The sequence below is a fragment of the Somniosus microcephalus genome, chromosome 4 (genome assembly GCF_052327205.1).
Source record: "Somniosus microcephalus isolate GS21.2 chromosome 4, FLI_Smic_1.0, whole genome shotgun sequence".
NCBI lineage: Eukaryota > Metazoa > Chordata > Chondrichthyes > Squaliformes > Somniosidae > Somniosus > Somniosus microcephalus.
In genome coordinates, this window is record NC_140990.1 from 224484887 (window position 1) to 224629065 (window position 144179).

Consider the following 144179-nt stretch of genomic DNA (forward strand, 5'->3'; position numbering starts at 1 on the left):
AAGAGAACAGCTGTCAGTATGCCAGGGGACCTTGATGTGTGGATCCCGAGTGGTAATTCCACCCAAGTTAAGGGAGAGAGTGCTCAATGAGCTTCACGAAGGTCATCTGGGAAGGGTGAAAATGAAAAGCCTTGCTAGGGCTTGTGTGGTGGCCGGGGATCGATCAGCAAATCGAGGACCTGACAAAGAGCTGCTCAGGATGCCAGAAGGTCCAAAATGCACCACCACATGCCCCTCTACACCCATGGGAGTGGGCTTCATCTCCATGGCAACAGGTGCATATTGATTTTGCTGGTCCATTCATGGACTCAATGTTTTTAATAGCCGTGGATGCGCACTCGAAATGGCCTGAGGTGATCAAAATGTCCTCCACCACCACGGAGAAAACTATTGCAGTCCTACGGACCATTTTTGCCAGGAACGGCTTGCCAGAGCATATTTGCTCTGATAACGGACCACAGTTTGTGTCGGAAGAGTTTCGAAGATTTATGAAAAGGAATGGGGTAAGACATTACGCATCCGCCCCGTATCATCCAGCCACAAATGGATTGGCTGAGAGGTTCGTACAAACCTTTAAAAAAGCAGTAACGGCCATGTGCGATGACGACATTCCACTGCAGCATAAGGTGGACACATGCAGTCACCAACCAGGCCCCGGCCATGATGTTCTTTAACCGAAGGTTGAGATCTCGTCTGGATTTGCTCAGACCAAATGTACGAAGAGATGTTGAGAGTAAGCAATTCCAGCCCATCAATGAGAAGCCGAGAAGGAGCTTCAATGTAGGGCAACCAGTCTTGGCCCGCGACTACCGAACAGTGAAATGGCAACCAGGAACGATATGCACACGGCAGGGGCCACTAATGTACACACTGGAAGTTGGGGAGAACATTGTGAGACGCTATGCTGACCAGATCCTAGAGTCACAGGAACGAGTCAACCCCATGTCTCGGCCATACGTACCTGGTGAGGAACCCGACGTACAGGTCGCATCTACCTCAGAAACAATAGCATTGGAAGCTGATGAATCAACTGACGACAGGGTGCGCTAATCACCTCCGCACCAAGAGCGAGACACTCGGGAAAGGCGTTATCCAGAAAGAATCAGGAAGCCTCCCCAGAGACTGAATATATGAATGGACTATTTTCATATAACATTGTATATTGTTAATTTTTAAATGAGTATTATGGTACTGTTAATCTAAAAGGGGAGGAATTGTAATGTATGTAATGTATATATACACCTTAAGGGAGAACACTACTTTTTACAGCTCCTGTATACTGTAGTACTGGCAGTGACCACACCTGTATATAAACCCTGAGTAGTGATCTGTAAATTTAGTTCTAGAGTAACCGTCATTCAGTAAACACCTGTTGAATCGTTCCCTGCAATCTGATTATTGAAGGACACAACATTAAGATACACGGACATAACAAGAATAACCCGGTGACACGGTCTAGGTTCACAAATGTAAAACATGAGCAAGATATTAGAGGCACCTGTGGAACCATCTAGCAGAGTGAGTCATTGCTTTGAGGAGAAGCTGAGGATGAGAGTTGTGTGTTTTTTTTTAAAAAAATCTCCATTAAGAAGTTCTACTAAAGAATGCACTCCAGATTGTAACTTGCAACACTACCCAGGAAAGCCATTAGCAGTAACTGGCAAACAAATGATTATGGAAAAATGTGTCCTTTTTGAAAATACTTTTTTTCAAATCAGCTTGGCAGTTTGAGCTGGTTTTGTGAATATATACATGAAATAATAAGCAATACAATTTTTTTCTGAATCTTATTTATTGTGTATTTAACACACCTGATTTGCTCTATCTTTTAGATAGATACCTTGCATTGCCAGCAACACTTCAAAAGTAACATTTCAGATTGAAAATATGGAGCAACACGCTGAAAAAGAGATTGCTGTTAGCAAGTACATTCAACACCATCAATCTGCCATGCCTGGAAAGGCATACATGTCACAATATTGAAAAATACAATTACAGCCACAGACTGCACACTGGTTTAAATATAAGCAGCAGCCAGTCCTGCCCCTGACACTGAGCAAAACTAAAGAATGAGCAGGCTGTTTTGACAGCTATACCAGTGACATGTACAATTACTGAAAAGATAATTACTGCAGGGCAGCAACTCCTACACTGCAATTACAGCAGTGGATAAAAGTGTATATTTTAAAAAAAATTCAAACCAACAAAACTATGCTGAAATGCTAGAAACTTTCTCATAAGATCCTAAGCATGCACATACACAGACAAGTGCATCAAGCAAGCTTCGGCAGTTCATGTCTTTTAGCGCACACACTATGCATCAAATGCTAGTATTAAACTGGCATCCCACAAGAATACAAATGATTCGTGCAAAAGACGGCACCAGAAAACTTTTTTGAACTCTTAACAATGCAAAATGGTCAGTAACTCAGGAATATTTGGAAGTCAAATATATTTTCACTTAGGAAATTTCAATGGTCAAATATATGGTTCTAGTGGCATCCTGCATTGCGAGCCGTACCCTTCATCAAGGTTCCTCAATAGAAGACAAATCAAGCCAAGTTCCCTAATGGAAATAAGGATGGAAACCATTCTAGTGTTGCTTCAGAAGATTAAATGGTCGGGTGGAATCCATGATCAGGCGGAATCCATGATCAGGCACACTGCACGCAGTCTGTGGAAGAAGCAGGCTTAGTGGGCTGAAAGTGCCTTTTCCCATTCTATGCTTTATGTTTTAAAGTACTGTATCATAGAGACTTTCATGGAAAACATAAAATAGCTAACTGCAGTTCCACAAAATCATTACCATGTGCTGAACTGACCAACTTAGCTTATACCTTTATCACATGTAGAGTGTAACATTGTGCTTTCAAATCGCAGAGAACAATTAACATTACCTGATGAATTAAACAGCATAGAGTATTCAAAAACCCTAATCATTACAAATAGCAACCTAATTTGCTCGTCCTGAAAACAGTAATACCAAGGGACTATGTTTCTGTACATTTTAACCGCTTTTGATTCTGAGGTACAGTAATCTTTTTCAGTCTAAAGTTTTCAAATAAATTACTACAAGCTATTGGACCAACTCCAACATGGGACAAAAATCAAGATCTTACATTAGTAAAAATATTCAAAAATGCCACTGACCTAAATCATCATCCCAATAAATTAACATGGCTTGAACCAAAACTTAAATTAAAAATAAATAACAAGATTTTGATTACAAACCTACTCATAGGTGCCGAATAATAACTATCGATGTATCTGTCAGTGGTTTTCCAATAATATTCACTCTAAACTTGCCAATAATTTAGGCAAAACCTTGAAAGTGTTCATATCTCTGAAAAAGTATTGTGTGAACCTGATAAATGGTGCAATATTTTTGTCACTGAATCATTTGCATTCCTTTGAGACATTTACTTACAAACATTTACAGTAATGAAACATGAAGACTCTTCTGTTTAGTGGACCTTGAGGTAGGAAAAAGAATAAATAGTAAAACATAAAGCACAGTACTCAATGAAACAATATTTTTTTTAAATGTCGAGAAAGAAAAAACTAAAAAAAAGTTAACAAAAATATAAATGGGAAAATGTCAAAGCTATAATCAGTATACCACAGGCAACACAGGGCTAACATTTAGGTAACCCTTACCTAGAAGAGGCTGGACTTAGTTCTCAGTCATGATACTAAAATTGGACCTGTTTTAGCAGATACTGGTAAACAAATATGAACCTTTACTTGTGAATTCACTTTTACACAGTTGGAACAAGTCTCTTCAAAAGGGGCAGGAAAAATATTCTCTATTTGTAAAACATCGTGACAAAATTCTAATACTGGACACAATAATATTCATTCACATTTTACAGGAATGTTTCCAATAGGTTACTTACAGACCACAATAGCTATAATTTCCTTAATAAGTTTTCTAAAGCTGGACATTTTCCAGTGTTTATGGGCCAGGTACCCGACTGATTTAAATCGATTTCCACTATTCACATCATTCATGACTCCATGGCAATTTTATATCACTTGGAAGCCATACAGAACCCTAAAGTTGTGCTGAGATTGTCCTGCCTTTTTTATAATGCACATAGAACTCAGTGCATTATATCAAACTCCAGAGTCAGGCCTCCGGCCCCAAACTGAATACTGGTAATCTTTTTTATTTTGCCCAGGCCTATTATTTTCTTAGACTACATCAAAAAGCTCCAAGTCTAAAACACCAGAGTAATTGCTTGCCAAAAATACAACACTATTTTACAAACATCACTCAAACTTCAGTTTGGTTTTGGTAATTCAGAACAAAATTACAGTTGGACAGAGAAGAACTATACCATGCTGTCTAGGTTTTCCTTGGAGTGTTTCTCTTTTCCATTGTTTGAGTCCTCTGTGGGCATATAGTGGTTCTGGTAATCCTGAAGGATTGTTACGATATCATGGTGACCGAAGTGAATTGCCTCATCCACTGGTGTGTTGCCCCACCTAAAAATCATTAAAAACTACAATTACAGAATCAATTAAACAAGACATTCCAGGTGAACAGCCTGAAGGAACAAATTACTCATAGGCAATCACAGTAAGTATTTCTTGATTTACACCCAGCAAGGTCATCCTCAACACCTCTTCCCAAAAGTCTACCTTAGAGAATGAAAAAGCATTTATTATCTGTCTTCACCTTTTACAACATTTAGGGTTGAGCTGCATATCGCAATGATTGTTCTAAAAATCACTCAGGATTTTTGCGCCATATTGCCTTTAAAAGTTTTACAAACACTTGGAAAATAGTTATTTTTCTTTTGTTTTAAAAAAATGCCTAACAGTTGAATGCATTGAAGAAAAGATATATTTTAATTATAGCAGACATCATTGCTACTAGTGTTTCATCATTGAGGGAAAGAGGGAGCTGTTCCTTGGGACTGGCTCCACTTAAACTGGGCTAGGACCAGAGTCCTGGCAAATCGAATATCTAGGGATGTAGATATGACTTTAAACTAAAAAAGGGAGGGGCCAGGTGAGGGGAAATTTAGAAGCATTCGTAATAAGGGATCTACAAGAAATGAAACCAGCCTAAATATAAACGAAACAGGAAAGGAGAGCATAGGGAAACTAAGGGAGGACATAGATGGCCAGGGAATAAATAGAATTATAGAACAGGAGTGTAAAAAGATGGTTAAAAATAAAGTGAGAGGAACTGCCATTAACAATGAGTTGAACTGTCTCTACAGCAATGCACAGTGTCCATAATAAAACCGGAGAACTGCAGGCAATAACACATTGCGAGGAACGAGATATAGTAGGGATTACTGAGACATGACTACAGAAAAATCAGGACTGGGAATTAAACATTGCAGGGTACAACATATTTAGAAAAGATAGAGAGGCAAAAATGGGAGGTGGAGTAGCTGTACTTATTAGAGATAGCATAATGGCAGTAGAAAAAGTGACGCAGCTATCAACAAGACAGAAATAGAATCCATGTGGTTAGAGATAAAAGATAATAAAGGATCAATCACACTAATAGGGGTAGTCTACAGACCACCTAATAGTGGAAGGGAGGTGGAGGATGAAATATGTAAACAAATTAGGGAATTGAGTAAAAAATAGTAAAATAAAGATGGGGGATTTCAACTACCCTGATATTAATTGGCTAGAAGAGGCAGGTAAAGGGTATGAGTGAATGGAGGTCCTACAATGTGTACAGGACTCCTTTCTAACCCAATATGCAAGAATCCCAACAAGGGAGGATTCACTACTGGATCTAGTAACGGGGAATGAACCAGAGCAGATAAGAGTAGTATACGTAAGAGAACATCTAGGCAATAGTGACCATAATATAATACGCTTTAACATAATAATTGAGAAGGACAGAAGTATGATGAAAACCAGGGTAATAGATTGGAGAAAACCTGATTTTGAGGGGTTGAGAATCGAACTTGGGAAAATAAAATTAAGAACAATATTGGCAAATAATGACGTAGAATAGCAATGGGAAACATTTAAAACGGTGCTCAACAAAGTCTAGGAAAAATATATTCCTCTCAAAATCAAGAATAAACTAAACACTAATGAGACACCATGGATGAATAAAGACATAAGGGAAAAATTGAGGGTAAGGAAAGAGGCATACACCAAGTACATGGACAGCAGGGGAAAGCATGAGAAGGGAAAATACAAAGAGATTAGGAGAGAAGTCAAAGAGAACAATGAGGAAGGCAAAGAGGAACTATGAAATTAAATTATCAAGGAACATAAAACAAAATAAATTATTCTACAGGCACATGAATAAAAAAAGGAAAATTGGGATAGGAAATATGGACCACTAAGGGATGGTCAAGATAAAATCACAGGCAGCAATAGGAAAATGGCAGAAATATTAAATAATTACTTTGCTTCAGTATTTACCAGGGACACAGTTCAGGTGGACATGACATCGGAAGATGAGATTAGAAATGATATAACCACATTTAAAATAAGAGAAATATTAAACAAACCAATCAAACTCAGAGGATAACACCCCTGGTCCGTACAGATTACATCCACGCATTTTAAAAGAATCTAGGGAAGAGATAGCAGAAGCATTATTACACATATTTAATAATTTGTTAGAATATGGTGTAGTGTCAGAGGACTGGCAGATAACTAACATAATATAATACCTATATTTAAGTATTTAATAATTTGCTAGAAAAAGGTGTAATGTCAGAGGACTGGCGGATAGCTAACGTAATACCTATATTTAAGAAGGGAGATAGAACATGTCCAGGGAACGAAAGACCAGTCAGCTTAACATCAGTGGTAGGAAAACTCATGGAATCCCTACTAAAGGAAAAAATAGAAGAACATTTAGAAACCAAAAATAATAATGAATAGTCAGCATGGATTTCAAAAGGGAAAGTCTTGCTTGACCAATCTCATTGATTTCTTTGAAGAGGTAACAGAGAGAGTAGACACGGGTAATGTAGATGATGTAATTTATCTAGATTTCCAAAAGGCCTTCGATAAGGTACCACATAATAGACTAATGAATAAGGTCAGAGACTGCTGAGTCAGGGGACAAGTAGCAGAATAGATAGCTAGCTGGCTTCAAGACAGAAAGCAGAGAGTAGGAGTAAAGGGTAGCTATTCACAGTGGCAGAAGGTGGAAAGTGGGGTCCCACAAGGATCAGTGCTGAGACCACTGTTGTTCACAATTTATATAAAAGATTTAGACTTTGGAATCAAAAACACAATTTCTAAATTTGCAGATGACACCAAGTTGGGGGTGGGGTGGGGGATAGTCAATACTGAGGAGGACTGCAACAAAATACAAGAATTAATAAACTTGCAGAATGGACATATAATTGGCAAATGAGTTTCAACATAGATAAATGTGAGGTATATTTTGGCAAGAAAAATAAGGAAGTCATATATTACTTGGAAAATAAGAATCTAAATGGGGTAGAAGAGCAAAGGGATCTCCGAGTACAAATACACAAATTGCAAAGTAATGACACAGGTTAAGGCCATAAAAAAGCAAACCAAGCACTAAGGTTTATTCTAGAGGGATAGAATTGAAAAGTAGAGAAGTTATGTTAAACTTGTATCGAACCTTGGTTAGACCACACTTGGAGTACTGCGTACAGTTCTGGTCCCCATATTATAAAAAGGACAGAGAGGCATTGGAGAGGGTGCAAAAAAGATTTATAAGGATGATACCGGAAATGCGAGGGTATACCTATCAGGAAAGGATGAACAGGCTGGCTCTCTTTTCTCTTGAAAAGAGAAGGCTGAGGGGTGACCTAATAGAGGTCTTTAAAATTATGAAGGTTTTGATAGAGTAGATACAGACAGAATGTTTCCAATTGTGGGGAAGAGCAAAACTAGAAGCTATCAATATAAGATAGTCACCAAGAAATCCAATAGGGAATTCAGTAGAAACTTCTTTACCCAAAGAGTGGTGAGAATGTAGAACTCGCTACCACAGGGAGTGGCTGAAGCGAATAGTATAGATGTATTTAAGGGGAGGCTAGACAAGCATATGAGGAAGAAGAGAAGAGGGTTACGCTGATAGAGTGAGATGAGGAAAGACGGGAGGAGGCTCGAGTGGAGTATAAATACCAGCATGGACTGGATGGGCCGAATGGTCTGTTTCTGTGCTGTATATCCTATGTAATCTGATGTAATAGACATTATCAAATTAGTGAGACCTAATCTGCAGGCCAATCTTTGCACAATTTCCCCCTTTTACTCAGCTTTTTCTGAAGAGTATGCAGGATTGAGCAGGCTGATTAAAATTAAATAGTTAGATTATGACCAACTCACCTGTCTTTAGGGAATGGATTTACTTTGCACGCTTCTAACAAAAAGTGAACCACCTCCACGTGACCTACAAATCAAAATACAGCTGTTACATTCTGAACTATAAAACAAGTGCTTTCCTCACGATGATGAAAGAGCCATCTCCACAAGTTAAATCTTACCTTCAGCAGCTGCTACATGCAGTGCTGTTCGTGAGTCATAGTCCCTCTGCTCCATGTCCATGGCAGACAAAGCAAATCTGGAAGAAAAGAAAGGCAACTGTTTTTCACAATTTCTTAAGAGGTCTAAGGTAATTTTACATTCAAAAGTCTTTTCATTTATATACTCTTATAAAATAATCCACTAGATATTTTAAATTTTAAGATTTAATATTTAATAGATTTCATGTGTAACTAGATGTTAAAATATGCAGGACATAAATCCCTTCTCGTTTTTCAGGTCCTGGTCACTTTTCCATGTGACCATCTATTTAAGGTGTAATTGTGCAATTATAATTGTTTTAGCTTGGTTAGTGTGAAATAGCTAATAAAACCAAGTTAATGTCAAAGTCATTATGAGACAGAGATAGTCACTAGTTTTTTGTTTAGGCTACTTTAACAGTCTAATCTACCATAAAGCAAATCCATGTACTAAAAAAAAAAAAAAATTGTTTTTAATTAAGTATCTTTTTTATAAACACACACTATTCAGAGACTGACAGTCTCTGAATACAAGTCCACAGAGTAGGTGGGCCGCAGTCTCTGAATACAAGCCCACAGACACATCGGACCGTGGAGCCGGCGACGGTGAGGTGGAGGCCGCGGCGACCAGAGAATGTGTTCGGCGAGTCGGGCGGAGGCAGCGCATCGGGACGCAGCAGCAGCCACGACGACTCGCAGTCCGACTGGGAGGAGGGGAGCCGGGAATGGTGGCCAGAGGGTGAGCAGGAGAAGCAGGCCACCACACGTGGAGCCGAGCTGGCAACAGTGAGGAGGAGGCCGCGGTGACGAGGGCGACGGAGCGGCTGAGGGACATCGTGCTCCCACTGGATGCCAAAGAATTGACTTTCTGAACACGGCGCTGTAAAAATAGCTGACGTGTCCCTACGGGGAGTAAGCATTCCATTGTACTTGTACTGGTTACATATGGCAAATAAAAAAATTGAATTAATACAAACCCAGAGTGTGTAGGCGGGCCGCAGTCTCTGAATACAAGCCCACAGACAGAGTAGGTGAGCTCAGTCTCTGAATACAAGCCCACAGACACAGAGTAGACAGGCTCAGTCTCTGAATACAAGCCCATAGACACAGAGTAGCAGGGCTGTCATACGGAAGTACAAAGAGAGTTCAAGCTTCTCCGCTAAGTTTGTGTCTCTAATTTTTTTTTTTGAAGAATCTAAACTACAGCAAAGTAGGCCAATTGTTAAAATACTACGGTCAGTTTCAGAAGACCCAAAACATTGACTCAGGACACCATGAGGTCTCATGGCATCAAGTCAAACATGGGCAAGGAAACCTCCTGCTAATTACCACCTACCACCCTCCCTCAGCTGATGAATCAGTACTCCTTCATGTTGAACACCAATTGGAAGAAGCACTGAGTAGCAGCAAGGGCACAAAATGTCCTCTGGGTGGGGGACTTCAATGTCCATCACCAAGAGTGGTTCGGTAGCACCACAACTGACCGAGCTGGCTGAGTCCTAAAGGACATAGCTGCCAGACTGGGTCTGCGACAGGTGGTGAGGGAACCAACAAGAGGGAAAAACCTACTTGATCTCGTCCTCACCAATCTACCTGTTGCAGATGCATCTGTCCATGACAGCATTGGTGGAAGTGACCACCGCACAGTCCTTGTGGAGACGAAGTCCCGTCTTCATGTTGAGGATACCCTCCATCGTGTTGTGTGGCTCTACCACCGTGCTAAATGGGACAGATTTCGAACAGATCTGGCAACTCAAAACTGGGCATCCATGAGACGCTGTGGGCCATCAGCAGCAGCAGAATTGTATTCAACCACAATCTGTAACCTCATGGCCCGGCATATCCCTCACTCTACCATTACCATCAAGCCGGGAGGTCAACCCTGGTTTAACGAAGAGTGCAGAAGAGCATGCCGGGAACAGCACCAGGCATACCGAAAAATGAGGTGTCAACCTGGTGAGGCTGCAACACAGGACTACTTGCATGCCAAACAACAGAAGCAACATGCGATAGACAGAGCTAAGCGATCGCACAACCATCGGATCAAATCAAAGCTCTGCAGTCCTGCCACATCCAGTCGTGAGTGGTGTTGGACAATTAAACAGTTAACAGGAGGAGGCGGCTCCAAAAATATCCCCATCCTCAATGATGGTGGAGCCCAGCACGTGAGTGCAAAAGACAAGGCTGAAGCATTTGCAACTATCTTCAGCCAGAAGTGCCGAGTGGATGATCCATCTCAGCCTCCTCCTGAGGTCCCCAGCATCACAGATGCCAGTCTTCAGCCCATTCAATTCACTCCACGTGATGTCAAGAAACGGCTGAAGACACTGGATACTGCAAAGGCTATGGGCCCTGACAACATTCCGGCAATAGTACTGAAGACTTGTGCTCCAGAACTAGCTGCGCCACTAGCCAAACTGTTCCAGTACAGCTACAACACTGGCAACTACCCGGCAATGTGGAAAATTGCCCAGGTATGTCCTGTCTGCAAAAAGCAGGACAAATCCAACCCGGCCAATTACAGCCCCATCAGTCTACTCTCAATCAGCAAAGTGATGGAAGGTGTCGTCGACAGTGCTATCAAGCGGCACTTACTTAGCAATAACCTGCTAACTGATGCCCAGTTTGGGTTCCGCCAGGGCCACTCAGCTCCTGACCTATTTACAGCCTTGGTCCAAACATGGACAAAAGAGCTGAACTCAAGAAGTGAGGTGAGTGACTGCCCTTGACATCAAGGCAGCATTTGATCGAGTGTGGCATCAAGGAGCCCTAGCAAAACTGAAGTCAATGGGAATCAAGGGGAAAACTCTCCATTGGTTGGAATCATACCTAGTACAAAGGAAGTTGGCAGTGGTTGTTGGAGGTCATTCATCTCAATCACATGACATCACTGCAGGAGTTCCTCAGGGCAGTGTCCTAGGCCCAACCATCTTCAGCTGTTTCATCAATGACCTTCCCTCCATCATAAGGTCAGAAGTGGGGATGTTCGCTGATGATTGCACACTGTTCAGCACCATTCGAGACTCGTCAGATACTGACGCAGTCCGTGTCCATATGCAGCAAGACCTGGACAACATTCAGACTTGGGCTGACAAGTACAAGTAACATTCGCACCACACAAGTGCCAGGCAATGACCATCTCCAACAAGCGAGACTCTAACCATCTCCCCTTGACATTCAATGGCATTACCATCGCTGAATCCCCCACTATCAACATCCTGGGGGTTACCATTGATCAGAAACTGAACTGGACCAGCCATATAAATACTGTGGCTACAAGAGCAGGCCAGAGACTGGGAATTCTGCGGCGAGTGTCTCACCTCCTGACTCCCCAAAGCCTTTCCACCATCTACAAGGCACAAGTCAGGAGTGTGATGGAATACTCTCCACTTGCCTGGATGAGTGCAGCTCCAACAACACTCAAGAAGCTCGACACCATTCAGGATAAAGCAGCCCGCTTGATTGGCACTCCATCCACCTTCAACATTCGCTCCCTCCACCACCGGCGCACTGTGGCTGCAGTGTGTACCATCTACAAGATGCACTGCAGCAACTCGCCAAAGCTCCTTCAACAGCACCTTCCAAACCCGCGACCTCTACCACTTAGAAGGACAAGGGCAGCAGACACATGGGAACATCACCACCTACAAGTTCCCCTCCAAGCCACACACCATCCTGACTTGGACCTGTATCGCCGTTCCTTCACTGTCGCTGGGCCAAAATCCTGGAACTCCCATATGGTGTAGGTACACCCAGCATTGTGGGTGTACCTACACCATATGGACTGCAGCGGTTCAAGGCGGCGGCTCACCACCATCTTCTCAAGGGCAATTAGGGATGGGCACTAAATGCAGGCCTAGCCAGCCAGCGACGCCCACATCCCATCAATGAATAAAAAATTTAAAAAAATTAAAAACTGAGATTGCCATCCGTATTGTACACCTGATCCACATCCTCCTACAATATAATACTGCAGTGTTTGAGGCAAGACTGCTTGCTTTATCGCAGGAAATAGACCACAGCCCATGTCTGTATGCAGCAGTCTAAACGGCAAAGGACATGGCTAAGTCTCTCGCATTAGAATTAGATTTATATGGGATCAGTCGTAGTGTGTGCTTGTTGTGTTCTTTAATTTAAAAAAAAGGTTGGTGTGGTGACAACTTGGATTGTATTCCTCCCTGATGTATCTGTGATGCCTGTTTTTTGAGACTCGAAAACCTCCATTTAAGAAATACTGAACTACTGGTCAAATACTGAGCTTAAAAGGAAGCCTTGAAGAAACTAGTCATCAAAATACCTATTTGCACTATATGCAGCAATTCCAAAAGAGGTGCAGTCCCTTTCTATTGCTGTTAGATGTCAGCAGCTTTTGTACATTCAGCACAGTATAATCCAGCATTAAGTGATAAAAAGATACTGCAGAAAACTAGTACAGTAGCTGGAAATGACAGTATTCGTGATCCACAACGAGCATTTTCATTTATCAGTTATGAGCCATTTTTTGTTTTAAATTGAATGCACCAATAAATCAAGACTTTGACAAATGACATATTTTGGAAAGAAAATCCTGGAGATGGCAAGGTTTACAATGGCTTAGCACATTAACAGCTCTTTAAACCCAAACGTATCCTCTTGGACAAAAGCCACAACACATAAAATGGCATCCAAATTCACAGCATAAATTTTCTCTCATAATATGTGACCTTAATAGGCAGACAATATTGCAGATATTTAGAGCTAGCATTTATTGTTGCGGGAAATGAAACTCAATCTTTCCTATAATTCCTTTTAATCCACTAAAATCAGTGGACCAAAGTACTTAATGCAGTTCCGGTTCTGCTGCTTAGTGGTTACATCATTTAGTGATCTATGCAAAGATTAGCATCATGAAAGATTGGGTTTTGTAATAGCTCTTGTACAACATTAATGTGATAAGGGTAACGATAACACTGTCAGTAATTTCTTAAAATCTTTTTCTGCTCTTTACATAAATTCCCAGCTGAGAATTGCCATGCACACAGGGAAAGCTGGGCATGTGTAGAATCCACTAGCTGTAGATGGAACGTGTGAATTTTTTCCATTGTCTGCAGATTTCCTGTCTATTATTGGTAGTGAAAACATCTGGGATCTTTGCCTATATCAAACAGACAAAAGCACACCAATACCCAGATTATTCTATGAAAATATCTGCATACACTGGGTGTAAAGACTGTGGGTATTATGTTGAATTAATACACAGACTACAAGAGTAACTTTAACAGGACTTTACTATTCGAAGGTCAGGGCGAATCTGCCCAATAAATCCTGACACAGCACTTATATACCGGTGTGGTCACCGTCGGTATTACAGTATACAGCAGCCAAGATCAAATAGTGCCACACCTAAAATAGTTCTCTTAAAGGGGGACGGTTACATACAATAGTTCTCTTAAAGGTAGAACAGTTACATACACTACACTGGGTGCCATCTCCACTTGGCTAAACACTTGCGACGCAATGACTTCCAGGGAAAATCTTACCTTCTGAGTGCAGACACATCTCCTGTATATGCAGCAAAGAGAAGGTTGATCACTGACTTTACCTAAAAAGGTTTAGAAGAACACAAAAAAGGCAGATTTGGGTTATATTCAATTTGAACATTTATTCTGTATTTTAGAACTCAATCAATTATGTCATATTCATAACTTGTGTTACTTCCACAAGTTATGAATAGGACATAATTAAAAGCATTAAAGACTATGGGGGAAAAAAGTAACCAAATATCCCATAGTCAGTTTCTCCCAAACATTTTTTTTAAACTTTGAGGATCTAAGAACATAGGGCCAGGAGTAAATCATTCAGCCCCTCAAGATTGTTCCGCTATTCAATGAGATCATGGCTGATCTGTACCTCAACTCCATTTACTGCTGTCAATTTATTTCTCATCCCTTTGAAGTTTGTCTTACTGAAGTTTAAAACCTGGGTTTGTGACTCTCCCTTCTCCCTCTCAAACATATCAAATTCAATTATACAGTAAACTCTTTCTTATCTGGCACCTATGGGACCAGGATGGTGCCAGTTGATGAAAAATTCTGGATAACAGAGAGGTAGGCCATTTTTAACACAAACAAAAATAAAAACCACTAACTCAGCCACTGCGGGAGACTCGGACTTGGCAAAACGAGTGCTGGATGGATTCGGCAAGATTACCGGTTATCTATTTTGCCGGTTATTAAAGTATTCCGGATGATTAAGTGCCGTTTAAACAAGAGTTTACTGTATTATGATCACTATTTGCAAGATGCTCCCTTATCGCCAGATTGTTAACTAATTCTGATTTGTTACTCATCACTAAATCCAGTATGGCCAATTCCTTTGTCTGTTTTAAAACACGAGTTGTAGAAATTCACTGCCTTTACTACTTCAGCTGCTGTTCTTCTCCCAGTCTGAGAAAATAAAAAGTTCCCATTAAACAACATTTTTTTTTTTGCTACATGCTTCCCTGATCTCCATATTTATACATCACCCCCCCCCCCCCATTACTTCATTTCTATCAGAAGATCTGTAGGCAACTTCTACCAGAGTCTTGCATCTTTTGCTGTCCCTTAACTCTACCCATACTGTTTCCACTGCCCAGTCACTCTTACTGAAATCCCTTCTTTCTATTGTGGTATTTGTGCCTTTTATCAATATTGCTACTCCCCCTCCTTTCCCAATTTCCTTTCTAAAGATCCTACAGCCTGGAATATTTAGCTCCCAATCATGCTCAAGTTGTAGCCAGGTGTCAGTAATGGTTATTACATCATACCCTTTAAGTTGAATTTGCGTTTCTAATTCACTGGTTTTATTTCTTATGTTGCAAGGATTCGTGTACAGAAATCTCTTATCTGTGTAACTGTCCCCACCCTGCCCATAGGTCATGCCGGTCTTTTTCCTCACACTTTGACGTGGTGTGGATCCTCCCCTCTCACCACCTTGCCCCCCACCCCCAAATTTATAGCTTACTGGCCATTTTTTGTCAAATATCATTATATTATATAACAAAACTAAACCATAAGAAACTGAAATAAATGGACAGCTTTAACAGAGAACAGAAAGTCAATCAGTTCAGTCAGTACTGATGTATATGAGCATCCCGGTGGATGCTAGGAATGTGCTGTGAACCTTGATCTATTACAGTGTCATAAAAACAGACTAACGTGATCGTAAAAAATCTGTGGAATGCTGCCACAATAGCATTGCTTGGCATTGACAGATATGGATGTTCTGACAGCAATGGCTGCAGCTTTGGAGTTTAAGAAGAAACAATGGTAGCAAAATTAATGAAATTGATTTGCGATTATACATCTTCGTGCTGACCTCAAGCTGGTACGGAATCAGTTCAAATATCTGTAACAGTTTAACCTATGAATACATTTCTGCAAATGAGTTCAAGTAAAACCTTCATCAGCATACCATGTGATCCATCCAGTTATGGAAACAGGAACAGGGTTATGAATGTCTCAAGAAAAAAGTGAAATTAAAGATATGGCACACATTTTTTCCTCCTCTCTTCATTGTACAGGATTAATTTTATGAATGAATGCACAACCTAATAAATTGAAGGGGAAGGAAACTATTCAACAGGAATACTTTGAACAAAAGCCTTTCCTCACATTTTATTTAAAATAAAAATGTCAATTGTATTACTGCCTTGGAGATCTTGAATAGGGTAATCCTCCCAGTTAGGCCACTCCAGGGCTGTCAATTATAGGAAGCATCAATGTGTATCCTGGAGAGGTTTCTTTGCAAACTGCACAAAGGCGAGACTTCAAACTGGACGGAGGTCTGCTCTGGAGCCACCCGACTCCAGGAAATCACAGCACAGACAGATTATTTGCATTCCCAACCTGTACTATGGTTTCGCAGGATCGTCCAATCCAGAACAGCGCTCAGGCTGGTTTGACGCCTCGCCTCATGTTTGAAATGGTGGGCCTGCCCATAATTCATGTCACCAGAGTACTCATCAGGGAGGGAGAGACACCCTGGTCAAGAGCATAAATGCCAGCAGGAAGAGTGACATTTCTTATTTTTGTTAACAGAAGAAATATCTGGCAAGAGTGTTTTTACGAAAAAAAAAGGCAAGTACTTTGAATAAAAATTACTCCCCCAACTCTTATTTATTCTTTAAACATATTTTTCTGTTTCTCTTCTACGTACCATCAAAATATTCACGTATAGTCAGACTACATAATTTTCAAACAAAATGCCCTCTTATTTCATTGCGTCGTTGGTTGGTTATACTGATTAACATACATGAACATAGATCATGTACAGAAAAAATGAAGCTAGAATATTTTGCCCATTAGTAAGAAAATACTACATATTGAACCCTAAACACTTCTCATTCCACTAAATTACTTTTGCTTGCTCTCCAAACCTCTGCCCACTTATTTTAGTTCCCTTTCAGTGATCTCCACTCTGAGGCACAATTGTGCCTCAGTCATTCTCGCCCAGTCTTTCCTTTCTGTCTCTCCAGTTGCATATTAATTATGTTTCTTTAAGACACATCTAAGCATTCCCAGGTCTAAGTCAGAACCATCCAGCCAATTTGTGCAACTCAAATCTGTGGCAGCCCGGAAGAAGCCTGTGGCAAAAAAGGTTAAGGACGGCGGTGACTGACATCCACTGGCAAAGCAGGTCCTCCTGCTACAGGCTGCATAAGTCAGCAACAATGCATAGCCTCATCCTGCGCTGTTCCTCTTATAGACCCTGCGGGCTCAGTCATGCCTCCTACGAGCAGCCCACCCCTTCACCTGCTGTCTTCTAACTGGCCCAGCTGCTGCTTGTCCTGGCTCTTCAGGCTGCTGCTGCTACTCTTTCTCAGACTGTTTGTCCATTAAAAGGAGTGATACAAAATCAGCATCCATGATAAGCAGTGAGTGCTTAATGAGGGTAGGAGAGTGGGTGGAGGGGACTGGGGAGGGGGAAATAAAACAAGCAAACTGGAACCTCAGAACTGGCTTGAAAATGCACTACTCGCAACAGCACACAGGTCCTAATAACCTAAAACCTAAGTGCCTGAGGTGAGTGCCCCTTTAAATTCAGCTTTTAGTCAGAAGCCAGTTTGTGAAGTTTTACTCAGTGGGTTTGCCGCTGGCAAAGTCTTCAGTGCAGGGGATTAGAGTTTTCTTTGCACCCCAAGTGATATAGGAATTATCCTTGAAAATGATCAAGGAATAGCTCAACCATTTATGTCCCATTTTACTTGGTCTATAGACCTTCTTACTTCATAGTAACACTCCGAAGCCTCAGTGACTGATGCTTTTAAAGGAGGCATTTTTGTGAATAGGCTGAAAATGACATAATATAAAATCAGAGAATACTCATCATAAATTTCCTTGAATAAATTAGTGCAATATGCCAGTCTACATTTGCATTTACCTTAATAAAAATTTATATTTTTCTGCTTTATCACTAGTCTATAAAGAGATAAGATTATCCTCCAACATTTAGTCTCCAAGACCTGTACAACAGATGTAATTTAAAAAAAAACAAATCACAATAAATTCTAGTTTAGTCTACACTCAGTTTAATAGCCATGAATTCCAAAATCTATGCAGAGAATAAATCAAATGGTAAAGCAACAAGCACAATTCCTAATCCATTATTCATGCATCTTTGTGACTTGCACGTTAGTGTTTTTTTTTTTGTTTTTTTTTTAAGTGCTACAAATGATTTGCAGCCATCTGCCTCACCCTTACACTATGTATGTCAAGTATGCTAAACCATGGGTAAAAAAAAAGTTGAACAAATCATTCAATAGGAATCAGTTTGATTGTCAGACCAACCAGCACTGTACTAGCCCACCCTTCGAATTAAAGGGCTTTTGTTTAAATATTGTTTAAAGGGTATTTTCACTGCAGGAAATGTTAATTTGATGTTTCAGCCCTTCAGACCTTGATAAACTAACCAGATCTCGTAAAAGAAAAAGAGTCATGTATGTGAAGAAGAAAGCTGATCCACTGCAGGATCAGAATGTGCGGCTAGTGTTTTCAGTGATTTGATGCTATAGGTTGATGGGCAGAATTGAATAAATTTAATAGTAACCACTTTTAACTTTTGAGTGTCATAAAATGTTTGGGTAGCCTATTTAATTTACCTGGAATTGCAAAAATAGCAAACATATGGAATCCACCGAATCAATAAAAGTGAACAACGTAACAGTATTGTGTGTCTTGGAATCCTGCCTGAAGGTTTGCTCCCTCCCGTCTTAGAATCTGCTTACCTTCTGCATCTGTCGGAGACAGACTGCCATCCTTTCACTCCTGCTCTGAAGCTCTGTCCTATTTTCTCATTCCCAAAGTCTAACCTCCGAGCTCTGGATGACTCCTGCCATCATTTTAAATTTCTATGTCATGCACTGGGCTGCTAAAACAAACTTTGGTATTAAACAAATAAAACTACTCAGCTGTCTGGAGCAGATTTATCATTATTAACCCTCACTACTAAAATTTAAATATTTTAATCTTCCCATTGCTTCCAATTATCTTTCCTATATTATTTTATCTACTTTGACTATTTTGAATACATCCTATTCTAATTTTCTGTCTTAGAGTACAAGTACTCACGTTTTCCCCGAGCCTCTGGGATCTCACCACCTACTTTAGTTGTCAAAACCATATTATTCAGAATTGGGCTCCAGTAAAACCAGCTCCGAAGGCCATTCTGGAGATAGAGGCTCAGGAATGAAAGCATTTTGCAAGCACCAAATTGAGAGAAATACCACTCAACAGATAGATCTTGGAGTGCAGCTACTGTGTTAAAGCGATAGCACAAACTTTAACCAGGCAGCCACAAACAGCATCAGAAGCTATACATTTAAACAACAACATTCTTAAAACTTAGTCTGTGTGCTAAGAATTTGACATCTACAATGGCGTTCAATTCAAATAAGTACATTTCCAAAAAGCTATTAACAACTTCCATTTCAAAAGGGAATTGGATATATACTTGAAACGGAAACATTTGCAGGGCTATGGGGAAAGAGCAAGGGAGTGGGACTAATTGGGTAGCTGTTTCAAAGAGCTGGCACAAGCATGATGAGCCAAATAGCTTCCTTCTATGCTATATGATTCACTGCAATGTAAAATATTAAGACAAGGATCCTAATTTAGACAATTTAAAATTTGTAATAATCATTTAGGATGTTTTCCTATTAAAATAACAATAAAGGTTGTGAAATACCAACACCTCAAATCAATCCAACCTGAAATAGAATTAACATAAGATAGGAGCAGGAGTAGGCTATTCGGCCCCTCAAGCCTGCTCCGCCATTCAATGAGATCATGGCTGATCATCCAAATTCAGTACCCCGTTCCTGCCTTCTCTCCATAGCCCTTGATCCCTTTAGCCTTAAGAAATATATCCAACTCCTTCTTGAATATATTTAATGAATTGGTCTCTTCTGCCTTCTGTGGTAGAGAATTCTACAGGTTCATCACTCTCTGGGTGAAGAAATTCCTCCTCATCTCTGTCCTAAATGGCTTACCCCTTATCCTTAGACTGTGACCCCTGGTTCTGGACTCCCCGACCATCGGGAACATCCTTCTGCATCTAGTCTGTCTAGTCCTGTTAGAATTTTATAAGTTTCAATGAGATCCCCTCATTCTTCTAAACTCCAGCGAGTTTAAGCCCAATCGACACAATCTCTCCTCATACGTCATTCCTGCCATCCCAGGTATCAGCCTGGTGAATCTTCGCTGCACTCCCTCCATGGCAAGAACATCCTTCCTCAGATAAGGCGACCAAAACTGCACACAATACTCAAGGTGTGGTCTCACCAAGGCCCTGTACAGCTGCAGCAAGACATCCTTGTTCCTGTACTCAAACCCTCTCGCTACGAAGGCCAACATACCATTTGCCTTCTTAACCGCCTGCTGCACCTGCATGCTTACCTTCAGCGACTGGTGCACAAGGACACCCAGGTCTCGTTGCATTTCCCCTTCTCCCAATCTATTGCCATTCAGATAATAATCTGCCTTCCTGTTGACACCAAAGTGGATAACCTCGCATTTATCCACATTATATTGCATCTGCCATGCTTCTGCCCAAACACCCAACCTGTCCAAATCATACTGGAGTTTCTCGGCATCCTCCTCACAGCACACACGCCCACCCAGCTTTGTGTCGTACATAGAATTACATAGAATCTGTAGCACAGAAACAGGCCATACAGCCCAACTGGTCTATGCCAGTGTCTATACTTCACAAGAGCCTCCTCTTACTCCAATGACCTCTTTTCACCCTGCCCCTATGTCCCTCTATTCCCTACTCCCTCATGAATGCATAAAGCCTCCCCTTAAATGTGTCAGTGCTCTATGCTTCAACCATTCCATGTGGCAGCGAGTTCCACATTTGCACCACTAAAGAAATTCCTCCCAAATTCTTTCCTTCATCTGTTGGTAGCTATCTTATTGCATATTTATGTCCCCTTGTTTGTACTCACTCCCAAGTAGAAACAGTTTCTACACATCCACCCAATTGGAATTTTAATTACTTCTATCAGGTTACCTCTTCTCTTTTGCAAAGAACAACCCCAGCGTGCTCAATCTTTCCAAATAGTTGCATCCTCTCAATTCTTGCAACATCCTTGTAAATCTTTTCTACACTTTCTCCGATTTTGTACCATCTGCAAATTGCGACACCATAACTCCAATTTCTGAATCCAAATCATTTATGTATATGGTGAACAGCGAGGATATCTATGGGACACCACTTTCCACCTCTAGTATGAGAAACCTCCCTTAACTCCTGTCCTCTGTTTTTTGTTTTGAGCCATCTTTCAATCTATTCTTATATACCTGGCCCCAACTCCACATGCCCTGACCTTTTTCATGAGTCTCTTGTGGCACCTTAGCAAAGGCCTTCTAAAAGTCCATGTATACCACATCCACTGCATCACCCTTGTCTACTCATTGCTACTTCTTTAAAAAATTCAATTAGATTTGTTTAACGCGACTTCCATTTTGAAATCCATGCTGACTTTTAAAAAATATACCGTATATTCTCCAACTCTAAATGTTTTGCTATCTCATCTCTTAGCAAAGATTCTAGTATCTACTACTATTGTTAAGCTAACTTGTTCTATAGTTCTGAATTAGTTCTATTTCCCTTTTGAAGATAGGAATTATATTTGCAGTCCACCATCCTCTGGCACCATTCTTTATTCTCTTTTTTAAATATATGGATACTAGTGCCATTGCAGTCTTCACCCTAGTTCCTTTGAGTATCTGTGGATATAATTAATCTGGGCCTAGGGCTTTGTCCTCAAGTTTGGCTAGCTTGTCTAGTATCTCATTTTGTTCTACTTTAACTGTTGTAATATAGGGATGGGCAATAAATGCTGGCCTTGCCAGCGACACCCACATTCCGTGAACTCTTGATTTCTACTATTGTCATGTCCTCTGTTAGCCTCTTCAGTTAAAACTGAGGCAAAGTATCTGTTCAGTACCATCTTCTGGGAGCTCATCTTGCTCATCCTGTAATGGCCTGATCCCTTTCTTAATTCTCCTTATATTACTTATGAGCTTATAGAATACATTATTTATTATATTCTTTGATATTTTCCATTTCATATTTCCTCTTTGCCTTCCTACTTGTCTATTTTACCTCTTAGCACATCGTATTCCCTTTTGTTATCCTCCACCACCCCCACCAGTCCAATTCTGGGCATCGCACTTTAGGAAGGATGGGAAGGCCTTAGAGAGGGTGCAGAAAAGATTTACAAGAATGGTTCCAGAGATGAGGGACTTCAGTTATGTGGATAGACTGGAGAAGCTGGGGTTGTTCTCCTTGGAGCAGAGAAGGTGGAGAGGAGATTTGATAGAGGTGTTCAAAATCATGAGGGGCCTAGACAGAGTAGATAGAGAGAAACTGTTCCCATTGGCGGAAGGGTCAAGAACCAGAGGACACAGATTTAAAGTGATTGGCAAAAGAACCAAAAGCAACATCAGGAAGAACTTTTTTTTTTCTTTTTTTTTTTTAATTTTTTTTTTTTTTTATACAGTGAGTGGTTAGGATCTGGAATGCACTGCCTGAAAAGGGTGGTGGAGGCAGATTCAACCGTGGCTTTCAAAAGGGAATTGGATAAGTAGCTGAAGGAAAAAAATTGCAGGGCTATGGGGAAAGGGCAGGGGAATGGGACTAGCTGAAGTGCTCTTGGAGAGCCGGCACAGGCTCGACAGACTGAATGGCCTCCTTCTGTGCTGTAATGATTCTATGATTTAATAGAATTCCACCATTTAAAAGAAATCACAAATGAACCAGTTACCTAAAGTAATCTCTCCCCCTACAGTTCTCACCCACCCCTGTTTAGGTGTCTAAACCCCACACAATTCCTCATCAGAAATTGGGCAAATGACTTACCCCCAAGCTTCTGTCAACGCTGCTCATGAGTTAGCTGATGATAGATAGCCAAGTGGAGCATGAAAAGATTCACCCATCCCTCCCTGTGTCAAATTGCTTATTCTTAACAATGTCGGTTACTCCCCCCCCCCGCTAATAGTTTAGTTGAAGTTATCAGTGTAACATTTGCATATTGAATTATCATTGGCCCGCAGGCATCTGTAAGGAATACCTATTATATTCACGTGATCACATGCCGAGTTGTCATTGGCCTGCAGGCATCTGTAAGGACTACTATTGTTTTGAAGACCCAGGCTAGGGGTCCAAATGCCATGCTTTCCCCACTGGTGCTGCTATGAGTAAGATCACAGACCTAATGCTTAATAAAAAGAGTTAAACTGTAATACTCCGTTGTCCTGCAATTTATTATTTTTATACAAAGTGTGCAAAACAAGATATGGTGTCAGAATAGGGATTGTAAATGGACATCGTTGGAGCTCCCTTGCCTCGAATGGATTGGGAATCTTTGAACTCACCTGGAGAATGGTGCAAGTTCAAGCAACACGTGGAGTTGATGTTCTCGGGTCTGCTGAAAAGCAAAGGGGAGGAAGAAAGATGCAGCTACCTACTCCTGTGGATCGGAGAAAAAGGGAGAGACATTTTTAACACATGGTCTCTCACCGCGGATGAAGCAAAGGTACTGAAAAGTTATTTTGACCGTTTTGAATCATATGTGATGCCTAAGACAAATACGATATTCGCTAAGTACAAGTTTCAGGAGAAAGTACAAGGAGCTAGTGAGTCGTTTGAACAGTTCGTGACTGAGTTAAAACTGCTGGTAAAAGACTGTGCATATGCAGATAAAGATGAGACGGTCAGAGACCGCATCGTGTTTGGAATACATTCAGCTAAAGTGAGAGAGAAACTTTTGAATGTTGGGTCCGGGCTAACGCTGGACAAAGTTATGGACATAGCTAGATCGCATGAGATAGCCCAAGCACAGTTGAAAACCATAACCGGCACCATGAGCAGCTCGCGTGAACAGACAGTGCATGCAGTTAATAGACACACACCGAAGAACACCGCCCAGAGAGCGTGCTAAAGAAGAGAGAGTTCTAAAAAAATGAGCAACAGACATAAAATGCTTCAAAAACTGTGGATATTGTGGAAACAAGGTGCATGGGGAAAAGGAGCACTGCCCTGCCAAAAGAAGGCAATGTGCTAAATGTGGTAAACGGAACCACTTTGCAAAAGTTTGCAGGACTGTTTTTGGAAGGCAGTACACACAGTGAGTGACAGCCAAATGCAGAGGAACTGTTTATTGATTGTGTCACAGGAAAAAAAAACAGATTTCAGAGACTGAGCAAGCCTTTGCAGATATTGAGATAGGAAAACAGGGCACAGAGCTTAAGTTTAAACTAGATACTGGAGCTCAGGTTAATGTAATGCCTCTGAGTGAGTATCACAGCTTGAAGGATGAGTGTGAGCTACAACCCACCTCACGCAGACTGACCAGCTCATTGTAAAAGGCACATGCGTGATGAAATGCAAGTACAAAGAAAGCGACATGATGTTGGACTAACATTGTTGACACTCGAGCACCTCCAGTGCTAGGTCTAAAGGCATGTTTAGACATGGACCTCGTCAAGCTAGTGCTATCATTGACAGAACCAGTTGAGAAGCAGACAGACAGTCATGGAGGAGTTTGCTGATGTTTTCAAAGGAATCGGACTATTCCCAGGTGAATGCACTATTCACCTTGACCCAGCAGCAACCCCTGTGGTATGCCCACCGAGAAGGATACCCCTTGCTCTACGTAGTCGCCTGAAGGAGGAGCTGCAGAGCACGGAGAATACAGAAATCATCGTCCAGGAAACAGAACCGACAGAGTGGGTCAACGCGTTAGTAGTAGTTGAGAAACCACGTACAGGCAAGCTCAGAGTCTGTCTCGACCCCGAGATTTGAACAAGGCTATAAAACGCCCTCACTACCCTCTACCAACGCTAGATTACATCACACCCAAGCTAGTGGGAGCACGTTACTTCAGTGTAATGGACGCACGATCAGGATACTGGACTATCAAGCTCACGGAAGAGTCATCTAAGCTAACAACGTTCAACACGCCATTTGGACGCTACCGATTTCTGCGTTTACCATTTGGTCTTATCTCAGCTCAGGATGAATTCCAGCGGAAGATCGACGAAACCTATGAAGGCCTCGACAGAGTAGTCGCAATCGTAGACGACATCCTCATCTATGGCAGGAATAGAGAGGAACATGACAGGAACCTCCGTGCGATGCTACAAAGATCACGGGAGAAAGGTATCCGGCTCAACCCCGAGAAAAGCATAATCGGATCCACCGAGATCAGTTATTTCGGGCATCGCCTCTCAACTGATGGCATTAAGCTGGATACAGAGAAAATCTCCGCCATCAAGAAGGTGGAGCCGCCAAAGAACCGCGCAGAGCTAGAGACAGTACTAGGTATGGTTAACTACTTAGCCAAGTTTGCCCCAAGCCTCTCCGAAATCAACGCACCCATGCGTCAGTTGCTCAAACAATCCAATGAGTTCCTGTGGGACAAACAACATGACACAGCATTTCAGAAAATGAAAGACCTAATCACCAGAGAACCAGGACCAGTTCTTGCCTACTTCGACCCCAACAAAGAGCTCAGACTACAAGTGGACGCGTCAAAGTACGAACTAGGCGCAGTATTACTACAAGAAGGAAAGCCCATAGACTTCGCTTCCAGATCTCTCAGACAGTGAAATCAACTATGCTCAAATCGAGAAAGAGCTATATGCAATTCTGTTTGGATGTAAGCGTTTCCACCAGTAAGTCTCTGGTCGACAAGTCATTGTGGAATCCGACCACAAGCCCCTTGAGTCAATCATGAGGAAACCACTAGCCGCAGCCCCACCAAGGCTAGAGAGAATGATCCTTCAGCTACAGAAGTACGACTTCACAATCATTCACCGTCCAGGCAAAGACATTCCTGTCGCAGACACGCTCTCCAGAAAGTCTCTTAGCTACCAGGACAGCAGCCTCAGTGAAGGCATGGATGTGCAGGTGCACATGGTGTACAACAGCTTACCCGTGAGTGACTCAAAACTGAAGGAGATCCGAGCAGGAACAGAGAAAGATGCACAACACTCACTGTTGAGCAAAGTCATACATGAAGGATGGCCTGAGGAAAGGCCCTCAGAGCATATCTGAATTCTGGAACCACAGAGATGAACTGTCACAAATCAACAGAATCGTCTTCAAAGGGGAGAAAATCATCATTCCTACCAGTCTCAGAAGAGATGTTGACAAAAATTCATGCTGGACATATGGGCATGGAGAAATGCAAACAAAGAGCACGTGACATTATGTTTTGGCCCAGAATGTGCAAACACATTGGAGGACATTGTCAGAAAATGTTCCATTTGTCCAGAACGCCACCCATCAAATGTCAAAGAGCCCATGATACCTCACCGTATCCCAGACGGGCCCTGGCAGGTCGCAGCAACGGATCTGTTCTCATGGAACGAGGACTACATAGTGACTGTTGATTACTACAGCAGATTTTTTGAACTGGACAAGCTTCACAGCACCACATCTGCAGCTGTGATCCACAAGCTAAAGGCAGCCTTTGCCAGGCATGGCATGGTAGAGATTTTAGTCTCAGACAATGGCCCCCAATACAAATCAAGAGTTCGAGTCGTTTACCAAGGCATGGGATTTCACACGTCACATCAAGCCCACATTACCCTCAAGTAATGGCCTTGCTGATAAAACCGTCCAGATTGCAAAAACACTCATGGACAAAGCCAAAGCGGACAAGAGACCCCTACATCAGTCTCCTTGAGTACCGCAACACTCCGGTTGACAACTTCAAGTCACCAGCACAGCTGTTGATGAGCCGCAAACTTCGCTCAATCCTTCCAAGCACCAACCAGCAACTGCAGCCAGAGGTCGTCAGCTGCAAGCAAGTGCATGCAAAACGTGTACAGAGACAGCAACACCAAAAGGGATACTATGACAGGTCAGCTAGACTACTGCCGCCGCTGCACAATGGAGAATCCGTCAGAATCCAGGAGCATGACTACTGGAAGCCAGCAGTCGTCATCCAGCCAGCTGACACGGAGCGATCGTATCACGTCCGCACCCCAGAAGGACAGGTGTACCGCCGCAATCGCAGGCACCTCCTGAACACCAAGGAACAACGTCATTCCCACGAGAGGATCAGTTCAGAGTGTGATGAACAGAGCAATACACAAAACACATACTTACCTGAACCTAAACCAGAACCTGAATTGTTGACCGATTCAGGAGCATGCTCAGTTTCATACCACACAAGGTCGGGATGAGAGGTCAAGCCTAGAGTTATCCTTGACTTGTGAACTGTCAAAGGGTGTAGGCGGATCGCTGCCCTAAAAAGCTGTACATCGTTATTGAAACGTGGAGATGTTTTCAGTGCTAGTTAAATGCTGAGTTTACTTATACGTTTATGCTACCGAGAACATTATGCAGAAGGTTTAAAAGTAATGCATAACATTTTTCTTTTAAAAGGGGATGTAACATTTGCATATTGAATTATCATTGGCCCGCAGGCATCTGTAAGGAATACCTATTATATACACGTGATCACATGCCGAGTTGTCATTGGCCTGCAGGCATCTGTAAGGACTGTTATTGTTTTGAAGACCCAGGCTAGGGGTCCGAATGCCATGCTTTCCCCACTGGTGCTGCTATGATTAAGATCACAAACCTAATGCTTAATAAGAGAGTTAAACTGTAATACTCCGTTGTCCTGCAATTTATTATTTTTATACAAAGTGTGCAAAACAAGACAGACAATCAGGATCTCTCTATGTGGCGAACTATGGCCACAAACCCACATCTGATCTTCACAGTAGCAGTCCACTGCATCCCCCAAGACAGCTGCTAGTGTTGTTATGCTAAGCTTGCAATGTCTGTCTCAATTTATACAGCAGTCACAATTACCTAGACTAATGCAACACTGTTACACTTTATTGACTCAATTTAACAAGGCTGTTCTTGCTACAAAGTTGACATCAGCCACACAGGCTGTTAAAAATACAGTACGAAGATGGTTAATGGATATCTAGTTGATGAGAACATTCAAGAAAAGGGTGAATATTTACTTGCATTCGAATGGAAAAACTGATGGTTTATAGCAACGGTTTAAACTTAGGTTGCTGTTTTACAGGCACAATTCTGAGGCAATACTGGCAAGGATCCATTAAATGGATTTGAGGATTTAAGTACTTTATACAAACGAGTATAGGTAGTAATGGTTTACATAGAATTTATGCATCCTCCTGCTATTGCTACACAATGGGTCCCATCATAAGCAGCTCAATGGGCTAGTTTTGTCTCACTTAATGCAAAACTGTCATTAAGGATTAGTTAATGACTTCACTTCTTAGGCACTTAGACATATTGATGCAAACATGTCAAACACTTTGTTTGCTTAACAAAAACGTCTGGATGAAAAACAACTTGCTTCCGACTGACGTGTCCCCATTACGAAGCAGATCCCTGAATCAACATAGGCATTTTTTTCCCCAATTACACATGTGAAAAAAGCCTAAACTAAGCTGTAACAAGAAAGCTTTATTTAAAAAAAACACACCTAATACACATTTAAACTTGACTGGCGAACTGGAGTCTGAAAATTGCACAGCTAGATGCCATATTTAGCATATTATAGACTGAGGAACATAAGCAAGTCACATCAAGGTTTAATCTCTTGAAGGATGGAGTTCCATTATCAGGTTGCTTCAGCAGGCAGGGGAGAAGAGTAATAGTTATTACAACATATGCATTAAGATACATACGTAAGTTAGTGGCAGCTTGGCTCAGCTGGTAGCACTTTTGCCTTGGTTCAAGCCCTACTCCTGGATTTAAGGGTGTATAAACTAGGCTGACATTTCACTGAGGGAGTGCTACATTGTTGGAGATGCCATCTTTCAGATGTCATATTAAACCAAAGTCATGCCTGCCTGTTCAGGTGGACATAAAGGGATTCCCCCTGACGCTATTTGAAAAGCAGCGAATTTTCCCTGTGCCCTGGCCAACATTCCTCGTCCAAACAACACCAAAATTAGATTAATTGGTCATTCATCTGTTTTTTGGGATTTGTTGCGTGAAAATTGCCTGCTGCATTTTCCTACATAACTGACAATATCTCTTTGGTTGTGAAGCACTTTAGGGCACTCCAAAACCATCATACGGTGCTACATAAATGTAAGTTCTTCATAGTTACCAATGGAGCAAGGTATCACTTTAGATTTAACAGTCACCTATTATTGCTGCAAAATAGACACAAACATGACCAGATTCTGAAGAGGATCAAAGAAAAGAAGCTACTAGTCGCTGCAGAAATCACTAAATAAACCTGCCAAAATTGAAGTTATATACCTGGAACAAGCAATTTAGAAACTCCCTATTGCTTGCATTGAACAACTGGACATCACAGTAACTATATGCTAAATACTAAGTTATATACACATCTATAAGCACAATCCCTAGTTAGTTGGAAAATGGCCATTCTCCCCAATAGTTCAGTTGGCAAATAAGCCTCCCAAGCCTAGCACTGAGCCATGTATACAGAGTAGGAAGGCTCTAGTTTTGATCCCTGGACCATGCAGAGTTAGCTATGGCAGTGGTTAGGTGCTATAAAATTGGCCTCAGCATTCCTGGACTTTACAATGGCTGGGGGGGTGGGGTTGAGAAACAAACTACGATTCCCACTTATGCCAGAAACTGAGTGTGGTAAACCACTGTTTGTATTCCACTGTGTACATGCCTGGACATGCCTTGGCTGACTCCTCCCACAAGTCCTAGTATAAAGGTGACTGCTCCCCAGCCCTTTGTATTTCTGGACCGGTCGACCACTCGAGGCAGACCTTCATTCTTTTGTTAATAAAAGCCTTTAGTTACTCTCTTAACTCTCAGTCTTTTATGAGTAATTGATAGCGCATCAATTTTATTAACAAAATTTTTATAATGGAGAAGATCCTCACACCAGCATGCCTGGACTTAGATCATCGGGAGGCGGACTCATCCACCAAGTTTACTCACTGGCTTAAGTGTTTCGAAAAATTCCTGACCGCCTCCGCAGCAATCAAATCGGACGAGGACAAACTGGATGTCCTGACCTCCAAAGTGAACCACCGAGTGTACTCGGTCATCCAAGACGCGACCTCGTACGCGGACGCTATCAAGCTCCTCAAGGACCAGTACACGTGCCCAGTGAACGAAGTGTACGCCAGGCACCTTCTGGGGAGTCGTAAACAACAACCTGGGGAATCGACCGTGGAATACCTTCAGGCACTGTCTATGCTTGGCCGGGCCTGTGGTTGTAAGGATGTAAAGGCCACCGTGTACACAGAGGAACTTATCCGGGACGCTTTTGTAGCGGGCCACAGATCCAATTACACCCGACAGCGACTGTTGGAGCAGAGTGACCTCGACCTCAACAAGGCCTCTGAACTCGCACTATCATTGGATGCAGCCTACCGGGGCATGGATGCCTACTCCTCTGCACCGTGGACGCCGCGGGGAATGACAGCCTGGGACACGGTAGGACCGCCTCATAGCGCCGTGCCACCCCAGCAACGGCCCAACTACCGCAGCAGTGTCCCAAGGCCAGACAGCAGTGCCCCAAGGCCAGAAATGCTACTTCTGTGGCCAGGCAAAACACCCCAGAGCGCGCTGCCTGGCGAAAAACGCGATCTGCTCGGGCTGCGGGAAGAAGGGACACTACGCTAACGTCTGCAGGGCCAAAGCCACCCCGAACCCCAGCAGCGCCGCGTGTGGGCCATGCGGGCCGCCATCTTGGGCCTCCCCGGCCCTGTGCGAACCACCGGTACAGCAGCCATTTTGGACGCCTCCAGCCACATGGGGATCATGGACGCCGCCATCTTGGACGACAGCCGGAACGCAGCAGGCCCCCAACACCGCCTCATCTGATACCCGCAGCGACACACCAACCCCTACGCTGGCATCCGTTACACTGGACCAAGCGAGACCGCACCAGCTGGCCAGTTCCACAATGGACATTAAGGTAAATGGCCACGATACAATCTGCCTTTTTGACTCTGGGAGCACGGAGAGCTTCATCCACCCCGACACGGTGCGGCGTTGCTCTCTCCCAGTCCTGCCTGCGCACCAGCGGATTTCTATGGCCTTCGAGTCCCAGTTGGCGGACATCGGCGGCTACTGCGTAGTGACACTCGTAGTAGACGGGACCGTGTACGATCATTTTAAACTTCTGGTCCTGCCCGACCTCTGCGCTGCCGTCCTGCTGGGGTTAGATTTTCAGTGCCACCTTAAAAGTGTTACGATGGCGTACGGTGGACCCCTACCCCCACTCACAGTCCGCAGCCAGCAGCTCCCAAATTGCCCGCCGCGCACCAGGTGCAACCTCTCCACACTCAGTCACCCCCCCCCCCCCCACTGTTTGCTAACCTCACCCCCGACTGTAAGCCCATCGCCACAAAGAGCAGGCGATACAGTGCCGGGGACAGGGTTTTCATTAAAACCGAAGTGGAGCGGCTCCTGAAGGAAGGGATTATTGAGGGCAGCACCAGCCCCTGGCGAGCCCAGGTTGTGGTCGTTAAGACCGGCAAGAAGCAGCGCCTGGTCATCGACTACAGCCAGACAATAAATCGCTACACCCTGCTGGACGCCTACCCACTCCCCTGCATAGCTGATATGGTCAACCAGATCGCGCAGTACCGCGTCTTCTCGACCATTGACCTGAAATCAGCGTACCACCAGCTCCCTATCCGCCCTGAGGACCGCCAGTATACTGCCTTTGAGGCAAACGGCCGCCTCTACCACTTCCTTAAGGTTCCCTTTGGCGTCACCAACGGGGTCTCCGTCTTCCAAAGGGAGATGGACCGGATGGTAGATCAAAATGCGTTGCAGGCCACTTTCCCATATCTGGACATTAGTTACTCTCTTAACTCTCAGCGCATCACTGAGTGGAGACCAATTCCACTTCAGGTGAAAAATAAACTGCTGATTCACACCGTTGAGCCACACAAATTAGAGAGACACCACCTGGGCAAAGTACTAGAAGTGTGTCAGTGCTTGTGGAGCCAAAGTATCAAATGCATGTTTTTTTTGACAAACCATGGGAACAGTCACCTGGAATTTCCAGAGGTTCTTCCAATCTCCCACTGTAACTTCAGCAGGAACCCCAGAGAAATGGCCTAAGTTACAAAGGGAGATAGAGATCTCCTGAAAAAATTCTACCCGTTATATTTAACGGTTTTATATATTTTTAAACTACTACAATACTGTGATTGATTAATGGTTTTCAAAAGTAGGGCATTAAATGTTCAGTGCATAAATGTTGAATGGAGACCTTAAAGCCAAAGTGAAGTACAATTGTACTCTAGGTATTAACTGCAAACTCAGTACTTGGCTGTTTGTCTATTTGCATACACATACAAATTGTGCTGCATTTCAACATGGCTAGAGAGACAGAGGCCCAGAATTTCCTTAATGTGACTTACACTGTTGCCACACCATTTTAAAGTACTACATAAGAACATAAGAACTAGGAGCAGGAGTAGGCCAATCGGCCCCTCGAGCCTGCTCCACCATTCAATAAGATCATGGCTGATCTGATCCTAACCTCAAATCTTCTATCACTCTGCATCCACCCGAACCCATGTGATCTCCCGGGAGAGGTGAAAAACCAGATAAAGACCCAAAGGCCAATTTGGGAGAAAAAAATCTGGGAAATTCCTCTCCGACCCATCTAGGCGATCGAAATTCTTCCAGGAGATCACTCTGTCCCTATATTTTCTACAGTACTTACCTTCTGTAAAGGCGATCTCCACCCCAGCCAGGAACAGGAACATCATCATTGGCCTCTAGAAGGAGATACCCAGCAGTTTCTTAGGCATGCTCATTTGCATATCTCAAAGTGTCTGGGTAAAACCCATATAAAACTATTGCAAGCAGCTAAACCAGTGGCCTACCCTTTTCAGCAGAAAACTAGTGGACAAGGTAGAAACACTGCTTGGCTCTTTCATTTCTCTCTGCATGTCTTAATATTTTTATTGCACTAGGACAGAATTATGAATATTCAACTGCCATCTGTGCCTAGAGGGCAGCAGGGCATGGCACCAAGCCAGATGTGAAGTCAGGATGAACAGAATTATCAGTTGTGCCACCTGGAGGGAGGTGGCACTGGCACTAACTCCCTCACCCCCAGGACTACAGAACAGTTCCACATGCTCAGTAGGGCAGGTATGGTAACACACTGCACACCTCTCCCTTTTTTTCCTTGCCCATTCTGGGCACCAGTGCACTCTTCATCCACTTAAAGCAACACTTTCAAATCGGACCCTTCACAACATTCACTGGTTAAGGACACCTACAACTCCCTATCCTGCACAGCTTCCAAACACACAACAGCCTTGCACAACCCCAAAACCCCTTCCTCTGCTTTAACACCCTCACATCGCACCCACATTTCTTACTTCACCTATCCCATGCCATTTGCCATATACTCCATATACTGTGGGCACCAAGACCATAGGTGCCCATAGGAAATGCAATACCTCCTCCTGAGGTGGGCGGCAGAGGAATGAGGGTTCCTAAAATCTGTCAGCAGTCCGACCTTTTGAAGCAGTCAGAAGCAAGTCTGTAGGTAGAGTGCGGAGGCAGAGCACCGAGGGTGAATAAATTGGGTGAGTAACAAGTAAGCTGTCTATCTAATTTTAATTCAGGCTTTCAATAAACAAGTAAATAAAAAAGACTAGAGATGGCAGGGCAGGCGATGAGTCAGCACTACAGCATGTAGGAGTTTGGACAGCGAGACTGTCCCAGATTCCCACATCTGCACGAAATGTCTCTGCTTTGAGTTACTCCCACTATTTAAGAAAGGAGAGAGAAATCAGAGAACTACAGACTAGTTAGCCTGACATCAGTAATAGGGAAAATGCTAGAATCTATTATTAAGGACGTGGTAACAGGGCACTTAGATAATAATAGGATTGCGCAGAATCAACAGATTTATAAAAGGGAAATCATGTTTGACGAATTTGTTAAGAGTTTTGAGGTTGTAACTAGCAGAATAGCTAAGGGGGAACCGGTGGATGTGGTGTATTTTGATTTTCAGAAGGCATTCGATAAAGTATCACACGAGATTATTGAACAAAATTAGGGCTCATGGGATTGGGGGTAATATACAAGCATGGATTGAGGATTGGTTAATGGACAGAAAACAGGGAATAAACGGATCACTTTAGGGTTGGCAGGCTGTAACTGGTGGGGTGCCGCAAGGATCAATGCATGGGCCTCAGCTATTCACAATCTACATCAATGATTTGGATGAGGGGACCAAATGTAATATGTCCAAGTTTGCAGATGATATGAAGCTGGGTGGGAATGTAAGTTGTGAGGAGAATGCAAGGAGGCTTCAAGCAGATATAGACAGGCTAAGTGAGTGGGCAAGAACATGGCAAATGGAATATAATGTGGAGAAATGTGAAGTTATCCACTTTGGTAAGAAAAATAAAAAAGCAGAGTATTTTTTTTTATATAAATGGTGAGAGATTGGGAAATGTTGGTGTTCAGAGGAACCTGGGTGTCATTGTACACAAATCACAAAGTTAACATGCAGGTACAGCAAGCAATTAGGAAAGCAAATGGTAAGTTGGCCTTTATTGCAAGAGGATTTGAGTATAAGAGTAAAGACGTTTTACTGCAATTCTATAGGGCCCTGGTGAGACCACACCTGGAGTAGTGTACACAGTTTTGGTCTCCTTATCTAAGGAAGGATAGAAACATAGAAGATAGGAGCAGGAGTAGGCCATTTGGCCCCTCGAGCCTGCTCCGCCATTCAATGAGATCATGGCTGATCATCCAAATTCAGTACCCTGTCCCTGCCTTCTCCCCATATCCCTTGATCCCTTTAGCCTTAAAAAATATATCTAACTCTTAAATATATTTAATGAATTGGCCTCCACTGCCTTCTGTGGTAAAGAATTCCACAGGTTCACCACTCTCTGGGTGAAGAAATTCCTCCTTATCTGTCCTAAATGGCTTACCCCTTATCCTTAGACTGTGAACCCTGGTTCTGGACTCCCCGGCCATCGGGAACATCCTTCCTGCATCTAGTCTGTCTAGTCCCGTTAGAATTTTATAGGTTTTAATGAGATCCCCTCTCATTCTTCTAACCTCCAGCGAGTATAAGCCCAATCGACCCAATCTCTCCTCATGCGTCATTCCTGCCATCCCAGGTATCAGCCTGGTGAATCTTCACTGCACTCCCTCCATGGCAAGAACATCCTTCCTCAGATAAGGCGACCAAAACTGCACACAATACTCAAGGTGTGGTCTCACCAAGACCCTGTACAACTGCAGCAAGACATCCTTGTTCCTGTACTCGAACCCTCTCGCTACAAAGGCCAACATACCATTTGCCTTCTTAACCACCTGCTGCACCTGCATGCTTACCTTCAGCGACTGGTGTACAAGGACACCCAGGTCTCGTTGCACTGCCCCTTCTCCCAACCTATTGCCGTTCAGATAATAATCTGCCTTCCTGTTTTTGCCACCAAAGTGGATAACCTCCCATTTATCCACATTATACTGCATCTGCCATGTTTCTGCCCAATCACCCAACCTGTCCAAATCATACTGGAGTTTCTCGGCATCCTCCTGACAGCACACACACCCATCCAGCTTTGTGTCGTCTGCAAACTTGGAGATATTACATCTAGTTCCCTCGTCTAGATCATTTATATATATTGTGAATAGCTGGGGTCCTAGCACCGATCCCTGCGGTACACCACTAGTCACTGCCTGCCATTCGGAAAAAGAGCCGTTTATTCCAACTCTTTGCTTCCTGTCTGCCAACCAGTTCTCTATCCAAGTCAGTACCTTGCCCCCAATCCCATGTGCCTTAACTTTACACGCTAATCGCTTATGCGGGACCTTATTGAAAGCCTTCTGAAAGTCCAAATACACCACATCCACTGGTTCTCCCTTATCTATTTTACCAGTGACATCCTCAAATTCCAGTAGATTAGTCAAGCACGATTTACCTTTTGTAAATCCATGTTGACTTTGTCCGATCCTGTCAGTTTTCCAAGTGTTCTGCTATTACATCTTTTATAATGGACTCTAGCATTTTGCCCACTACCGAAGTCAGGCTTACCGGTCTATAATTCCCAGTTTTCCACCACCTTTTTTGCATAGTGCGGTAACATTAGCTACCCGCCAATCCATGGGAACTGTTCCAGAGTCTATCGAATTTTGGAAGATGACCAGCAATGCATCTACTATTTCTAGGGCCACTTCCTTAAGTACCCTAGGATGTAGATTATCAGGCCCTGGGGATTTATCGGCCTTCAATCCCGTCAATTTCCCCAACACCATTTCCCTACAAATACTGATTTCTTTCAGTTCCTCACTCTCATTAGACCCTATGTTCCCTGACATCTCTGGGAGGTTATTTGTGTCTTCCTTTGTGAAGACAGAACCAAAATACTTGCCATAGAGAAAGTGCAACGAAGGTTCACCAGACTGATTCCTGGGATGAGGGGATTGTCCTATGAGGAGGGACTGAGTAGACTAGGCCTAGATTCTGGAAGAGAGGTGATCTCATTGAAACATACAACTTTTTAAAAAAAAAATTTATACAGGGATTGACAGGGTAGATGCAGGGAGGATGTTTCCCCTGGATGGGGAGTCCAGAACCAGGGGTCAGTCTCAGAATAAGGGGTCGGCCATTTAGGACTGAGATGAGGAGAAATTGTGTCACTCAGAGGGTGGTAAATCTTTGGAATTTTCTACCCCAGAGGGCTGTGGAGGCTCAGTTGTTGAGTATATTCAAGGCAGAGATCAATAGATTAAGGGAATCAAGGGTTATGGGGATAGTGCAGGAAAGTGGAGTTGAGGTAGAAGATCAGCCATGATCTTATTGAATGGCAGACTCAAAGGGCCAAATCACAGAAACCCCACAGTGCAGATAGAGGCCATTTCGGCCTATCGAGCCTGCACCGACACATATCCCACCCGATCCCCGTGGCCCCTACACCAACACATATCCCACCCTATCCCTGTAACCCCACGTATTTAATCCCCCTAACACTAAGGGTCAATTTATCATAGCCAATCAACCTAACCCGCACATCTTTGGACTGTGGGAGGAAACCGGAGCACCCGGAGAAAACCCACACAAACACGGGGAGAATGTGCAAACTCCACACAGACAGTCGCCCGAGGCCGGATTCGAACCTGGGTCTCTGGTGCTGTGAGGCAACAGTGCTAACCACTATGCCACCGTGCTGCCTACTGCCAAATGGCCTACTCCTCCTCCTATTTCTTATAACAGGCCGGATATTCCGATCCCTATGGGTGGGTACGCGCTGGTACTCACCCGTAGGGACATCGGAAATGCCGGTTTCAGGCATGCACAGCGCATGTGCTGGAAACTGGCATTGCCGATCTTTCAAGAAAGCACTCGACAGATCCTCCGGCTGCCCTGGAGAAGGGCCTCTGTGGGCAGATAATTCCACCTTTTGGAGACCCTCCGCCCGCAGAAAACACTTACAATACTTGCGCCTGGTAAAAGCAGGTGTAAGGCCTGCTTTTACCAGGATAAGAGTTGAAAAAAAGTTTTTAAAAATTTCAGATTTATCATTTAAAAATACTTTTTAAAAAAGGGAAGTTTATTTTTAGCCCCGTAAAACTTTTTTTTCCCCAAAAATTTAAATTTTTGTTTAAAGTAGTTAATTTATTGTAATTTCAAGTCATTTTAAAAATGTGATTTAAAAAAAATGTATTTAAAATTTTACTATGTTTTGGGGGTGATCTCCATTTGTATATTTGACAGGTCTTCCGGTCAAGTGTATGAAGGGAGATTCCCTTCTCCGATTGGCTCCCCATGGCCTACGTGATCCCAGGGACGCTGCGAACTACCTGCGCCCCGAGTTTGGAGAGGCCCAGGATCGGAAGTGTGCGCGTCCCAGGAGCCCTCAGGTAAGGGCGCAGATTTTTCCAGATCACAGTCCTCCACCCGCAGGAGGCCTGCGATCGGAATATCTGGGCCATTATGTTCTTATGAAACATAAGGAGTGTCTGGAAGGAATTTCTGGATCGTTTTATCCAGAAGAGCCACAGCACCACCCCTCAAGGAAAGCACAGGTTAAGGGGAAGGTGTGACTGTTAGGGAGTCTGATAGCAGGGACTTAGGAGAGGTTGAGAAGGAGGACCCACAGACTCTGGTCCTGTCCAATAGGTGCGATGTACTCGCTACCTGTGAGGACAAGGAGAAAGACAGCAGGGAGAACAGCCACAATGCAGACCAAGGCACTGTGGCTCAGAAGGCTGTCCAAGTTGGGGGGGGGGGGGGGGGAGGGGGGGGGGCACCCTGGGAAAGAGAACACAAATGTGATTGTGATAGGGGATTCTATAATTAGGGGGACAGATAGCATCCTCTGCAGCCATGAACAAGAGTCCCAAAGGGTGTGTTGCCTACTCAGTGCCAGGGTATGGGATATCTTGATGCAGCTGGAGAGGAATTTTGAAAGGGAGGGGGAAAATCCAGTTGTTGTGGTCCATGTTGGAACAAAACAACATAGGTGGAAACAGGGTGGTCCTGCTGAGGGAGTACGGAGCTAAATTTTTAAAAAAGGACCTCGAGGGCTTTTACCTCTATTATTTTTTTAATTCATTGATGGGATGTGGGCGTCGCTGGCTAGGCCTGCATTTAGTGCCCATCCCTAATTGCCCTCGAGAAGATGGTGGTGAGCCTTCTTGAGCCGCTGCAGTCCATATGGTGTAGGTACACCCACAATGCTGTTAGGAAGGGAGTTCCAGGATTTTGGCCCAGCGACAGTGAAGGAACGGCGATACGGGTCCAAGTCAGGATGGTGTGTGGCTTGGAGGAGAACTTGTAGGTGGTGATGTTCCCATGCGTCTGCTGCCCTTGTCCTTCTAAGTGGTAGAGGTCGCGGGTTTGGAAGGTGCTGTTGAAGGAGCTTTGGCGAGTTGCTGCAGCGCATCTTGTAGATGGTCCACACTGCAGCCACAGTGCGCCAGTGGTGGAGGGAGTGAATGTTGAAGGTGGTGGATGGACTGCCAATCAAGTGGGCTGCTTTATCCTGAATGGTGTCGAGATTATTGCTCGAACCACATGCAAATTGGCATAGAAATAGACAGATCAGCAGAATTAACACGTGGCTAAAGGGCTGGTGTGGGAAAAGAGGGATTCCTTTTCATGGGACACTGGCACAGGAAGGAGCAGCACCGACGGAACAGGCTCCACCTTAACTGGAGTGGGACCAGTGTCCTAGTGCAAAGTGTAAATAGGGAGGTGGCAAACGCTTTAAACTAGCAAGGCAGAGGGAGGGATCTACAAGAGATGAAACAAGCTTAAATATAAACAAAAAACAGCAATGGTGAGCATAGGACAGACTAAACTAAGGAAGGATATAAATGGCCAGGGAAGAGTTATAGAACAGGAGTGTAAAAGGATGGGTACAAAGAGAAACTGCTATTAAAAATGAGTTAAACTACCTGTGCAGCATTGCAGAGTGTCCATAATAAAACAGGGCAACTGGGGGCAATAATATGTTGCGAGGAACCAGATTATAGTAGGGATTACTGAGAAATGGCTACAGAAAAATTTGGACTGGGAATTAACATTGCAGGGTAGAACATATTTAGAAAAGATAGAGAGGGGAAAAGGGGAGGTGGAGTAACTGTACTTGGAGATAACAATGGCAGCAGAAAAAAAGTGACGCAGCCATCAGTAAGACAGAAATAGAATCCATGTAGGTAGAGATAAAAGATAATAAAGGATCAATCACACAAATAGTGGTAGTCTACAGACCACCTAATAGTGGAAGGGAGGTGGAGGAAGAAATATGTAAACAAATGAGAAATGAGTAAAAAAAAACAGAAAAAATCATCATGGGGATTTGAAATACCTTGAAATTATTTGGCCAGAAGAGGTAGGTAAAGGTGATAAGAGAATGGAGGTCCTACAATGTGTACAGGACTCCTTTCTAACCCAGTATGCAAGAAACCAGACAAGGGAGGAATCGCTACTGGATCTAGTAATGGGGAATGAACCAGAGTAGATAAAAGTAAAAAGGGGGAACATCTAGGACAGGGGTTTTCAAATTTTTTGCTTGAAGCCCCCCTCCCGTGTTATAAAAATTCCACAAACCCCCTGTAACATAACAGAAGTATATTTCCAGCATTCGCAGTGCTGAGCTTGCTTGTATATACCTGCTTATATGGGTGATCTTAAGCGCAATAATCCCTCCTCTCCCCAAGAAAGGTTATACTGTACATGGGAACTTTACAGATGGAAATCAAAAAAGCAACATCTACATTGTGGAAGGGGGATAAAGTTATAAAACGATGAAACTAAGACTTGTCAATCTCATGCATTAAAAGTGAGTCACTCACGTTAGTTTAAAAATGTGACTCACAGTGGATGCTACTGATGATTAAACACTACTTCATGTATTGAGAAGGGCTGCAATCCGCCTCACTACTTGATGATAAACCGGATGCCCACCATTGCCCTAAATCCCTTCTAACCGCTCGTTTCCTGCCACGAGCTTGGCCCAATCGCCTGTGGATCAAACCCCCGGATACCGGGCACCAAGGAGCACGGCGTCCTCTCGTCCTGAACTTATGCATAGTGCCAAATCACTCAAGCCCTGCTCCCTTCAAGAGCCTTACCTGCTCCTTCAAGGGCTGCTGTCCAGCTCCAGTGCTGTTAACATGCTATCTAACTGTGTACTCAGGCCGCGAAAGCGGACAAACATCAGCGGCACTGCTGCGTTTACCACTACGCATGTGCAGCCAGGCCAAGGAGGCCGAAAGGTGGCCAAAAAAAAACAAACAGGTGAACAGGTGGGATTTTACAGCAGCAGCGCTGGAAGTGGAGGTCAAATTGCTGTTTGGAAGTTGAAAGTGGCAGCTTGCAGGTACAGTACAGTGTATTTTTGGTTACTTTGGTGGACCCCTAATGGGCCATGGACTGCCGGCTGCAAATCCTTGATCTAGGCAATAGAGACCCCAATATAATAAGCTTGAAGATAATAATTGAGAAGGACACAAGTATGATGAAGACCAGGGTAATAGATTGGAGAAAACCTGATTGAGGGGCTGAGTACTGAACTTGGGAAAATAAAATGGACGATAATATTGGCGAACAATGGGAAACATTTGAAATGGTGTTCAGAGTCCAGGAAAAATATATTCCGCTAAAAAAAAAAGAGAACAAGCTAAACGCTAATGAGACACCATGGATGAATAAAGACATAAGGGAAAAATTGAGGGCAAGGAAAGAGGCATACACCAAGTACATGGACAACAGGGGAGAGCATGACAAGGGAAAATATGAAGAGATGAGGAGAGAAGTCAAAATAACAATTAGGAAGGCAAAGAGGGAAAGGAACATACTTCAATATTTACCAAGGAGACAGATCAGGTGAACATGACATCAGAAGAGGAGATTAGAAATGATGTAACCGCATTTAAAATAAAGAGGATATATATTAAATAAACTAACCAAACTCGGGTTAAAGCCCCTGCTCCAGACAGGTTATATCCACACAGTTTAAAAGAATCTAGGGAAGATAGCAGAGGCACTATTACACATATTTAATAATTCATTAGAAAAAGATGTAGTGCCAGAGGACTAGCGGATAGCTAACGTAATACCTATATTTAAGAGAGATAGAACATGTCCAGGGAACTATAGATCAATCAGCTCAACATTGAGGTAGGAAAAATAATGGAATCCCTACTAAAGGAGAAAATAGAAAAACAGCTAGAAACCAAAAAAATTAATAGTCAACAGGAAAGTCTTGCTTGACCAACCTCATTGAATTCTTCGAAGAGGTAACAGAGAATAGACAAGAGTAATGCAGTAGATGTAATTTATCTAGATTTCCAAAAGGCCTTTGATAAGGTACCATAACAGATTAATGAATAACGTCAGAGTAGGTGAAGTCAGGGGACCAGTAGGAGAATGGTAGCTGGCTGGCTTCAAGACAGAAAGCAGAGATGGGGTAAAGGGTAACTATCCAGAGTGGTAGAAGGTGGAAAGTGGACTCCCACAGGGATCAGTGCTGGGACCACTGTTGTTCACAATTTGCATTTAGACTTTGGAATCAAAAACAATTTCAAAATTTGCAGATGACACAAAATTGGCGGGGCGGGGGGGGGGGGGGGGGTGGTTAGTCAAAACTGAGGAGGACTGCAACAAATTACAAGACATTAATAAGCTTGCAGAAAGGGCATATAATTGGCAAATGATTTTCAACATAGGTAAGTGCAAGGTATTACATTTTGGGTAAGAAAAATAAGGAAGTCATATATTACTTGGAAAATAAGAATCTAAATGGGGTACAGGAGCAGGGATCTCAGAGTACAAATCACTGAAAGTAGCGACGCAGGTCAAAAAGGCCATAAAAAAAAGTAAACCAAGCACTAGGGTTTATTTCCAGAGGAATAGAATTGAAAAGTTGAGAAGTTATGCTAAACTTGTATGGAACATTGGTTAGACCACACTTAAGAGTACTATGTACAATTCTGGTCGCCATATTATAAAAAGGATTTAGAGGGTGCAAAAAAGATTTACAAGAATGGCACCAGAAATGCGAGGTTATACCCATCAGGAAAAGATGAACAGGCTGGGTCTCTTTTCTCTTGAAAAGAGAAGACTGAGGGGTGACCTACTAGAAGTCTTTAAAATTATGAAATATTTTGATAGAGTAGACAGTGTGTTTCCACTTGTGGGGAAGAGCAAAACTAGAGGCCATCAATAGAAGATAGTCACCAAGAAATCAAACAGGGAATTCAGAAGAAACCTCTTTACCGAAAGAGTGTGAGGAGAATGTGGAACTCACTACCACGATTCTGAAGTGTGTCCATAGCTAGTTGCAACAAATGGTGTGGAGCACACAAGAACCAAGCACTTCTCTGAAAGGACTCGCTAGTTAAGACAATAGAGGGGAGAAATTCAGTATCGCCCCGTTTGGCGCCTGGCGCTAATTAACGCCTCCGACTGCAAACTTGGCTTCTATCACCCCCGAGGTGATTGGAGTGCTCAATCAGGCGCTACACATCTCTCAAGGTGCTAACGCCGAGGAAAGAGGCGCTACCTCAGAGTGCTGGCGAAGCTCATGTGATGTCAGTCAGCAATGGAACACACACTGGCACCGGCCAGTTCTTAAAGGTGAGGGTCAATCTTGCTCTCCATCCACACCCTGCTCATTGCAGCCTTGAATCTCAGCCTGGAGAGACCTGTACATCAAATCTGCTGGAAAGAACAAAGAAGGGGCCCAGGGAAAGAGCTCAGAGTGCAGTTCCATAGTCTCTTCTAAATCGATGTAACGAAGGTCAAATCAAAATGCTGCTCAGTACCCAAAACTCCTTCACACAGCGTTGAATCTCTCCAGAAGTTTATCGCTCTCTTTCAGAATGCGTGGTGCAAAAATGTCGCCGACAAAAAAAGGCAGGACGCGGTCGCCTTTAAATAGCGCTCCCCCAGTCCCTTCCCGACTGCAAAACGTTCCCCTCAACATGTCGGTGCTAGCGGCAGGGGGCACCACTCAATATCCGGTCTGGGGCGCTGCATGTTCGACTGAGGTCACGATCTGCGGGCGCAGGAGATCGTGGCGGTAGTGTTTAGCGCCGCCGCAAAATGTCTGGTCAATTTCGAAAGCGGCGCAAACATCGCCACGCCTGGGCGCTAGTTGCTTTGTGCCCCATTAGCGCCCTCTTAGGCACTAATGGGAGGCGCAAAGCAACCAAATTTCCCCCCCCCCCCCCCCCAGAGGGCTTTATCATCTTCAATTTTAATCATCATGCTGCACAGCACTGGCAACCAAGCATCTACACCCATTGAAACCCCATTAATGGCAGTTTTACACTGAAGTGAGTATTACTTCGGTTTAGTGATACCACGTGCTTAGTGTCGATGTGCCACTTCCACAATTCTGACTCTAGGTCTCTTTTGCTGGCCCACTTCTTTCACTCTACCTTCAATGGCAGAGACTTTGGCCATCTTGGCTCCATAATAATTTCCCTTGCCCCCCCTCTGTCTTCCCATCTCCTCTCCTCTTCTTCAAAAGCCTCCTTAAAACAATAGCACTGGCTATGCCATTGGACAACTCCCTCCCAACTCCTCATCTATCGTACGATGTCTATTTTCACCTCAAACGTGTTTGTGGATGCTTTACTATGTTAAAAATATAAATGCAAACTATTCCAGTAATAATAGTTTATGCCTACAATTGACAATTTCAGTTAATTTGATAGCAAAAATATATACACAGCTACAACATGTGGGATGTAAAACAGTTTTATTAAATACAAAAAAATGCAATTACATAAATAAGCAAATGTAAAATAAATGTTGGTCACTGCGAAGAAATATAAAATACAAAAAAAAATACATGCAAGTACAAAAAGACAATGCAAACAAGGTATTGGAAATGCAGCTTGTATAAAAACATTAAAGCCAAACACTACATACAAACCAATTTATAGCATTTTAAATTTTACATCCTGTAGTTATTTTACCTATTCTGCAACTATGCTTTTTTTCTTACATTTAACAGATGATCTACTGATCAAAAAGTATACCAAGTCTTTAATCAGCCAATTTATATTGACTAACCAGGTACGAGGAAGATAATAAATATCACCCCACCTGCTCTACAACAGCAGCTCATGTTGATGTTACAAATGTAAGAACATTAGAAAATACTTGGTTGTGCTAGAATGATGAAAATGCACACTTCCAGGCATACTAATGAGACGAACATCCAATGTTGCACTACAAGTGTTTACACCATCAACATTGATGTAAAAGTAGATAATCAAATCAAAATCAAAATCAAATCAACTTTTATTGTCATTGTTAGTGCACAAGTGCAGTACAACGAAATGTAGGCTTGCGGCCAATGCGGATAATGAACCCAAAGTTCCCAAGGGACTTGTGTTGGGTTTAGCTGGAATAAAAATAATGATCCTATAATGTAATTGAGGCTTCAGTATTCCAAAAAATGTATAATTATGTCAATGTGGAATTTGTTCCATTACACACATTTCCCCTATTGAGGAAAATTGATTGATTACCTACTTAGCAAATCAAGCTCCCATCTAATACCTTGAAGGAATTCTGATTTTGTTGTGCTATATAGTGCTCTAACTTTCTCCCAATGGATTACGATAATACTGATTTCCTAGACCAACCAGTGAGCTTGGAGTTCTAAATTTATACAGAGATACTTACATACAAAAATGTGCAGCTTTAATTCAGATTCTATATTAAATTTGGTCAAAATGTGTAGGGGGTTTACAGTCTTTGTTATACTAAACTGATCAGATTATACTGCCAATATAAAATATCGTTATTTATACCATTCCCTTCAACTCTGGAAACAGAATACTAACCATGAGGTACATATCAAATCAGATAGCAAATGTAGTATTAAACCTCCCTGATCCAGTCTCTTTCAAAAAAGTTATTGTTAATTTTCTACCCTAGCCATAATGAAGCTCAATGCTCAGAGATTATATACATAAAAAAGTATTTATACAGGTCAACTATCCCTTATCCACAATTCCGAAATTCAAAAAGCTCCAAAAACCGAAATTTGACCCAAGTGGCGCCAAACATGACCCGACGCGGCCGATGTAGTATTTGCAAGCCGAGTGTCCATTCTCGGAAGCGAAGTTGATCGGCCGATTTGGTGTGAGTGGTGCATAGGTAGGATGTAGTATTAGCAAGGCGCGTGTCGGTTCTCGGAAGCGAAGTTGATCGGCCAATTTCCAGTGTGAGCAGTGTTAATCTGTCCTATTTGCAGCGAATCAATTGCGGGGGCTGTCCAAGGGTGTCACAATCCCGTACCGGCTGCCGGGCCGTCGGTCAGCGGCAGCATATCGGGGATAACTTCGGGAGGGATGGTCGGATCTGGACCAGGTCAACGGCAACTGAACGGGGTGGCAGGGCCACACGGAGCAGTGCCAAGCTTCTGTAGCTGCTGCTTTGCCCGGCCGAGGTACAGCCGTTGGCTGGAGACCGCTTTCCGACAGCGGAGTGGGCGGGGCGGGGGGCCACCTTGACGCGCCAGCTGCCAGAGCAAGCCTGGGGCAAGGGGCATCCAAGGGTACTGGAACGGAGTCGGTCAGACACTGGGAAGCCGGGTGCCCGTCGCTTCTGGACGGGGTGGCGGGGCTGTACAGATCAGTGCCGGGCTTGTGTAGCTGCGGCTTTGCCCGGCCGAGGTACAGCCGTTGGCTGGAGACCGCTTTCCGGCAGCTGTGTGTGAATATTCATACGGGAACACCCTAGCGGGGGAACCTTAATACCGTTCTGAAATCCGAAAAATTCCGAATTCCGAAACACAGCTGGTCCCAAGGGTTTCGGATAAGGGATCGTGCACCTGTATTAGGTTTTCATTAACATAAGATAGTTGGAAAAATACTATTTGATTTTTAAATTAGGGACAACTGTAGGGCTAGTTTAGGCATAATCCATAAAGTGACAATGTTGCCCATAACACTGCTTTGTCAAACTATCTTGATCTTGATCTAAGTACTGACCAAAACCCACAGTACGAATGAATTTTTCATCTGGCAATCGACCCTACATCTACTTAGCTCTACATTGAACCAATATTAAATATTATAAGTTTTGTATTAGATAACTTTCCACTTAAGACTAGGCTGAGACTACCAAAATATAATTCGCATCTGCCAAAGATAAACAGAATCCAGAAATATAGGAGCAGGAGTAAGTCATTCCGTTTCTCTCGTCTGTTCCATCATTTTATTAGATCATGGCTGATCTGTATCTCAGCTCTAATTTAATCCCAGATCTCCATACGTAAAGCATTTGTAGCAGTCCATTGCCAGCATTCCAGCTATGCTGCCTAAACCCCATGAAAATATTCCCATCTACAGGTATAAAAAGTTTCTCAAATTTCTGATAATTACTAATTCTAATGCCAAATCTAAAATGAGCAACTCTAGATAACAACTACATCAATCTGTACTAATCCTATACTCAATGTTGTTTTGTAGATACAGCCGTTGAAATATTAACAATTACAGCCATGAACTAAATGTTTCTGGAAATAGAAAATCTGGTAAGATAGAAATATAGCTTTATCCATTTGTTGCTTTCCTTGAATTTATATACATGTACACTGTGGATAAAAGTTGTCCACACACATCTGGTAGTATATGACTAATGCAGACATCAATGTTTCTAGCATAAAATGCAACTAATTTATTTCATGTTATATGCCAGCCACATAAGTTAAAATTCAAGAGCAAGACAAGCTGCACTGATGACAGGCATGTTAGTATTAAATCTTTTTACAATGAATGCTCCCTGACTGGTCTAATATTGTGCAAGGCAATAGGATATCTTCATTGCATCAAAAACTATCCATTGTTCCTACTGTTATTTTTTTACTTTTATCATAGTTACTGTGATGTGTGTCATTTATTGATTAAACTATATAAACTCCAGACTTCAATGTTCAGCTAGGTCCATTTCCAATACTACCACATTACCCTCATGTCTAGCATATCTTCCACAGTACAAATGATATACAGCTTGTATAGGTTTACCAATGTCAGTTTTCCCACTGTAGGCACTATAATTCAGTATTGTCCTTATGGGCAGCAGGAATACTTTAAGCAACTGTGATACAATGTCTAGTCCAATGCAATGCAACTTGCTTCTTGCCTTCTCCACCCCACCCCCACACCACCCACTTTTGCTCAGTCACTGACTGCCACTCATATGGATTCAGTGCCTTACTTCTCCCTCTAGTTTTCATTCTTTTCACTTGCATCATTGAGGCTAGGATAGCTTCAAATCCTCAGCGAGACCCTTTTTTCAGCTGCCAGAAGACACCAGCCACATCCACCACTTTAGATAGACTAGGAAAGGGAGAACAACTGAAGGAGAAAAATACTCCACCTAAAAACTCCTAAAGCAAAGACACACTTCAGGAAGCAAAGAACAATTGTGAATGGTCCCCTCAGATATTTTTTGCATTTCCTTTGCTACACCACACATTTTCTCTATTCAGACTGCAGGCCCATGTCCCAACATCAACGTCTTGCATTTATACAGCACCTTCAATAGGAAAACATCCTAAGGCGCATCACAGGAGCATAATCAGACAAGAAAGTGACACTGAGCCAAGGAAGGAGATTTTAGGATGGGCGACCAAATGCTTGGTCAAAGAGGTAGGTTTTAAGGAGGGTCTTAAAAGGAGAGAGATGGAAAGGCAGAGGTTTAGGAAGGGAATGGCAGAGCTTAAGGGCCTAGATGGCTGAAGGCACAGTTACCAATGGTGAGGTGAAGGGAGTGGGGTGGGGGTGCACAAGAGTCCAGTTTTGGAGGAATGGAGAATTCTTGAGGGTTGGAGGAGGTCACAGAGATAGGGGTGGACAAGGCTATGGAGGGATTTGAACACGAGGATGAGAATTTTAAAATCAAGGTGTTGGTGGACCTGGAGCCAATGTAGGTCAGAGAGCATAGGGGTGATGGATGAGCAAGACAGTGCAGGTTAGAAAACAGGCAGTCGAGTTTTGAAGAAGCTCAAGTTTATGGAGGGTTGGAGATGGGAGGGCAGCCGAGAGAGCACTGGAATAGTCAAGGCTGGGGCAGAGACATGCGATGTTATGAAGTGGAGGATATGGGGTCAGAAACACAGCACGGAGTCAAATAGGACCCCATGGTTTTGAATAGTCTGGTTCAGCCTGAGACAATGGTCAGGGAGGAGGATGGAATCAGTGGCGAGGGAAGAGTGTTTCTGGAGGGGGGCCGCACACAACAGCTTTGGTCTTCCCAATGTTTAATTGGAAGAAATTATGGCTCATCCAGGGATGGATGTTAGGCAAGCAGTCTGACAACATAGTGGGAGTGGAGGGGTCAAAAAGTGGTGGGAAAATAGAGCTGGATGTCAAAGACACACATGCAACCTGACGCCATGCCTTCAGATAATGTTGCCGAAGGGCAGCATGTAAAGGAGAAATAGGAGGTGGCCATGAATGGATCCTTGGGGACTGCAGAAGGACCGGTGCAGGGGCAGGAAGGGAAACCATTACAGGAGGTTCTCTGGCTACGACTATCGGCAAGAGTGGAACCAGGCGAGGGCAGTCCCACTCAGCTAGACAATGGAGTAGAGGTGGAGGAGGTTGGTGTGTTACAGCATTTAAGAAAGAACTATCATGCAAAATACTGCTTCGGATTGATGCCTTGACAAAGTTCATAACATTGGAGCAACTAATGTATTCACATTATGCAAGATACAATAGAAGCAAGCAAATATAAATCAGCTTACTCAAAGTGCTAACATGATAAATGTTTATGTACAAACAAATACTTCAGAATAGTTTCAGAACTAGAGATCTTCCAGATCTGCGAGATCATGAATTAAGTCCAGCCACTTGAGTTTCTTACACCAAGACTTTACATTCTATATACTACAGTAGTGGAAGAGTCCTCCTCATTTGGTTCAGGTGATACTTTTTTCCACAGAGTCCCTTTAAGTGCAAGCTCTTTCTGTAGACTTTCATAATCCATTGATCCGAAGGAATGCTGGTATTTTAAGCAACATGAATAATTAGATTCTTAATTTAAGACTTCTGGTGACTGCCATAAACAACGAATTATTCCACTAATACTTGATAAATCTTCCCACCCCCTCTTGTAAATGCAACAGGGCTGTGATCCTAAAAATCAATTTTCTTGCCAATAATTTAGATTCCCAAAATCTAAAACTTCAAATACATTTAAACTTATAACCTGCCATTCTCTGTAGCCATATTGTAATTTAGTACTCCTGCTGCAAAAAAAACTTCCCTCAACTGCCCTGATATGTGCTTAGCAGATTTAGCACAATATTCAGTTTTGTAACAATGCTTAACAAATGCAGTCGAGCAATTACAGACTGATGAAATAAGAAGTTATTTCTGATCCATTTTGTTCATCCCCTTCTAAAACTGATGTGTCTACCTTGAAAGAGCACCTGGGTACTAATTTATTTGATGTGAGCAGTATTAGCATGCAGAAGTAGAAATGGCTGGCAGATCATGCAGCAGGACAAGAGGTGATCCGACACTTACTACAAGTTCTAGCTAATGTGTTGTGTCTTTATGCCTTCTAAATGCAGAGAAACATACACCAGCACAACACAGGGTTTTAAATGAAACCTTGAAAGACAGAACAAGTTGTATCTTCATTTTAAGAAAGCAAACCCAAGAGCAATTTGATCCTCCTGTTAGAACAGAACATCGCCCATTCCTTCTGCTCCGTGTCACATAGAAACACATGCACACAATGTAAGCTTCTGTGACAGGAATCAGCACTCCTGAATCTTGCCCCTTCTGTCTCCTCTCTTTTATTCGGTCCAACAAAGGGGTTCCAGTTCTGATGAAGGGTCTACACTCGAAACAGTTTTGGCTGCTTAAAGATCGGTATCCTTCCATTTTGTTCTTAGTCCTGATTTAAATACTACTACTGCATTCAGATATTGCTCAGTAACCTCCTGCTCCATCTTAATTTAACTGTGTACAGGGCTCCATCTAAATCTGGTAATAAGAATGGGATCTGACCCTACTCAGAGGGTTCTGCAGCAAGACCACAGACCTCGTTTACAACCAAGCATGTTTGGCAATCTAGAACCAATACAAAACGATGAATGGAGGAGGCCAAGCTAGATGAAATGGAAGACTCTGTGGAAAGCAGTAACAGCCAAAAGGGGTCAGAGAGCTACACTGGAGAATGTAAAAGAACTCTTATCCACTGCAAGGATGACTACAGCTTATTGCAGATTCACAGCAGTGAGCATAAAACAGACATTTGTTAAGATGTGTAAATCAACAGATCATAAGTTTATCTTTTCCGACTAGCTACTGCAAGCAGAAGTGCACCGGTCCAGTTTTAATTTAGTCAATATTAAAAGGGTAAAGACAAGATTTAGCTAATAAAGCTATTGAGTGAAGTGGATTAGAAAGTTTGTTTTGGTGCAACACATTTCAGGGCATGAAAATTTATATAAATTGGTAAGTATGGTTAAAACGTGATAAATTAAGAGTATGGTGTATGTCTAACTACATCTCAAAAGCTTTGCATCAACCTTCCACAACAGCAACAGGCCAATGATTGGCAACTGTGGCTTGAATCACACCCCAAATACATATAGGCCTAGAGACTAGAGTGCAGATATAGATGGAGAATTTTCTCAACATTTCTGGTCAGATGCACAGAAACACAACTCAATTAAAGGAATAGGTTGTAGCTGGGCAAAGTGCTCACGAAATGCCTTAAAGTAAGAACACATTAGTGAAAACTGGACTACAACCATATTAGGTACCAGATATGTGGGGGCTATTGAAAGTTGTAATAAAGCAAGAGGGCTTTTTTGTTCAAAAGATATTACCACTGGGAATGGAACAACTTTCCATTGTGGGCATTCAGTATTGACATTTAACAATACTTGGTGCTGCCCGATGCTAAAAGGTACTTCGACCCCATGTTAGCTATATGGCCCAACTCCAACCACAGAAAGAGCCACTCCCTTTCATATTGGTGCAATAGGTGATCAGAAGTGGAAAATCACATCAGCTATTCATGTAGCAGTCTTATGGACAAGTGCAGATATTCATAGAATCATACAGCACAGAAGGAGTCCATTCGGCCTTTTGTACCTGTGCCAGCTTTTTGCGAGAGCTATCCAATTAGTCTCGCATCCCTGCTCTTTCCCCATTGCTCTGTGGCTTTTTCCTTTTCAAGTATATATCCAATTCCCTTTTGAAAGTTACTACTTTGCTTCCACCATCCTTTCAAGCAATGCATTCCAGACCATCATAACTCACTGCATATAAAAATCATCCCCCCCCTCTGGCTCTTTTGCCAATTACCTTAAATATGTGTTCTCTGGTTACCGAGCTCCTGCCAGTGGAAATAGTTTCTCATTTACTCTAGCAAAACTGTTCATGATTTTGAACATCTCTATTAAATTTAATTAAATGTTAGCCTTTATTACAAAGGGACTGGAGTACAAGAGTAAAGAAGTCTTACTACAATTATACAGGGCCTTGGTGAAACCACATCTGAAGTATTGTGTACATTTTTGGTCTCTTGCCTTAGAGTGCAACAAAGGTTTACTAGACTGATTCCTGGGATGAAGGGATTGTCCTATGAGGAGAGATTGCGTAGACTAGGCCTCTAGAGTTAAGAATGAATGAGGTGATCTCATTGAAATATACAAAACAAAAAATTCTTAAGGGGCTTGACAAGGTAGATGCGGGGAGGATTTTTCTCCTGCTTGGGGAGTCTAGAACCAGGGGGTCACAGTCACAGAATAAGGGGTCGGCCATTTAGGACTGAGATGAAGAGAAATTTCTTCACTCAAATGGTTGGGAATCTTTGGAATTCTCTACCCCAGAGGGCTGTGGATGTTCAGTTGTTGAGTATATTCAAGAGAGATCGATAGATTTTTGGATACTAAAGGGACTCGAGGGATATGGGGATAGTGCGGGAAGGTGGAATTGAGGTAGAAGATCAGTCACGATCTTATTGAATGGCGGAGCAGGCTCAAGGGGCCGACTCCCATTTCTTATGTTCTTCCCTTAACCTTCTCTGCTTTAAAAGGAGAACAATCCCAGCTTCTCTAGTCTCTCCACTTAACTGAAGTCCTTCATCCCTAGTACCATGCTAACAAATCTTCTCTGCAACCTCTCCAAGGCCTTGACATCCTTCTTAAAGGGTGGTGCCCAGAATTGAATGCAATAATCCAATTAAGGCCTAACAAGTGATTTATAAAGGTTTAGCAGAAATGGCTTGCTTTTGTACTCTCTGCCTCGTTTTATAAAGCCAAGGATCCTGTATGCTTTTTAGCAACCTGATCAACTTGTCCTGTCACCTACAAAGATTTGTGTACAAACACCCACGTCTCCTTTTCTGCACCCTCACTAAAATTGTACCATTTAGTTTATAACGTACACAAATTCTTGATGTATACAGGTAGGTTACTACAAGACTAAATTTAAGTATGGATGGGAACTAGAGTAGAACCAGTTGCTGAAAATAAAAGGAACACATCTAAAAAGCAAGAATGCAATTTCTGTATAAACTACAAAATGCTGTATGACCCGGTTCCCTGAACTCTTTCTTCCCAACAGTTTAGGTAATAAAGAAATGCATAACCATTAACAGATGTAATGATGTTACTGGGCAAATTGCATGACCTGAAGAGGCAACTAAAAATCAGAACTTGATTCCAACAACTGAAATATTACCATATGTGAAACTTAGCATGTCAGGTTATTTTGATTAAACCCTGCTCTGCTGCTGTTTTCAGAGAAAAACTCAATGCAATTGCAGTTTCATTACAAAATAATTGCAATAGATTTGGCACTTTTTGGATTCCATGCATCTAACAGATCACCACTCCACAGCAAAGCGCACGTGTTTTGGTAGGTGCCAGTTAAATAATTTTTCCAAGAATGCTGAAAAGTTTCTTTTTAATCTTGCTAAAATTAAACTTACCCGTACTTCACCGCCTTCCCTCCGGGGATCATGTTTCTTTGCAAAGTGCCTCAGGTTGTCATAATTATGGAAGTTAAACAGCGAAACAAGGTCCTGAAAAAATTTAAAACATTCGCCAATTAGTAAGCCCAACCACTATTACAAATAGTTTTTTTTAAAAACAGTTAATGGTCACAAATGCACAAACTACTTGTGTTGATTTTATGATTTCTTCATAACCTGTTAACACGTTCTGCTGCAGAAATTAAAAGCACATAAAGTCCCTAATTACCAAGCTTCAGAAAATTGAAACACATCTGCAAGATCAGCGAGATTTTTTTTTATTCGTTCCTGGGATGTGGGCGTCACTGGCAAGGCCAGCATTTATTGCCCATCGCTAATGGTCCTCGAGAAGGTGGTGGTGAGCCACCTTGAACCGCTGCAGTCTGAGGTGAAGGTACAACCACAGTGCTGTTAGGGAGGGAGTTCCAGAATTTTGACCCAGCGATGAAGGAATGGTGATATATTTCCAAGTCAGGATGGCGTGTAACTTGGATGGTGTTCCCATGCGCCTGCTGGCCCTCGTCCTTCTAGGTGTTGAGGTCACAGGTTTGGGAGGTGCTGTCCAAGAAGTCTTGGCGAGTTGCTGCAGTGCATGTTGTAGATGGTACACACTGCAGCCACGATACGCCAGTGGTGGCAGGAGTGAATGTTTAATGTGGTGCTAATCAAGCGGGTCCTGTGTCTTGGATAGTGACGAGCTTCTTGAGTGTTGTTGGAGCTGCACTCATCCAGGCAAGTGGAGAGTATTCCATCACACTCCTTACTTGTGCCTTGTAGATGGTGGAAAGGTTTGGGGAATCAGGAGGGGAGACACTCACCACAGAATACCCAGCTTCTGACCTGCTCTTGTAGCCACAGTATGTGTGTGGCTGGTCCAGTTAAGTTCCTGGTCAATGGTAACCCCCAGGATGTTGATGGGTGGGGGATTCAACAGAATGTCATGGGGCAGTAGTTAGACTCTCTTGTTGGAGATGGTGATTGCCTGGCACTTGTGTGGCGCAAATGTTACTTGCCACTTATCAGCTCAAGCCTGAATGTTGTCCAGGTCTTGTTGCATGAAGGCATGGACTGCTTCATTATCTGGGGAGTTGCAAATGGAACTGAACACTGCAATCATCAGCAAACATCCCCACTTCTGACCTTATGATGGAGGGAAGGTCATTGATGAAGCAGTTGAAGATGGTTGGGCCTAGGACACTGCCCTGAGGAACTCCTGAAGTGGTGTCCTGGAGCTGAGATGATTGGCTAACAAATCATAACCATCTTCCTTTGTGCTCAGTATGATTCCAGCCTCGAGAGTTTTCCCCGATTCCCATGGACTTCAATTTTATTAGGGCTCCTTGATGCCACATGCAGTCAGATGCTGCCTTGATGTCAAGGGCAGTCACTCTCACCTCAGGAATTCAGCTCTTCTGTCCATGTTTGAACCAAGGCTGTAATGAAATCTGGAGCAGTGTGGTCCTGGCAGAACCCAAACTGAGCATCGGTGAGCAGGTTATTGCTGAGCAAGTGCCGCTCGATAGTACGGTCAACGACACCTTCCATCACTTTGCTGAATATTGAGTAGACTGATGTGGTAGTAATTGGCCAGATTGGATTGGTCCTGCTTTTTGTGGACAGGACATACCTGGGCAATTTTCCACATTGTCGGGTAGATGTCAGTGTAGTAGTTGTACTGGAACAGCTTGGCTGAAGGTGCAGCTAGTTCTGGAGCGCAAGTCTTCAGCACGACAGCCGGGATGTTGTTGGGGCCCATAGTCTTGGCTATATCCAGTGCGCTCAGCCATTTCTTTGAGATCACGTAGAGTGAATCGAATTGGCTGAAGACTGGTTTCTGTGGCGGTGGGGACCTCAGGAGGCCGATATGGATCATCCACTCAGCACTGCTGGCTGAAGAGATAGTGGATGCATTGGTTTTGATCTTCCAAAATTCCCTAGATTCTGGAATGGTCCCAGCGGATTGGAAGGTCGCAAATGTAACACCGCTATTCAAGAGAGGGAGAGAAAAAACAGGGAACGACAGGCCAGTTAGCTTGACACCAGTCGTCGGGAAAATGCTGGAATCCATTGTTAAGGAAGTGCATCAAGTCAGTTAGAAAATCATAACATGATTAGGCAGAGTCAACATAGTTTTACGAAAGGGAAATTGTGTTTGACAAAGTTAGAGTTTTTTGAGGGTGTAACTAGCAGGGTAGATAAAGGGGAACCAGTGGATGTAGTATATTTGGATTTCCAAAAGGCATTCGATAAAGTGCCACATAAAAGGTTATTACACAAGATTAGGGCTCATGGGGTTGGGGGTATTATAGTAGCATGGATAGAGGATTGGTTAATGGACAAAAAAAGAGTAGGGATAAGCTGATCTTTTTCAGGTTGGCAGGCTGTAACTAGTGGGGTGCCACAAGGATCAGTGTTGGGCCTCAGCTATTTATAATCTATATTAAATGACCTAGATGAAGGGACAGAGTGTAATGTATCCATGTTTGCTGATGATACAAAGCTAGGTGGGACAGTAAGCTGTGAGAACAGAGTCTGCAATGGGATATAGATAGACTAAGTGAGTGGGCAGAAAGGTGGCAGATGGAGTATAATGTAGGGAAATGTGAGGTTATTCACTTTGGTAGGAAGAATAGAAAAACAGATTTTTTTTTTTTTTTTTTAATAAATGGTGAGAAACTTTCAAATGTTGGTGTTCAGAGAGATTTGGGTGTCCTCGTGCAAGAAACACAAAGCTCGCATGCAGGTACAGCAAGCAATAAGGAAGGCAAATGGCATGTTGGCCTTTATTGCAAGGAGGTTGGAGTATAAGAGTAAGGAAGTCTTGCTACAATTGTACAGGGCCTCGGTGAGACCACACCTGGAGTACTGTGCACAGTTTTGATCATCTTATCCAAGGAAGGATATACTTGCCTTGGAGGCGGTGCAACGAAGGTTCACTAGATCGATTCCTGGGATGAGAGGGCTGTCCTCAAATGAGAGATTGTGTAGAATGGGCCTATACTCTCTGGAGTTTAGAAGAATGAGAGGTGATCTCATTGAAACATACAAGATTCTGAAGGGGATTGACAGGGTAGATGCTGAGAGGTTGTTCCCCTGGCTGGAGTGTCTAGACTTAGGGGGCATAGTCTCAGGGGGAATAGTCTCAGGATAAGGGGTAGGCCATTGAAGACTGAGATGAAGAGGAATTTCTTCACTCAGAGGGTTGTGAATCTTTGGAATTCTCTGCCCCAGAGGGCTGTAAATGCTGAGTCTTTGAGTATTTTCACGGCTGAGATAGAGAGATTTTTGAACTCATGGGGAATCAAGGGATATGGAGATCGGGCGGGAAAGTGGAGTTGAGGTCGATGATCAGCCATGATCTTACTGAATGGCGGAGCAGGCTCGAGGGGCCGTATGGCCTACTCCTATTTCTTATGTTCTTATGTTCAAACGCTTCTGCCTTGCCTTTTGCACTCACGCGCTGGGCTCCGCCATCATTGAGGATGGGGATATTCATGGAGTCCTCCTCCCATTAGTTAATGGCCCACCACTGGATGCCGCAGGACTGCAGAGTTTTGATCTGATCTGTTGATTGTGGGATCGCTTAGCCCTGTCTATAGCATGCTGCTTCCGCTGTTTAGCATGCTTCCCCAGGTTGGCACCTCTTAGGTACGCCTGGTGCTGCACCTGGCATGCTCTTCTACATTTGTTGTTGAACCAGGGTTGGTCCCCTGGCTTGGTGGTAATGGTAGATTGAGGGATATGCCGGGCCATGAGACTACAGATTGTGGTGGAATACAATTCTGCTGCTGCTGATGGCCCACAACGCCTCATGGATGCCCAGTTTTGAGCTGCTAGATCTGTTCTGAATCTATCCCATTTAGCACAGTGGTAGTGCTACACAACACAATGGAGGGTGTTCAGAGTGTGAAGACGGGTTTTCGTCTCCACAAGGACTGTGCAGAGGTCACTGCTACTAATACCGTCATGGACAGATGCATCTGCGACATGTAGATTGGGGAGGACGACTGAGGTCAAGTAGGTTTTTCCCTCGGGTTGGTTCTCTCAGCACCTGCTGCAGGCCCAGACTGGCAGCTATGTCCTTCACGACTCTGCCAGTAGTGGTGCTACCGAGTCACTCTTGGTGGGCATTGAACTCTCCCACTCAGAGTACATTCTGTGGTCTTGCTAACCTCAGCGCTTCTTCCAAGTGGTGTTCAATGGAGGAGTACTGAGTCATCAGGTGAGGAAGGGTGGTGGATGGTAATCAGCAGCAGGTTTCCTTGCCCATGCTTGACATGAAACTTCATGGGGTCCAGAATCAATGTTGAGGACTCCCAGGGCCACTCCCTCCCAACTATATACCACTGTACCACCACCTCTGGTGGGTCTGTCCTGCCCGTGGGACAGGACATACCCAGGGATGGTGGAGGAGGAGTCTGGGACATTGGTTGGTTTAAGAATCAGTTACCTGAAAAGGTAAAAGATTTAAGTGCGCAGAGTCTTCATGCGAATTGCTCTTCGGTAGTATTTTCAAGATAGCAAGCATTTGCAGGCACAGAAGCTTTCGCAGTTTACAATATGAACAGTTGTAAGTTTAAACATCATTTGCATTTGAATCAAGCCATACAAAAATTAGAAATTGCATTTAGCATCCAGACATCTGTGAAGCTCAATTAATTTTTATTTTAAACTTTGCATTAAACTTCTTTGAGCCTGCAGGGCCATCGTTTCATCCGCAGGCCCCAGGTGCCCGAGCCCATCAGAATCTTTATAGAAAATGGGCAGGTGGCACAGCTGGGTGGGAGAGAGTAGGAAATAACAGCTAGGCCAGCATGCTGGGCTGAGTACTAGCAATTCCGGGTGAGAGCGTTGGTAGCTGCAAAAACTGGCCCTTTTCCAAGAAGAATAATTTTGTAATGACAGCGGATTATAATTACAACTGGGCACTAAGAAAAAAAGCTTTTGCAAATTTGGTGGCACCCACTTCTACTTCATGTGGGCATACATTATGAAGTTACCAGAAGCGGGACTGGAGTATGCCAGTCCTACCTCTTTCCCTGACTTAACCAAAGAGGGCACATGCAAGATCTGCGCCTACTACTCCTTCTGTAACCAGGCACAACCAAAAACAGGAAGAAACCTGGCGTAAGTGAGTCCTTCTTCAATAGTGGTTGTTGCACGTCCAAAATCCAAGGAAATTCAGGGCCAATGTCGCTCAGTCACATTCTATGGTTTTCAACATACAGGAAACTCTCGATTTACCGGCACCCAAACAACCGGAAATCTCGGTTAACTGGCAAAATTCAGAAGTAGGTTCAGTTAAGTTTTTCTTCATATTAGTGGCCATTTCTTGATTCTTGGCTGTGTAATCAGAGGTTCCTGCACTTGTTGCTAAGCAACGGGGATGCTTGGTCTGTGGTCGGGCTTCTTGCAGCTATTGCTAAGCAACAGGGAAGCTTGGATTTGTTGCTGTGTACGAGCTCTCGTACCGTTTAACTATAACTCTCTGTAATCCGGACTTTTTGATAAACCGGCACCACGCCGGTCCCAGATAAAAAAGTTTCCCCTGTAATTCATTATTAAACAATATATTTGCCTCAACTATTCTGGCTCTGGAAGAAGTACACTTTAGCATAGAATGGAATGGTGCAACATCCTAGCACTAGCCTCTTATAATTCCACATCATTTAAGCCTTGAATGCACCATCACCTAGACAGTTTCCAGAGTAAATTTGAATTTTGCATCTCTCCTATAGCCTCATCTTTCTTCAGCTCTCACTTAGTTACATCTTTCCCAAGACACCAGGCAATAATTAATTCTTCATTGTCCAAGGTAGCGTTCAAGGTTATATCAGGGTACTATCAGTAGGTGGGGTATAGTGCAAAGATATGTTGAAATTGATCGGCACAAAAAACCTGGAGGAAAAATGGCATCCTTTTTATTCCAAAAAATGTTATCATTTTTTGTTGTTTGAGCTCTGCAGAAATACTAGATTTCTTATTTCAATCATAATTAAAGAAGTTTTATGCAGTGGGGTTGGAGAGAAAATGTAGAAGAGGAAGGCAAACCATGCCAGTGGACTATTTGTAAGTGGCATCTCAACTGAGCCAAATTCTTATTGCCTAGGCTTACACATGAAAACAGCCATTTAGATAAGCTATCAGAAGGCTGCAGGATAGGATGAATGTGGGCAACAAATAAAATTGGGAAAAGTTCTATTGTTCAACAGGAATCATTCCAATATTCTGAGAAATTAGATTAACCTCTTGTAAAGCATGCATAATTACAATTTTTTCAGTTATCCTGGGCTTAATCAGGTTTTCATGGTTTAATTACAGATAAGTTTCATCATACATCTTCACCAGTGAAGTACTGAAATAAAAAATCACAAACCAGAAAAAGCTGCAGTATCACAAATCAAGACTGACACTACAGTGCAGTACTGAGGGAGTGCTGCATTGTCAGAGATGCTGTCTTTCAGATGAAATGTTAGACTGATGGCTCATCTGTCTATTCAGGTGGACATAAAGGATCCCATGGCACTATACAAATAAGAGCTGGGGAGTTCTCCAAATCAGCATTTATCTCTCAATCAATACCTCCAGAAATAATTTATATCTGCTGTTTGTGGGACCTGGCTGTGTGCAAATTGGTTGTGCTTGCCTACAAAACACTGACTTTACTTCAAAAGCTATTTATTGGCTGCAAATAGCTCTGGTCCGGAAGATGAGAAAGATACAATATAAATGCAAATTTGCTTGTTCATTATTAAAGTGAAAACCATTACATGAATATTCTCAGACAAGGTCCTAAAATGGCCTTATTCTATTGTATCTAAACAATATTTGATGTTAATTTAGTAAAAACTTGGTGACCAGCTTTCTGACTGCAACTGTCCTCTTTAAGCCAGTGTCCAGCACTCCACACAGTTAGTTGAAATTAGCAAGTAATGGGCAACAACAGCCAAACCCAAGGCGAAGAAATGGTCTGGAGTGTCTAACTGGGGAACATGGTAAGACAAGTAGTATATCAGGGAGGCTATCAAATGTCAGCTTTAAAAAAAACAACTTAAAAATTAGGTGAGGATTTGGAAGTTTCAGTCAAATACCCAAGAATAAGGTTCTCATCGTGGATTTTGTTTTTATACCAAATAAAACCATAAGCTATAAAAATAAATGCTTTACTCCAGATGAAAGAGTTTTGGATCTCACCACTCCCCACCAAAATCTGTCCTTGCACGTACCTGACAGAATTGAATACCCCTTACACTGTTGCCAAGTTTGTCCAAAGGTGGAGACCAACACATAATGCCCATCACATTTGGCACTACCAGCAAAATACCACCAGAAACTCCAGATTTTGCTGGAAGGCCCACCTGCAAAAAAAATACAATGTACATGTATGAAAACACACTCCATTGGCACCAACAAATAAGGTTTTTGACATTTAACATTTTAATTTGATTTAATGAAACAGGGTCCCTAAAGGCTCAGTAGGGTAAATGCAACATGCGGTGTGGACCTAAGCCATGCAGATCAGAGGTCCCATGTTTGATTCAGGTTGTGCGCCAAGCCATGTAATTAGCATTGCTGATCTAGTTTGAGACAAAAGTAGCTACGATTCCTGCCCATTGTTCAGTGACACCTGTTGCAAGAATAGCTCCTTGGATGAAGGTCTCAGAAGGCCCCCCTACCACCAGTGACCAGCAGGATAGTTGGGGAAACAATGTCATGCCACCACACAATTCTAATATCCAAATATTTTGTAAATACAACATTAAAGTCATGTCAAATCCATCCACTTTGCAGGCAAGAGAATTGCTCTAATACACTTGTAGAGGATACAAATGAAAATATAAAAATGAAACCATGCAAGTTATGTGTCAGGCAATTACTCAACCAGCCTCAGCCTGTATAGTTAATTGCTAAATACTCAAAAATTTCACTTTGGTAGCCATTGCTTTGCTTCTTCTGAGAAACAGTAATTGCTCAGGAAAGGACAGAGAGTCATACGAAATCAAAGAACTTTGATGTCTAATCTGCAAATCTGCCCATTGGTACTTGAATTTATCCTAATGGTACACAGAGATTTCTCTCATTTAAAACAGAGGGCCTATTCTACTGTATAGGCAAATCGATCTTAATGTGTGATGGTCAGAGGCCACAGCATAATACTTTTCACTTGCAGCAACAGCTACAAGAGGTTACAGGGGCAGATTGTCTTCATAACCACAATACTGAAATTTTATGACATGTAAGATTTTGTAACAGACTGACCAAAAAAAATCAATTTCAGTACCAATTATTTTCTAGTATTAATTCTATACTGTGTGCATGTACACAGGAAAACCCATGCATGAAAAATTATCCTTATTGATGCTTCTAACTATTGATGAAATGTTAACTTTGTTTCTCTCTCCACAGATGCTGCCTGACCTGCTGAGTATTTCCAACATTTTCTGCTTTTATTCCTATAACTACAGATTAGGTTACAATTCTGGTTGTTTCTAAACAAAACAATTAAATGTTTGAAAATTATTTACTTTCCTCTTTTGCTGAATCATTTTAGTCAAACTCCCTTGGCTAGCAGCTGCAAGGTGAAATACAGCATAACTTAATCCTGTAAAACTGCTGCTGCTTACTATAAAAGGAAGCCTTTGGTGCACAGATTCGCCAGAATGATAAGAGGCCAAAAGGGTTAAATTAGGTTGCATAGACTAGGCTTGTATTCCTTTGAGTATAGAAGACTAAGGGGTGATCTAATTGAGGTGTTTAAGATGATTAAAGGAGCAATATGGTAGAGAGAAACTATTTCCGCCGATTGAGAGTCCAGAACAAAGGGGCATAACCTTAAAATTAGAGCTAGGCGGTTGAGGGGTGATGTCAGGAAACACTCCTTCACACGGGGTAGTGGAAATCTGGAACACTCCCCCAAAAGTCTGTTAAGGCTAGGTCATTTGAAAACTTCAAAAGTGAGACTGATAGATTTAATGAATAGGCAAGTGTATTAAGGGATATGGAACCAAGGTGGGTAAATGGAGTTAAGATACAGATCTGCAATGATCGAACTGAATGGCAGAACAGGCTCAAGGGGCTGAATGGTCTTCGCCAGTTCCTAGAATTGACATTAAACTTGCTTTTCTTTTGCTTTTCTGCAAGTTTAAACATAAAAATTTAATTATTCCATCTTCACATATGGTCTTAACCAAATGTCGTCACAGGACTCAAATGTCCTGGATTGTCCTTTTCAGGGCAGTGCTCCTCAAACAGTTTGGGATTTTCTATGCCAAAATTACAATCAATCAGACAAATGCTCCAAAAGGATTGTATCTATTCTAATTTCAGTGAAAATGATAATTATTAATTATACTTACATGAAAGGCAAACTGCCCCGAGAAGTCATACATGCCACAGGAATGCATCAAACTCAGTGTGTTCCTAACAGCCTCAGGGCTCAGAACTCGCTCTCCTGTGATTGGACAGATGCCACCATTGGCCAGTGTTGCTGCCATTACACTGGCTGATTCACACGTTACTTCAATGGAACATAGCTTTATGGAATTAAAAAAAGAAAAACATGTCAATTTCTGCACATCATTTAAATACATCTATCACAAAAGCAGGACATGTGCACATGTGTTGGGGAGGTAAAAACATAATTTTAGCATAGTGTTCCCCATCTATAGGTTTCAAAAAAAATGAAGTTGTCTTGACACAGCAGGAAATAATTACATCTTTTTCTGCCTCCCATGGAGGCCTGTTATTTTCATCTTTGCCTCCCATGGACAAATTTTTCCAAGTCCACACTTGCACTCAGCAGCTATTCTGGTGACACAGGTTCTTACAAATGCCACACAGACTAATCTAGACATCATCGCTTGGTTGCCTGGATGCTGATCCATAGGTAGTTAAACTGGAAAAGTTAGAGCCAACCACTTATTCCCAATTTGGTCCCATGAACATGAGTATCACTGTCAAATGGCCATGTGCAAGTCTAGAAAGTGTCAACAGTCCACTTCCTGGAATGCCATTTCCAAGTTGTTGTTGCACATGTCTGAGCAATTGGCCAAAGAGCATTAGTGGAAAAGAGAATCATAACCAAGTATAATCCTATCCTCATGCAATATACAAACATGCACACTTTCCAGTGGGATCACAGGACAGAGATCACAGATGGGAAACCAATGAGCCACGGCTTACTGGAGTATGAAATATAGATTGTAATTAGGGCAGCAATGAGTGCGCTACATTGCATCTCCCTGGGCAAGGGAAGTGGGAAATGCAAGTTCTTCTTTTAGTATATTGATTGCGTCCTGAAGTCAAAGCTGCATATAGAATAATGTTGACCTGTACTTCATGTGAATACTTTTAACAACTTAAATGGGACATAATAAGGATTACATTCCTGTTTTTGAAGAAACTTGTCCATCAAGCTATATATAATGGTCAATGTTGAAGAAATCCACAATCACATTTTGTTGATCCCAAACAAATGTACTATTTTTTGATGCCAGATATAGAAATGGGCAATTTTTTTTTTTTTTTAATGCAATATTTTTACTACGTAATAGGCTAGCCCTGCACACTAATCCAAATGCAGACTGGAAAGAACAAGCAGTCATTTCCTGGAAAAGTGCAAAATGTTACTGTGCATATTGAAGTGCTAATTTACATGTTTTGTTATACTTATTATAATAATAAAGCCACTCACCTGGAAATAGAAATCTAGAACACTCGTCATATCACTTCCTTCTGGAAAACACTGGAACGTTTATACAACAATTAGGTTTTTGTCATTTAAAGATCTTCTCATTTGAAGGGCACTAATCCAAATGCATTTTTCTGCAGCCAAGATAATAGGATTCTCTCGGTCGTGGGCATGTCCCATAATCAATGCTGCTCTCCACAATCAAACAAATCAAGCACAGACACTGAATGCCAGTAATGGAACACTTAGTTCAGTAACTATAAACTTAGAAAAAGCTCTCAAACTGAAACTGAAGTGACAAGCAGACGCAGTCTAAAAATAGGCATGGCACCATTCACAAGAAATAATTTCTTTACCTATATGCACCAAATAAGTGTTTCAAATACACAAATGATCCTACAAACCTTCTTCTCCTTTAGGTAGTATCCTATAGCAAAATTTCTGTCTCCAGTTTCTCTTTCAGACTGAAACCTAAAAAAGTAACATTTTAGTCTTAATGTAAAAATTTAGTAAAATGCAGTCAATTAAAAGCTTAAAGATACAGGAATAGTTCTGATATCCGGCACAGACGGGACCGAGCTACTGCCGATCCAACAAAACCAGCGCTAATGTTGTAGGATACGGAGGTTTTCATCTCCGTATCTGACAACAAACTGTTGCTTAGCAACAGCTTGTAAACACTCGGCCCGTACCTTGGAAGCGTCTCTGAAGCTGTTGCTAAGCTACAGAGATGCTTTCCAGAGCCTGACTGTTTAAAAAAAAAACGCAAGAAAAAAAACCTAACCAAAACGACTGCTGATTTCTGCCATTAGATCGATGTTTCCGGGCATACAACCTCCGGATAAACCAAAGTTTCCTGTAATTTAACCTGGTTAGTCTAGAACATACTTATCTCTTTATACAAGCTGACAACCAGATCGATTTTTAAAAAAAACATTGGTTTACAGTTTCATGGCAAAGCAAAATAGTGCAATTTCAATTTTTGGAGTTAGTTAACCAGCTAACCAGTAGATGATGTAGCCATGGTATATCTACGGCATGAATGTGAATGGATCAAAATACTTGTTTACTTATCAAGACAATTTTAAGAATTGGTACTTTTGATGTTAAGTACTTATCCCTGAACATGTTCCATGGAATCTAATTTTCAGAAATTAGTTATTTGTGGAGAAGTCTAATAATCATGCTTTGGAGACATCAGCTACAGTGAGAAGCCCCCAGACAGAAAAAGGTACTTAAATGTCATCAGTATCATATAAAAAGGTAAATTCCTTCATATTTTGGCTCTAATAAACAGAACACAGATAATATTTTACAATCTTGCAACTGCTTGACTCTCAGCTGTTTCAATACAGGTTTTATTCAATCTACTGAATAACGGGAAAGAGGCTTCAGTTGCCAATACCATTCCCCCTTTATGGGATGTGAATTTAAACACCTGTACTTCTTTTTTTTTAATTAAATTTAAAAAAAAAAAATTTTTTAATGGTATTTGAATACTTTTAGGTATCAGCAGTTTATGCATGTTACTCTGGGGAAGACAACTAACCACTCTCCCGCATCTGAAGAGGTGGGTGGATGAGAAGAAGAGACAAAAGGAAAAAAGAGTCACTTACGTAGCATTATTAAAGCCAACATATTCATTTCCAGCCATCTGATTCAAGAATTGTGTGACCTATGAAACAGGACTAATTTTAGAAAGTGTGGGTATAGTGAACATATATTTTCAGGTAACCTTTTCTCACATCCAAAATTTTAATTGGGCAATTTACTTACATAATCAAATTTCTCTGCATTGTTTACTCCTTGCTAGGAGGAAAGGAATAAAAAATTACTTAAATAATCTTTAAATCCAAAAAACAATTATAAAAGCATGTTTCTATAGCCAGCTTCACACAATTAATGGAATGTACTCAAGATAAAATCCAATCTTCTCTGAATCAAGTTGGCAATAAATGTAATTAACTATTTATTAAGACATTTTCATTTAGCATATGGGCATCTTAATTTATTAAAATCTACTGTATAAATTCATAAAAGGGGTCTCTGGATAAATTATTTCTCACTGAAGTTATATTACAGAATTTGCATTAATATTTATATTTAATAGTATAACAGTATTAATGTTAGATCACCAAATGAGCTGTGCTTATTTTGGCCTGGCAGTCAGAAAGGCTAAGCATAATCAAAGCAATACTTCAAAACACAATTTTGTAATGAAATCACATTTCCCCAATTTGGAATGCAATTTCTAACAATTCAACTAATGTCTTACCCAAAAAGGAGGTACAGATCAATCATGATCTAGTAGAGGGCAGAACAGGCTTGAGGGGCTGAATGGCCTCCCCCTGTTCCTATGAATTCATACTCCAGATAAGAAAAATCTGTCAAGTAGTGCAACTCAGAATTAAGCAAAATGTACATTGCTGAAATAACAAAAGTAATTCTTCTCGGGTTAATTTTGTAACAATTAAACTAGGTATTTTTTTTTTTTTTTTATAAATAAAAAGGAGGCAGTGCAAATTGGTCCAATTACTGCTGACCTCACAAACAGGAAAAAAGGATTTCCTCCACGGCCTTGCCTCGCCCCATCAAAGCCTTTGGTTCCCCAATTCTGGCCTTTTGTACATCCTCCCGCTCCTTCCTCATACCTTTAGTGGTAGTCTTCTGTTCTGCTCTACTGGCTCTTGGAGTAAACCGCATCGATTCCTCACCTCTCCAATTCAAATAAACACTCTCAAAACCCCTCATTTCAACCAAGCTGTCGGTCATCTTTCCTAACTCTCATACCATGGCTTCACATCCACTACTTTATTTCTTTTACTTTTACTTTTTTCTTCTCGTGTAAAGTGGCTTGGGGTGTTTCTTTTTTAAACATTAAATGCACTATATAAATTCAAGTCATCGGTGGTGTGCCACTATTTCACTTTATAAAGACGGTTAACACGAAAATTGTAAAAATTGAAATAGCTGAGAATATCTTAGATAATTAGGATCCTCAAACAGATAGGGCTGCTTATCCAGATGACAACCACCCAAGGGTGCTTAGAGATAGTACATGTGTTTTGCAAGCCACTGTCTTTAATGGTTCGCTAGAGTCTGGAATTGTTCCCTTGGACTGGAAGCAATCCGCACCTGCATGCAGCAAGACCTGGATGACATTCAGGCGTGGGCTGATAAGTGGCAAGTAACATTTGCGCCACACAAGTGCAAGGCAATGACCATCTCCAACAAGAGGGTCTAACTATCACCCCTTGACATTCCGTTGAATCCCCCACCATCAACATCCTGGGGGGTTACCATTGACCAGAAACTTAACTGGACCAGCCACATAAATACTGTGGCTACAAGAGCAGGTCAGAGGCTGGGTATTCTGCAGCAACTGCCTCACCTAACTCCCCAAAGCCTTTCCACCATCTACAAGGCACAGTCAGGAGTGTGATGGAATACTCTCCACTTGCCTGGAAGAGTGCAGCTCCAACAACACTCTTCTCTTGGGGCACTAAAGTCAGAGAGCGGGGCGGTAGAGCGCTGAACAATTTGGAGCACATTGCTAACTGCATCAGAGGCTGCTTCCCTCGCATAAAGGGAAGGACCAATGATTGTGAATTTGTCAGCAGTTCTGCATTGCAAGGCAACCTGCACAACTGTCATTACAGCTCCAAACACTCAAAGTGGAGGGCTTGGACATCTTGCAGCAATGAAACATCAAAAGCTTTAAGCAGGCACCAGACTGGTGCAAATAATAAAGGTTGGCCTACCCAAAAACCATTCCCTTTAATTAGCGCTCCCCAAGCAGCCAGCCGAGTGGACAACACCTCCTCTTTCTGCCATTGTTCACACCCAGTGATACAGCAGGTGGCAGGAGGCAATTTCACATCCGGGGCGATAACTGGGCACTGCGCACTTTATGATGTCACGATCTGCGAGGCGCTAGAGGCCCAGGTGGTAAGAGTTAGCGCCAGTGCTAAACCAGCACTGAAGTTCGCAGGTGGCACTGCATTTGCTGCGCCCGGTCGCTAACCCCTTAGCGTCCCTCCAGGCACTAACCAACTGAATTTCTCCCCCTAAATATACTTATACTCTGAAGGGTACAGAACTGAAGTATGTTGAAAAAGATAGATCGGTTATAGTACACAATTCTCTGCAGATTCACGACCAATGCCATGAAACAACAGCCAAGGCAAATAGGGCATTAGGTTGCATTGCCAGGATGATTAAATGTAAAACAAAACACACCTTCTGTTCTTGTACAAGATCTCAATTCGGCTTTAATTTAAATACTCCAGTATTCGGAGTGAGGCCTAAGCAAAGTACAGGAAACTGTGTGCTATCCGGCACCGATAGGACCGAGCTGCTGCCGTTCCCTCAAAACTGCCGTACACTCCAGAGCTAATGTTGAAACATACGGAGATTTTCATCTCCGTATGAATCAACAAACCCTGTTGCTTAGCAACAGCCTCTAAACAGTCAGCAAGCGTCTCTGTAGCGTCTCTAGCTGAAGCTGTTGCTTAGCTACAGACCTTGCACAGCTTGACTGTTCAAAGAAAAGAAACGAAAAGAATAAAAAACGGCTCCTGATTTTTGCCGGTGGCTCGAGCTTGCCAGACAGTTCGCCTCCGGATAACAAAGTTTCCAGTACTGTGTTATACAGGCCGTGCAGAACAAAGCGCAGCTTACAGGGAACATGGTGGGGGGTTGCAAATCATGATGCTTAAGGCATCACAACTGTGTGGGGTAGGCCCAGCGGTCCAGCTGCTCTTTTCCTGTCCATCATTTTTGCATGTTTGTAAATGAGCTCATAGTTCCACAGCAGTGATAAGGATCTAATAAAATGCCCTATAAGTATTCAAATTTGCAAAATATATAAAAAGAACTCATCCACAAAGAATGACAACATGAACTTCTCACCTTAATGAGGGATGTTACCACAATAGCCCCAGCATTTACCATAGGATTGTGCGGTTTGTCTGAAACAAAAAACAGGCCATCACACATGGAAAATACAGAATTTATTCTGTGACAGCTACAACTATTTCTATTGCAACAGTTGCATCAACATTAGCGTTCAGATATAAAATATTTTAGTTTGTCTTTTAATAGCAAACTGAACTTAAACATCATAATTCCATGACATATTCTATTACAGCAAAGGCAGCCTGTGAATGAAATTCCTTACTAGTTGATCTCCTGTGGTGTTGCCCAGGGAGTCGAGTCAAATCAAGACAAGTGCAGTAATTAGGTCAAGCAGAGTTTTACGGGGTGGAAAGAAGAGACAAAATGGAGAGGGGAAAGAAGAGGTGCAAGGGAAAAATAAGGAAGAGTTAGGGAGGTAGAGGAAAGGGGGCAGGTAGATGAGGAGAGGGGGTTCACCAAGGCCACTAGCATTTATCACCAAAAACAATTCCCTTTCATCTACTTATTTTGAAATATGCAATTGAATTGAAGAGTCTGCTGCAGTGCCATTAAGTAGCCAGGTATGGAACTGGATGAAGACTTACTACAGCAGGTATACAGTATCAGCTCCTACTTTTGCACCCAATGTTGTGACATTTGACAATGAAACAACCCATCACAGCACCACCTCAAAGTGCAAGTTAAATGTTGACACTAAAAATGGATTTTGCCCTTTGCAGACCCTGATGTAGGGCTTTTCAATGAAATGGAAGCTTGAGATCAACTCATTGATGTTAACATACAATAAATAGCCCACAAAGGGGATTATTCAACATGGCTACTACACAAAGTGTATAGACAATTTATTGGTGACTGGTGGAATGCAGCAACTGAATAAAGCCTTGATAAGTGATTAAGTCAATACTTGGGTCTCAGATTTTCTTCCCTTGTAGAATTCCACCGCTCCCTATAATTTATATTTGAAGCCAATTTAACAATTTCAATTCTCATCCATTAAGTTCAATATAGAAGACAAAAAATGTACATTAACTTGCTGTTAACTCCCAAAGCACCATTTTCCATTTTTTTGAACCGTCTTCCCAACTGCTTTTTGCACAAAATTGAACTCACTGTCTCTGCACACCCATACTCAAAACTCCAATCCCCCTCAGTACTGTTACTGCCTCCAGTCCCTTTCATTACTATATAGCAATTAATAATGACTACCCCCAGATATCGCAGGTTTCCTTTCCAATAGTCCAAGATTCCCACAAACCCTCACTTCAACTTAACGCCGACATCCTTCCCAAATCCTTACAAACCCAAATAAAGTGCTTCCCACAAACCAAATCATGATATCTCTATGAACAGATTTTCATGTCTGTTTATAGCATAAACTTCTCATCCATTTTCATTTTACTTCCTATGTCACGATGTGTGGCATGCTACTTCATCACACTTGAACTTAAAAAAAAAAAAGCTCTTAAATACAATTAACTTATTGGCATATAGTCTGCCTATGTAACCAAAGTTCCTCCTTGGTCTAACTCTACCCACCAACTCCATTTGGACCTACATGTTCCATGCAATTCATAGCACCAACTCAAACACTAGGATTTGAGAGCACCCCTCCCCATAGAACTCTCTGTTTTAATATAAATAAAAAACTCAGTTTGTTCTAATTTATCTCCCATTTTCCTTTGCCCAACCCAGTCCCAATATGGACCAGACAAGAGGGCTGATAATGTACAATTACTCTGAAAAGCCAGTGCCAGTCAACTTTATTTAAAGAGCTATTAAATTTGTCAAGAACCCATAGTTTAATAGAATATTGTGTCAATTTAATTCTTCATCCAATTGTTTACCTAGTTTGTTAAATTCCTGACTTAACTGATTACCCTCTTAATTTTTTTTTTTATTGATGTGCCCTAGGGACCAGATATTTTCTTCCCCGGGTCGCTTTTAATTAATTTGCTAGAAGACCACATCAGACAACAACATGCATTATACAGCCCCAGGTTTAATTTATTACCAAGTCAACCTAAATTGTTATGGATGCTACTAATTAAACTAAATTGCCAGAATTCCATGCTTAATTTAGTGCCAAGTGAAACTGGGAACCTGTTTAACTTATAAACTTTTACTCTTTAAAAAAAATACAAACAATAGGCTTTGTTCGTCATCCTTTGTTTGGCTGCCTCCATATTTACCAGCATTTTATTTAACCGACGTGGTTTTAGAGTAAGTGTTTTTTGTAATTGGTACTTTCCGAGTGTATTTTACCTCAATATTGCTTCTCGTAATTAAACTTAGTTGCTTCTTTATTTTTCTGCCCTCTCAATGCTGTTTATTTAATTTATTCCTCTTGTTATACCCCTTTTTCCCTTCAGTGACTCAATTCCCCCTAATCAGTGTCAGACCCGAACAAACCCGTCACCAGCTTTCAATATCACACTTGACCCTCAAATAATTAATGAACCAACAAATTCTCCCCATTGTATGAAATGTTTCAACCCTTTTCGGTTCTGCTATGCCATGCCAGAGTACTGTGCTTCCTGATCATACATGCTGTGATACTGCTCTGAATACTCTGACTTTGGCTCCCCTTTTCTCCACAAGTCTGATAACTGAACTGCTCTAATGCTACTCCCACCATTCAGCAACTTGCATTTATATAGTGGCTCTTGCGTAATGTCCAAAAGTGTTTTATTGAAGGGGGAAGCAAGAATAATTTAAAAATCACCAATGATGGGGTGAAGGAAAAGGGAAGAAAAAGAAAAAAAAAAAAAGAGGCGCAAGAGAGAATGAAATGCTATAAAATATTAGCACTGCTACAGCAAAGCACTGCAGATACTAATTTTTATTTTGTGAGAAATACAAGTTTCACTAGAAGTCTGCAGTCAAAAGCAGCAGAGGTCAAAATACGGATTTTTTTTTTTGTGTGTATGGAATTATTTATGCCTGCAGTCTACACAAGAGAACTGATCATCAAATTTTCATGTGAAATACCATGGCAACAACCTTTGAAAAGCCTACAGAACTTTCATACGTCACTGCATACAAAACTTCCACTGGGAATATTTGACAATAGGACAGAAAAGCTAGTTAACTTACAAATTGCTGTTTACTCAAAATTGATGAAGCTGGAATTACAAAATGCTCATTCAAAACAGAGGTTATAATTCAAATGCAACTACTTTATAAATAGGAATGCATTATAAACAATTGCAGTAGACTATCGTTTTAGATACCTGGAAATGTCAATGACATTAACAAGCTAAATGTAACCATTTCCAGAAAGATTCAGGTCTGTAATTTAAGAAATGGCAAAACATGCAATACAGGAAACTTTCTGATATCCGGCACTGACAGGTCCGAGCTGGTGCCGTAACATCAAAAGTGCCGGACATACCAGAGTTAATGTTTAAACATAGGAACTGAGAAGCTCAGTGTGAATCAACAAACCCTGTTGCTTAGCAACAGCTTCAAAACAGTCAGCTGCAGCTATAGCTACAGACCCTGCAGTGCTTGACTGGGGAAAAAAAAAAGCAACGAGAACTAAAAAAAAAATATAGAAAACGGCTCCTGATTTTTGCCGTTAGATCGAGTATTCCGGACATATAACCTCCGGATAAACCAAAGTTTCCTGTACATGAAAATGTGTGTCACAACAGTACAGGTTCAGTGACCACAGCTGAGATTTGCAAGTAAAATGTCCATTTTAATTTTGAAATCTGCAACAGACTAAAATGTCTGCCAGAGCTGCTAGTGGCAGAGTGTCAAATTGAGAGATTTTAAAAATTATATCAAGAAATTTAAGTTTTGCATTTAAAATACAAATTCTACCTTCTTCATTTAGGAAGAGTTTGTTGAACCGTAATCCACTGGGTTCTTTACCAACATATTTGTGAACATACTCTGTCCCAAGGTCATGAACAGAAACTGCATATTTTAATGGTTTCACACAGGACTGAAGACAAAAGGGAACTTTGGTATCTCCAACTGAGTGCCTAGAATTAAAAAAAGTTTTATATAATTAAAACAAGTTCAATACTACAAAACAGTAGGAATACAAGCATGATCAAGAAGCATTTCCAATTACTAAAATACTGAAAGCTTAACTGTTTGCTACATGTACAATAAATTATATTGTAGGCCAGTTTTCCATCTATATAAATATAAATGGCATTGTGAACAGCTCACATTAAAACATCAAAACATTTAAAGCTCTCCAAATCTGTAGGTATATGAATTACAATTTACAGTAATTTACATAAATATTGTACAAGCTCTATGCAATCATGGTGACTGAAGTAAGTCACAATCCATTATTCTGTTTAATTAGGGCCACTGGTTTATGCTGACAATATATATATACCAATGACATCAATTTCACCTTGCTATCACCCCTGACCCCATGACCACTGCTGTCTGTCAACTGTCTGCCTGAAAGTCATTGATGGGCCAATATTTTCTCCAGTTCAACATCAGCAAGACTCAGGCCATCCTACCAGAAACTGGACGTCACATGCACAGGTTTCATTCCCCTTCCTGGATGTTTACTTGGGCTGATCACAACATTGTGCAACCTTGATGTTCTGGTTGACCCGGAGCTTGAAACCTTACATCCAGTAGTCTACCTCCATCTTTGCAGCTTCATGGCACATTCCCCGACTTCTGCTGCCAAACTTCCCCCGTGCCTTTGTCACACCCTCGTCTTGATTTATCCAACACTTTGAGCCATCCTCCCAAGCTCTACACAAACATCAGCTCGTCTATAACTACCATTTTTACACTATCCTGCATTCATTAGCACCCCATCCTCCAGTGGATCATCTTTAAAAGCCTGGTTATTTTCAAATCCCTCTATGGTTTCGCTTTTCCCTATCTAATCCCCTTCAACCCTACAGCTCCTCAAAATCTGGTCTTTAGTGTAAACCCCAAACCACCCCCTGCCACTATCAATGGCAGAGACTTCAGCCACCATGCCCTTGCATTCAAATTATCTTCCTAAATCGCTCTACATTGCTATCTCTCTCCTGCAAAAGCCTCAACGCCCCACTCAATCATGCTTTCTTCTCTTCCTGTTCAGAGCCAGTTAGCCCCAAGGTACCATAGAACATTTTGAAACGTAGTGTCTGAAAAGTAAGAGTTATTGTTGAATAAGTCATATTGCATTTTTAATTCAGAGAATTGAGACTTTTACTGGTATTTTGGAGACCAAATACCAAAATTCTACCCATTATTCCCATGAAAACTAAATCAATAGCCTTTAAACATAGGTGACTCCCCTCACTATACTGTAATTTGTACTGAACATAGTAAATCAATGCAAAGGAACAAACTTTATTTTTAGATGACATTGTAAGAGAACACATTTGCCCTGTAATATAGCAACCCACCATATTAAAAAATGCATTGAGCAAATGTGCACAGATTTAAAATCAACTGGATTACATACAAGGGCAGCTTAGAACACCATTTTGTACTGAAAATGTACACTCATATCAATGAGATTTATTCAATTAGATTCCTGCAATACAATTTATATATCAACAATCAAAGTCCTCAATGACACAAAGGTGACAAATAGACATTTTATGCATCGGAACAGGCTGCATTACCAAGAACAAAGAAACTTAACCACTCCGTATCAATTCTTTGGTGAGATTTTAACAATGCTTGACTGACATCAGAATAAGTGTTTGCTCCATGCCTGCATTTCATGTTCATAGTCTGATATGCTGTGCGCTGAATGTTTATTTACTGATATGCAGATTTTGCAGTTTCTAAAGTCCTGCTTCTGTCTATTTATAGCTTGCTCATGTAAATGGTGTTCTGTGAAGATGTGTCAACTTTAATAGAAAGCAATATATGTAAGCAGACCAGATGGTATGTTCTGGTGTCTTTTAGTGATGTGCACAAATCAGTAGGTATATAAATCAATTTTTTTTTTTTTTTTTTATATAAAGTGAACATTTAAGAGACATTGACAATGCAGAAATTTGAACACCAATAGGGTAAATGTTCTTATTTTATGATATGATGTACATATCCGCCTGAGCGAAGCAGAGAACAAAATTAGGCAGGGAGGATTGCATGCCAGTTCTGGAGCCTGCCCAAGTTGCTGTCCATTAATTTAAAGAGACAAGAATATCACACACATATTCCATTATGGGCATGCGATACTCCCTGTCCAAATTTTCTCTATACAATTATTTACCTCCAAGCATGAGGGGAAAATTGACCCTATTAAGTTGAGCAAAAAATGGTGCCTCTATAGATAGGATGCTCATTTTTAAATATCATGGCTTATAGTAGATTTTATAATTTAAAATTCTAATTAGTCACATTATAAAAAGATTCTGCTATAACTAAAATTATTTTGTTTGCAGTGCAGCTCTATGAAAACAAGCTAATTAAAAATGTGGTTTTCCTCTTCAAATGTTCCAAATATTAATGCAAAATAAAAATTGCACAAAATCTTGCTGGCCACAGTGGAAAAAGTAATGAAACTAGTGCTGTATCTCTACAGTAACAAGTTTGAGGCGCTGTTGAATCATCCCCAAATCAGGCTCAAAGTTTGGTAATGAACCCATGACAATGCAGCAAGTCCAATGGACAGCTGTACATCCCAAACACTTCAGGCTCCTGTTACACTGCATCACTTGATGCAGTGACAGCTGCATTTATCAAGGTGAGCTGGAAGCCATAGCTATTGTGTTGGCTTGGAGAAAGGCAGCATTCTGTATATACGTATTTATACATGCACAGAGTACTGTGCATTAGCCTCAGATGCCCGGTGATCATTTATAGCGACTGAAAAAGAGCTCACAGGATAGTTGTACTGTAGTTGATGCACAGCACCTGTAGTGGAGGACAGCCTTTTCCAGATGATCTTAAGCAATGCCAAACCACACATTAAAGACAGGTTGTCAGAGTTATACTCTGCCTTGCATCACTATGGTGCAAAAGATGAGTTCACACTGACTCAGGTTTACAGTGTGCCTGGGGCAGTAGACAGTGAAAGTGGAATTCAGCCATACACCTGAGCAAACCGACAAGTGGAAATTCCAGATCATTTCAGCTGTTAAAGCACAGGAGATATTAAGTTTAAACAACTCAAGCTCACTGCATCGTATTCTCATGCAGGAACCAGTTTGCACAGGGTTTTCAAAAATTACTTCAGGCACACACTTGTGTGTAAATGGGAAGCAAGTTTCAAATTCCCACTGACAGACCAATTGTTTTTGCTGCAGACCAGTGACTTGCTAGCTACTGATCCTGCACCTTTAATTTTAAGCCAAGCCAAATGAGCAGTGTCAGTTCTCAGGTGGTCTCTGCTAAGATATCCCATGAAGGCAAAAACAAACATTGGGAATTGGTCTGTGTATACACACACCTCCTTTTTGGCCATTTACAGAAGGCTGGCACACTGAAGTTGTGAAGGAGTATGCAGTTCCACCCACTTGCTCTCCCAGCTGAAGTTCATTTCCACCGAGGTGAAAGACTATAAAAAATAAAGACAACTTAAAAACAGGTAAAAGAATAGAAGTCTCAAAAAAGTGCAAAAACAACTTTTTTCCTCACCTATTTTCCACCATTCTTTCCAAAAGGCTTGTACAGTTCCACAGGCAAAAGTTACCCTCCGGTACCTCACCAAGTGGCCGTTAATCATACAAGACTTGACAGCAAGGCAGGCAGCCTATTCAACCACAAGGAGTTAGATGAGCCAGATTCTGCCCTCACTTGACATCCCCACACACATACATGCAACATGAACCATTTGATTATAATCAAGAGCGGGAACACCAGCTGATTCTCCCCTCCCTAACCCTGGTGTACTGAAGCCAACTGTAGTGTCCCTACTGTCCTCTGCCACATTCAACAATTCAGTGCAGACTAGGAATTGAACCTGGGATCTTCCAGTCTGTACAACTTAGCTACTCAATAGATAAATTTTCAGCCAGCAGGTAAAGCAACTTGTCTATTGCAGGTTTGCATGTGGTTCAGGCCAAGTACTTGTTCATTAGTAACCAATTTGAGGAAAACCAGTCAAACCAATGTCAATGAAAAAATATAACCACAAGGTTGAGAATTTTTTAAAAATGTAACAGTTAACAACCTTGGTCATTTAAAATATAAATCTATCCTTTTGAGAAAGACGCGCATCAATAACACAGAAAAGCTGTAATAGCAACTCATTTCTTCAACTGAAATTGTTGACATTCATGTACAACTAAATTAAATGGAACCTTACTATCTAACATAGTATACCTGGAAATAAGTTAACTATTTGATCTTAATATTCACTAGAACATTCTAGGTTTTTCCATAGAGTATGATATTTGTCTGCTTTAGCCACACCATGGCATAATTTAAAATCAAATGCGAAACTAGCATCTAAGTTTTTGTTGTTGTTCAATTAAGAAGTCAAGAATTTAAGCATGCATTAAAAGTTGAAAAATAAATTTCAAACATCAATTTTTCTGTCATGCAACTCTCCTTCAGGAAACCAGTTAAAATAACCTTTTATGCTGGCAGGGTGTAGGACAAAGAGGTTAATGTTTGACCGATACTTTCCCAACATCACAATCCCCCCCCGAAAAAATTTATCAGACTTCATACATCTTGAACCTTACAAAAAGATTTAGCTATGAAAAACTGAATGCACACATTTAATCAATATTAATTTAAGTATCAAGAACCTTTGTATGTATATTTACAACACGCTAAAGCATTCAGGAAAAATGTCACTTAAAAGATCAATTCTATTCAGACACTTCAAAAATGAAAGCATGAATAATGACAAAGACCACATTTTCCAACCTGCAATCTCTTTTGTTCCCAAATAGAGACTTTGTTCTAAAATTCTTTCCAAAAAGGAAATAGCTTGATAAAGCAAAATCAATTTTAGGAAACAGGAGATTAAAGAGCAACATTTACTGGATTTTTAATAAATCTATTTCTCATCTCAAGGTTTACTTCATCACAAAATTACTTCCATTACATTACAAGATTTGTGCAGAAAATACATTCAGACCTAATGGAATGACTGCCTGTCTCAAGCATGCATTCAATTCCTCCAATTCCTAATGAAAGACCAACAGTTTGGGTCAATTACTGAGATACGGGAGAACCAGTGGATGTGGTGTATTTGGACTTTCAAAAGGCTTTCGATAAGGTCCCGCACAAGAGACTAGCGTGTAAAGTTAAGGCACATGGGATTGGGGGCAAGGTATTGACTTGGATAGAGAACTGGTTGGCAGACAGAAAGCAAAGAGTTGGAATAAACGGCTCTTTTTCCGAGTGGCAGGCAGTGACTAGTGGGGTACCGCAGGGATCGGTCCTTGGACCCCAGCTATTCACAATATATATTAATGATCTAGACGAGGGAACTAGATGCAATATCTCCAAGTTTGCAGATGACACAAAGCTGGGTGGGCGTGTGTGCCGTGAGGAGGATGCCGAGAAACTCCAGGATGATTTGGACAGGTTGGGTGATTGGGCAGAAGCATGGCAGATGCAATAGAACGTGGATAAATGCGAGGTTATCCACTTTGGTGTCAAAAACAGGAAGGCAGATTATTATCTGAATGGCAATAGATTGGGAGAAGGGGGAAGTGCAACGAGACCTGGGTGTCCTTGTGCACCAGTCGCTGAAGGTAAGCATGCAGGTGCAGCAGGCAGTTAAGAAGGCAAATGGTATGTTGGCCTTCGTAGCGAGAGGGTTTGAGTACAGGAACAAGGATGTCTTGCTGCAGTTGTACAGGGCCTTGGTGAGACCACATGTTGAGTATTGTGTGCAGTTTTGGTCGCCTTATCTGAGGAAGGATGTTCTTGCCATGGAAGGAGTTCAGCGAAGATTCACCAGGCTGATACCTGGGATGGCAGGAATGACGTATAAGGAGAGATTGGGTCGATTGGGCTTATACTCGCTGGAGTTTAGAAGAATGAGAGGGGATCTCATTGAAACTTATAAAATTCTGACAGGACTGGACAGACTAGATGCAGGAAGGATGTTCCCGATGGTCGGAGAGTCCAGAACCAGGGGTCACAGTCTAAGGATAAGGAGTAAGCCATTTAGGACAGAAATGAGGAGGAATTTCTTCATTTAGAGAGTGGTGAACCTGTGGAATTCTCTACCACAGAAGCCAGTAGAAGCCAATTCATTAAATATATTCAAGAAGGAGTTGGATATATTTTTTAAGGCTAAAGGGATCAAGGGATATGGGGAGAAAGCAGGGACAGGGTACTGAATTTGGATGATCAGCCATGATCGCATTGAATGGCAAAGCAGGCTCGAGGGGCCGAATGGCCTACTCCTGCTCCTATCTTCTATGTTTCTATTTCTCCCCCCAGTTAGGAAGCAAAAAGCTCTATTTGAACCTTATAATTGAATAAAAATTTATACAACTTAAGTTAATTTTCCCACTCTTTCAGCACTTTTGGGACTGAAATAATGAACCCATTTTTGAAATAATTTAAATTTAAAAACATGTGTGGCTGAGGTCGATACCAACAGGGTTCCAAATCAAATTTAGATTCTATTTTTAAAAAAGGTACCGTGGCAATCATACTAATCTGAAGTCTAATGGCTGTCATTCAAGGTAAATTCAAAGATAATGTTATTCCAAATTCTTACATTACAAAGGACACCATCACTTTGGCCCCAGGAGTAGGCAGAAGGGAGGATACTTTCAAACTAATGTCTACTAGTAGATAGTTCTATTTATTCTTATCAAATAGCAGCATAGTGAAGGCCTGCCATTTCAGTCTCCTAAGCAATAAAGACATGCTTGAGTTAAATATAGAAGGGTCCATCTAACACTACAAGCAAGCAGGGCTTGCATCCTTACTGCAATCACCAATTCCAAATTAAGAGGCAAGCAGGACTCAGATTCCAGCTGTTAACATACTTTAAGTAAGCATCAAGAAAAGCATCAAGAAAAACAAAGGGCATAATTCCCAGCTCACTATAATGGCAGAAGACAGACCCAAGTATCTCAACAAAATGGGTCCTTCCTGGATCGCATGCCTCCAGTGCTCCTAGATGGGCACAATAAATTATAATTTAAAATATCTTCTCTACCAAAAGGAAATAAGATATTTTCTCCCACTCTAAGTGGGATGGGGTACTTTCAATACAAAGTATCTTCTCCCCCCTCATAGCAGAATATATATTTGTAACTTCAGCACGGACATCCAAAATGAATAATTGGAATCTATTCTTATTTGCTGGACCTGACTAAATTTCTAGCAATGTAATTCACAAATATATGAAACAGGATCCTCAGCAACATAATGTTACTTTAGATTGAAAATGATCCAGTGGCACACCAATCAAGAAGTTTGCTTTAAAATGCTCAATGTGGCAAATCCTGTAGCAGTCGTCACTCTAGCCAATATGGAGAATCTGTAGAAAATGTTCATAGCATTGAGGATAAAAGGTTCTATAAACAGTCATAAAAAGCAAAGCATCACAGGACAATTCAATCAAGTAAGAAAACTGACCGATAGTTTCTTTAGTAAAGACACAACCTCAGCTACATCTGATGGGATGACAACCATTCTGTGTTGCTCACCCATTTTCAAGTTTAATTTTAAGATGATCCTTGATCCTGCTCTGTTATTTATGCAAGTAAGAATGCAAAGAAAAAAAAGACATGGAGGAGGTTACTACTTAGTTAGCACCACCTGATTGCCATTTACATGTTGGGGATTGTTAAGGAGATACACAAGCATACTTGAGCGTCCAGGAATGTACAAATTTACACTTATTATCAAGATATTGTTCAGGCCAGATGGTTTCCTATTTTGGGTGCAGTAAAACATTTAGTGGCCATTTAGACGTTCAGAAAGGTACACAAATGACTGTAGCCTGTTAAATTTCTTTCGCCTCTCTCATCCACATTTAGTAATTACTCCATTATGGAAGTCACATTATTAAATTCAATAATCCTCCAAATAAACTTTTAAAAATTAACATTAGCAATTATTATAATTCATGAAACTCTAATGGTTCACCAATAACAAATTAGCCCAACCAAATCCAAAAACATATGCCTATCAAAAAGGTTTAATTTTTGCACCCCACTGGCTTAATAGGAAAGTGCACCCCCTAGTCTGGTAGTGAGCCATGAAGGTCCCAGAATCAATCCCCTTTGCTGAACTAGCCAATCTAGAATAGGATGCCATTAGGAACACTTACAAAAAAAAACCTTAGTGCCATTGGGCTTGGGGCGGGGCAGGGCAGCCAGTGGGGGGGGGGGGGGGGGCGCGGAGAGGAGGTGAGAATCAGCCTGCTGGAAAGTACTGTGGATACTTGGTATGAACAAGGTCAGACTTGGTTATAATGCCCCCCACGTTGAATAGTGCTGGCACTCACATGACGAATGTTAACTTGAGCGATGTATCGGAGAAGTGTCAGCAGCCACAGAACTATACTCTGGAGAGAGCCCAGTTCTGACAAAGGGTTTACATCTGAAAGGCTACATTTATCCGATCTCTCCACGGATGCTACCGGACCTGCTGAGCTTTTCCAGCATTTACTGTTTTTGTTTCATTTCCAGCATCGACAGGTTTTTTTTGCTTTTTATTTGTCACCGTTTTTCTTTCTCGTCTTAACAGCTTTATTCATATATACTTAATATATAGCATGAATCTACTGACCACTGGTCATCCTCAGGAACACTTAGTGCTTTGATAAAAGAGCTTTACGAATCCTACAATAAATAAAACAGGTAAGAGAAATCTGGAAAATATTTGGAATCAATGAGCTTCACATAATGCAGCCAACACACTAGATGGTTAACTGTTCTGCAGTGAAAGCTAGTAATCCAAGGCAGTCTTGAAAAGGCAGGTAGGAAAGTCAGAGACTAACTATAAGGAGTGTGTGCATTTTAGCAGGTTTGGTAGATTTGTTTTATATATTCAAACTTCCTAGGTGTTTTACTAGTTCTATTATTTTTTTTTTTTTTTAATAAATACAGCAAGGCAAATTTAAAAGATTACGACCTGCGGAACCAACTCCAGTCCAAAGGACTGATGGGCGTATCTGCAACTCCAAGTGACCACTTGCCGATATTCTGCAACTCCAATTATTTGAAGCTAGTCCAGATAGTAGCAACCATCACAGAATGACCTCTAGCGTTGTAAATGGGATCAGCTAATTTAGTCCAAGTAGTTCTTGGACACCAGCTGTTTGGTTACATCTGTGCAGTCGAAATGGGACTCTTTTTGGATTGGTAAAAGGATTTGACACTATTTTGGGTAGAACAAAGAACAACCTATTTATTACATCAATATGAAGCACCTGGTACCACACTGCAATGTCATATAGATCAATAAAAGAAAAGTAGGGCAGTGTTTCAAGAAAGCAGTTTCAAGGTGATTGTGAGCTCAAGCACAGACCAACTTGTGAAACTCCAAATAAAAATATCAAGTTAGGAACAAAGTTTCATGACCAAGATGCTGTTCATAAAACAGGACACTAGGGGATGGTCACAATTTAATTCGCAAGTACAGTACTAGAAACTGGAAAAAGAAAATAAATTTACACTTTGGTGGAGCTGATTTTAAGCATCTCCGAAAACATCCTGCTATATCAAAAATATGGGACTTTGGCATTAAGCCACTAAGTTAAAGGTTCCGGTCAATTATTCTGGAACAGGAAAAAAATCTTTTTCATCTGTAGTTATGTAATGAATAGTATTGATGATCTTGGGAAGTAGTCCCAGAGGGCTGTTTGTCCCATTCAATGGCCAAATTGACTACATTAAGTGCCAAAACACCTCTTGCTTCTGGAAATGGTTGCCTGATTTACTTGGCGTGAATAGATATGTCTCAGATGAACAGGTTTGAAAAAGATACACCCAGTATGTTCCAATGTGCTAGCCCTTTCCTTCCCAATTCTCTCAAGCATCTTGAAATTAAGTTCACATTTTTGAAGCAGGGGAAGAGAAAGGAGAAGGGAAGAGAAAGGTCGAGGAAGAAAAAAAAGGAAATACAAATGCCGTTGAATCTCAAGCCCTTACACAAACAGCATGAGTTGTGCATTCTCATTTAAGGCACATTAATGAATTAATCCTGAGGAAGGCCGAGGCAAAAAAGTAGATTCCAGTACTTGAAATCACTTTCTGTTCCAGGAATCTTGTGAAGATAGGAATATTCAAATTTAAATGGCTATAAACCAATCTTTCCCTGCTTGAAATAACTGTTGGCAAGTTTAACCCTCCTGAGCAAAGATTTTCTAAGTGATAGATGCAAATACAATCTTTATAAGCATATTAACAATTTCACTTTACCTACCACGCAAAGAAAATCTTTTTCAAGAAGTTCCTTCCTCTCTTCTGTCTGCAAGGGTCTATGTGAAGAGAGTTTGGACAGTCTCAATCCATCTCCTGGTAGGCAAGGGTTTACAACATAAAACTGACCCTAATTTGAGAGCAAACGGCAATCTCATTTACAAGTGACCAGGATGGCTGCTGGCGCAGTAGCTGATGCTCAAGCTGGGAGTTCAGCACATTGTTGAGGCAGAGTGGAGGGATTTTCATTCAACAGCTGGCCATAACTGGCTTAGAAATGTTTGATGCTCAAGTGTTCCACTCCCCAAATCTCAGTCTTGAGCACAAATGGAGAGGGGGAAGCAACTGCTTCAGCATAGAGACAGTAAAGGATCTGACCCTGTGTTCTCAAATAGAACATTTAAAGCAGGGTAGAGTGTGTTTAAATGAAATACACTGAAGCAGAACAAGTCACAGTGGAAGTAACAAAGTGCCTGCCAACACATGCAGAGGAAAATGTATGGGTTGCAGCATTCCATTTCTGAACAGATTAGCCATCCTTGGTGTGTGTGTATGGCTAGAGGGAACTAAAGTGACAGTACCTCATCCCATAAAGATAGCGACTTTTCAGGTGGAACCCAAGGGAAGTGCCGGTAACAATCATGTCACCAAAGAAAGAAATAAGGGGCTCATTTGAGTGCCCATAGCTTACAGATACTCTGACAGAGCAGATAAGCACAAAGGTCGATCACTAACTACTCTCCTCTCCCAAAGCTTGAGTATGAAAACATGCAGTCCAAATACAGTAGCCATCTTTGCATAGAAGCAAAGACAAGTGTCTGCACCACATGGAAGCCTAGTAATGTTAAAAAAACAATATCTCTGGTTGGGGTGTAAAATCCATCCACTGCAAATATCAGATCTGTGAGGTACCAAACATGTACAAATGCTTTTCATCTTTGGTAGTCATCTTGATGGTTGAGTGAGAAGCAGAATTAAGCAATTATTCTGAAATGAGGAAAAGAATATCTGCAAATAAAGTATGACTGAATAAATCATTCAATAGGTGCACAGTTTGATTTAAAGGGCTGTCAATTTTGAAATTCCCCAAACTAAAAATAAATCAAGGGGAGGAACTTACTAGATTTAATACAAGTAAAAAAAGGTAATGGAGAAAATAATGAGACTGAAGGTTAACAAATCTCCAGGACCTGATGGTTTCCACTTCAGTGTATTAAAAGAAGTAGATGGTGAAATTGCAGATGCTTTAGCCATTATCTTCCAAAACTTTCTTGATTCAGGAATTGTCCCCTTGGATTGGAAAATTGCTAATGCCACTCCATTATTTAAGAAGGGTGGGAAGAGAAACCAGGAAATTACAGACCTTAGCCTAATGTCTTGAGGAAGTTACTAAAATCTGTTATTGGGGACAGTGACTGAGCACATGGACAAATATGAACTGATCAGAGAGCTAGCATGGATTTGTAAAGGGCAAGTCATGTCTAACTAACCTAGTTGAAATTATTTATTTATTTATTTATTTATTTTTTTAGGTCACTAACGTGGTAAATAAGAGAGTGTCTTTATGGATGTTATTTATAAGGACTTCCAGAAGACATTGGCTAAGGCTCCACACAAGAGACTGCTAGCAAAAATGAAAGCGCATGGAATTTGAGGCAACCTCTTGGCATGGGTAGGAAATTGGTTAGGGGTGGGAGATGGAGTGTAGGGATAATGGGTATGCACTCCAATTGGCAGGATGTGACTAGTGGTGTTCCCCAGGGATCTGTACTGGGGCCTCAGCTTTTCACTGGCCTGTAATTTGCGGTCAGCGGCGAAGCAAAAGCATGCACCACTGACCCCGTAAGTAAGCTTTCCACAAAGATCTCATGATCTCTGTGACGAACAGTTCGGCTTTTCCGACATGCAGTTGAAATCAACATAGTATAGTGGGAATCCCATAGTGCAAGCTGCTGTGACGTCAACAAGCCGTCTAAACAGCCCATCACATTGCAGAATTCTCAGACAGGGAACCAGGAAATAGAAAACATGACTAATCAATCACTTTTTAAAAAATTTACAGAGAGCGAAATAAAGATTGGAACATACACATTGGATTACGGTAGAAGCTGAAACCAACTTTAAAAAAGATTAATTTTAAAATCTAATAATTTTGAACTTACAGGAAACTGTGATATCCGGCACCGACGGGACCGAGCTGTTGCCGTTAGATCAAAACTGCCAGACAAACCAGCGCTAATGTTGAAACATACGGAGATTTTCAGCTCCGTGTGAATCAACAAACCCTGGTGCTTAGCAACAGCTTCAAAACAGTCGGCTGCAGCTTAAAAGCATCTCTAGCTGAAGCTGTTGCTTAGCTACAGACCTTGCAGAGCCTGACTGGGGAAAAAAAAAGCAACGAGAAGTAAAAAAACTTATAGGAAACGGTTCCTGAATTTTGCCGGTAGATAGAGCTTTCCAGACTTTTAACCTCCGGATAAACCAAAATTTCCTGTAATGGAGAAATTTGACATTCCACCAATATAAAATTAGCGTTTCAGGGCCAGAACGGTTGTTTATCAGTAGTTATTGCTCAGATAGCCATTAGAAACCCAGTTACACCTCATTTGAATGGGTCTAACTTATATGGGATTTCAAACAGCGATATTTGTTCAGAAAAGGGGAAGTTTTTGTCAGATCAGCGATTTCAGATTACCGGCTCTCGGCTGTGGTGGTTGGGGGGGGGGGGGGGGGGGCGGGGTTCCAAAGCACAGTCTATGGAGGAGCAGTGAATGACAGACCTCAACTTCAGGATTTCCACATTAGGCTAGACATGCGCTAAATCCTGAAGTTGCGGTCAGTTTCAAAGGCGAAACGGCGGCGAACACTGCTAGTTCCCAGTCATCAGGGCCGCAAATTCCAGGCCAAGATGTTTATTAATTACTTCGATGAAGGAATAGAGTGCCGTATATCCAAGTTTGCTCTAAACACTAAGTTAGGTGGCACAGCTAGTAGTATAGATGGGAACAGAAAGTTGCAAAGGGACATTGATAGATTAGGTGAGTGGGCAAAACTGTGGCAGATGGAGTTCAGTGTCAGGAAGTGTGAGGTCATTCATTTTAGACCCAAGAATGATTGATCAGAGTATTTTTTTTTAAATTGTGAGATGGCAGGAACTGTGTAGGAGCAGAGAGATTCAGGGGTCCATGTACAGAAATCACTAAAAACATTTTTTAAATGTTAATGGAATATTAGCCTTTATTTCAATGGGGCAGGAATACAAAAGGGGTAGAAGTTATGCTACAGCTGTATAAAGCTCTGGTTAGACCACATCTGAAGTACTGCGTTCAATTCTGGGCACTACACCTCAGGAACTATATTGGTCTTTAGGTGTGGGGGAGGCATCACAGATTCACCAGAATGATACCGGGACTAAAATGGTTAAATTAGGAGGACAGGTTGCATAGAGTAGGCTGTTTTTCCTTGAGTATAGAAGATTAAGGAGTGATCTAATTGATGTTTTTAAGACAATTAAAGGATTTGGTAAGATCGAGAGAGAAAAACTAAAATTTTAAAACGGAGATTGATTTTTTTTTTTTTTTTTTAAGGTATGGGTATTAAGGGAAATGGAACCAAGGTGGGTAAATAGAGTTAAGATGCAGATTAGCCATGATTTAATTGAATGGCAAAACAGGCTCAAGGAGCTCTTGTTCCTAATAGTAAGCAAATTTAGAACTCAGTTGAGTTAATAGGGTGAGATTGTTTAAAAAAAGTTAGTATAAACAAATTAGTTTTAAAAAATTCAAATCAGTTATTGGAGTCAAGTGATTCATGCGGATAGCTGTGACTATCTGCAAATAAGAACAATTCACTACAGAAATGCACTTAAAATTCAGCTGATTTTTTTTTTAAAACCACAACTAAAATGCTCACAAATCAATCTTGGTGATTTAGTGCCATTGTTGTTTGCATGAAAGTAAAAAAAATCCCATCATCATTATGAATATATATCCAACAAAGTCAATATATATGTATAGCATGCATTTCCCAGGCTCTGCTAAAAGACATTTTTAAAATAAAGTTATTATGTGTTTCTTACCTTTGCCCATCCACTGTGCACAAAGATGCACCCCACAAATCTGGGCTAAATTTAGCCAACTGTGGAATATAATCAGCAACCTTTTGAAAAAGGAAAAAGAAATGAATTTGAGGGAAGTGAATCTGCACAACAGCCTTGCTTGCATTTTTCCCCATGACAACATTGCACTGCACCACAATATAGCATTATTTTCATGGCCTCCCATAATGTAAACTAGGTAGTAATAAAAAAATACTTGAACGATTTAACTGTACATAAAATCAGAGATTAGGAAAAAGTTATTGACAGCAAATGCAAACAAAATTACTGTACCTAGCTCGTGAGTAAATACATTCCTCAACTTACACTTAGCAGTTTAGTATCCAATTTCTTATTTCATTTGAAAAATAAATTTATTTTCAAGATATACCTTTCCTCCCGACATTTTTTTGGCACTCTCATAAAGACCATCTATATGGGATGCAAATATGTCAAAATCTGGAATGACGAACTTCCTCCTAAAAGCTTGAGTGAGCAGCACAATATTGCTTCCGACACACCTGAAATAAAACAAACACATGAATGGCCTCAAATTACTGATAAAGTAATGCCAGGAATTAAGCTTCTGTACACATTTTTCAACGTCACTGAACAAGTTTAATGCGAATCCATGCCAATAGTACAAATATTTGTCTTAACAATATAAAAGATCTGTAACTCCATCTAAATTGCAGTTATAGCTGCTGCAGAGTTATAGATATCGCAGACCAATTATTTTCAAAATTATTTCCCTCGACAATTCTTCTTTCCTCCAAAACATCACCTTGCCTTTCAAAGATTCTCTGCTAAATTTGAGAACAATCAGTGCTCTCCCTCACTTCCTTTTCACGCCCTCTCCCTCCCAACAAACATTACTTACTATTTTTAAGTCTATTAAATTAAGTGTGGCCCTAAGAAAACACAAAAAAAGCACCGACTAGCTTTTCAGATTAGGGAAATACAACAGAGGTTTTACAAATGCTTTACTTTTTGAAGAGTTCTTTGTCCAGTAGAACGCCATTAGAAGCTGCCTGCACATTTGTTCTAAGCATATCCATACATTCCTTCAGACGAGGATCAGATGTGCGTAGTCCTGTGGATTTCAAAACCTGTTTGAAAATGAAAAGGTACTATTAAAATACATTCTTGTTCTTCCACGCATCCAAGTTTTACTCAAATGAGATATGGGAAGTCTAGATGGTACATTAAGTCTTTTCACTTGAAATGAGGGTTCAAAACCAAAGCAGACTGATGAGAAGTCTACTCCTCTCTGTCCTACATGAAACCCATTTGGACAGTTTCAATCCTGTTTCTAGTGGGCATGGGTTTACAGCACAAAGCTACCCATATTTTAGCACAATGGTAATCTTGCTCAGAGAAGTCAATGTGAAAACGAAGGGGTCCAGGGGAGGGGGCAGAAAAAGAAAATTAAATTGCAGAAGGGGGTACTCTTAAAGATGGTGTCAGCTGTAGCTCAATGGCAGCACTCTCGCCTCTGAGCTCAAGTCCTATTCCAGAGATTTCAGCACAAAAATCTAGGCTGACACTGAGAATATGCACCGCACATTTTCCAAATCATTCTTGTTTTTGTATACAAAACACAAAAACTCCCCCACCTTAAAAAGGCAAGCATCACCGCTGATTTAAAAAAAGTGTAGGTAGTTAGGTCATACAGTCCAGGAATGCCCCATGATTAAATCGTCAGCACGTGCCGAGTTAGCTAAGCACAGCTAGATTGGATGTGGGGATGATGCACCTGGTCTGAGCACTGCCAGCTTTTCGAAGAAGGGGGACAGATTGCCCGTGGAAAACTAAGATTCCTACTCCCGATTACTAGTCAACACACGCTGCTGAAAGTGCACACGTGAACACCGATGGCAGGTGGAGAGGCAGCGGTTTGGAGAGGGGATAGGGTTTGTAGGGCTGGAGGAGGTTACAGAGATATTCAGGGACAAAACCAGTGATTTAAACACAAAGATGAGAATTTTAAATTTGAGGCAATGTAGTCAACGAGGACAAGAGTGATGGGTGAGTAGGACTTGATGCAGGATAGGATACAGTGAAGTTTACACAGTAGAGGATGGGATGGGAGGCCGACCAGTAGAATAGTCAAGTCTGAAGGGACAATGGAATGAGGATTTCAGCAGCGAAGGGCTAAAGTAGGAGTGAAGTCGGTCACGTTAGAGGTGGAACTAGATGATCTCGGTAATAGAAAGGATATGGGGTCTGAAGCTCAGCTTGGGGTTGAATAAGACACCAAAAATCAAAAGCTAGGCAATAGCCAGGATCTTAGTTCGTTGTTCCAGCAGAACTTTTTGGGGGTTTGAAAGTCCAATGGGCAGGGCTGCAACAGGTTGAATTGTCACTGAAAACAGAACATCTTAGATTCCACATTTATTTAGAGAGTGGAGGGGGGAGAAAGGAGATGGAATTCTACTTTTCCCATCCCCAAGCACTGCTTTCTTTGAGAGAAGTGGAATTTGTCGATAAGCTTCACTTTTAATTAGCTCATTACAAGGTCACCATTCTACACCTATGATTTTATGTCACATATTCAATAGTTTGATTGACCAAATCTTATTTCAATCACCAGTACAACTTACAGTGATGAACTTATGAATTGGAATCCTCTCCTGCCCTTCAGCAATTGTGTAAAAAAGTAGATCTTCCAGACTGGGCAGAAGACCTGCTTTTTGTCTTTTCCTAGAAAAAAAAGTATACAATACTTTGAGACACTGCAAAAAAACTTTTACAAAATTAATTCTTTAACATTTATCCACTTTTAAGTACAACCCATCACAGCTTAGCTTTGGTTCTTAGTTCCAAGTTGAAATATCATGCTGCTCTTCTGACATACAGGAAACTCTTTGGTACCCGGCACCGACGGGACCGGGATGGTGCCGGTTGATTAAAAATTCCGGATGATAGAGGGGGTTATCTACCGAGGCTATTTTTAACAAAGAGTCAGGCTCCTGTTATTGAGGTGTTCGGACTTCCAACAGCGCTAAGAAGCCGAGTAGTGGCAGTTTGGAGAACTATCCCCACTGACTAACTCGGCCACTGCGGGAGACTCGGACTCGGCAACATTTCCGGTTATTGAAGTGTTGTTTTCAGAGTATGAATTTTGCCGCTTAATAGAGAATTCCGGATTTTAGGTGCCGTTTAAACGAGAGTTTCCTGTACTCTAGTTATACACTTAATGTTCAATGTTGAAGCAAATAGAATAATGCTTTAGGTTGCAAGCTATACAGCTTTAGATTTACTAGGATGATATCAAGGACAAAATAAATAGTTATGATGAGAGACTAAAGATACTGAAACTATTTTCACTTAAGTAGAAGAGTCTAATAGAGGTTTTTAAAGTTAAGGAGGAATTTGATAGGATGAATGGGGAAAGACTACTTTATCTGAAGAGGCAGTTGTGAGGGGTCACCAACACAGTGAGAAGGGCCAGGACAAAGCTCATTCAGACGACTGTTAATAAAAATGCTTTGCAGCAGGCAGAGATCATTATGGGCCTGAATTTGCGATCAGAGGCTTACCGCGGGCGGATGCCTCCGATCATCAAATTTTCTACGCATTTACCTGGTGGTCTGGGAGATAGAGACTTGCAATCCTGGGCCTCTCCTGGTAGAAATGTGTAGAGGCCCGCGTATCCATGGGGCGCATGCGGCTCACAAGCGCCCCTGGGATCACGTGGGCCAGTTCAACCAATGAAAGAAGGGAATCCCCATTCATACTTATGACAGTTCTGTGCACACGAACCGTCATAAGTATGAATGGGGATGATTTAAAAAATACACGAACACATGAAATAAATTTTAAAAACATTATATACAAAGTTAATTAAAATGGCATTTAATTACATATTTTAAACAAAAATGTAATTTTTGGGGGGAATGTCTATGTTTTAACAGGACTAAAAATAAACTTATCTTATTGGACAGGGTTTTTAATTTAAAGTGAGTGATCAAATTTTATTTTTCTAAAACTCTTATGCTGGTAAAAGCAAGCCTTATGCCTGCTTTTACCAGGCGCAGGAATTTCATGGCCTTTCAGCGGGTGAAAGTTGGGCAAATAGCGCAACTCTCCACCCGTAGAGGCCCTTTTCCTGGGGATGCGGAGGATCTGTCAAGAGGATTCTTGACAGATCGCAAGTGCCGGGTTTTAGCACATGCCTAAACCCGGCACTTGCACAGCCCCTACGGGCGCAGGTGCACCTCGTACGCACCAGTAGGGGGTCGCAAAATACAGCCCTATCGCTTAAGGAAAAAAACAAATGAACATTTGAAGTAGAGAAACATATAGACTATAGGAAGACAGCAGGGAAATGTGATTACTTTTGGATTGCTTCAGCAAAGAGCTAGAATAAACACTATGCGCAGAATTACAATGAGTAATTTGAAAAATTCTGATATAAAAAAACCATGCATCTGCACAGTGTCAACTGCACCTAATAAATTCCTATGTCCATAGTTATAAAGGAAATTGCCAATATAAACCTGATCAATCTGAAATTACAACATCCCACAAGTAATGGCAGTTTGCACGTCCATGTACTGTAGAGAAGTTCCTATGCTCCAACCAACTCAACTTCTCTGCTTCCCAAATTTCACAAGCTTTGCTATTTAATTAGAAACCAAAGTATTATGCCCTGGATTTTTCTGTAATAGTAACAGCGAGGCCAGCAGCACTCACCATCATCAGCACCGTTAATATGGAGTAAATCGGACAGCGACTTTTGGCGTCCACAGTTAAACATGGAAATCCAGAAGTTGCTGTCAGAGATACCCTGCTCCACCACAGGGTGCGCTGTTGCAGTCCTCACCAATAGACTCGGCATTGAAATAATTGCAACAGCATGAACTTGCCCACTAGTTCTGCACTAAAAATGACAAAGTTAGGGCTGGTGCATTCAGGATTAGTACGTTTTTAATGGCGTGATAACAGCTGAACAACCTCTCTGGCCCTGAAAAATTAATTTTACAAGTGTAGAGTCTCAGTCTCAAGAAAATTAGTGTTGAGATTTTTTTTTTTTAAAATAAAAAAAATTATTTTTTTTACTTTCTGTCTGTCTCTTATCTCTCTCCCCCTTAATCCCATCTCTATTTGCCAATCTTTATTTTGCTTTCTGTACATTATCTAAATATAATTTTTATTTCCTGCTTTGGACTCGTGTGGCTCAGTGAGGATTCTTCAACCTGATTGGTTGAAGAGCCTCACTGGTTCTTGTCCTGCTCAGATGCCTCTTAACATGGAAGTCTCCACTCGAAAGCCGGTCAAATCTTTGTGGGCAGCTGCCAGTGAGGTGAACTGTGAGCGCCATACCTTTGCCGCTGACCGCAAAATCGGAGCCATTATAAAAATAAGGATAGAATGTGACTAAAATGGGGATTGCCCACCCGTTGCCAATTATCCCCCACTTCACCTGGTCTTGAAATCCTCTGAACAATGCCACAGGTGATCAACTAGGTTAATACAAAGTTACAGCTCATGTCAAAAATGAATTTGAACTACTGGAGTTGCATTGGTGTCATGGTCCCTTAGGATCTGGAAGTACAAAAATACCTCACCAGTGTCACTTTAACAGATACACTTAGTAATGCTCTGTAGCTAGAACGGTGTTCAGACCCTGAAGCAGCAATATTTTGCACTTGCACATCAGCCATGATGTAACACATTGCACCAGTTTATTTTAGAGTGACTCGAGCAGCAATGTGTTCAAGTCTTTATAAGTTAAGTTGCCAAAACAATCCTATACAAAGTAATACTCTCCTAGTAAGAAGGTTGTGTGTTCAAGAACCACTCCAGAGACATAAGAAGATAGGAACAGGAGTAGACCATTCTGCTCCTTGAGCCAGTTCTGCAATTCATGGCGGATATGTACTTCAATTCCATTTACCCATCTTGGCTCTATATCCCAACAAAAATATATCAATCTCAGTCTTGAAAATTTCAATTGAACCAGCATCCACAGCTTTTGGGAGGATTGAGAGCCAGATTTCCATTACCCTTTTTGTGCAAAAAAATGTTTCCTCATTTCACTCCTGAATGGCCTAGCTCCAATTTTAAGATGATGTCCTCTTATTCTGGACTCCCCCACCAGAGGAATTTGTTTCTCTACATCAACCTGATCAAATCCCTTTCTCATTTTAAAGACCTGAATTACATCACCCCTCAACCTTTTTAAACTCAAGAGAATACAAACTAAGTTTATTCAACCCATGCTTAAAATTTAATCCTTTAAGCCCCAATATTATTCTGGCGAATCTGCGCTGCACTACCCCTCCCCCTCCATATGAATGACCTATTCAGAATACCCATATTGAGTTAGTTACCACCGATTCAGCTTTAGTTCAAGCATTTGTCCACTTGACAGTTTGATATGGATACATAAATCCCACCCATCTCTGCTCCAGAACATACTATGAATAATTAATCATCTGTTCAGATCAGCTTTCGTATAAATGGTGTTGCTCTCAAAAATTCTTCCTTTCAGCTCTATAGCTGTTACAACGACATTTTGAAGTCTCAGCTGTTCTCTTTTTCCAAATATTTGTTACTTTAATAGCATAGAAGACTGCAACAATACTCTGATTAAACAGAGATAGACTTCACAAGTCCTAATTTACAAGACCAATAAAATATGAACACTTCACACATCTGCACTGAACTTTTTTTTTAATTTTTTTTTTTATAAACAGAACAAGTTTTACCCTTCCATGTAGACACCATGCCCACATCCAACCAGACACCATCAAACACTCTACACCAATCTTGCCACCAGCCATTGTCCAGGATATCAAGTAACTTTTAAATGTTTCATGTACTTGGGTAAATGATGCATACACACAACTAGGAATTGTAATTTAAGAGATTCTCTATTATTTGCACCTTTATGCTGAATTGAAATGAAGGCTATTTACATAGCGTTTCAATATTCAATTAAACTTTGTACACGGTGACTCACCTCTTCCCACTTGAACTTCCCACCTCCTTCTGCTGCTTCCCTCCAATCATTGAAGATAAGCAAGTGGAAAATACAGGCCCCAAAAATATTCAGTTTTCAGTTAGTTTAGATTTCTATGTTCATTCAGAGCACAATTATTTTTAAAGATAAATATTTAAATCATGCAGTAAGGATTAGATATCACAAAAACAAACACAGGAATCATGACTAATTTATTTTGGTACCTAGCATCCCAATCTCCAATACTGAAATGATGCAAGGAGTGCATCAGTCTGCAATGTCAAACGGCATTGGTCATTTTTTAAACTTGTTATTGTCCCTATGAATGATGGAGCTAGAATCCTCCCTTTTTACAATCACACCACTAGCACCCATCATGCTTTATTCTTGGACTAGGATTTTTTCCACTACTGTAAATGCTATTGTAATCAAGTAAAAATGCTGTACTTTTGTGCTGCTACTGGTGCAGTCATCTGAGATTATCCTTTATAATTGCATTGCTCATGCGTGATCAATAAGACTTTGGTTTTATGGTTTAGTGAGATGAATACAATAAACTTCCATTTCATCAAGTATAATTGTACTGGTGTGCATCAGCAGAATTCAGATGAAAGAAGCCAGTCCACTGGAAAAAGTATTCATTCAGTAGTCTGAGTCATACCCTCGTGCAGCAAAATGACAAAATCATATCTTTACTTGTAGGTGGGGGAAGAATTTGAATAACCATCCCAAAAATATGAAGTTTTTCATTTAACTAGGGCTGTAAAAATTACACAATGCTGGGCTTTGATATGGGGGGGACAGGAGGGGGAGAAATTTGCTGATTCTACTGCTGCCAGAACCCTTTCTTTCCAACTGAACAAGCGCATGAGAGCACAAGTAAGCAAAGAAACCAGAAAGAGATGGGGGGGAAAAAACAGCATAAACTGCACAGCAGGAAGAAAGGAAAATGAAAATTGAGTAAGTATCTCTGATTTATATACCAGAGAAAATATGCTGGATTTAGCATTGTAGTTCTTGTTCAAAAATGTGAAATATCCCCCTTAATTAACTTCTCTGCAGTTTCTAACTTGTCTGCAATTAACAAAATGTACCTTACATGATCATTTCAGAAATCATAACCCTCTGAGGAAAAACATTTTGTCCAATTGCTTTACAAATGTGTGGCTAACATTTCTCAGGCTCTCTCGGACAGTCGCCTAGCTGTTGCATTGTCGACCGGAGGCATGCTGAATGCATGGCTCACCACTGCAGTTCTCACTTGCTCATTAAGCATACCTTGCTGTATCAATAGCCCCAAAACCTCTCACCACGAATGACAAAGCTCACGATATAGATATATTACTAGATAGAGATAGAAATAGATATAGAGATAGAGATTGAGATAGATATGGTGATTAGTTGTTCTGATTGGCAATCTTTTCCCCTGGAATGAGGGGGGCCAAATGAGTTCAGGTGAACATCATCTCTGTTTAAGTTATAGACACAAAGGGATGACAGTGCAGGGAATATTTACACACGCATGTCACACTTCCATAAATAATCTCTACATGCAACACAGGAGCGCACCTGGTTGTATTTATTGCCAATCTGTTGAGGGTGTGGCTTTTTACAGCAAAGACCAAGAAATCTTTAATTTGCTTCTTTACCAAATATCCCCGGCAGCAGTACTTAGAGGTATATTACGGCAGAACATTTTATTAAAATACCTTCTCAAGGGCAATAAATGCTGGCCCTGCCAGCGACGCCCACATCACAAATAAATAAAAATAAATAAATACATTGAAGACTTTTATTCAGAACCTGCCCCAAACTTGAATAGTGTACGCATTCCAGAAGTTGCTACATGTTTATATGAACAATCTTTGAGTACTGGGCATAAATATAAATAAAAGATTGGCATAAACACAAATGTATTAAAGCAGCCTACTTCCTTTTTTAAAATAGAGTTTGTGCTTTACCTTATTGTTCATGTTTTTTATACAGAATAAAAGTCCAGTTACAGTACTTTCACTTCCCTAAAAGAGAGATTTCCGGGAATTTCATTCTTAGTAATTCACCGCTGATGCACAATAGATTTAGAATGTTGCAGCATGGAAACAGGCTACTCAATCTCTCAATTTGCCACCAATATTATTCTCCACAAACTACCTAGTGTAATCAAATTCTTCAGCTCACCACAACCTTTAATAATCCTTCAAGAAACTACCTAGTTCCCTTTTAGAATTAATGGCCTAACAACTTGTGGTAGAGAATTCCACATTCTGATCATCCTTGTTTAAATGATGTTTTTCTTACCTTCCCTTTAACTTTTGATTATCTTAAACATATGCTCTTGTACTACCATTCACCAACCAGTGACAACAATCTATCACTATTTATCTGATACCCGATCACAATCTGGAAGGCTTCCATCAGGTCACCTGTGTTAGCTTTAGGTGAAAAAAGCCCCAACTTCTCAAGTTTCTTAATAACTTTAAATTCCTCATCTGTAGTTAATCTTAATGAATCGACCCTGCACATTTTCCATAGTTTTGTACCCAATAGGTGGCCCAAAATGACATACAGCATTCCAACTGGGGGGGGGGGGGGGGGGGGGGTGAAGCTTACAGACAGCAAGTCCTGACAATGACCACTATTTCTGCCATCAAAACTTTCTAGAAGTTGTACACACAGGTGCTTGATGGAAGGAATAGCCTGCTAATTTGTCTCGAGATAAACACCAATAAATTAGGTGCATCCATACATAAAGACCCTACAATCACCCATTGCAACATCCAATTGTTAAATAAATCCAAGCTTTCCCGAGGTGTTCAAAAAAGAATTTGTGATACAGAACCAGTTTATACCTCTGAGGGGCAAGAGCTCTACTTGCCCAAAAACATTGCCTAAAGAGGTAAGAAACAGCATAAAACTAAAAGAAAAAGCAGACAAAAATGCAAAAAATAGCACAGATCCTGGTGAATGAGAAAGATACAAAGAACAGCAAAGGGTGACAAAACAGATAGCAAGATCTACAAAAGGAGTATGAAAGGATACTTGCAAGGGATATCAAAATCAACAAAAAAAGGTTTACAATTATATTAGGAAAAAAGAGGGTTGTCAGGAGCAATGTTGGCCCCTTAAACTGATATCGGTGATAAGGAAATAGCGGACATGTTGAATATTTACTTTGCGTCCGTATTTACAGTAGAGCAAGATGATAGCATGCCGGAAGTCCCAAGGAAAATAATATTGAATCAGGGACTCAATAAAATTAATGTAAGCAAAATAACAGTAATGAAGAAAATAGTGGTATTAAATCCCCAGGACCAGACAGTTTCCATCCCAGGGGTTTAAAGGAAGTAGGTGAGCACATTGCAGATGCCCCAACGATAATCTTCCGAAGTTCTCTCGATTCAGGAATTGTCCCTTTAGGTTGGAAAATTGCCCATGTCACTCTGCTAGTTAAGAATGGCGAGAGGGGGAAACCAGGGAATTATAGACCAGTTAGCCTAACATTTGTGGTCAGGAAATTACTGGAGTCTATAATTAAGGATAGGGTGACTGAACGCCTTGAAATGTTCAGCTGATCAGTGAGAGCCAGCATGGATCTGTGAAAGTTGGGTCATGCCTGACAAACCTGATTGAATTTTTTGAAGATATGACTGAAGTAGTAGACAGGGGAATGTCTATGGATGTTATTTATATGGACTTCCAGAAGGCATTTCATAAAGTCCCTCATACGAGATTGTTAACTAAGGTTGAAGCCCATGGAATTGAAGTCAAATTATTGACCTGGTTAGGAAATTGGCTGAGCGGCAAGAGACAGAGATAATGGACAGGTACTCTAATTGGGGTGCGACTACTGGATGGATCGGTGTTGGGGCCTCAACTATTCACAGTATTTATTATGAATCAGATGATGGCATAGAAAGCTACATACCCAAATTTGCCAATGAAACAAAGTAGATGAAAGCATAAAATTATAAAGGGATATTGACAGATTAAGTGAATGGGCAAAACTGTGGCAAATGGATTTCAATGTAGGCAAATGTGAGGTCATCTACTTTAGACCTGAAAAGGACAGAGCTGGGTACTTTCTAAAAGGTGGAGGTCCAAAGAGACTTGGGGGTCCAGGTACATAGATCATTAAAATGTCATGAACAGGTACAGAAAATCATCAAAAAGGCTAATGGAATGGTGGCCTTTATATCCAGAGCTCTGGAATACAGGGGGGTAGAAGTGATGTTACAGCTGTACAAAGCCCTGGTTAGACCACACCTGGAGTACTGTGAACAGTTCTGGGCACCACACCTTAGGAAGGATATATTGGCCTTGGAGGGACTGCAGTGCCGGTTTACCAGAATGATACCCGGACTCCAAGGGTTAAATTACAAGGAGAAATTACACAAATTAGGGTTGTATTCCCTAGAATTTAAAAGGTTTATGGGGTGATTTGATCGAAGTTTTCAAGATGTTAAAAGGGAACAGATAGGGTAGATAGACAGAAAACTATTTCCGCTGCTTGGGGCGTCTAGGAAATGGGCATAGTCTAAAAATTAGAGTCAGACCTTTCAGCAGTGAAACTAGGAAACACTTCTACACACAAAGGGTGATAGAAGTTTGGAACTATTCCAATTTTTAGTTAGAAAATTTTAAAAAACCTCGACTGAGATTGAATTGATCTGCGGACTTGCAAGCGTGCGTTTGCAGATGTCAAATAATCATCATGGCGTCAAGGGAGCAAAGAAAAATTACAAATGAGCAAGGAATTCATGAAAAAATTATGGTGATAGATCTGCAGTTGGACATGAATTAGTCAGGCAGAGGATACAAAAGGGTGGTTATGAATGATTAGTGGTGAGCTAGATCAAAGAGATAATGATGATTTTGAATGAACATGCCCTTTTACCTCCTCCCTTCCCACTGTCCAGGGCCCCAAACACCCCTTCTTCCAAGTGAAACAGCGATGTACTTGTACTTCTTGCAATTTAGTACAGGAAACTGTGTTATCCGGCAGCTAAATGTTTGGCAAGCTCAAGCCACCAGCAAAAATCAGGAGCCGTTTTGTTAGGTTTTTTTTTCTTCTCGTGGCTTTTTTTTTCCCCAACAGTCAGGCTCTGCAAAGTCTCTGTAGCTTAGCAACAGCTTCAGAGAGACGCTTCCAAGGTACGGGCCGACTGTTTAGAAGCTGTTGCTAAGCAACAGTGTTTGTTGTCAGATACGGAGATGAAATGCTCCGTATGCTTCAACATTAACGCTGGTGTGTCCAGCAGTAGCTTGGTCCCGTCGGTGCCGGATAGCACAAAGTTTCCTGTATACTGTATTCGCTGTTCACGATGCGGTCTCCTCTACATTGGGAGACCAAACGCAGATTGGGTGACTGCTTTGCGGGAACACCTCTGTTTAGTCCGTAAGAGTGACCCCGAGCTTCCGGTCGCCTGTCACTTTAATTCTCCGCTCCACTCCTACTCTGACTTCTCCGTCCTTGGCCTCTTACACTGTTCCAATGAAGCTCAACGTAAGCTCGAGGAACAGCACCTCATCTTTCAATTAGGCACTTTACAGCCTGATGGACTCAACATCGAGTTAAACAATTACAGACCATAACCTCTGCCCCAATCTTTTTTTTCTCACATGGCAGCTGTCTTTCATTCTGCCATCGCCATTTACACTTCATCTAGAGCCACCTTTTGTTTCTTAACTTGTCCCATTACCATCTCCTTTTGCCTTGCACCATCATCCCTTTTGTCTCTTAATCTCTCCTGCCTTCCATCCTATCACAGACCTTCCCTTTTGTTCTTTCCTCCCCTCTTTCCCTGCCCCTACACTTGCTTAAAAACCTGTTCCATCTCCAGCTTTTTCCAGTTCTAACGAAGGGTCATCGATCTGAAACATTAACTCTGTTTCTCTCTCCACAGAAGCTACCTGACCTGCTGAGTATTTCCAGCATTTTCTGTTTTTATTTCAGATTTACAGCATCCACAGTATTTTGCTTTTGTAATGGTGATTTTAGAGTTGGTGCCAGATTTGAGGGGGACTGAATTGAGGGCTCTTGGTTGTTAGAAGCCGAACAGCAAACGCCTGCTTGAAATATTAAAGAGAATGTTCATGTCAAACTGTCAGGAAAAACATGGAAACATGCAAGAGTCTGGGAACAGCAAACAACACTAGTAGTGACAGAACCCAGAAACAGTTTTGGAGCAGTTCAATCATAGAATCATATAGCAAAGGAGGCGGCTATTTGGCCCATTGTGTCTGTGCCGGCTCTTTGAAACAGCTATCCAATTAGTCCCATTTCCCTGCTCTTTCCCCATAGCCCTTCAAGTATTTATCCAATTCCCTTTTGAAAGTTACTACTGAATCTGCTGCCACCACCCTTTCAGGCAGTGCATTCCAGATCACAACTCACTGTTTAAAAAAAAAAAAAAAAAAGATCCTCATGTCATACAAACATAGACATAGAAGCAGGAGTAGGCCATTCGGCCACTCAAGCCTGCTCCGCCATTCAATGTGATCATGGCTGATCATCCAAATTCAGCACCCTGTCCCTGCTTTCTCCCCATATCCCTTAGCCTTAAGAAATATGTCTAACTCCTTCTTGAATATATTTAATGAATTGGCCTCTGCTGCCTTCTGTGGTAGAGAATTCCACAGGTTCACCACTCTCTGGGTGAAGAAATTCCTCCTCATCTCTGTCCTAAATGGCCTACCCTTCATCCTTAGACTGTGACCCCTGGTTCTGGACTCCCCGACCATCGGTAACATCCTTCCTGCATCTAGTCTGTCCAGTCCTGTCAGAATTGTATAAGTTTCAATGAGATCCCCTCTCATTCTTCTAAACTCCAGCGAGTACAAGCCCAATCGACCCAATCTCTCCTCATCCGTCATTCCTGCCATCCCAGGTATCAGCTGAACTCCTTCCATGGCAAGAACATCCTTCCTCAGATAAGGCGACCAAAACTGCACACAATACTCAACATGTGGTCTCACCAAGGCCCTGTACAACTGCAGCAAGACATCCTTGTTCCTGTACTCAAACCCTCTCACTACGAAGGCCAACATACCATTTGCCTTCTTAACCGCCTGCTGCACCTGCATGCTTACCTTCAGCGACTGGTGCACAAGGACACCCAGGTCTCGTTGCACTTCCCCTTCTCCCAATCTATTGCCGTCCAGATAATAATCTGCCTTCCTGTTTTTGCCACCAAAGTGGGTAACCTCACATTTATCCATGTTATATTGCATCTGCCATGCTTCTGCCCAATCACCCAACCTGTCCAAATCATCCTGGAGTTTCTCGGCATCCTCCTCACAGCACACATGCCCACCCAGCTTTGTGTCGTCTGCAAATTTGGAGATATTACATCTAGTTCCCTTGTCTAGATCATTTATATTGTGAATAGCTGGGGTCCAAGGACCGATCCCTGCGGTACCCCACTAGTCACTGCTTGCCACTCGGAAAAAGACCTGTTTATTCCAACTCTTTGCTTTCTGTCTGCTAACCAGTTCTCTATCCAAGTCAATACCTTGCCCCCAATCCCATGTGCCTTAACTTTACACACTAATCTCTTATGCGGGACCTTATCAAAAGCCTTCTGAAAGTCCAAATACACCACATCCACTGGTTCTCCCTTATCTATTTTACCAGTTACATCCACAAAAAATTCCAGTAGATTAGTCAAGCACGATTTACCTTTTGTAAATCCATGTTGACTTTGTCCGATCCTGTCACTGTTTTCCAAGTGTTCTGCTATTACATCTTTTATAATTATAATGGACTCTAACATTTTCCCCATTACCGATGTCAGTGCGATCATGGCTGATCATCCAAATTCAGTACCCTGTCCCTGCTTTCTCCCCATAGCCCTTGATCCCTTAGCCTTAAGAAATATATCTAACTCCTTCTTGAATATATTTAATGAATTGGCCTCAACTGCCTTTTGTGGTAGAGAATTCCACAGGTTCACCACTCTCTGGGTGAAGAAATTCCTCATCTCAGTCCTAAATGGCTTACCCCTTATCCTTAGGCTGTGACCCTTGGTTCTGGACGCCCCCGCCATCGGGAACAGCCTTCCTGCATCTAGTCTGTCTAGTCCTGTTAGAATTTTGTAAGTTTCAATGAGATCCCCTCTCATTCTTCTAAACTCTAGCAAATATAAGCCTAATCGACCCAATCTCTCTTCATATGTCATTCCTGCCATCCCAGGTATCAGTCTGGTGAATCTTCGTTGCACTCTCTCCATGGCAAGAACATCCTTCCTCAGGTAAGGCGACCAAAACTGCACACAATACTCAAGGTGTGGTCTCACCAAGGCCCTGTACAACTGCAGCAAGACATCCTTGTTCCTGTACTCGAACCCTCTTGCTACGAAGGCCAACATACCATTTGCCTTCTTAACCGCCTGCTGCACCTGCATGCTTACCTTCAGCGACTGGTGCACAAGGACACCCAGGTCTCGTTGCACTTCCCCTTCTCCCAATCTATTTCCGCTCAGATAATAATCTGCCTTCCTGTTTTTGCCACCAAAGTGGATAATCTCACATTTATCCACATTATACTGCATCTGCCCAATCGTCCAAACAGTACTGGAGTTTCTCTGTATCCTCCTCACAGCACACATGCCCACCCAGCTTTGTGTCGTCTGCAAACTTGGAGATATTACATGTAGTTCCCTCGTCTAGATCATTAATATATAATGGCCCAGAAATTCGGGTCTCCACGGGTGAGTACGCACGGGGTACTCACCCGTAGGCCCAATGGAAGTGCCGGTTTCATGCATGCACTGCGCATGCGCGGGAAACCGGCACTTCTGTTCCTCTGAACGAAGGGGTTCAGAGGTCGAACGCGTGCGCAGGAGGGGCTGCGCGTGCGCATCGAACTTCATTTATTTATTTCAGGTTTTCCCGGGAGCGCAAGTCTCCAGAAGTTAGAAATGTAAAAAGCAGGCATAAGGCCTGCTTTTTACAAGGTAAGTGGTGAATTAATTAAAATTAAAGAAAAATTTCCCCACAGGTTTATTATTTTTAAATACTTTAAAGCAAGGTAAGTTTATTTTTAGCCCCGTTAGAAAATAAAATTATTTTTTTCAAAAATTTAAATTATTGTTTAAAATAGTTATTTCATGTCATTTAGTTTATTTAAAAAATGTATTTGAAGATTTAGTGCTGTTTTGGGGCCGTAGTATTTATAAGTCTTGACAGCACTTCCTGTCAGACTTGAGTGGAGCATTCCCTGCTCAGATTGGCCCCCCATGATCCCAGGGGACGCATCGAACTAACTGCGCCCCTGGGATACGCAAGCACTGCGCGCCGGCAGTTGGACCAGGCCCCGATCAGAATTCCACGGGACCCACAGCTCAACGGCCGGCGCGCTAGGTAAGTGCAGATCGGGGGCTTGCTCCCGCGGAAGCCCCCAACCCAAATTTCTGGGCCATTGTGAATAACTGGGGTCCTAGCACCGATCCCTGCGGTACCCCACTAGTCACTGCCTGCCACTCGGAAAAAGACCCGTTTATTCCAACTCTTTGCTTCCTGTCTGCCAGCCAGTTTTCTATCCAAGTCAGTACCTTACCCCCAATCCCATGTGCTTTAACTTTGCACGCCAGTCTCTTATGCGGGACCTTATCGAAAGCCTTCTGAAAGTCCAAATACACCACATCCACTGGTTCTCCCTTATCTAGTCTACCAGTTACATCCTCAAAAAATTCCAGTAGATTAGTCAAGCATGATTTACCTTTTGTAAATCCATGTTGACTTTGTCTGATCCGGTCACTGTTTTCCAAGTGCTCTGCTATTACATCTTTAATAATGGACTCTAGCATTTTCCCCACTACCGAGGTCAGGCTTACCAGTCTACAATTCCCTGTTTTCCCTCTACCACCTTTTTTGAATAGTGGGCTAACATTAGCTACCTTCCAATCCATGGGAACTGTTCCAGAGTCTAGTCATTGCTGGTTCTTGTGCCTGTCAGCTTAAACCTGTGTCCTCTGGTTACCAACCCTTCTGCCACTGGAACCAGTTTCTCCTTATTTACACATGATTTTGAACAACTATCAAAACTCCTCTTAACCTTCTCTGCTTTAAGGAGTACAACCCCAGCTTCTCTAATCTATCCACATAACAGAGTCAGTCAAAAGAGAGGGTGAGGAGAGATGACTACATACGAGCTGTAGGCCAGGCAAGTCAGAGGCACTCAAATATATATTGGAGGAGGCACATTAAGTACCATCAATATAACATATATAATTTGAAGATAAAACGGAGAAACATCTGTGATGTCTTGGAGCTTTATGAAAATATTTTTAAGTTAATCAAGGTGAAATCTGTACAAGGCAATTAGCTGCAGGTATTACAGAAATACAGATATACCATGTTACTTTAAAATTACCATTTCATGACACACATTACGTGCAAAAACTATACACAATTCTATAAACACTTGATCTATAATCACTGGATTAAATAGATCAGGATTATAAGAATTTAACCTACAAGAGATTACTGGAATGTTCTACTTCGTACTGCAATAAATGCGTTTCTTTCCACCGCCCCTCCTATTCCTCCCTTCCCATTTTTCAGGGTTTTCTTGCCCATTTCCTTATACTTACTTTTCCAGAGCCACATTATTGGTGGAGACTGGCGGTTCGGCTACGCTCCCCTCGGCCGGTGCTCCGTCGGATTTGCTGCTGGTACAGTAGGCGGCTGGAAGCTGCTGCCGGTGACCTTGGTGCTGGAGCAACAGCTGCTGCAAACAAAGCGGCAGCCTCGGCTCCCGTCTTCCGGAGACGCCGGCAGCCGTGGAGGTGCGGCAGAGCCAGCTCGCGGGCCTCAGCCCGGTCTCCAGCAGGAAGAGAGCAGAGGTCCCCGCCCGCAACATTATGCTGGCTTTCCTGCGTCGGTCTTGGAAGCAGACGACGGGAAGCAGAGAGCGGGCAGGCGCGATGATCAGCGGTGGCCGCGTGGGGAAAAGTGAAAGAGAAAGCGCGCAGACACCACTCAACGGCCCTCGCTCGCACGCACCTGCTCCAAAACCCTGCGGCGAACTGCACAAACCGTCGCGCACCCTGCGCCTGCCCAAATGAGAGGCGGAGGTCCCGCCCTCTTCCTGTCACGCCGCACCAACCTGGCTGCTGATTGGTCATCGCGCCACATCAATCAAACACGCCACCTCCGGTTCCACGCACCTCGGCTGTGCGAGGTGGTGAGTCACTGTCGGCCGGCGTCGTGTTTTGGCGAAGAGGAAGCAAAAATGAGGCAGGGCAGATTCTGGCGTGTACTACTTGGAGTTGTAAACAGCTCTTTATTTTCTAAATCGGCAATGTGTTTATTGCTCTGTACCATCTCAGCTGTAGATAATGTGCTGCCTGTCAGTCACCATGGCCATGTTGTCATATTCGCACAGCTGGCAGCAGGAGGGTTGGTTTTCACAATCTTTGACCACATACATTCTGGGCAAGAGCTAGAATAAAGGTGGAGTAGAGATAGGACTATCCCAAAATTCCTGGCCACACTGAAAACCCCCTTAAAGCTGCATGGGCAATAGTTTTAATACAGGGGCTTTCCATACCACCATGTCCATGCTGTTGTTTTGCATTCAAAGAACCCCCTATAGCGACACTTGGAGCTGAAGCCAGCCTGTGAAGACAAACACAAAATGCTGGAAGCACAGAGCAGGTTCGACCCGAAACGTCAACTCAAATTTCTGCCCACGGATGTTGCCTGACCTGAGTTTTTCCAGCATTTTCTGTTATTTAGGCAGCATTTGTGGTGGGAGGATGGTAGGGTTAACACTTCCGGTCATTGACCGCTCACCAGAACCCCGTGAAGACAAGTAGAAAAAGAAAGTAAAGCAAGCAAAAGGGAGAGAAGGAAAAACTGATATTAATCTGTTCTGATGAAAGGCGATTGACCTGAAAAGTTAACTCTCCACAGATGCTGAGCGTTTCCAGCATTTTTTTTTATTTATCAGGGTCACATTTATGCTGCACGAAAGGGTGCAATATTATTTCTATATTCTTAGTGCGATGAGCCAACTTTTTCACTGCCTGCTCACATTGTGAAGTTGGGGATGGCTGGCCTGTGCACATGATATGTAAATAGGTACATAGGTTTTTGTTACCAGCCTTCCAATGCCAGTGTGGTTATGAACGGTCAGAAATAGCTGAAAAGATAGTCATCTCTTAGAGTCATAGGGCTCGAATTTCCAAGCCCCGTGGAGGCGGGATTGGGGGGAAAATTGCAGAATTGGGGGGGGCACGAACCCTTCCCGCCTCGAAGGTAGTTAACAGGCAGTTTTTGGCCTAATCCCTATTTTTAACCCTGAAGTGTGGGCTGCCCGACGGCTCCAAACCACGCCAAGTTAGCGAGGCGGACCGTCGGGCTGAAGGGGTTGGAGGGTTCGAGATGTCCGGTGTTCAGGTGAGTGATGGGTGTATGAGTGCAGAGGTAAGTGTGTTTGGTGTGTGTAAAGTGTTTAAATAAGTTTTACTTACCTTTACTTACTAATGCAGGCTTCCTTCCGGTCTCGGGAGTCCCTCATCTCACCGGCACAGAAAGCAGAATGGCCGCGAGCTGTCAAAAGGTGCAGCATTCTGCTTTCTGTTCTGGAGAGATTTCTAACTGAGTCTGTGGAGAAGGACACAAGTTAGAAGTCAGATTGTCAGTGTTTGACAGCTTCACGGAGCTGTCAAATGCTGATATTTCATCTGTCAAAAGCTCTTGACAGATGAAATGTCAATCCCTGACGTCACCTGTAACCGGGTGTCCCTTAATTGGCCTGCTGAGCCCGCTGGGCGGGCTCAACAAGGTCAATCAAGGGAAAATCGCGTGGGTTGGCCACAAATCAATGGAGGCAGGACTACAACCCAAAAAGTGGGAGTCCTGCCTCCATCACGTCCACATTGACAAAATCCAGCCCCTAGAGTCATAATGGCACAGAAGGAGGTCATTCAGCCCATCGAGTCCATGCCGGCTCTCTGTAGAGTGAAGTAAGATTAAAATTGAGCGTAACAGGGCACGTTTAGTAGAATGCAATTGCAGCCACGGAATGTTTAAAGATGAAATGTACTCATTATTCGTATGTTTAATTGCAGAAATGACCATATCAGTTTAGAGAGATGAAACTTACAAAAAGAGACACTGACATAACCCTTTTCTGGAAAAACGAAACTTAGTAGTGGCCAAGAGAGAGAATGACTCGTTTCCCAGAAATCACACGACCTGGATGACTCATTTCCAAGAAATCAGAGGGTTTACATGCCCCTTCAGTAAAAGTGAAACTTATGCTATCGGCTATTCTGTATGAGTTAGACACACCTAGTTAGTAATTAATGTATAGACTTTTAAATCGATTTGATCTCTGAAGTAGGAGGTCTTGCAAAATGTGTATAATTGTGTGAATCTCAAGAGGTTCGGTGGAGTGTGTAGCCTTGTGTGGGGACGCAAGAGCATTATCTCCCCAGGCCTGAATAAACCGTTTTGACTTCAATTATTGGGTCTGTCTTTCTTACAACAAGCCGGTGACGTCGACCATGTATATCACTTGGTCCACACTTTGGGGGCTTACATCAATTGGTGACGAGGATGGGATACACGATCTGAACAAGACTCTCGGACAGCGTTAACCTAAGACGGGTGAGTATGTTTTAATTACCACCTGTAAAATTAGAGGTTAATCGTTGGCGAGACGTTAAGTCAGAATCGACGTATAAAAGAACATAAAAAGAAAGACACCTTTAATTGAAGGCGGTTAAAAAATAAACTGCAGTTAGGGGCAGGGTGTTCCCTAAGCCAAGTGGTGGCAAACCGAGAGGGGCGGAAAGACCCCTACCCCGGGAGGCGGGAAATCCTTTTAGCCGAATGGCGACAAACCGAGAGGGGCGGAAAGACCCCTACCCCGGGGAGGCGGGAAATCCTTTCAGCCGAGAGGTGGCGAAACCTCAACAAACGAATGAATGGGTGCACCGTAGTGAGTGAATGAAATAAAACCCCTACAGTCACAAAGAGGTTAAAACTCAAAACCTCGGGACTAAAGGGTTGGTGTGTTTAACGAAACAGAGTGATTGACAGGAAGTGAGCAATTAATCAGAGTAACGCTATAGGGGTGAACAACGTAGTGTATAAACCTAATTCACCAATACCGTGAATTAAGCATTAAACATAGTAGTTAGTTATGACTGGACCTGGATTCTATAACCCGACTCCTGGCAGATAAAAAGAAACAGTGCAGAGAGCCAAAGGCTTGGTGGGGGAGGAGCTAAAGATAAAGAGGCAACAGATAATGTATGGAATTGAAACAGAAGGGAGAGATAAAGAAGGAAAAAGATCTAATTTGCAGGCGAACCAATTTGAAACCCCAGCAAGGAAAAAAACAAGCAAACAGGGATTTGGAAACTAGGGAAAGCTGTTGAGTCACCGATTTAAAAGGAAGGAAAAGATAAACTTAAAGCTTTACCAACATGGAAGTTATTAGCATCTGTACCAAGACAAGTAAAACACGAGATTTGCTGAGTGAAAGGAACCTTAGTCATATGCTGGAATTACAGTTTGTACGAAAATGTGTGTTAAAGTGTGAATGTTTCCTGATTAGGAATGTTTAAGAGGTTACAATATTCCTTTGTCTGAAAATCTGTCCTTTAGGGAAAAAAAGAAATGTCTGCTGTGTGTTGTAGCTCCACCCACTTCTCTGTGTTAAAGAAAAGCATTTAACCCTTTTGTCTTGTCTTGGATTTTGGAAGTTTAAGAATGTGCAAATAAGATTGTGCCCTCAGAATGGAAAAAAACCTATTACAATTTAAGTTAAGCTGGAGTGTAAAAACTGAGAAGAGCAACAAAAAGTTTGTTTAATGAAAGATTAAGTTTCAGTCCAAGATCTAACCTTGGAGTTATGAGGTAAATTAACCTGTTAAAACCAGACTTTCATTGTGGCCACAGTGAAATTCTGGTTGATGTAAATTGGTGTAGTCCGAATTGAATAAGATAATTCCACTCCGCAAGAATATCTGATAGTGGCAGGTCCCTCTACAATGTTTAATTGACTATGGTACTGGGAGCCGTATAGAAGGCGGGACTAGAGTTAAACCTTAGAAAGGTATAGGTAGGGAAGGATGAAGTAGTCGACCTAGGATACATAGTGACACAAGGGAAGAGACAAATGCTCAAAAACAGATGGGAGGGGTGTTGTGTATGTACCTTTAAGGGACTAACTGGTCTTAGACTGCAGTACCGGCAGTGACCACCCCTGTATAAAAGGCCCTAGCAGGCTTCTGTAGTTTCAGTTTCAAGCTGCCTCTTGTTCAGTAAAGTACCTGTTAAACTGTTCTCCCAAAGTCCGTGTATTATTGAGGCGCGGACTTTACAAGTGGCATTAGGACTGGCTGCGTACTTTGATTGCTCGCAAGCTTCTAGGGATGGCAACAGGAGGGGACCGCGCCAGAGAGGGGAGGGGGATCCGAGGATGTTTGTTGACGCATTGGTAGGGGGCTGATAGTGAAAAAATGTTAATAGACACAGGAGCCACAATCTCATTGACAGACTTACCCTTACCCCAAACGAAACTTTCAGTTAGTATAGCAGGAATCGGTGGACGAAGAATCAGGACTTCTAAGAGCGAAACAGTCTTACTAGAAATTGGATGTATAATAATACCTACACAGTTGTGGGTATGCGAGAACACCGAAGGAACAATCCTAGGGATAGATATACTGCGAGAAGTAGGAGCTTTAGTCGACCCTAAAGCGAATGAAGTGTACTGGCCCCCAGATTATAAGTTAAACAAACAGACAGACCCGGGAAACAAAGTAGAAATGGCCCAGCCTTTACAGGATTTGCTCAAAGGGGGGTAGCCAAAGGAAAAAGTGTAGACCTATATAGATAGTCGGAATGCCTTTGGGGTGGTGTCTGATTACATGATAGCAGGAGTAGGCAGGGATATATGACACCAGGAGGAAGACCCGTAAGAGACAAGAATATAATCAACGAATGAGTAGGAACCTCTCTCCTACCCAAAGAGTGCGTAATAATAAATTAAAGCACAGAAGAGGATGGGCAGCTAAACGAGCAACTTGAGAGAGGGAATCTGACCAATGAAGCCCAAATGTTCATGTTGAATCAAAGTGTGAAACCACAACTGTCTTTCAGTCAGGGATGTTTTTTGGATTGCGTGAAGTGACGCAATAATGTTTAGCTCCACCTTCAAAAGCCTGCGAAGGAGTTAACCCTTTCCACTGACGGCTGTTTGAGTTCACCAAGCAACAACTTCAGTATTACTGAATAGAATTTAAAGATATTGGACATTATTAAATTTAAGTTTCTTAATGTTAAGCTGATATTTCCCCACAGTGATAGAAGGAAAATTAGGATTTGATAAATGGAAGTTATCTTATAAACTAATTGCAGCACCGTCTCAAATGGCCAGGAGACTGCTTGGGAGGCTGTCCTGTTACCCAAAGATAAATCTGGACAGATAGTTAGAGACATGAGGCCAAAGACCAGCAGATTATACGGGATCGAGAACAGGATACACGGGACGACCAGAAGGAGGTCTTAGCAATAGATAGCAAAGTGATAGCAGAAATAATACCAGCCAAACCAGGGCTAGCACCTAGATGGTCAGGACCTTATTATGAAGTATTAATGAATAGTGACACATGTGCTCATGTAGATGGGTCCGGAACAGGTAAAGGAAGGTGGAAACACTGGACTCAGTTAAAAATATATAAGAAAGACAATGAGTAAACCAGAGATGGTGCCCTTTTTGACAGAGTGAGGAGTATACTAGAAGATATAAAGAATGGGAAGGGGAGTTACTACATATATCAATGATAGGGCTGTGCATGATAATATTATATGCCATAGTTTGCATCTTCAGGTATGTCTGGGGACAGAGCCACAGAACAAGAAATGAACCCGATGTACAGCATTTTGAACTGATAAAATGGATAAGAGCAGAATAATTCTAACTGGCTGGTGACGACCAGCCCCTTTTTGTAATTACAGGAACATTGGACGTCCGGAATGAGATGGAGCGTCCTCGCCTTGATCCTAGGGATGAACATAAGTATTGCCATTATCGAGGGGGATTAGTAATGAGAACACAGGATGAGGTGTATTTTAGTGTAGCACATAGAGTTACTAAGCTTGCCATTAATATGAGTACTTTTGAGATACAAAACAAACCTGGAACTCCCTGTGGGTAAAACAATTAGAGGATCCACAGGAAAAAAATCTATCTTACAAAGATGTAAGAAACGGGGAGTATTGGAAACGACCGGAGCAGGGTATGCGGCCGGGTTAGCAACAGTTAATAGCTTGGACATAGAAGGAGTAAACGAGGGAGTAGAAGAATTACAAGCAAAAATAGAGAAGTTACTAAAACAAGCTACTGGAAATAGCCAGCAATTGACACTTGGCAGGGAAACCAAACAATAATGCAATTGTCGGGGGTGGAAGAGATAGTAGCCCCCCCATGCAGAAACAATTAATACAATTATTGATAGACTTAATAATGCTTCTCGCCAAACCGATAAGGAACTAATATGTGCCACGCAGGGCTCATGGCTATTGCCGAATGCTCAGCATAACATGAGGCAAATAAATAATGGACAGATCCCTGATTGGATTACTAATGAGGATCTGGAACCTTGGATTGACACAAATAAAAGCCTATGCAAAGGATGTAAAATGGGACAAGTATACCGGGCAGGCGATTGTCTGACTCCATGGACTAAGATGATTGGCTTTGTACTGGCCATCCCACAATTCCCAGAAGGGGGACAACCCCTATACGATGTGATTAATATAGGAGAAGTACAAAGGGAAAGTGGGTTAAATATGATGTCCCTACCAAGGCGCTTTGGGAAAGGGATGAAGATAATAAACAGAAGGATGAAACCTAAAGGGGGGTGGTAGTGGATGGGTGCCACCACAAGGGAAGGACATGGGTGTGCACACACCCCCCCCACCGAGGGAGACACATCCGAGTGCGGAGTTGCGAAAATTACCAATTGCACCCTCGAGGTACACCCAAGGGGGATACACCGGACCTGGGTTAGCACCAAGGAACAATGGGACCTGTTGTGTCACCACAATTGAACAGAAATATGAATATCAAGATATGGCTTGTACCATTCCCCAACCAAACCGTTGTTTGGTCTAAAGATACCTATACAGATAGGAAAACCTGGTCATTTGATAATATGAGACTTACTAAAAAGGGTTGAAACTTATGTCATACCAGAGCCCAAGGCAATTCCTAAGTTAGAGGAAGCTTGGCAGAAGTTACGGCAGGACACTAAGGAAATTTTAAAGTATTATCATAAAATAGAAGAAGGCTTAAAGAGACAACAAAAAGACATTAGTACAACATTAGAGGAAACTCCCCCACTTCCTCATATTTTGATAATTGGGGATCAGGATGGTCGGGGACTTTGGGCGCCTCAGTGATACAAGGCATAATGATATTCCTCCTGATTGTTATTATGATATATTGTGTATTTTTATTTCTCCAGTGCCTCTGTACCAGAATGAGTAAGGCCGAAATTGGTGCGGTGAAAGAAGACGAGCCTGAGGAGGGGCAGGTAGCGAAGTTAAGAATGGACAACTCCCCCGCCTCTCCAAGGCAAATGGTGTAAGATGTGACAGGAAGCCCTGAGATTATGAGGGATTAATTGGGCATGGTAATTAAGGACCGGGCCGGCCAACCGTAAGATGGAGGTGGCGGAAGGCGGGTGGCAGAAGGAGGGTGGTGAATGAGGATTGGTGTGTGATGACAGTCTCGAATTGGCACGTCACACACCCAACGTGGGAATGAGGGACAGGCTTGAGCAGAAAGCCTCAACCATTAGTGCAGGGTCTAAGGGGCCCCGGCAATGGTTACACCGGACAGAGTGCATAAAGGAAAGACCACCCTAAAGGAAAGCCCACCGTAAAGGAAAGACCACCATACCACGGGGGGAAGTCGGCCTCCAAATCGATAGGATATATACATGTATAACCTAGACTGGTAGAAGGCCAGGGAGTGCACGCTTTGGCAGACACCAGGCAGTGGAAATACATGTTGACCTGTTTTGGAACAGTTGTCCAAAAGGTCAAAAGGGGGGACTGAAGTAAGATTAAAATTGAGCGTAACAGGGCACGTTTAGTAGAACGCAATTGCGGCCACAGAATGTTAAAGATGAAATGTACTCATTATTCGTATGTTTAATTGCAGAAATGACCATACCAGTTTAGAGAGATGAAACTTACAAAAAGAGACACTGACATAACCCTTTTCTGGAAAAACAAAACTTCGTAGTGGTCAAGAGAGAGAATGACTCGTTTCCCAGAAATCACATGACCTGGATGACTCATTTCCAAGAAATCAGAGGGTCTACATGCCCCTTCAGTAAAAGTGAAACTTATGCTATCGGCTATTCTGTATGAGTTAGACACACCTAGTTAGTGATTAATGTATAGACTTTTAAATCGATTGGATCTCTGAAGTAGGAGGTCTTGCAAAATGTGTATAACTGTGTGAATCTCAAGAGGTTCGGTGGAGTGTGTAGCCTTGTGTGGGGACGCAAGAGCATTATCTCCCCAGGGCTGAATAAACCGTTTTGACTTCAATTATTGGGTCTGTCTTTCTTAGAACAAGCTGGTGACGTCAACCATGTATATCACTTGGTCCGCACTTTGGGGGCTTACATCAAGAGCAATCCAGTCAGTCCCATTCCCCCGCTCTATCCCCGTAGCCCTGCAAGTTTATTTCCCTCAAGTGCCTATTCAGTCTCCCCTTGAAAACACTGAGTGTCTCCGCTTCCACCACTTCCATCGGCAGCGAGTTCCAGGTCCTCACCACTCACTGCGTAAAAAAGTTTTTCCTCACGTCCCTCTTATATCTCTTGCCCAAAACCTTAAATCTGAATCCCCTAGTCCTTGTACCATCAACTAGTGGGAACAGCCTATCCCCATCTAGCCTATCCAAAACCATCATAATCTTGTACACCTCTATCAAATCACCCCTCAACCTCCTTTGCTCTAATGAAAACAAATCCAGCTTCTCCAACCTGTCCTTGTAGCTAAGATCCCCCATCCCTGCAACCATTCTTGTAAATCTCCTCTGCACCCTCTCGAGGGCCTTCACATCCTTCCTAAAGTGCGGTGACCAGAACTGGACGCAATTCTCCAGTTGTGGCCTAACCAGCGCTTTATAAAGGTTCAGCATAACTTCTCTACCTTTATACTCAATACCTCTATTTATGAAGTCCAAGATCCCATGGGGGAAAAATTGAGTCGCACCCCCTTTGGGGCGCTAACTTCATCGGGGCGCTACTTTTAGCACCCTGAAAAAAATAGCGCCCCTGTGGCCGATTTTCCCAAGTAGCGCCCCGAGAGGGACGAGGGGCGCTACTAGAAGCACCCCGCGGCCCTCTTGGGGCGCTGCGAGGCAGTATCACGGTGCGTTGCGCCACGATACTGCAGGTCTTCCCCTTATTAAAGGGGAGGGGCCTGGTGCAGCGTGTCCCGGCACCCAGCTGGGCCACCAGGGATCGGGAGTGCTGGCAAACGAGCCCAGCGCTCGAGGAATGCCGGGCTCATGGAGAGCCGGCACCCCGCGGGTGGGGGCTTCACGGGGTCAGGTGCTGGCAGGTGGCCAACAACAAAAATGGCTGCCCGCCACCTCCCCTTTAACTAGCGCCGCCCTGGCCGCAGGTAGGCCCCCCTGACCCCGTCGAACATAATGTCCGGCGGTAAGTCAGGGAGCGCTACCGAAGATCGCGAGCGGGTCGCTGCACACGGTGACCGGCGGCACACCACCGCGGGGCGCTAACAGTTACCATCATCGCTAACCTCTTGCTGAATTTCGCGGGAGCCGTTGGTGGCACCATGGCCGGGTGCTAGTTGCTTTGTGCAACCAAATTTTCCCCCCATATGCTTTGCTAACCACTCTCTCAGTATGTCCTGCCACCTTCAGGGACCTATGCACATTAACTCCAAGGTCCCTCTGTCTCTGCACAGTCTTTAAAACTGTGCCATTACGTGTATATTGCCACTCCCTGTTCCTTCTGCCAAAATGCATCACCTCACACTTCTCTCTATTAAATTCCATCTGCCACTTGTCTGCCCATTTTGCTAGCCTTTCTATGTCCTGTTGCAGTCGATTGGTATCATCCTCACTGTTTGCCACACACCCAAGTTTTGTGTCATCGGCAAATTTAGAAATTCTACTCTGTATTCCAAAATCCAGGGAATTGATATATATCAAACAAAGCAGTGGCCCCAGCACTGACCCCTGGGGAACACCACTGTCTACCATCCTCCAACTGAAAAACAGCCATTTACCACAACTCGCTGTTTTCTGTCCTTAAGCCAATTCCTTATCCAAGCTGCCACTGACCCACCTATTCCATGAGTCTCAATTTTGTTAACCAGCCTTCTATGTGGTACTTTGTCAAACGCCTTTCTAAAATCGATGTAGGCAACATCCATTGCATTCCCTTCATCAATCCTCCCTGTTACATCATCAAAAAATTCAATTAGATTAGTCAAACACAATCTGCCTTTTACAAATCCATGTTGGTTCTCCTGAATTAGCTTAACCCTCTACAGTGCCTGTTACTTTTTTCCTTGATTATTACAGTATTTCTAAAACTTTACCCACCACTGATGTTAAATTGACCGGCCTGTAGTTACTAGGATTGTCCTTAGACTCTTTCTTGAACAATGGTGTCACATTTGCCACTTTCCAATCTTCAGGAATCTCCCCCGCATCTCAATTTCAATTTCAATTTCAATTTTATTGGTCACATAACTAAATACAAGAAGTGTAATCTAGTCAGTGAAATGCTTTTTTCTTGACGAGCCGAGAGCACCAAGCAGCAAGAATACTTAGCTGCCTGGTACGCACGGAGCTCGCAAGGACGGCAGCCACCTTCATCGGCGCCATCACAAAAAAACACATACCGACATATACACACATACATACTTTAAATATAAATAAAGCAGACATAAAATAAATAAAAGACATAAAAAAGACAGCACATAAAATGAACAAGCAATAATGTAAAAAAAGTAATTTCTACAGTAATTACATTGATATTTCTACCCAGGCTTCTAGAATAATCTCTGGCTACAGGGTGGCCATACTGGGAGAGCATCGTGAGGAAGATTGGAAAATTATGGCAAGCCCTTCTGCTATCTCCTCCCCCAATTCCCTTAGCAACTTGGGATGCAAGCCCTTGCTTTGGTTCCTTTACCCTTCCCTCTTGTTGGAATGTACCTAGCCTGTACTTGGAACATCTCCTCCTTAAAGATCACCCATTGTTCCGTTACAGTTTTTCCTGTCAGTCTTTGGTTCCATTTTACCCTGGCTAGATCCTTTCGCATCCCATTGAAGTTAGCCCTATTCCAGTTTAGAAGTTCCACTCTAGATTGTTCCTTGCTCCTCTCCATTGCTAATCTAAATCTTATGATACAACGATCACTCGTACCCAACTGTTCTCCAACAGACACTTGGTTGACCTGGCCCAGCTCTTTCCCCAGCACCAGATCCAGCAATGCCTCCTTCCTGGTTGGGCCAAGAACATACTGGTCAAGGAAATTCTCCTGAATACATTTCAGAAATTCCTCCCCCTCCTTTCCCTTTACCCTAGCATTATCCCAATAATTAAAGTCCCCCAATATCACCACTCTATAGCTCTTGCATATCTCTGCGATTTCCCTGCAGATTTGCTCCTCTACCTCCCTCTCACTATTTGGAGGCCTGTAGAATACCCCCAATAGCGTGATCATACCCTTTTTGCTCCCCACTGTAACCAAATGGATTCTGTCCTTGTTCCCTCAAGAACATCCTCCCTTTCCAACATTACAATGTCTTCCTTAATCAGCACTGCCACCCCACCTCCCTTTTTTCCTTCCCTATCTTTTCTAAACACCTTGTACCCTTGAATATTAAGTGCCCAGTCCTCACCGTTTTTAAGCCACATTTCCATTATTGCCACAACATCACATTGCCACACGGCTAATTGTGCGTGTAGCTCACCAGACTTATTCACCACACTTTGTGCATTTACGTACATGCATTCTAAACCTATTTTTGAATTTTTCGTAGTCTTTCTTAGTCTGTTCCTATCTAATATGGTACTACCTCCACCTCTAGTACCACTTTCTTCTCTAGTACTTTCTGTTGCGTTTGCAAAGATAATCCAGAGGCCGTATGCAGAGCTCAGTTCATGTTGCTTTTAATGGCTGATCCAAACACACTCTACAGGCAAAAGCAATCGCATACCTATATCCAATGTCAGACACAATACAATGATAACAGCACTATCAAACTCCATGTGCTCAGGCCCAGGCAATCGAGTACCTATCACCAATGTCAGACATAACATTTCCTCCCCCCTCACAGAATTTCAAACATGAAATGTAGTGACAAAGTCCTGTAGGTGGCCAGGGCGAGAACGTGGACGAACAGGCCGAGGTGCGGACTGGTGAAGAGCAGGCCGAAGTGGGGACTGGTGAGGAGCAGGCTGAGGCATAATATCTGCTTGAGGGTTGGCTGGCTGAGCCATATGTGCATCCCGCCACTCTGGGGGTAAGGCTTGGGGATTAGGTCCGTATAATCCCGCATCAGGGGGTGCTGGCACCTTCCGAAGACGGCTGGCATGCCACCGAGAGTCGTCAGTGAGGCAGAAAGTGACTGGTCCAAGTTGGCGGCTGATTTGGAGAGGGGAGGACCAGAATGAGGCCATCTTATTGTTGCGGTGAGGCCTGCGGACTCTGACCCAATCGGAGACTGAGATGTTGGGCGCCTTGGCCCTCTTCGACTAGTCGAAGCGGAGTTTCATCTTCTCCTGCTGTCTAGCGACTGTGGCTTGAGCCCGTGGAGCAGGGCTCTGAGCTAGCGAGGGGCGGAGCCTGCCAAGGGGCAGCATGAGCTCATGGCCTAGCATGAGGGATGCGGGTGAGACCCCTGTAGTGGAATGCTGGGAGGCTCTGTAGTGCAGCAGTGTGTGGAGGAGGGCCTTGTCAAACGCACACCCCTGGGATAGGTGTGCTCTGAGGCCATTTTTCAGTGTCTGGTTAAAATGCTCCACCCCCCCATTTGACTCGGGGTGGTAGTATGTGACGGATGCCCTTGCTCTCCAGGTAAGAGGAAACAAGCAAAGGAACCAATGATAGTAGCTGACATACTGTGTTCATAATAAGAATGTCTATTTATTAATGAACATAAGAATAGGTCACCACTAGGAACCATTGATGGTGGGGGACACCATGGATCTCCCCACAGACGTCCAGCTGCAGGTGCTCCCAGGGCTGAGAGGGCCAGGCAAGGGGTTGCAGGGGTGGAGGAGCTTGGTGGCCAGTCTTGCCACTTACAAGGCAGGCTGCACAGTCCTTGACCAGGGCCTCGATTTCCCTGTCGATACCCAGCCACCACACTAGGTCTCGGCACCGTTGTTTGAGCTTCACTATGCCCAAGTGGCCCTCGTGCACCATGGATAAAACACGCGCACGAAGGGCACTTAGGACCACAGTGCAGAGCCCACGTGCAACACAGGAGTCATTCCAGCAGGAGAGCTCCTCTTTAACTCTGGAGTAGGCAGACAGTTCCTCAGGCACCTTGCGAGGCCAGCCATCTCTGATGAAGGTGCACAGCTGGGAGAGGGCCAGATCCTGTTCAGAGGCCTCTTTGAGCTCCTGGAGAGAGACTGTGGTTTGGAGAGGCGTGTGCAGCATCTGGACGATATCCTGTTCCAAATGTTCAGATCCAACGAGTGGGGCTGGGGCAGAGACAGTGCGGAAGAGCAGATCTGCAACAACATTGTCACGTCCTGGTGTGAACTGGAGACTGAAATTGTATTGGCGGATGCGGTCAGACCAGCGGTGTAGACGCAGTGGTCTGTGGCCCGTGCTGGACGTCAGCAGCAGGGCAGTGAGAGCCTGGTGATCGGTTCGCAGGGTGAAGGCACGGCCATACGTGTACAGGTGCCACCGCTCACATGCCCAGACGCACGCCAGCGCCTCACGCTCGCCTACTGAGTACTTCTGTTCGGTGGGGCTAAGGGCTCGGGAGGCAAAGGCGATTGGTTTCTCCACTCCATTCTGTATCTGCGATAACACCGCCCCCACAGCTTCAGCGGACGCGTCGCAGGTGACGAGGGTGGGGCTGGCGACGTCAAAGTGAGCCAACACTGGAGGCGACGTGAGCTGCGATTTGAGGAGGCGAACAGCTTCTGTACAGGCTTGTGACCACACCCAGGGCTCATCCTTTCGCAGGAGCTGGTGCAGTGGGGCTGTGGTGGCTGAGTACTGGGGCAAAAACTTCAGGTAGTACCCAGTCATGCCAAGGAAGGAGGCAACCTGTGCTGCAGAGCTGGGTTCTGGGATGCTGTGAATGGCATCCACGTTTGACTGGAGTGGGGATATACCATCAGCGGACAACTGAAACCCCACAAATTCGATCTCTGAAACAGCAAAGACACACTTTTCGCCATTCAGTGTGAGCTTGTGTTTTGCTAGAGCCGTGAAAACTCTGTGAGGGCGTTCGTCGTGAGTGGAGGTTGAGGGCCCATGCACGATGATGTCATCCAGGTAGATGGCCACCCCAGGAATGCCCGCGAACACAGAGGAAATCACCTTTTGTAAGCAGCTGGGTGCAGAGCTAAGTCCAAATGGCATCCTGGTGTACCGAAAGACGCCAGCATGTGTCACAAAAGCAGTGAGGTCCCTACTGCTGGGGTGGAGGGGAACCTGTAGATAGCCCTGTCGAAGGTCCAGTTTCGAGAACAGGATGGAACCATAGAACTGCGCTGTGAGTTCCTCTGACGTGGGCAGTGGATATTTGTCAGGGATTACGGCCTTATTCACTGCTCAAAGATCAACACAGACGCGTAGCCCACCTGACTTTTTCGTTGCGACCACCAGGTTGGAGACCCATGGGGAGGCCTCAACTGGTTCGATGATGCCAGCTTCCAGTAGCTGCTTTAGTTCAGCTGTGACCCCGTCACGGAGAGCAAGCGGGATGCGGCGCAGTGGCTGAATGACAGGGGTAACGGTGGAGTCAACCATGGGCTGGTGGGTGAAGGCAGTCAGGCAGCCCCGACCCTCGAAGAGTGCTGGCCATGTTTGGCGCCACAGTGAGGCGACGTGCAGAATTGCAGACCCACCGGTGTCCAAGAGAGAAAAACCCAGGTCAGTGAAAAGATCCAGTCCCATCAGGTTAGCTCCTTGGCGTGCCACATGAAAACAAAAATCTGGCAAAACTTTTGTTCCATAGCGTACAGTGAGGTTGACTGAGCCCACTAGTCCAATTTTCGAATTATCATACCCGCAAAGGGCAGTGGAGGGCGCAGAGAGTGGCAGGGAGCTGAAAAAGTGTTTGAATGTGTCCACATTCAGCAGTGAGATGCTGGCACCGGTATCCAACAACAGAGGGATGCACACATCATTCAGGTTAATTGTGCATGACTTGAAAGCCACTACTGGCCCAGAGCTCACGTTGTGAATTATAGGCCAGCTGCTTGAGGACTGAGAGTGTTCATTTGTAGCAACAGGGGCAGAGCGGCAGACATTGGCAAAGTGATTTTGTTTTCCACAATTGTGACAGGCTTGGCCGCGCGCGGGGCAATTCTGCGCTCTGGTAGCATGTGAACAAGATCTGCAGTTTCCACACTGTTGCCGCGGTAGCGCGCGTTGCTGCCGTTGCGCGAGCATTACAGTGTCAGAGCTGTCAGGGCCGAGGGCGCTGTCACTGGGTGTGTGTGCTAGTTTCGCTGCACATTCGGCTGCAGACTCCACTTGAAAGGCAATGTTGACTGCCTGTGACAACGACAGATCGTCAGACTCGAGTAACAGTCTTTCACGCACTCTCACGTTGTTGGTGTGTTCTATTAGTTGATCACGCACCATCTCGTCTTGTAGTGCACCGAACTTGCATGAGCTAGCTAACCCCCTCAAATTAGCCACGTATTGATGCACTGACTCGCCGGGGAGTTGGTGACGCTGTCTAAAAATGAATCGCCGCAGGAGGGCACTTTGTGGGGCAGAGAAGTGTGTGCTTAACAGAGCCATAGCCTGCTGCACTACAGAGCCTCCCAGCATTCCACTACAGGGGTCTCACCCGCATCCCTCATGCTAGGCCGTGAGCTCATGCTGCCCCTTGGCAGGCTCGGCCCCTCGCTAGCTCAGAGCCCTGCTCCACGGGCTCAAGCCACAGTCGCGAGACAGCAGGAGAAGATGAAACTCTGCTTCGACCAGTCGAAGAGGGCCAAGGCGTTCAACATCTCAGTCTCCGATTGGGTCAGAGTCCGCAGGCCTCACCGCAACAATAAGATGACCTCATTCTGGTCCTCCCCTCTCCCAGGCAAAAGCAATCGCATACCTATATCCAATGTCAGACACAATACAACGATAACAGCACTATCAAACTCCATGTGCTCAGGCCCAGGCAATCGAGTACCTATCACCAATGTCAGCCATAACACTATCCAACACACTCATTCTTTTATGCACCTTATTCCTCTTTTCTACTCCTATATGCTGGTGCCTGTCCCCCTGCCAAACTAGTTTAAACCATCCTGAACAGCACCAGCAAACCTCGCTGTGAGAATATTAGTCCAGGCTCTGTTGAGGTGTAACCCGTCTGGCTTGTACAGGTCCCACCTTCCCCAGAAACGGTCCCAATGCCTCAGGAATCTAAAGCCCTCCCTCCTGCACCATCTCTCCAGCCACGCATTCATCTGTTCTATCCTCCTATTCCTGTACTCACTTTTCAATCCTTAAAATGTGAATGGTCATACAGTAAGTCAGCAGAGTTCTTTACCCGTTTGAGTTTGCCTTTTTTGCTGGGGCTTCACACTAGCTCTCCTTTTACCCACCTTTCTTCCCAGAGTTTTCTTCAGTTTTGATTGGACTAATGAGATACTGGGTTGCCCCAGTCTCATCAACCCAGATAAAAATAATCTAACAAAAGTGCCCCCTTTTAAAGGGGCACCACTAAAAGAAAACAAATCATAAAAAACAAAGGAAACTTATCAAATTAAATAAGAATGTTTCCTGCCCGTGACTACGATGCACTCCAGTCCCTGCGGTGCCTATCGGTCGCAGAATGCCTCAAGCCTACTGGCGAACACCGCATGCTCCTTCTCCAGAGCCACCCAGGCATGGACAAGACCGCGGAAGAGAGGCAGCCAGCCAGCTGTCTCACTTGGTTCTTCTACTAACAATTCTTCATTTTTGTTTACATTTCCAAACTTGACTTTCTTCATTGACCTGAAACGTTGAAAAAGACCGGTCAATCTCGCAGACCGGCGGCAGCATTCCAGAGCCACGCCACGATTCAAAGGTGACGCGGGCAAGAGGAAGCAGCTGATTGGGTGAATACGGCCAGGTGAGTATTTATATTACTCTATAGTTTGACAGTTAAGGTTAATAGCTTATAAAGTTTAGAAGGTCTTAATTTTTGTGGTTATAGTTTCTAAGGTCTCTGTTGTGTATCGGGGAGTGTTAGTAACCAAGGGCCCTTGAGTATATAATTTAATTGTAGTGTAATTGGTGGTATTGATTTGATTTAATTTAATTTCAATTAATTGAAGGGTAAGTCATGACAGCACAGCTCGACCCCGTGGCATCCTCCTCCTGCGGGAAATGTGGGAAATCAGGGACACTTCCTGTGTCCCTGACGATCATGTGTGCGGGAATTTTATCCAGCTGCAGCTACTGGCAGACCGCATTGCGGCACTGGAGCTGCGAATGGATACATACTGGAGCATTCGCGATGCTGAGGACGTCGTGGATATCACGTTTAATCAGTTGGTCACACCACAGGTAAAGGCTGCACAGGCAGGAAGGGAATGGGTGACCACCAGGCAGAGTAGTAGGCACAGGCAGGTAGTGCAGGGGTCCCCTGTGGCCATCCCCCTCTCAAACAGATATACCAATTTGGATATTGTTGAGGGAGATGGCTTATCGGGGGAAGGCAGCAGCAGCCAACTTCCTGGCACTGTGGGTGGTTTTGCTGCACAGGATGGGAGGAAAAAGAGTGGGAGAGCTATAGCGATAGGGGATTCTATTGTAAGGGGAATAGATAGGCGTTTCTGCGGCCACAAACGAGACTCCAGGATGGTATGTCGCCACCCTGGTGCAAGGGTCAAGGATGTCTCGGAGCGGCTGCAGGGCATTCTGGAGGGGAAGGGTGAACAGCCAGCTGTCGTGGTGCATATAGGTACCAACGATATAGGTACAAACCAGGATGAGGTCCTAAAAGCTGAATATAGGGAGTTAGGAGGTAAATTAAAAAATAGGAGCTCAAAGGTAATAATCTCAGGATTGTTACCAGTGCCATGTGCTAGTCAGAGTGGAAATAGAAGGATATTTCAGATGAATACGTGGCTAGAGGAATGGTGCAAGGGGGGGATTCAAATTCCTGGGACATTGGAACCGGTTCTGGGGGAGATGGGACCAGTACAAACTGGACAGTTTGCACCTGGGCAGGACCGGGACTGATGTCCTACGGGGAGTGTTTGCTAGTGCTGTTGGGGAGGGTTTAAACTAAAATGGCAGGGGTTGGGAACCTGTGCAGGGAGACAGAGGAAAGAGAAGCAAGGATAGAAGCAAAAGACAGGAAGGAGAAAAGCAAAAGTGACAGTCAGAGAAATCAAGGGTGTAAATCAAACATGGCCACAGTAAATAATAATTCTAAAAGGTCTAAGAGTGTTAAAAAAACAAGCCTGAAGGCTTTGTCTCTTAATGTGAGGAGCATTCGTAATAAGGTGGATGAATTAGCTGCGCAAATAGATGTAAACGGATATGATATAATTGGGATTATGGAGACATGGCTCCAGGGTGACCAAGGCTGGGAATTCAACATCCAGGGGTGTTCAATATTCAGGAAAGACAGGCAAAAAGGAAAAGGAGGTGGGGTAGAATTGCTGGTTAAAGCGTAGGTCCCTTGCAGTCAGAATCAGGGGAATTTATAATGGGGAATAAAGTGATGGCAGACCAATTATATACATACTTTGGTTCTGTCTTCACAAAGGAGGACACAAATAACCTCCCAGAGATGTCGGGGAACATAGGGTCTAATGAGAGGGAGGAAATGAATGAAATCAGTATTTGTCGGAAAATGGTGTTAGGAAATTTGACAGGATTGAAGGCCGATAAATCCCCAGGGCCTGATAATCTACATTCTAGGGTACTTAAGGAAGTGGCCCTAGAAATAGTAGATGCATTGCTGGTCATCTTCCAAAATTCGATAGACTCTGGAACAGTTCCCATGGATTGGAGGGTAGCTAATGTTACCCCACTATTCAAAAAAGGTGGTAGAGAGAAAACGTGGAATTATAGACCGGTAAGTCTGACATTGGTAGTGGGGAAAATGCTAGAGTCCATTATAAAAGATGAAATAGCAGAGCACTTGGGCATGAGTGGCCTGCAGCCAGGGCAGGGGGAAAGGGTAGCTCAGGTGCCAGCTCCCCGGAGGGCGAGGTTGCACACGAGTTCTGCTGCACAGGACTAAGATGAGGACTTCAATGGGGTGGCCTACAGAAGAAGGCTGATGGGCATGTATGATGAAATGCTTGGTGTGGTGGCAGGCCTGCCAGAAAGCCTGTGTGCATTGTCAAGGAGCATGGGGGAGTCTGGCATTAACCTTGCCCAGGGCTTTGCGCAGAGCTTGGAGCCCATCCTTTCTAGCATGGAAATGATGGGCAACTCCTTTAGCGCACTTGTGGACCCAACCATGATGCAGCGCCTCAGCTTCCATTGCAGCACAAACAGAAGCCACCCAATGTCTGAGTGCTGCAATGGAATCTCAGACTGAAGTCATGCAAGCTCATCTTGTTGCCATGCAAGTGCAGCTTTCTGCCATGCAAGTACACACTGCTGCCATCATGGTTGGGCTTACAGGGTGTCACAGCAGTCCAGCAATCTGTCCTCCAACCGGGGGAGTGGCAATGGCTCCATGGAGCACAAACCTGTGTACTCTCTCAGGATGACAGCATTCGTCCTCCCACCACTGCCACTCCGCCAGAGTCCTTGCAATTGCTTGTCAGCCAGCCAACTGAGAGTGCTGCCACCCATGCTGAGATTGTGCAGTCTAAAGCCGGGCCTTCTAGGCCCAGAGCTGCCAAAGGTCATCCAGCAAAGCCATCTGCAGTCTCTGTTAGATCCGTGATTCTGAGAGTATGCTGTTTTTCAATAACCACACGGATGCTGTAACTTAACAATACACAGGTATTTACTGGAGGAGGGTAGTCTCAAGACTGGGGGTACAGAGGCATGCGCAAGGTTTATATACAGATGTGGTCACTGCCGGTACTACAGTATACAGGAGCTGTAAAAGTAGTTCTGTCTTAAAGGCACATACACTACAATTCCTCCCCTTTTAGATTAGTAGTACCCCTAATATTCAAATAACAATTAACACTTTAACATGTACATTAAACAACAATAGTCCATTTATAGATTCAGTCTTTGGGGCGGCTTCCTGACCCTTTCGGGATAGCGCCTTTCCTGAAGTTCTTGTTCTTGGTGCAGAGGCGATTCTGACCCCTTTTCATCGGGTAGTTCATCGGGTTCCACTGCTACTGGTTCTGAGGTAGATGCTACCGATATGTCGGGTTCATCCCCAGGTACTCGAGACATGGGGTTGACGCGTTCCTGTGACGCTAAGATCTGATCGACGTGGCGTCTCACAATGTTCTCCCCGACATCCACTGTGTACATTAATGGCCCCTGCTTTGTGCATATCGTTCCGGGTTGCCATTTCTCTGTTCGATAGTCACGGGCCAAGACTGGTTGTCCTACATTGAAGCTTCTTGTCGGCTTCTCATTGATGTGCTGGAATTGTTTGTCCTCAACATTTCTTCGCACATTTGGTCTGAGCAAGTCCAGGCGAGATCTCAACCTTCGGCTAAAGAACATCATGGCCGGGGTCTGGTTGGTAACTGCATGTGTCGCGTTTCGGTAGGCTAATAAGAAATTGTCCATCTTGTGCTGTAGTGGAATTTCATCGTCGCACATGGCCTTTATCACCTTCTTAAAGGTTTGTATGAACCTCTCAGCCAATCCATTTGTGGCTGGATGATACGGGGCGGATGTGTAATGCCTTACCCCATTCCTTCTCATAAATTTTTGAAACTCTTCGGACACTAACTGTGATCCATTATCAGAGCAAATCTGCTCTGGCAAACTGTTTCTGGCAAATATGGTCCGTAGGACTGCAATCGTCTTCTCTGTAGTGGTTGAGGACATTTTTATCACCTCAGGCCACTTCGAATGAGCATCCACTGCTATTAAAAACATTGAGTCCATGAATGGACCAGCGAAATCAATATGCACCCATTGCCATGGAGAGGAGGGCCACTCCCATGGGTGTAGAGGGGCATGTGGTGGTGCATTTTGGACCTTCTGGCATCCTAAGCAGCTCTTAGTTAGGTCTTCGATTTGTTGATCGATTCCCGGCCACCACACATAAGCCCTAGCAAGGCTTTTCATTTTCACTCCCCCCAGATGACCTTCATGTAGCTCATTTAGCACTCTCTCCCTTAACTTGGGTGGAATCACCACTCTGGATCCACACATCACTGTCCCCTGGCATACTGACAGCTGTTCTCTTCTGGATGAGAATGCTGGCAACAGTGAGTCGCCATGTGTTGGCCATCCTCTCACCGTCAAATCATATACCCGAGACAGTATCGGATCATTGTGGGTCTCCTTCTCTATATCCGCGTTCGTTACTGGCAATCGTTCAATTATTGACGAATAAAATATCTCGATAGGGTCCACTGCTGGTGCTTCCTCCACAGTAGGCAGTGGCAGGCGCGATAGCCCATCAGCGTTCCCATGCTGTTTCATGCCTTTATATTCTATTTCATATTGATTCGCCCCTAGAAAAAGGGACCATCTTTGTAACCGTTGTGCAGTCATCACTGGAACGCCCTTCTTAGGATTAAAGATGGAGACAAGTGGTTGGTGGTCAGTCAGCAAGGTGAACTTCTGCCCATGCAGATAGTGGTTGAATTTTTTTATTCCCCATACTAGGCTGAGGGCCTCCCTGTCAATCTGGGCATAGTTGCGCTCGGCTGGGGTTAGTGACTGAGACGCAAAGGCTACTGGCCTCTCCAACCCATCTGGGAATTTCTGCGACAGCACCGCTCCAATACCATAGGGTGATGCATCACATGCCAAACGAATTGGTAGTGCTGGGTTGAAATGGGCCAACACCTCTTTTGATGTGATCAATTCTTTACACTTCTGGAAAGCTCGTCTACGTTCGTCATCCCACTTCCATGGTACCCCTGTTTGCAGTAGGGTGTTCAGTGGGTGTAATACCGTGGACAAATTTGGTAAGAACTTGTGGTAGTAGTTTACCAGCCCGAGGAACGACCTCAGTTGTGACACATTTTCCGGTGCTGGAGCCTTGACTACTGCCTCAATCTTTTCAGGGGGCTTATGTAACCCCTCTTCATCGATGACGTGGCCACAATACGAGATCTGTTTCTGGAAAAACTCGCACTTGTGGCGATTAGCTCATAGCCCATGCTCCTTTAATCTGGTGAGCACCTTCTCCAAGTTGGCGAGGTGATCACTGTCATTTTCGCCCGTGACCAAGATGTCGTCCAAATAACACTGGGTCCCTGGAATCCCTTGCAGGACTTGATCCATTGCCCTTTTCCAGATAGCCGGAGCCGAGGCTACCCCGAACACCAGCCGGTTGTATTGATAGAGACCTTTATGAGTGTTAATCGTAAGGTATTGTTTCGAAGCTTCTTCTACCTCCATTTGCAAGTACGCCTGGGCTAGATCAATTTTGGTGAAGCGTTTACCTCCAGATATTGAGGCGAAAATATCCTCAATTCGTGGAAGCGGATATTGTACCGTGTGAAGGATTGGGTTCACTGTCACCTTAAAATCCCCACAGATGCGGACCTTCTTTGGTTCCCCAGGCGTATTACTCAACGACCTCTTCATTACAGGAACGATGGGTGTAGCCCACTCGCTCCAGTCCACTTTGGACAGTACTCCTGAACGTTCCAACCCTTCCAGCTCTGCTTCGACAGCTGGTCTGATCGCATAAGGCACTGGTCTGGCCTTAAGAAACTTTGGGCTTGCATTTTCCTCTATTTTAATCGTTGCTGTTATGCCTTTTAGTGTTCCTAGTCCCTCATGGAACACTTCTTTTGCGTCAGTTAGCATTTTTGACAGTCGTCCAGGTGTGACGTCGTCATCCTTTTTGGCCTCAACCTTCAGTGCCTGTATGGAATGCCAATCTAATTGTATCTTCCGGATCCATTCACATCCTAGCAGTGGTGGTCCTCCATCTGGCAATACATATATGTCCATTTTAGGTATTTCCTGGCCTTTATATATTACTTTCACCCTTATTTTTCCTTTGGGGTAGACTTTTTGCCCCGTATACGTCTTCAAGACAATTTCTGTAGCTTTCAAGGGTATATGTGAAAATAGCCACTTGTAGTCCCTTTGGTTTATGACTGTTAGGGCTGATCCTGTGTCCAATTCCATTTTCACTTGGACTCCGTCTATCTTGAGTGTAACCCAGATAGTCTGGTGATCCTCCATTTTGGTTACCTTATGTAGTTTCAGACAACCCAGCTCCTTGCTTCCGGAGTCTGTGTCTCTTTTCTGTTCGTCTGAACCACTGTCCATCACCTGGTGTACCTTTTTGTACTTCTCCTGTTGGATTTCTTACTGTTGGTTTTCTTCCCCGACCTGCAGACTCTTGCTATGTGTCCTGCTTTTCCACACTGTCTGCACACTTGGTCCTTGAACCAACAATCCTTCTGGTCATGTGTTGTTCTGCCGCAGCGATAGCACTTCCCTGTTCCATAGGACATTGCATTGGTGCCATATTCTTGCGGTCTCCGTTGTATCTCTGCAGCGCCCCTTGCGGCTGCTTCATGTGATACTTCCATACTGAAAGCCTTGTCCAGCGTAAGATCCTTTTCTGATAGAAGCCGCTTCTGGGTTCCTTCACTTTGTAGCCCACACACAAACTTGTCCCTTAACGTATCTGCTAGTCCCGCTCCAAACTGGCAGTGTTTCGATAGCTTGCGCAGTTCCGTTAGGTACTCAGCATTGCTTTCGTCTTTGTGTTGGTTCCTTTTATGGAACTTAAATCATTCTGCTATCGGCAGCGGTGTAGGGTTTAAGTGGTCCTGTAGGATTTCTACTATGCTTTCGAAATTCTTGTTCATCGGCTTCTCTGGGGTTATTAGATTTCGCAGTAACCCATAAGTTTTTGCACCCATGGAATTTAACAAAACCAGTGCTTTACTAGCATCTGGCACTTCATTCGCCCTGCAGTACACCTCAATACGTTCCACATATGTCGCCCAATCTTCGACTTCATTGTCGAACGTAGAGATACTGCCACTCTTCGGCATCCCTGGGTGTGATTTAACTGTCAAAAATGGCATCTCCCGCTCTTCCCCTTCTTCTCCGCTGGCACAAAATGGCGTCTCCCGCGCTTTCCTTCCTTCCCGCGCTCGCCCTTCTTCTCCGCTGCGGCTTCTAAAAATAGCGTCTCCCGCACTCTTCCTTCTTCTCCGCGGCTCAATGGTGTCTCCCGCGCTCTCCCTTCTTCTCCCCGCAGACACTGTTCAGCCCTTGAGCCCTGGCTGTGCTCTGCGCGTTCTTCTTTTTTTTTTTTTTTTCGACGCCGCTCGGTCCTGAACCCGGCTGTTGCTTACCCTCTCTCTCTCCGGTTTGTTTGTTTTTTTCTCTCGACTCCGCTCGGTTTTCAACCCCCGGCTGCACCCTGTGCGCTTCACCCTCTGTCTTACCCCGTCGACGCTGCTCGGCTTTCTCTCCGCCGTCAGTCGGCTCAAGCCGCCGCTGTCCGGGAAGGGTCTGCACTGGACCTGTCGTCAGTCTCTTGCTGAGCGTCGTGGCTGGGGAACCAAGCCCGGCTCTCCACAGCCTCCCCTGCGATGTTCACTCTCTGCCGGACGACTGGGCGGTTGCTCGTGGTCGACGCCCGTGTTCCTGGCCTCGACTTTTTTTTTTTTAGTTGCAGGTTGATTCGAATCGACACTCGTCGCCACTGTTAGATCCGTGATTCTGAGAGTATGCTGTTTTTCAATAACCACACGGATGCTGTAACTTAACAATACACAGGTATTTACTGGAGGAGGGTAGTCTCAAGACTGGGGGTACAGAGGCATGCGCAAGGCTTATATACAGGTGTGGTCACTGCCGGCACAGGAGCTGTAAAAGTAGTTCTGTCTTAAAGGCACATACACTACAGTCTCCCCCACTGAAAGTCAGCAGCCCTCCACCAGCCATACTGCAGCCACAGGGGTGGTACTGCATAGGAGCACTAGGATAGGAAAAGACACATGGAAGGCAGGCACTAAAGAGAGTGCACAAGGGTGATTCGTTGACTTTGTTATGTAATATTGGATGGGTTGCCGTATAAAGTTAGTTTGGAATATTTATTTTGTGCTGGCATTTATTGTGGCCAAGAGGACGCTGTGATGGTCCGTAACAGAGGTAGGGTAAGGTGTGGGACAGTGGGTGAATGGGGAATTGGGGTAGCGTTCATTGGTACCACAGTCGGATCAGGTGATCACAGGCAGCACAGCCAGAAAGGGGCCGTGTTGGTTGCCTCTTCCCTCCCTCCTTCTCCTCCTCCTCCTCTTCCTCCTTCTTCCCCTTTCTCCTCCTCCTCAGCTCTTCGCCGTATACCTGGTGGCAAGGGCTGTGCAGCATGTGGCAGACCATGACAAATCTTGCGATGCGCTCTGGTGAGTACTGCAGCGCTCCTCCAGAGCGGTCCAGGCAGCGGAAGCATTGTTTAAGGACCCCAGTGGTCTGCTCGATCAAACTCCATGTGGCAGCATGGCTTTTGTTATATGCTCGCTGCCCACGGGTGGTTGGGTTGTGCACCATAGTCATGAGCCAGGTGGTCAGTGGATAGCCCTTGTCATCCAGTAGCCACCCTCTGGTTTGTCATGGTGGCTAAAAAGTGAATGGTACAGCGGACTGCTGTAGAATGAAGGTATCATGGCTGCTGCCAGGATACTGAACATTGACTTGCATGATGCGCTGAGTATGGTCGCACACCAGCTGGACATTGATGGAGTGGAATCCCTTCTGGTTGTGGTCCATCTCCGAGTTCACATGCGGTGCCCGCAAAGCCACATGTGTGCAGTCAATGGCACCCTACACCCTGGGGAAGCCTGCTATCCTTGCGTAGCTGTATGCTCACTCTGCCTGGTTCTCTCTGGCAAGAGAGAATGAAATGTATTCACCTCCTTTTGCATACAGTGCCTCAGTGGCCTCCCTTATGTAACGGTGAATGGTGAACTGTGAGATGTTGCAAATGTCACCTGCTCCAGCCTGGAAGGAGCCCGATGCATAAAAATTCATGGCCATGCTCACCTTCACAGCCACTGGTAGTGCCATCCTCGCCCAGCTCTGAGGCTGCAGGTCTGCCTGCAACAGATGGCAGATTTCAGTGAACACCTCCTTAGTGAAGCGGAGACATCACATACACTGTTCCTAACTGAGGCTGAGGTAGGAGAATTGCTCCCTGAAGACCAGGGGTGGGCAATTATTTGGGCCGGAGGGCCACTTAACAAGTTTTGGTCAGCTGTTGAGGGCCGCATACATAAAATGAATTGTGTTAATAACAGCTACCATTAAAATTTGTTATGGCATTTATTGTATAAAGAACTTTTCATGTCGTTTCCACACTTAATAAAAATAACAACACTTATTAACATGCTAACTAACATGGTACAGGTTTACCCAAAACTTACCTTAGCCATTGATATTATTATGCCATAATTAAAACTGTAAAACTGGTTACTTGACAACTGCTGTAAAATGTTGTTAAAAAAAGAAAAGCTTTAAGCAGTTATGAACTTTCAGAAGATATCATTAAAAAAATTATAGATAAAAAACAATTCATATACTAACAAACATTTACTATAAAATACTTTAACTTTATTTCAAAAAATAATTTTTGCCCTGATTTTTTTTGAGCATTATAGAAGCGATTGCATAATAGCTCAAAATATAGTCTTACACTTGTATATTGAAAATGAAGTTAAAAAAAAACAAAAAAACTCACTCAATGGGAAGAATGAAGCCTCTGATGTGCGTTAATCAGAGAATTGATGTCAGGCATCATCTCCGTTGTTGCAGTGCAGAGCACTGCTGCAAGATGGTCATCGCTCGTCAAAAATCTAAGTCTTGATTTATTGAATTTCATCACAGAAAATGTCTGCTCGCATTTGTATGTTGATCCAAACAGCACAAGCATCTTCCGGGCTTGATCTTTGGAAAGCTCTGTTTGTTGAGAGAGGTGTAAAACCCAGGAAGTGCCACTGATTTGAATTGCTCCGCAAGTATGCATCACATTGCAGGTTGAGAAGCTCGAGTTGGAGGTCCCATGGAGCATTGTCAACATCAAATGTGAACGGTGAGGATACCAAAGACAGGTCATTTTCTATCATTCTAAAATCCTGGAATCGGCGAGAAAATTCAGCATGCAAGTCAAGTAGTAACGATGGGTACTTTTTCAGTTTTTGATCGAAAACAGTAACCTGTCGCAAAGTGGAAAAATATCTGAACTGCTTGTTTTCTATCTGACAGGAGAAAAGGAGTAACTTCATCATAAATGACTTGACACTGAAATGCAAATCATGAGCAAAAAGCCCCTTCCCTTACAGTCTTAAATTCAGTTCGTTCACATGGCCCATGATATCAACAGTGAATGCAAAATCAGACAGCCAATCTGCTTTGTTCAATTGTGGAAAATGCAAATCTTTTTCTTTCATTGTCAAAAGCAAACCAATCTTGGCTCTTAGTTTCCACACTCTTCGAAGCTTTACCCAAACTAATGGTTGGCATGATACAGAACATCTGTGAGTTCAGATTCAGATTCCTCAAGCAGAGTTACAAATTGCCAGTGGTTTAATCCTTTTGTTCGAATGTTGTTCACGACTTTCATAACTGTGTCCATGACACTGCATAATTTTGGAACACTTTTACAGAGGAACTCTTGATGAATAACGCAATGCAGAAAAATAATTTTCTGTTCTGGATTGGTTTCTCTGACAGTAATCCAACATGTTTGCCTGTCAGATTTGGGCTTCCATCGGTGGTCACATTCGCCAATTTTTTCCACTCTCCTAATTTGAACGTGCACTGATTTACAGCCTCCAATAAATCTCTTCCTGTTGTCGTATCTTTCATAGACTGCACTGATGACAATTCTTCTGCGAGCTCAAAATTTTAAGTGATACTTCGAATGAAAATCAACAACTGGGCAGTGTCTTTGACATCACAACTCTCATCGAGTGCCAATGCAAAATAGGAGAAATTGTTTACCTCACTTTTCAACTCCAGGTTCTTAGAGATAGTGTCAACACGTCTCACAATAGTTCACCTCGACAAGCAAACGTTCTCGAACTGCTTTTTCTTGACTGGGCACAAAATCACGGCAGATTCAACCATACATTCCTTTATAAATTCTCCTTCAGAGAACAGTTTGCTGCTCTTCACGAATTTGTGTGCAATCACGTAGTTCGCTCTCGTAATTCCATCCTGTGGCACTAATAGTTTGTGAAAACACTTTGTTCTTTTTCCATATGAGCAACCATGTTTTCTTTGCTTTTTCTTCAGCAGACAAGTTTTTATATTTGGATGCGTGTTTACTCTCAAAATGCCAATACAAATTGTATTCTTTGAGCACTGCCAGGAAAAAGGAAGACATATCAGAAGAGGAATCTTTTTACTCAACTGAGGATTCCCCTCAACTGAGGATTCCCCTCTACCGTGGTTGACACGGCCCTCGACCGTGTCCATTCTATTTCCCACACTTCTGCTCTCACCCCATCCCCTCCCTCCCAGAACCACGATAGGGTTCCCCTTGTCCTCACCTTTCACCCCACCAGCCTCCACATTCAACGGATCATCCTCCGCCATTTCCGCCACGTCCAGCATGATCCCACCACCAAACGCATCTTCCCTTCCCTCCTCTTTCAGCATTCCGGAGGGACTGTTTGCAGTTCTTAAGATTTTGTGTGCAATCACGTAGCTCGTTCTCGTAATTCCATCCTGTGCCGCTGATAATTTTCTGAAGAAACTTTGTTCTCTTTCCATAAGAGCAACCATGCCATCAGCTTTCTTTGCTTTTTCTTCAGCAGACAAGTTTTTATATTTGGATGCATGTTTACTATCAAGATGCCAATTCAAATTGTATTCTTTGAGCACTGCCACACTTTACTTGCAAACAAAGCATACAGCTTTTGCACCCGCATCGGTAAAAAAATATTTAGAAGTTCATTCTTTGTTGAATATACAGCATTCAGCATCTACCTTTCTCTTCTTTGATTAGCTCATTCCTGAATTTGGGCTAGGGTTCCAGTGTATTTTTCTGGTCAAACCTGTCAACACTGTAATGTAGTCACATCAAAATCAACGAACCCCAGTGAGGCCCAAATCATGCACAAATACTATACCCCAGAGAGAAGCTTTTGTTATTCACATATGCAGTGGTGATACATCTATTAAATATATTTTTTCCTTTTGCTAGACCAGTGGTTCTCAAACTATTTTGGTTGAAGGACACCTTTTCAAATGGATTAGTAATCATGGACCCCCCCATCTAAATTATTATGATACTATACAATACACATAATAGGTATTTACTTACTGATAGCAGATATACAAATTTTCCCCCAATATTGCTTTCGTGCTATTGATTGGGATGAAATAATTATTGATCAATAAATCATTGAAATCAGAACAGCATAAATATTTGTTGAAAATATTTGATAGGCACAGTAACTGGTAAATGTAATAATCTACCTATACTATGCTCACTGGCACTTTAAACTACTTCAGTGAATTGTGTTCCAATGTTCAACACAAAGTCAACACAAATCAGGAGACAATCAGATGTTTACTTACATTGTAAATATTCGTGCTGCTCTCACCACTCCTCTATGCGCGCTCCCCTCCTCACATGTGGCAGCCGCACTCCATTCCTGCCTCACACCAAGTCCGCCTCTGGCCGCTGCTCATTGGCTTACTCTGGACCACTTCCTGTGGTCATTCATTATAGGTCTACTCTATACAGTTAAAAGCAGGTAAGCTGATTTTCTTCCACTCTCAAAGTCTCCGAATCTTCAGAATATTTTGTGGACCCCCTGGAAAGTCTCTGAGGACCCCCAGGGCTCCGCAGGCCACATTTTTCCCACCATTGCTGAGAGCCCTTCTCCACTTCCTCCTCCTCCCTCTTTGAGCAGCTTGTCCTCCTCTGTGTTGCCTCTGCTCATTCTCCCTATCATGCTGAGCAGAAGCCTTGAAGTAACTTGTTACACCACTCTCTGGACGCTTCAGTAACTTCAAATAAGAAAACAGACCACCAAGCACTAATAGAAACTCACCAAGAGCCAGCAGAAAATCAATCAACAACTAACCTGCAAGTTGGTGTTGATCCCTTTAAATAGCTTTGGTGGAGGATCCTTCCTGCTGCTAAACACATGTTCAGCTCTGCGTGTTTAAGCGAGGGTGTTAGCTGCAGCGTTGAGGTCGAAATGGCAGCGCTGTTGTCAAATCTGCACTCGCGACCTCACCAAAATGGCATCTGGCACAGCCCACACCAGACATATGCGTGCAGTGTGGACGCCATTTTGGGCACAGAACGGCACCCGTAGTGCCGAATTTCGCGGCCCTTTTGTGTTATAGGTTCTCTGACAGCATCTGGTTTATTATCTTTGGTATGTTTTAGATAGAAATATTAAAGGTTTTTGAACAGTACTTTAAAATAGTAATTGTCAAACTATATATAATTTCACATGAACAACAAATGAACAAATACTGCAGTGTTTCGGACAGACACAAAAACTTGCCCTATTATATCCAATTTTTAATATCTTACTTCAACATTTAAAAAGTTGTTGAAGTGTGCAAGGAATGCTGCTGGATGGTAAAGGAAGGCCTCTGAGAAGACAGAAAATGCTGGAAATACGCAGCAGGTCAGGCAGCATCTGTGGAGAGAGAAACAGAATTAACATTTCAGGTAAAGATGCTGCCTGACCTGCTGAGTCTTTTTACCATTTTCTGTTTTTATTTCAGAGTTCCAGCATCAGCAGTATTTTGCCTCTGAGAAAACCACTTGCTCGCAGTCCTGGAGGGAACATGGAGATGAAGCAAAGGCAGCAAAGGAGACAAGCTGCTCACAGAGGAAAGAGGAAGAAGCAAAAGAGGAAGACACAGAAGAGGAAGAAGCAGAAGAGGAGGAAGCGGAAGGAAGGATGCAACCCAGACAGCCCCTTTCTGGCCGGGATATCCGGCATCAAATCATCCGCCTGCAGTACCAGTGACCACAACCCCAATTGCCCTTTCAACATTTGTCCCACACCTTGCTTTCCCTCTGTTACTGACCATCACAGTGTCCTCTTGGCCACGATGCTGAAATAAAAGCCACCACAAAGCAAACTTTCCCATCCAGCTTTATCCATATATGCATCCAATATGACATGAAGAAATCAACTAATCACCCTTGTGTATTTCCTTAGTGACTGTCTTCCATATGTCTTTGCCTATCCTAGTGATGTCAAGCAGTGCTACTCAAGTGGCTGCAGCATGGCTGGTGGAAGGCTGATGACTTTCAGTGGGCGACACTGCAAATGGCCTTGCAGGACGACCTCGAGGAGCTGGTGGCTGGGACTGTGAAATCTTCACACTCCTGTCCCTCTTCTTGTTGACCCACTGGCTGGGCAGGCTGGATTTCTTGGGTGTTTGAAATGAGAATAGCACAAGGGTAGGGTTGAGATGAGGGGAGGACGGGAAAGCAATGTTCGTGAACCATAAGGGCTTTCACTCCATCAATGTGCAGCTCATCTACAACCACAAAAAGATCATCATGCATGTGTGTGCCAGAGTCCCAGGGAGCTGTCGTGATTCATTCATCCTGCGCCAGTCCACCCGCACTCAGCTCCTCACACCTCTGACCAGACTTACCAGCTGACTGCTTGGAGACAAGGGGTCTCCACTGAAGACGTGGCTGATGATACCCTTGAGGAGGCCAAGCAATGAGGCCAAAGAGCACTACAATCAAAGTCAAATGATGACGAGATGTGTAATAGAGCAAGCAATCGGATGCTGAAGATGCGCTTCAGATGCCTGGACAGATCTGGAGGAGCCCTTCAATGAGCATCAGCCAGGGTCTCCAGAATGTTTGTGATATGCTGCGCTCTGCACAAAATAGTGCAGCAGCAAAGATTGGAGCTGCTGGAGGCGCAAGATGCAGAGCCTCTTCAGGGGAGGAGGAGGATGAGGAGTAGGAACATGAGGATAGGAGGAGGAGAAACCTTAAGTGGACATGGCACCAGCAGCGGCACACATTGCTGCCCGGGAGGCCTGGGATGGCCTCATAATGGCACGATTTAGTTAGGTTGCACCAGTGCACCCATTTGGCACCCAGACGCTGAACTACCTTTCCACACACCGCCCCCCCCCGCCACCCCCACCACAAAGCAGTCCTAAAATGACCAAACCATTCCTGTCACACACACCCATTGCTTGAGGTTAAGTAATGTCTTACAGTTCACTCCAGTTGACAAGGCCACTTGCCAGGCAGCAAGCAGAATGAAGAAGACAGGAAATTGGTGCAAAGAAATCATTTTATGTGGCTCAAAGGTAAATGGAAACTTAACAATCTAACATTTTGTAACACACCCATGTGCATACCCTTATGCATCTAGAATTGTTTAATCTTCCTCTTCCTATAACTCCTACACTGTGCAACCCCTGTGGCTTCAGCAGAGGTTGAGGCAGGCTGCTTTGATACCTCTGGGTTTTGGAGCCTGTGAGGGCCCCGCCAAAGACTGTTCCTCCTGCATCTGTGCAGGGGCAGACTCGGCCATCAGGACACGAGGCAGCATGTGAGGCTCTGACTGAAAGGGAATAATGGGGAGAAGTGGGAACGCTTTGAGCAGAGTCCCCACTTCCATGTCTCCTTTCACCATCATCCCTCTCATGGTCCACCCGCATTTCCCTGCTAGCAAGGAGCTGGAGAGCACTTTGCTGCACATTAGTGGGACAATGAACGGCCAAGTCTAGGTTGATATCCATCCTAGGTAAGGTTGCATTCAGAGTGTAAGCTGTTGGTCAGAGCAAGCGTGCACTTGTTTGAATGCCGTGTTTGATGCTCCATGCAGGTGGCCACCCTTTCCATGAATTGTCATGGCCTGCGACATCACGCCAGTCATGCTGGAGATGGACTCCTCCATTCTCCCTGCAAGTGAGCACATTGCGGTTGGAAAACCTGCCAGAGCCTCCCTCATTTTCTGTTGCTCTTCAAGAATCATCTACTTTGTCGACGGCCCCCGAGGTTCAGCACCTTCGTCCAAGCTGAGCACTGCTTGGAGCGTCCTGGGCCCTCCGACAAGGAATCTCCACTGCTGTCCCTGTCTCCATTATCTGCTCCTTCTCACATGTTATGTGTGATACAGCAGGTGACAACACTACTTTCTGACTTAGTGGACCCACCGATGTGTGTGTATTTGCGCTGGTGCTTGGTGTGCATGGGTTGAGTGACAGTGCACCCTCAGAGTCCGCGACTTTCTCTGAGGAGACGCCTTCCTCCTCTTGTTGGACAGTGGGGGAGATACTTGATGGGCTTGTGGGAGTGTAAAGACATGAATTAGAACTGTTATGATAAGAATGTTTTAAGTTATCATTATGCACATGATCATATTTCACTGGCTGCTGACATCAAGTCAACATCAGTAACTGTTGTATACCATGTGGCTGTGTGATATTTAGTTCTGTCACCAGGTAGTTGGGAGTTCCCCCTCTCTCCATCTCCGATCGCCAGCGGCTCTGCAACGCGGCTCAGCTCCAGCGCCTCCTCCTCTGCTGAAGTGAGCGCTGTCATGATTGGAGGGCCACCACCGGTTCGCTGCCTATCCCAGGTGTTCTGTGCTCTCTTCTCCTGCAAGGAGGGAAACGAGACCTTTGAGTGAGAGTCATAGAATGAGTGAAAGTGATGGATGGGCAACACCTGTAGAGGGTGACTATGAGCGAGAGGCGTAATATTGCATTGCGATGAGGGGGAGTGTCAGTTGTGGATAGTCAGATGGAGATGTGAGTAAGTGCATAGACAGTGAGGGATGAGTGCACCTGAAAGGCTGGTGTGAGGAGTGATGTTCAGCAGTAGGCTTGGAAAGGCAGAGTGAGGGGGTTGGGGTGACACACACAACAGGATGTAGGGCAATGTGGCATTGTGCTCACCTTTCCTGACCTCATGAGATCATTAAAGCATTTTCTACACCGTATCCAGGTCCTGGTTACCACACTCCTGCTGCTCACTTCTTCAGTGATCTCCAGCCATGTGTTCTTTGTCTGGCCAGCTGGCCTCTTCCTCCCATCAGTAGGGAACAGGATGTCCCTGTGGGCCCTGACTCCTTGGAGTAAGATTTCCAAGGAGGCATCACTAAATCTTGGGGCAGCTTTGTGTCTTTGAGCCTGCATTTTTCAGTTTAGAGCAGTATCAACTTTTTCCCAAAGAACCACCTCACTATTTCACCCAAACAGCCTGGCTTCCACCTCCACGTCCACCAGTCTTCAACTGACATCTGTGCATTGCTCCTTTAAATAGCTCAGTTGAAGTCGAGTCATACCGGACATCATCAGACATCATCATCCAGTTAATTGGTCAGGAAATCCGGAAGTCTGATTCAACTGCAGTGGTTTCATTAAAAAGCCACTGTAAGACCCACCTCACCAATTTCCGGGTTCCCGACGTGATCAACAGGTCCCCCCCCCCCCGCCCCCGCTGCCATCGCGACTCCAAGGTAAAAATTCAACCCATACAGAGTGGGAGATGAAGTTACAAATTTCTACAATCTTTACAAATTCCACTTTAATCACTGATTGTTCCCAGTATGAGACCACTTCTTCCAAGTGCTAATCATATCAGCTGGAAAAATAAGTAGCAGCACATCAGCCTTACTAGGACAACAAACTTGAATTAAAACATAGAGGGGCCATCTCTATGGCCTATATAATAGATGTTGCTTGGCACTTTTAACCAAGTTTGTTTTTGGCATAATGCAATGCTTAGGTCATGCAGCAGAAGTTCTCAAAACAAATACTCATAATGTTAATTCTGTTCTTAATGCACATATCTGATAATATGGAAACTACACTACAATTACGTACTTTTCATTATACGCTCTTGGTACAGTTTCACTCAGAACCTTTCTGCCTATGCTTCTTTTGTAGTTCCCCCCCCCCCCCAGACGTCATCCATTTCTTCCACCTTGTCATGCCCCCAAGTCCTTAAACCTACACATTGACTTAGCACATTTCCCCTCCACCTGCTCTCCTATTTGTATACAGAATTTATGCCTGATTATGCTCTGGTGAAGCGCCTTGGGATGTTTTACTACATTAAAGGCGCAATATAAATGCAAGTTGTTGTTGAATCTAACCACCTCTAGAATGCTTCATATCATCTACTATGCATACTGTTACTCTTTACTGACATAAGGGCCTAGAAATTCAGTCGCGCCACTTCTGGGGCGCTAAAGTCGGGCGGGCGCTAAAGTTAGCGCCCGCCGGAAAGTGTAGGCCACTTCGCCGAAATTCAGTAGATTTGGCCAAGGAGTTTGGGCGAGCGCTGAAACTGGCGTTGCACTCCTATCTTTAGGCGCTAAGCCGGCGGTGCGGACTGATAACGCCGAGGCCGGGCGCAGCGCAGGTGCGGTCATGTTTTGATTGACAGCAGACACCCTGACGCCGGCCAGCTCTTAAAGGGGGAAGGGTCGACTTTGTCTGCTGCCACACCCTGGATAGTGGAACCCTGCAGCTCGGCCTGAACACTGCTGGTGGACCCAAATAGCGCCTGAAGCCATGCAGAAGGCCCGTGAACGAGCGCAGCGCTTCTCAGAGCATGCTTTGAGGGTGCTGCTTAAGGCTTTTGAAAAGAGAAGAGAGATCTTGCGCCCGGACAGTGGCAAGAAGGCTCCCAGGAGGCAGTACAGGAGAGCCTGGAGGGAAATCGCCCACAGGGTGTCATCCACCAGCGATGTCCCCAGGAGTGCGGACCAATGCCGCAAGAAGTACAACGACCTCACTCGGATGGTCAGGGTGAGTACCCTTTCCAGTGTCCTCCTCATCCTTGCATGTGCACCTCACATTATGGGCAAAGGGACCTCAAAGGCCTAATGGCCATCCCTCCTCCCGCAGCTATGGCACTGGCATGATCATCAATAGCACTTTCTGCACTTTACACACTGGCCAAGCTATTCGACCATGGGAGGCAGTGCACACAACAACAGGGCACCACACTGGCCATGCTATTCGACCATGGGAGGCAGTGCACACAACAACAGGGCACCACACTGGCCATGCTAATCGACCATGGGAGGCAGTGCAGACAACAACAGGGCAACACACTGTACTTAGAGGCCGTCCTTTCTCTTGCAGGCCAAGCTGGCCAAGAATATGAAGAGCCGGAATGTCACCAGGGGAGGCCGTGGCCAGTTCCAGGAGCTCAGTGACCTGGAGGAGCGCGTGGCTCGACTCATGCGTGGCCGGGTGGTTGGCCCCATTGCTATTGGAGATGCCGACCCTGTGCTGGGCCCCAATGGTAAGGACATGACCGTTTGGACCTCTCTCGTTCCCCTTGCGCTTCAGATCTACATCCTTTGCCACTGTCCGACCAATGCGCATAATGCCACCACTCATGCCTCCCTCGCTGACGCCCTGTCCTCACTCTAAAGCTACTCTTGTGCCTTCCTGCTTTCAGCTGGTGAGGAGGAGGTCCATGAAGCTGAGAGTGCCAGTCCCTCGGAAGAGGAGGACGACGAGGACCAAGAGGAAGGCGGCACATCGGGGGAACCCTCATCCGCGCCAGGGGATGGCAATGGAGGGGACACGTCTTGCCTGGAGGAGAGCCAGGGGGAAGTGTTGCAGGGGGGTGCAGCTCCTGGGCCCAGTGGCGTCCAGGCAGGCGGGAAGGGTCGGGCAGCACGGCTGCCTTCTCCCCAGAGGGGGGAAGTGTTGCAGGGAAGGGCAGTTGCTGGGCCCAGTGTCGTCCAGGCACGCGGGAAGGGTCGGGCAGCTCGGCGGCCTTCTCCCCAGATGGAGAGTCCGCCCTCCAGTCCGGAGACGGTCCTCGCCCAGGAGGTGCGCCTCCTTGATGAAATGTCCGCGGCCTCCGAGCGGCGCCACAACGAGTTCATGGGGGTTGTGGGACAGTTGCCTCAGGCCATTGAGTCCCTGGCTCATAGTGTGGCCGCTTTCGGGGACTCACAGGCCAGGGGTGTCGAGCAACTCGCGGCAGCACAGGCCAGGGGTGTCGACCAACTCGCGGCAGCACAGGACGCGAGTCGCGAGTTCATGAGTGGTGCCGTGCAGACACTGGCTGATCTGATGCGGGCACAGAACAGGGCAGTTCGGGCACTCACTTCTGCCACACTCGCTGTGTCACGGAAGCATCGACAGGGCACCCGCCGCCCTGCTGCAGCACAGCGGTCTGGCCTCCACCAGATTGCTGCGCTTGCTGCAGTGCCAGCCCGGCCGAGTGCCAATGTCTCTGGCGACCAGCGAGCGCCTGGCATCAGCCAGCTTGCCCCCATTGCTGCAGCCGCCACTGCCACTCCCCCAACCAAGGTGCGACGAGCTGCTGCAGAGACTGATGCTGCCCAGCCACAGCTGCAGCAGTCAGCAGCCGGACCCTCCAGGGCCGGACCTCGTCTAGGCCGACCCCCAAGGGCATCTGCCGTTACGCATTGCGGCCCTCAGGAGCCTTTCCCCAGCCTTCCAACACCCACAGGGCCCAGGTTGAGGCGGAGCAACAGGTCGGGCAGGGGCCGGAGAAGCCTGCACAAGGACTCGCCCTCTCGGCACACCAAGTAGAGGGTGTCGGCAACTGTTTTTTTTATATGGGGGTGTTTGTGTTCTGGAGGGGAGGGGGCTTATTTTGGAAAGGCCGAAGATGAAGGCCAATTGGATTGACAAGTTTTGTTATTCCTCCCCAGGTTGTGGGAGTGAGATATGTTTTTCACTGTTTTTTGGGGGTCTTATCTGTTTTTCTGTTTCATGTGGGAAGGGCCCTGAGTTTGTTAAATAAAGCTTTTTATTTATTCAGCTTGTCCAGGTGTCATGTTTCAAGTGGTTGTTGCGTTAACCGGCTGAGGGCTTGCGGAGCGGCTGCATTCAGGTGCGTTCATTGCCACAAGCCATTCCCTGACAGGGGGCCTAGAAGTGTCGTTCAATAAGCCGCCGGCGGACGGCCCTTGGACCTTGTGGCTCCCTTCTGGGCTGGTACTCCTCCTCCTCCTCCTCCTCCTCCTCATGGTCCTCCTGCTCGTCCTCCTGAGGTGGTGGCCCAACGTGAGGTGGCAGTGCCTGAGTCCTGCGGATAGCCAGTGTGGTAAACCACTGTTGTTAGTATTGTTGTTCACCACTGTTGTTAGTACTGTTGTTCACTGTTAGTACTGTTGTTCACTCTTGCATATTGTTGTACTTGTCTGTGCATGCCTCAGCTGACTCCGCCCCTGGCTCCACCCTCATGGCTGGGTATAAAGGTCGCTGCTCAGAAGCCTCCGGCCCTTTTGGATACCAGGCAACCACAAGAGGCATGCTCTGTTCTTTGGTAATAAAAGCCTGTTTATTACTTTCTCAATCTCCAGTCTTTTGTAGCAATTGATAGTGCATCAATTTTATTACCAAAGTTAAATGTTGGCTGCGGATGCTGATCAACCGATGGCGCAAAACGCT

The 144179-nt window shown here is 43.4% G+C and overlaps 1 protein-coding gene and 1 long non-coding RNA gene across 4 annotated transcripts; one reads left to right on the forward strand and one right to left on the reverse strand.

The window, feature by feature from the left end:
• Positions 1 to 1753: 1753 nt before the first annotated feature.
• LOC147120231 (glutaminase kidney isoform, mitochondrial-like) lies at positions 1754 to 105452 on the reverse strand. 3 transcript variants are annotated; one of them, XM_085985854.1, is made up of 19 exons: positions 105038 to 105449; positions 90079 to 90178; positions 88463 to 88584; positions 87867 to 87996; positions 87458 to 87537; positions 72920 to 73083; positions 69089 to 69147; positions 65954 to 65986; positions 65794 to 65852; positions 64582 to 64648; positions 64181 to 64231; positions 62844 to 63020; positions 60714 to 60845; positions 53446 to 53538; positions 14003 to 14064; positions 8466 to 8542; positions 8308 to 8371; positions 4341 to 4488; positions 1755 to 3473 (listed from the first exon to the last, which is right to left on the reverse strand). In XM_085985854.1, the coding sequence occupies exons 1-19, from the start codon at positions 105304 to 105306 to the stop codon at positions 3465 to 3467; spliced, it is 1896 nt and encodes a 631-aa protein (XP_085841980.1). In that variant the 5' UTR covers positions 105307 to 105449; the 3' UTR covers positions 1755 to 3464. The 3 variants fall into 3 exon arrangements, with proteins under 3 accessions (XP_085841981.1, XP_085841980.1, XP_085841982.1); XM_085985855.1 differs by having other exon boundaries at positions 1754 to 4488; XM_085985856.1 differs by lacking the exons at positions 1755 to 3473; positions 4341 to 4488; positions 8308 to 8371; positions 8466 to 8542; positions 14003 to 14064 and adding an exon at positions 44208 to 49491 and having other exon boundaries at positions 105038 to 105452.
• A 35-nt stretch (positions 105453 to 105487) lies between these two features.
• Positions 105488 to 114032, forward strand: LOC147120232 (uncharacterized). The gene is made up of 2 exons (XR_015078144.1): positions 105488 to 108062; positions 111426 to 114032. It is a non-coding gene; the product is annotated as an uncharacterized LOC147120232 (long non-coding RNA).
• The last annotated feature ends 30147 nt before the right edge of the window (positions 114033 to 144179 follow it).

What these genes read in the sequence shown, in the direction of transcription:
- LOC147120231 (XM_085985854.1), bottom strand. Translation starts at nt 105,306, where the DNA reads ATGTTGCGGGCGGGGACCTCTGCTCTCTTCCTGCTGGAGACCGGGCTG. An exon ending in ACTACCTAAAGGAGAAGAAG is followed by an intron (nt 64,232 to 64,581) that starts GTTTGTAGGATC and finishes TAAACGTTCCAG; the next exon opens with TGTTTTCCAGAAGGAAGTGA. An exon ending in GCATGTAGCAGCTGCTGAAG is followed by an intron (nt 8,372 to 8,465) that starts GTAAGATTTAAC and finishes TTTGATTTGTAG; the next exon opens with GTCACGTGGAGGTGGTTCAC.